Source organism: Myiozetetes cayanensis, unplaced genomic scaffold (assembly GCF_022539395.1).
Source record: "Myiozetetes cayanensis isolate MyiCay16 unplaced genomic scaffold, myiCay2020 scf10, whole genome shotgun sequence".
Taxonomy (NCBI): Eukaryota; Metazoa; Chordata; class Aves; order Passeriformes; family Tyrannidae; genus Myiozetetes; species Myiozetetes cayanensis.
Window position 1 is genome coordinate 19,782,510 of NW_026086605.1, and position 144,179 is coordinate 19,926,688.

General features: G+C 45.0%; 1 protein-coding gene across 13 annotated transcripts; it reads left to right on the forward strand.

Annotated features, from left to right (window-relative positions):
• The first annotated feature begins 30,624 nt into the window (after positions 1 to 30,624).
• PAX2 (paired box 2) lies at positions 30,625 to 121,169 on the forward strand. Of its 13 annotated transcripts, none has more exons than XM_050305729.1 (11): positions 30,625 to 31,282; positions 35,153 to 35,321; positions 36,603 to 36,800; positions 65,263 to 65,348; positions 67,429 to 67,548; positions 89,604 to 89,779; positions 91,601 to 91,727; positions 104,040 to 104,249; positions 107,985 to 108,086; positions 113,991 to 114,077; positions 115,946 to 121,169. In XM_050305729.1, the coding sequence occupies exons 1-11, from the start codon at positions 31,240 to 31,242 to the stop codon at positions 116,020 to 116,022; spliced, it is 1,395 nt and encodes a 464-aa protein (XP_050161686.1). In that variant the 5' UTR covers positions 30,625 to 31,239; the 3' UTR covers positions 116,023 to 121,169. The 13 variants fall into 13 exon arrangements, with proteins under 13 accessions (XP_050161686.1, XP_050161684.1, XP_050161695.1 ...); XM_050305727.1 differs by having other exon boundaries at positions 115,965 to 121,169; XM_050305738.1 differs by having other exon boundaries at positions 35,156 to 35,321.
• The last annotated feature ends 23,010 nt before the right edge of the window (positions 121,170 to 144,179 follow it).

Below are 144,179 nucleotides of genomic sequence, written 5' to 3' on the forward strand. Positions count from 1 at the left end.
TGGCACACGGTCAGCCTCTAAGACGCAGCACTGCTCAAGACAGTAACTTGAATCTCAGCTCAGATCTTAGGTTACCCAACTACATCTCTGGCTCTGCTAATGATAGAACGAGCCTCAAATATCCAACATTCCCAGTGAAGAGACCCAATGACACATTTTGTTGGGGCAGAGTAAAGAGCTGCAGTTTGGCAGGCAAAACAAAAAGGAAGAGTGGGAGTGAGTGCTGCAGAACATAAAGGCACTTAAGGGGTAGATGATGATGATGCAGGAGGAGAGGTGGAACTGAAATACCACCACAACTTCAGAAAGTCAGTAACTGACACACTGCTGGGGTTTCATCTGTACTCTCAGCAGTTTTCCCCAAGCCAAACTATAAAGTATGAGTCATGTCCTGTTCAATCCCAGGAGGTAAGTGGAATCTTTCAGTGCAGGTCACTGTGTATCTATACCCTTCCTTCCAGCACACTAAAGGACCATGTAGAATAATGCAGCCACCTCTTAGCAGCCTGCCCAATGACACCCATAGAGCAGCCTGCACTATGAAGTGCAAGGAGAGATGGAGACATTAGGCTATAGCATGGACATGCAGTCCAGATGACTGCCATGGAAACAACTTGGCTAGCCTGGCTCCATCAGGAGGAATACCTGCCTAAGGCCAGCAACCCAGCAGGGAGACTGCGCTGTTGAAGAGAACAGGAGCCCATTTCCAGATCATTTCTTCCATTCCTGCTGCCAACCTCAGCTGTTCCCCTGTTGGCCAGGCACTTCCCATCAAAAGTATTCTCAGGATCTGCTTTCCATTTTTGCCAGGCCAAAGTAGCTGAGGTTACACAGGAAGATCCCAGAGCAGGCAACAAATTGCTTAAGAGCTTCAGACAGCAGTGGAGTAATTGATTATGGAGCTCTTTGTTGAAAAAAAGCAAGGTAGGAAAACATTCAGAAGTATTTAAACCTGGTCTTCTAGCAAACAAAGATGGGAAATTCTTAATCAGAGTGTGCTAGGGGAAGCAATACAAGCCACTTCCCTTCTCAGTGCCATTTTTTCCTCCTCTTCTCAACTTTTACCCTCCAACCACCCCCATCACGATGCTTTGTGTGGTCTGTGTGTTTCTACAATACCTTGCACACAGCTGCTGATCTCTGTTGGGCTACCTGGCCTCACAATGGTAGCAATTATAAACTCCATTAGCAGACAGTCCACTGGGGAAGTTGGGAAAGGACTGGAACACAAATGAACCTTTATCAGAACAGGAAGGGAGAGTGGAAGTCCAGCGGTATTGTAGTAGCCTTGAGAAAAGAGCCTGGCTAAACCTTAGTAGGAAAGCAACACCAGATGGACTTGCACAGAGCACCATCACGTGGACTGAAACCTGGCTGATGGCCCATAAAGCAAAGGTAAGGTAACATAATAATGATCAGCACAGAGGAGGGAATAGCCAAGTTTGGTGTCAGGCCAATTCATGGATTTATTAATGACATAGAGCAAAGCATATCAAACATTATAGTGGATGATACCAAATTTTCTCATTTGTCAGCTCAGCAACGAAGACAGAGCCAAGTGAAGACTCTCCACTCATTCTGTGCCTATGGTCTAATATACTTAATGTCTTCTACCACAGCTATGACCACAGCACCCACTATTTGTTGATCACTTCCCTTGCAACAATGAAATAAACCTCATCCTGCTCAGCATCCAAAAGGATAAGAGATCAATCTGCCCAGCAAAGCTGGAGGCAAGCTGATGTGCTGGGAGTTACCTGAGTGCTTGATGATGAATCACACTACACTTAATCATGTTAAAATCCCAATATGAAAACAGACAAGGCATGAACACCAGCTATACCAAAACAACTGCCCATGGGTACTTTCTAATACCTAGGAAATTCATGGTAGCTTAGTCTTTTTTTTTTTTTTTTTTTTTGAGGGGGATGAAGAAATGGGGGATGTTTGCCCTCAGTATGGAGTGCTGTGGGACAAGGACATGCACAGAAGCTTCCTGAAATAACCAATACTCAAGGCACTCCCAAGCTCATGTCACCCCATGGTAACTTGTTAGGCTGAATCCCAAGCAGCCACAGATGAGAAGTTTCTGTTTTCTTTTACCTTCTGAGGATATTTGAACAGTAAGACACTATGCCAGTTGCTCCCAGAAAGTGACTATCAGGCTGGTGGCCAGGATGTGTGCAATCAGTACTTTAATTATTTGGCTACAAGTCTGTGATAAATACATGCCAGTCACAGAGCAGGCAGATACGCCACCACCACTCTAGCAGCATCAGAGAAACCAGCCAGAAGAAAGACAAGGAGAAAGGTGGCTTTGCAGCAAAGCAGATGGGAAAGATTAGAAAAGATAGTGAGCTGGCCCTCAGCTGTGATATACAAATCCCATGAGTGAAAGAGGAGTTGAGTTCATGACTGAGGGAAGAAAGAAGGAGCATCTCTATAGGGCAGCAGAGACAGAGGAGGATCTCACTAGATGTAACAGAAATGAAGCAAGCAAGAGTCAACTTGCAGGTATGTGGAAGTGCCCCAAGAGAGAGGATGCAAGTCTTGGAGTTATTTAAGTCACTTGAAACCTTCCTGGATAAGGCATCTAATCACACACAGTGAAGAAAAAGCTCCTGCTTGCCACCTGGGGAGGGACAGCCAAAGGATCAACCCATATTCCCTGTGCAGGAGTGGTTCCCACCAGGACACAATTGATAAAGCATTCAGATATCCCATAGCATTGCCCAGTGGTTAGCAATGCAGCCAAATGCAGGCAGAGCAATACTGAGGGCTCCTTACAGGCTCCTGAAACAGTACTGAGAAGTTTGGCTCATCATCAGCCCCTGATGTGAGTTCCTTCCTTTGCCCAAGCAGACTGCTGATTAACTAGGAATTAAGCTGGCATGAGACAAGAGCTTGTTGATGTCTCTATAACGCTTCAGCTGATAGACAAAAATAACTTTCATGTTGTCTATTCTGCTTCATCTTCTGCAAACATGCCTGGTTCTGCCAGACTGACAGCCAAGGTCCTCCCAATACTGCAGTTTTATGCTTGTGCTCAACAGGAGACGACATGCAGATGCTCACACTCCCTTTCCCACACATACAACCACATGCAGGCTGATATTCACACGTGCCCCACACATTCCCACTCATGACTGACACCCCTGAATATGTTCACATACAAGAATTCCCAGGCTGCCTGCTTATGGACATCCACCAAATGCTCAGGATACAGGGGTACCTATACTGTGACATACAGACACCTCCCTCTCAGGCACAGTCATATCAATATAAATGTGTGTGCATATTTGAAGATGCCTTCACTTAAAGGGATACATTCCTTCTCCTGTACATTCACCACCCAAGCATTCACACGTACCACAGCACAGACACCTTTAGACATCCCAAGACATAAATTACTACTTACTTACACACAAGACGTGCCATATAACACACATATTTGAGCACACTTGCAAAAGAGCACAAATACACTGCAAACCTACAGAAGGAAATACTTTTAAGTCACTTTCATGCATGTGTGTGCAAAGCAGCCTCACTGAGAAATGAATTACTGACAATTCTGTAAGGGGAAGAGTTGCTCTTTACTAAAGATCAAGCTCTTTTTCCCCCCACAGTTCATCATTGCGGTGGAAGCATTCAGCAGTTTTAAACTGCAGATTTTTGTCACCATAATTAACATTAAAGATTCCTCACAAACCAGTTTAATTAAGAGAGAAAAAAATTCTGCCCTATTTCCTGTGTATAGTTAATTCCAATGCCACCACTGCTACTTGTATGGCAGCAGTACCAGGTCCCAGGTGAGGGATCAGGAGCCCACAGTGCCATGAGCTGCACAGGGTGATCCTGACTTTATAAAGCCAGTATGTGAATCCCTCCATGCCCTGAGCAGCACAACAGATGATGACAGTGGTAGGCCCTGTTTTGCCTGGATGAGCAGTGCACACTTGCACTCTCCCCCCTTTCCCACCCTGTGTTCACTTTCCTGCTACCTCTGTGCCTCCAGCTTCCTGGCGAACTCACACACAGAGCTTTCCTCTCTGGACTCACCAGTGGGCACTCAGTTCTCACCAGCCTCCACAGAAAGTGATGGCACAGATCCCTGCAAACCCTGAAACAGGCAGCCACACAGCTGTAACAGTGTGAAGACATAATGGTCTCTGACACACACATTTACATCGTCAACACAATCACTGATCTGAATTTGAATTTTCATCTGCTTAGAAGAATATTTTCCTCTCTCCAAAGGTGCTAGTTCATCACTGATCTTTCCAATGGGCATTTTTTCATACTTTTTTGAAAGTAAATTTTCTTCACAAGTCAGTGATCTGCTAGTAATGGAAAAGGTATGTGTATGAACCTACTTGTTTCAGAATTACGTCTTTTCTTCTCCTTTCCCTAACTCTGTCCCTAAGAAGTATGAGGCACTAACTCCAAAACTGCTAGCACTTACACGAAGACACTTTGGCAGATATATCTCCAAATCACTTCAGCAGTCATAGGCTACCTTTGAACTGAATATAAGTGTTTTCAGAAGAGAAGAAGTGAGTTTAAGGAAAAAGAAAATAATTGTAAGGAAGAACTCCCTGCTATAATTTGGATGTTAAAATGAAGAAATGCAAGTTAACTTTGTATCACATGCCAACAGCAAACACGTGGGGGCTACTGTCTCAAGCTAAGAGAACACTGAATTTGAGTCAAGGCATGCAAATTTTCATATGGACTTTTAGGAATAAGGGCTCACACAAGAGCAAACATGGTCATACCAGAAAAGCATCCAGCAATGCATTCTTGGAGTATTCTCCAGGGTTTCAGGAATAAAAGGTACTGGCACTAAGATATCCTACCATAGATGTTAAATAGGAGATGAGTGAGTAAAAAGTAGTTTAAAGTCTCCATAAGGAATAAACAGAGAACGCAAAGGTTTTGACCCAAAAAAGTATCCAAGCTGTAGAGGGGAGAAGAAGAGGAAAGGGACTGGTTTTAATTCCTCCATCAAATTTTGTCTGACCTAGGAAATGGTTTTGAAATATTGATTTCACAGACAACAGAAGAGGGACAGATGCCCCTCTGCCACGAATTCACAAAACTTTAAGTTCTTACCTTTTCAAGGTATTTATTGAGCTCTAATGGTGAAAAAAACTGAGGAGCATAGGCTTTTGGATAATCTTTGGAACTCTTTGCTGCAACCAGGATAGAGAGAAACAGTAGCAAGAACCTCAAATCATTCCTCAATGGCACATTCAGGCCTCTGCGACATCAGCTCTCAAAAACAAATGCAAACCTCAACAGGAAGCACAGAGGGCTGCAGCAGCTCTGTGGGACAAGCAGAGGCTTCTGAGAGGGAGGAACGAGGGCCAGCTCTCCACTCAGGGATGACAAGCCCAGGGCCAAGGGCAGCCCCAGTGCAGGCACACAGTGGTGCCACAGGAGTGCACAGTACCTGAGCACAGCAAGCAGAGCCAGGAGCCACCAGCAGCCTCCATCAACAGACCCAAGCAAAGTAAGAAGTAAGCCATCTTGGGGGAACCAGTTGGAAATCAACAGGAGACCGGGTCAGACAGGACTGGAGAAGATGCTGCAACAAGTCTCCAAAGACCATGCAAAAGTCACAGCTAACAGACATGACTGGAGGCAAAGTGTATGATATGTATGAGGGGGGCATCCAGGAGACAAGCTACCTGCAATGCAAGCCAAGGTCAGGAAAGGGTCAGAAAAATGCAAAGGGTCAGGAAAAGGGGCACACCTGTAGCATAGGCAAAATAAAGCCCAGGTCTGAGCTTGAATGGACCTCCTGGGCCCCAGTTCGTGGACCAGAGGGTGTAGTCTCATATGTAGACTACAGATGAGGGTGGTCAGAGCATTAGAGCCTATCAAGGCATTTCAGACCCTTTCCTCAGGAGAAGGTACTTTGTCCAAATAGGATGCAACCAGTCTAACACCCAAGCTCTGGTCAGAACAGAGTGCTGCACAGTCCATGCCACTTCAAAGACATCCCAAGAAAGAGTACCCAAAGACAACTGGAGTGCTTCTGCCAAGAGGAGCTGCTTCTTTGTGGGATTCAGGAAACCTGGTGCGACCTGCTGGTGTCTGGACAAGAAGATCAAACCTGCTCTTGATTTTGTCCAGGCCTGAGGGGGCAACTTAGACATTTAGTTTAACAGTCTTCCACTAAACTAGCAATGACCTGGTTCCCAGATCTGCTGCTGTTTTAATTTGTGTCTTCCTTCTGCTTTTGCCTTTGCTTCTCACCAGTAACATGGAAACACTACTATCCACTTTTTCTACTTATCTGTTCTGTGTTAACTCTGAAAAGCATTTCTGAATAAGGTTCTCAGATAGGTGCTTTGAAAAAAAAATTTTGTTTCCTAAATGAAGATTTTAGAGCAAAGACTACTCTGTATTATACCTTTGCCTTACAGGGTGACACCAAAGTATTAACTAGCTAAATAATGATTTTTTGGTACAATAATCTAATCTGCCTGCACCATTTTATGTTTTTAAGAGAACTTGCACCGATTGGACCTGTTCACCTTAGGAAAAAAAAAAAAGTAACACCAATGAAATTATAATACTTGTTAAAATGTTACAGCTGAAAAACAATTTTTAAAAAATTAAGTTGCACTGTGTACATGTGTTTTGATTTCAGGTTATTCTTTAACACTGGACCATATGAATTTATGTGATTACCCAGCTATAGACTTCTAAGATAGAAAAATTATACTCTGAAATGACTAGAAATCATGTTGTGTGTTTTTAAAGAAAGATTCATAAAAGATACAAGAGTCTCAATGTCATCCCCAAACATTGTATCAATCATGAATCAGTTAAAGTTTGAGATATGAACAAATTACGAGCTTTACATCCTTCTAATATTAACGCTAAGCTTGGAGCTAAGCTTTTCCTTGCAACTATATTAGGCTAAAAAGACACTTCTGAAAATATATCAAAACTGAGAGCTGCACATAATCACTTGACTCCAGGAGCTGGGGCTGAGAGAAATTGCTGTTAGGGTAATCTCAGGGACAATATCCCAAGAACTGTTAGGGCAGTTTCTGAAGGTAGCAGGTAGATAAGGCTGAGAGGCAGCTCTCACCCATGCCCTGCAAGGCATACACAAACCCCTCCAGTATTTCATTGACACAGGACTCAGGCTGAGCCTGAGACAAAGTTCTTAAATGCTAATGACCAAGGGAAATAACAGCATCCAATCTTTGTTCAAAATGCAGTTCCTGGGCTAATGGGCACTCAGTTCATTGCTGCTGTATGATTCCTTTTTCTGCTGGGTGATGATCATTGTGCTTGCAAGTCTAATTAATTTGTAAGGGCATCTAGAGGTTGGAGAGCTTGTGGTGGGGGGGGAGGGATTTCCAGCTTTATTTACATCTAAAGGGATTTATTTTGTTAAAAGTCCATCTAAGTGCATTTTCTGCATGTGTACCTCTTCTAGATCCACCTCAGATCACTCAGCAAAACAAACAGCTTGGGCACCTCCAGCCCAGCTGAGGTCAACAGAAACCAGAGAGTGAGTCAAGCTCAACTGACTGACACCAGCAGGACTTGCTCTAAAGCTGCTGCTCTGTGGAGCATCTCAATCAACCCACAGACAGAAATGCAGAAGAAGAAAGAAAATAAGTGCCAAACTTTCATTTCTTGCTGGCAACCCCGAGAAGGCTGTCAGCTCACACCTGCAGCACAACCAGCTTCCAGGCTGTCAGGAGAAACCAAAGGGTGTTGGGCGATCGGGGGCAGGGGGTCTGAAGGAACCAGGGTTGGGCAAGCCATGGCCCCCATCCCCAGTGGAGTGACCAGGGCTGGGCAAGCACCATCCCTGGCCCACCTCCAATTCTGCCAGAAGCACATGAGAGTGCAGCAGAGGGAAGGGGCTGGAGGCTCCTGAGGCATCACCCCCTCCCCGAAAAGAAAAACTGAAATAAAAGGCAGAGAGAGCCTTGTGTGTGTTTTTATTATTATTATTTCTGATTAAAGAGGAATTCATTTCATCTTTGCCTCCTGCCAGGGGCTGAGGTGCCGCCATTGAGGTTAACGGTGCGGAAGAATACAAAAAAATTTCATTGAGGAGGATTATAAAAGTTACTAGCTGGAACATTAACAGAAGAGTAACTTGTAAAAAATGCAATATTACAATATTCACAAGGACGGTAGAGCGTGGTAAAGCTATAAAATTCAACATTAAAATCTTCTACAGCCTAGATAACCTAGTTAACAAACATTGTATTGGAACTACTTTTTTCCGCGGTGCTGAGGTGCGCGGGGCCGGGGGCGGCGGGGCCGGGGGCGCGGGGCAGCCCCTCTGCGCTGCCGGTCCCTCCGTCCGAGCAGCGCATCTGCGGAGGGGATGGGTGAAGGCGTGGAGCCGGCGCGACTCCAGCCCCTGATTCAGCACTGATGAACTTTTTGTCATTAGCAAAGCGTGGGAAGTGATTTGTCTCATCCAAATCCGCAAACAGGAAGCACCGATTCGTGTCATTTGTCACCAGCATCTAGTGCCCACATAAATAACAGCCAGTATCTTTCCCTGCGCCGATGGAACTCCAGAAGGGAAAAAACCCCAACCAAACAAACAAAAAAACCCCACCACGACAACCACCCAAAAACCCCAAACCACACCAAATTGGAGAGGATTAGACATTACTATTACTACTATTATTATCATCACTATTATTCTGCTCCTTGTAATAATGGTCTCATGCAAAGACATCAATCTCAAAGATAAACGGACGCCGCCTTCCCAAAATCGGCAGAGAGCTTTAAGCTTTGAAGTCTCGCTACATCAGGCGAAACTTACTTCTCTTGCAAGAAGTAGGGATGGCATTTCCCCTTATTTTGCGTTATTTTAATGTTGTTTGTCGCTGCATCCCTCTCCCTCCACCCCCTTTCCTCTGCGCCCTCGCTCCCTCTGTTCTGGGGGCTGCGGAGTCGCAGGAAGCAGATAGTGTGAAAGGGCCGGGAGAGAGGGAGAGGGAGCGAGAATTGCTCTGAGCGACTGCGGAGTGGAATTCAGTTCCCTGGGGAGTTAGCAGACAGTTTGTGGAGATGTTACTCCAGAGTTTCAGACTATGATAAATATGATAATTTGTGTAAAATTTGAATGGGTTCTTGTTTTCAGGGAGAATGCCTCTGATGATGAATGTTCATGATTTTCAGATAGATGGCTGATAAAAAGTGTATTGAATTGTTGAAAGCGATTTTAATTTTAATTCTCTACCTGCAGATGTCTGATAATAATAATGTCTCCTAATAAAATAGGAAGGTGTCAGTTTAAGCAGCAGTATTTCGCTTCGCTTCATCCTTCCCATCCCCAGACTGTGGCAACATTAACCTCTTCTTATAAAAAGGCACATAAAATTATTATAATTACAGAGTTATTAATTTTAAAAAGAGGGTTAGCAGGATTTTTTATTATTATTAATAGAGCTCGCACAGTACCCCTGCAAGTAAATCCCCGTGTGAAATGATGGATCCGATTGCTAATTCTATTATTAGATATTGCCTAGGAATTGCCTTTCGGGTTTTTAATTAGAGTAATTGAAACTAGAAGAGGCGGGGTTGATTATTTTTATTTTTGCCCCTTTGTTATTATTTAAAAGTCATTGATAATGCTCCCTGCATTCAGATATCGTCTTCAGAAGGAGACTTACAACAAAGCAACAAAGGGGAAACAGACAGATCCGCGGGTCTGGAGGTTGAAACTCCCAAGCCAGCAGTGTGCGTGTATTAGGTTAATTGGGTTTTGTTGGTCTGGGGGATCTAGGAGGCTATCCCCAACCCAGGTCTTACTGCCTCTGAGCTGGGCTGGTATTTCATGTCAGGGGGGAAAAAAAAAAAAAAAAAAAAAAAAAAGAGAGAGAGAGAGAAAGAAAAACAACAACAACAACTCTGGTAACATGAAATCAATGACCTGGCAGTTACACTCTAATTAGCGCCTCCTGCGAAGCAGCCCAAAGCCAGCCCGGGAAAACCGCACACAGGCACCGTACGCCGGGGAGCGGAGGCAGGCGCATCCTCGGCGGGCTGCAGGTCCCCGTGCCGGGGGCAGCCCGGCTCCAGCCCGAGCCTTCCCCGGTACCTCTCCCGCCCGCGGCCGCAGCCGCACCTAGGGCTCACCCACTCGCGGCGGGAAGAGGCGCGGCGGGGGGATCGGCCGCGAAGCGGGGACCGGTCCCACTCCGCTCCCTGCGGGGCAGCCGCCGAGCAGCCCCCGGCTTCGCTCTCGTTTGCCCGAGCTATTTTTCTCTCGCCCTGAAAAGAGCAGACAATATTGTCCATTCATCAGAAAGGCAGGAATTTGGTGCTTCTGGTTGACTCTGAGACGGGTAATTCAGGGAGAAATGAAAGCTGGATAAATGACTCGGTAGTGTGAATTAGTACGGAGGGTGCAAGCCGCCTGGCAGAGAAGTGCGATTTTATAAACAACGGCATCAACTGGCAGAGGGGTAAAGAACTGTGCAGAGCTCACAGCTTTTCTACAGCATCATGTTGATATTTTATACATGCGTAGGAGGGAAGAGAGAGATACATGTGATATATGTTCATAAACACAGGCTGTGAAAGCACACGGGAAGGTTCCTGTTCAGATCTCCACACAGGTGCCTCTCTCCACGTACTAAATGCTCCCTAGTTGTCTCCAAAAGAAATTATTATATGCAATAAAATATACATAAATTAAAGTCTCTTCATTTTGATATAAAGATTCGGCTTTATATTATACATTTCGTATATATTGCCACGTATTCCTCTCCACAGGCGAATCTATTTCGGATATATGCGCGCAGTTGTGAATATAACATATATACTTATAGTTACGCAGGGAATCTGAGAATTGGCAATACGTCTAGCAATGAGAGAGCTCGTTAGATATATGGTTGCATAAAGGATCGTGTACAGTTACATTAAGTCCCATTAAGAGAGTGAATGTCGGTCTGCACCGTTTCGCACATGAAATTACAATTACAAGTTCCCGACTACAGAGCAGGAGGAAATTGCCAGAAGCTGGGGTGGTCCGGTACCCCGGCCTGGTGCCTGCGACCTCCTTCCCACCAGGGTGCCACTGGACTTGAGAAACCGGAGATAGGGAAAGGCATTTATTCAAGGCAATTAGAAAGCAGGTACCGCTTCAAAAAATGGATTTATTAAAGGGAAAAGGAGTCGAAATTATTGTTTAAAAATGCGCATAAACGAGTCTAACAAAGTAGGGAAGCAGAAGCAGCTTGGCGTGTAAGGTATCATACTGGAACTGCTTCTACTTCAGACCTCGGGATTAATCAAAGAAATCGGTGCGGGTGATGAGGAGTTATTCAGCAGCTGAGCTCTGGAAAACTGCATCCCTGCTTTCTTTATACATTTTATTATTTTCAATTGGTTTGAAAAATTAGAAGTGTTTAGAAAAAAGAAATACACATTTCTTCTTCCAGCGGGCTGGAAAGCTTTGATTTTATCCCCCCCCCACCCCCTTCCAGCCCCCTCTCTCGTCTTGTCTTTCCTTCCCTTTCTATTTTTTTCTTCCTCCCAAGTTTGTGGTGGGGACCGCAGGGAAAGATGTGTTTGAGAAAGTCATAAATTGAAAAGTTTTTTTGGAGGGCACTTTGCCCCTCCCTCAGCATTCCTGACTCCTGTTTCCACCGACAGTGTCAGCCCTGGAAGCCAGCAGCCTGGGCGTTTTGTACCCTCCGACGCCAGGCAAGGAAGAGACAGATCAAGGCTCTTCCTGACAGTTTCCCTTCATTGTGCCTTTAAACCTCCCCCTAGCAGGGCTCGGCAAATGCTTCTTTGTCCGCTTAGGAGTGGCCGTAGCGAGGGAGGCGGGTGCTCCCCCTTTACATGGACATCCGTCGATGACAAAACTTAGAAAACTTGCAGAAGACCCTACTCCTGACAATCGGAGAGAGGTGACAGCTGCCAAAGATGCCCCTGGCCATCAGCTCTCCTTAACTTCCTCCGTTTCCAAAATAGAAGTAAAACCGGCTCTTTCCAGACCGGCCATCTTCTCCCTCGAGTATTTTTAAGTGCAAATATTTAATGCTGTTGAATCAGAATCTCTGTCCCTTGGCCGGCTCGCAGGCAAAGTAGACAAGCCAAAGGGATGGTGGGGAGGGAAAGCTACTGACATGAGTGGGACAAGGCAGCAGCGGCCGCACCCCCCTGCACCCACTCGCTGGAGTGTCACGACTGGCCCTGTCCACGCACTCATGGACTGCTCGGGAAATAACCCCCCGAGAGCGATTCCTATTGATCGCCGGGCAGAGAGCAGGGGATTGCATCTCTTCCCTGATGGTCGACGACGTATGACGGTGGAGGGGATAGGGCGGGGGGCTGAGAGGAGAAGAAAGAGTTCTTGGGCCAATTTATCAGTTATTAAAGGACCCTTCTTGGACCTACAGAGCTTAGGGGCATTTCTCATCTCAACTCCAAATAGAAAAAAAAAATGTAGTCAGCTATCTTTAATCATTGACTCGAGGGCACATTTCACATCATCTCTCAAATCTGCATTTTTTATGAAGTGGCCAAAACGTGTGCTGTGTGCCTAATTTTCTCTCCCTTACAGGCGTTAAGAAGAGTAATGAGAAATCGGCTGGAAATTAACTTGCTTCTGCCCCTGCAGCCTTCTCCCCTCATGAGAGACTGGAACTTTTATCCCCCTCGCACACACTTTTGTATCAACTGGTTCAGAGCCCGGGGGCTGCCGAGGTGGCGGGGCAAGCGGGAGGGAGGCGGAGAGAGCTGCCCGAAGCAGAGTTAGGAGACAGACCTGCAAAGTTCTCTTTTCTCTACAGCTCTCAGACCATAACAGAGATTCTTGTCACAAGGACAATGGTTGTGTTCCCGGGAAAAGGTGAAAGGCGCACGAGTTACATCTCCCCCGGCTTTTACTCTTCCAGTCAATATTCCTCTCCCAAACCTACCCCAGGCTCAGAAACACCCTGAAGACTCAGCACGTTCCAGAGATCCGGGGACTGGGGAGGCAGCGGGTGTAGGAGGATATTTATTTTCTGTTTTAATATACGGAAATGCATTATCATTGTTGTCATTATTGTTCCTCTTATCATTATTAGTGCCTGGAGTACTGGAGTTTTCCACAGAGGTTTGGAGTTTTCCACCGACGTGGAGGCAGCGTGTAAAGACAGGTTGTCTGGGAAGGGACAATCACTGTTCCCTCACTTCTCGCACCTTGAGGTTTATCTTTGTTGTACCCTAGCCGCTCCCCAACCCTCGCACCCACGCCCGATTAGAGCTGCGGAGCTGGGCAACCTCGCCATGCCGCCGCTTTCCGCCTCCCCACCCCGAGGAAAGCCGTGCCCGGGGGAAAAGTAGGTCCTTCCCCTGCCTCGACGTGCCGGGGAACTGTTGCTTCTGCCCGTCGGCCCACGCCGGCGCCTGAGAGGCAGCTGGGAGCCGCTCCTGCTGCTACCCCACGGGACGCCCAGGCTGCCGGGGAGCGCCAGGACGGGAGGGCCGGGAGCTGCCGCGTCCCCCCCGACGCGGAGGGGCGAGCACCCCCTGCCCACTGCCCATCGGCCCGACTGGAGGCGCTTGCCTGGGGGGCGGCTGCTCCGCCTGCTCCGAGGGACCCGCGATGGAAACTTGAAGTGAACCTAAAAAAGAAAAGTGCGGTGGAAAATAATTCTTACAGCTCAAAACAGCGTTAAGCTGAGATTTAGGAGCTCCATAAAATGCCAATGGGGAAATCGCCTCAGCGCAGCTGCCATAAATGTTTCTGCTTTTCTGTTCTAATTCTCATGCCTACCAACTGTTTGACGGCTCTTAAAAACCTCTTTACTCTTCTCCTTACTTTTTTTCTTTCCCTTTTCCTTTTATCCTTTCCTTGCCTCTCTTATTCTTTCTCTTCCTCTACCCTCTCACTCCTTCCTTTCTGCCCATAAACGTTAGAAAGGTGAGGTTTTTCATAATTTTCTGTTTTCCTCTTCTCACATATTCTACTTTTTCCGCCTTAAAATTTTGTATCTATTCTGTCTATTTATCCATCCATGCATCCATACCTCTTTCATCATCAAATTAAAGGTCTCCTTCTTTATTCAGTCCTTTTTCTCTAATATTAGTAAAAATCAGTGTCTGTTTCTCTATCTATCCATTCATCCTGATTTCCTTCTCACTTTTCACCTTCTTTTGCACAGGACACACTCTGTGCCTCCAGCCTCTCATCGTTTTTATGTGATCTTCCATTTTTCCTTTCCTTTTCTTCAGTTCTGGCAACAGCGAAGGGGAGTACCCTGCCTGCGTGTCCCCCTCCCTCATTCCTCCCTTAATCCACGCAGTGACTCCCCATATTCCCCGAGCCACAGGGCATCTCCCGGTCCCTCCGGGCCCAGGCAGTCCTTAAGCACAGGGCACCCACAGGCCACCTGGCTGCTGGCTCCTCTTCCTTAAGCTAGAAGCTTGTGTTGAACTACCTGGAGAAGGAAGAAGTGATCACACCGCTGTCTCCCCAGATCCCTGGAGAGCATTCCTGCCCACCCCCGGCCCCGCTCAGGGGGAGCAGTAGCCCGGACCCGAGGAGACTTCGTCTGGTTTTGCCAACCTCCGCCTCCGGCCGGGATGACCGGCCGGGGGCGTGGAAAAATTTTGGGAAGCGCTCTTGAATCTGAGCGTCACCACAGAGTAGCGAGGTGTTAACGCTGGTGGGTAACGCTCCGCCGGGGATGGGGCAGAAGCCCCTTGACCGGTCCGAGGCCGGAGCCCCGTGCCCGGCACCGCCGATCTGCACTGCCCCCTCTGGCGGGACGCGCGGCCCGGCCGCCCCACCGGCAGTGGGGCCGAGGCTGCCCAGGACAGGGGGCTGCGTGCCTCTCGGGGATCCCTCCGACCGATGCAGGAACTCTCGTCCTATCTTGGCCGGGTACCCGGATTCCCGCAGCCTGTCAGGCTTGGTGCTCCCGGGCGGCACCTCCCTGCGCCACGTCCCGGACGGCAACTTCACGCCAAGGCCGCGGCACCGGCATCTCCTGCCGTAGCTCCCTCGACTCCCTCCCGCCCACCCCCTCACCAGCACCCCGACACCCCGCCGGAGCGTCCCGGAGAGGGAGCCCCTGTGAGCGCGTCCCGCAGGCGGCCGGGCGGATCCCATCCCACGGCAACCTCAATGCATCGCCTCCCAAGCACTCACCTCACCCACCCACTTCTTGCAACCCCCTTCCCAATCCGCTGCTCTGACACCAGCCCAGCCCCGGGAAAGGCAGCCCCTCCCTGTGCCAGCAGCATCCTTCCAACTTCTGTAGCTCGAAGTGTTCCTGCTCATCCCACAAGCTCTACGGACAGCCCCGAACGAAACGAGAGGCCCACTCCGTGCTCTGCTCCTCTCCCCTCTCCTTGTGTCCTCCCCAATTCCACTATCACCGCCAAAAGGCACCAGGTGGCCAGGTCAGCACTAAGGCAACAGTGCGGAGCAGAGCGGCAGCGACACGGACATCCCGCACCTCTGAAGTCACCCCGAAACTCTCGGGAAAGGGCCCTCTCCTCCCGTGCTCGGCTGCCGGCTGGCCGGGCCACAAGGAGCGGCCTCCGAGCGCTGCAGCCTCTGGCCAGGGTGCAGCCTCGCCTCTGCCCTTGCATCTCCCCCGCCGGTTCCTCGGCATGTCCCCTCTTTAATATCCTCTCCACCCTTCAAAGCACACCCTGCCTCAGAGAAAGGGAGAGGAGACGTCGGACAAAGGGAAAGGGACACATTTCCTTACTATGTTTCTTAAGCCAAACAGCCAAGCAGTGCGGATTTCCTCTCGCCACTGGAAAGCACCCCTGCTCCCCGTGTCTCTGTTACCTGTTGCAGTCACTTTCTGTCTCGGTCTATGGGGAAAGAGCCTATCTGCCTCCCTTCTGTACACCACAGCCCCATCATGAGTTTATTTCTTAAAACACTCCGTCTTGGTTTTTTTACTAAAAGGCGCGGGCAACCGTAGCCCGAGCCCGCAACAGAGGAGCCGAGAGATTTTCCCGAGTGGTACGAGCAGCCGTGGCCAGGGGGAAACGGCGACCGGTGCTGGTTGGGAGCAGGGAGAGCCACGCTCCCCCTGCCTCCGCATTTCCCTGGGAACTTTCTATTCCGGAGTTAACTATTAACTGCAGGAAAGTAGGCAATTTTCTTCGGAATGCGAACTATTTCCTTTATCCAGCAGATAGATGTTTGGGGTGATTGATTAATATGGAAATTGATATTAAAATATGGGTGGTAAGCAGGAACACTTATCCTGTACTCACAGCCGCACAGCTACTGCCGCACGGAGGAATAGGCATCCAGGGCAAGCACTGCGCCGAGTTGCTGCCCAGGGTTTTCCTGGTTCGCCAATAAATGCTTTAATTGTGAAATTGTGGATACAGTTATAATAGCTCGCATTAATACAATCTGAACAGTGCTGAACGAAAGGGCGCACGGGGGGCGCACAACACCACTCACGAGAGGGGTCCCGCTGCAGAAAGGGGAGGTGTTGGGATAATGCGTGGTGCCCCCCTTGGGAGCAAAGGAGGGGGCGGGGGTCCCACATGTCGCCAGAGTCGGTGGGTAAAGAGCAGAGATTCACGTATATAAAGATGGTGTAGAGCCAAACAGGTAAGCTATAACCATTTCTAGGGCACCAGTTTGCTGTAAGAGGACAAACAAGAAATGATAACAAGGAAGTCTGTAATTCTAGATTCAAGTTTGATAACACTTCAGCACGGCTTTAAGAAAGGAAGAGACGTGTGTCCATAAGTGTACCCATAATCGTTCACTCCTTTTATTTGCAGTAGCACCTGCGCTGCTTGGTTAAGGGTCACAGTCTGACACCGAAAGGAACTGTTACACCCCGGGAAGCCGGGAACAGTCCGGTTCCCGTTTGTTCCGGCCCCACTACGTGTTGCTCTTTTCCCTCGGCCAACCTCGTTCTAATTAGCCGGCGCCCCTTTTAATTAAGAGAGGACTCTCTCGGCGGCGACCCCCGCTCTGCCAGACGGCGCGCAGCCGCACGTCGCTCCTGTCGCCCCCCTGGGCAGTCCCGGCCCGGTCGCCCAGCCCGCCCCGCGTCCCCGGGACGCTCGCCAGGCCGCCCCCTCGCCCGCAGGGGAGATTGGCATGGGCACCTGCTCCTCCCGGCCCGCTCGGCTCAATCTGCTGGCGATGTTTTTCATGCTTCGTACCCCACCTCCCTCTCTCTGCCGATTCACACATATCTTTTTTTTTTTTTTTTTTCCCCAGTGAAGGGGGAATTTTCCAATCTCCTTTGCTGCTTTTCCCTCTTCCCCGGGTTTGCCTCTTTCCCTCTCACTCCCTTCCCTTCCGTTTCCCTGCCCCTCGCCCCCCCGCCACCGTTTGTTTGTCCCGGTGCCTGGCCGATCATCGCGGTGTATGAAGTTCTAACTGGTTTGTGTCAGGCAGCTCTCTCTAAGCAGTCTGGCGTGACGGATTAAACATCAACTAGTTAAATAAAAATTAATATCAACTGCCTCCTAACTTCTAATGTCATGTTGTTTATAACTAATGAACTGATTAGGGGATAAACACATCAGGAAGACATTTCTGCTTCCCTGCTCTTTCGAGAGAGATTTGCAGAATTCAAAGTAAATCTCCCAGAGTCTCTCGTGGGTTTTTCTCACACTGGTTTGGGGAGGGAGGACGGGGATTCCGTGGGGTTTGTTGGGGTTAGGTCGGAAGAATCTGGTTCGTGTGTGAGTGTTATCCGGACTTATTTAAACATCTCACCGAGGAAGCACGTTTCAGCGCCGCAGGAGTGTGCGGCTGCGAGCAGGGCTCAGGCTGCAGGGAGATGAGAAACCGCTCCAGACAGATCCAGCGGCTGCTGCAGAGCAGGCTGCAGACGGCATATGAGGCAAATGCTCGTTGCTGCAATTATTGACTTTTGGTGTTCCATAGAAATATTTAAAATGAAACTTTCTTTTTCCTTGCTTGAAGAAACAATCGACGATTTTTAAGCGACATGAAGGAAAGCGTTCCGTCCGTCTTCCTTATTTTTACAATTCTCCGCTCGTCTGGGGCATGCTTTTCTCCAATCCGCATTGTTAACATTTTCCTAAACACTTTAGAAAAAGAAACATATGCACACACATAACCCCCAACAGCCTCATCTTGGAGAGGTCCCAAGATTTTAAATACTGTTTGCCCAGCACCGCCGGCTCTGACAAGACAATAATAACAGGGGAAGCTTTTTAAAACCAATTTAGCAAATGCAGAAATGTAATTTTAATGAAGAATCGATAGGAGAATGGTTCATTTTTCCTGGGACTCCTTGTTGGAGCTGAGAGAGACTTTCAATCAATGGGGAGATGGAAGGGAGGGGTAGAATGAGAGAAAGAAAAATATTCGTTCGGTGATGTCTTTAGCACTGAGAATTTTTCTTCTGTTCTTTGGAGCTTTGTTTTATTTATTATTTATTTATTTTCAGTCGTGAAGCCTGTACCAAAACGTGGCCGTAGGAGCAAGGAAAAAGACGAGTGGACAGATAAATGGAGGGACGGAGGGATTGATGGGCAGGTAGATAATCTCTCAGAAGCACAAAGCTAGGTGCTCACAGGGGTAGACTTCAGAGATTTGCCTTCCGTCCCCTCCAAAGTAAATGGCGGAATCCCCGTCCCCCGCCACCCCACCTGGAGTCTGCCCGGGCCCCCGAGGTGACCGCTGTCATTCCTGAGTGGGCTGCACCACCAACCCCCCCGCGCCGTCCCCGACGCGCCCCCCCTCAGCCTGAACCCACCACCTCCCTTTTCAACTTGGAGGAAGTTCCTCCTCTGTCCCGCGTCCCCCTCTCCCTTGCCAGCCCCTCTCCGAACACATTTTTATGGTAATAAGACAACAAATTAATCTGCTGTTGCAACAAGACTTCCCTACAGGTAGCCCGTTTGCGGAAAGGGGGCAAGGAGAAGCAGATTCAAAGTCCAGGCGTTGCCCCCCTCCCTCAGGATCCCCGCAAGAATCCCCCGGCCCCTTTCCTCCCTAGCTGCACAGCACTGCTAGACTGGAGCAGGTGAGTCCCTCTCCACTTTTATAAGCAGCAGCGCTGCATTTGCTTTGATTGTTATTTATTTTCCCCTCCTTTTAGCTTGTCCCGGCTCAGTAGAGCGGCGTTTTTTTCTCTGTGACTGGTTTTTTTGGTTGGTTTTTTTTTTTTTTTTTTTTTTTTTGTGGTGGTGGTGGTGGTGGTGCTCTGGTGTGTGTGTGTTGTTATCTAAACCGTTTAGTTTTGGGTGGTTGCGCCTAGATCTCGAAAGTCAGCGGGGGAAAGCAAGACACCCAAGCGGGGAGGAGAGAAGCGAAGAAAAGGCCGCGGCAGATCTACTGGCTTGCAGCCGTCCCGGGGAGACGGGCCATTAGGCAGAGGAGCCATGGCTCAGAGCTCAGGGAGAGCAGGTAAGGCGGGGGGGCGCTGAATATTCAGCAGGGAGGGATGAGACCGTCACCCCCAACTCCCTCCTTTGGCAGGAGGCAGCCTGCCTCTGCTCTCCTCCACACACACCCTCCTCGCCTTGCCAGATTCCCCTCTAACACTTGCTATCTCACCTGCTAAATGTCCCCTTTCCTTACGGATGCCCGCTCCAGCCCAACTCGAAAGGCTGGGTTCCCACCGTGAGAGCTTCGCAAGGACCCGCAGGGGACCCCCCAGACGCTAGGGAGAGCCGGTCGACCCCCGGCCCCCCTCGCCCGGCCCGGCCCGGCCCGGCTGCCCGCGGCCCCGGCCGCTCTGCCTCGCCGCCCTCCAGGCGCCCCCGCCGGCCGGGCCAGACCCCGCCGCCGGCTTTTGTCTATTTACCTCAATCCCGGAGTTCCCTCCCTCCCGCAGAAAGTTCGGGGCATTGCCCAAACTCTTCCCCCACCGACTCCCTCCCCACCTCGTGAAACTTTGTTCGCTGTGGTGGCTCTGGAGCTGCGCTGTCCCCGCCTCGGGCCCCTCCGGCAGCCCAGCGCCTCGCCGGGCTCTGCGCGGCCGAGGCGTGGGGCTGCGGCGGGCGGGGTCCAGGACCGCGTCCCCCCGAGCTGGGGACTGGCTCTGCATCCCCCAAACCTGCCCCGCCGGCGGACGGGTCTCCGGATCTCCCCATGCTCACAGTCATCAATTTTATGATTTGCAAACAAAGCTCCAAACAAACCCCGCCGGAGAGGAGAGGTTTTCCTCGGCGCTGCCGCTCGCGATAAAACCATAATTATGCGGTTTGGTTCCCTCAAATTACATATATAAACAGAGCTCTTAATTTAGGGATTTTAGGAAAAAAAGGACATAGTGGTTTAAAATGCAAACGTCACCGACTGCCAGCACAGAGCCGTGCTGTTGCCCCGGCTGCTAATCGTTTGCTGCAGGGGAGGCTTGGAAAGAAAGGCTGCGGCGGGCGCTGGGAACCGTGGTTGGGAACCGGAGCTGGCAGCGCCGGTTTTTCTTTGTCATTTCTGGTGGAGTCGCACGGTGAAATATCCCCCGTCTAAAGAGGAATTCAGGTGCACAGAGAGACACGTAAGGGAGGCAAATAAAAATATTTGCCCTTCAGAAAACCACATCTCGTCTGTCGATAGATTACCCATATATAAATGCGTGTGCACCATCTCTGTAAATCTCAATATTAAATATGTTGTATGGGAATATATATGCGCATATACACGTGCAAACTTATGTTTTCGTAATCGAACCAATTAAATCCATTATATATGCTGTATACTATGTACAAATATGACAAAGATTCACCAAAACGTAAAGGGAAAATAGAAAGGCAACGAAAAAGGCCTCCCAAAAGAAAAGGCCACAGAGGCGTTTTTTCGCTATTCTGCACAGAAAATGTTCCAAGTTAAAACTAGAAAAAAAAACCTTCAGAAAGTTTGCAACCCCCTCTGTTCCTTTTCCCTTCTGTGTTTTTAAAGGATCTGCCGAAGTCCCTTTGCATCTGAGGTTTAAATAGGGAGATCAATAGAAAACAGTTGTAATGATCTAATTAATTATGGCAAAATTAAAAGCGAGTAGAAAATCAATCTCTGATGGTGTTGAAGATGGAATTAAATTGATAGTCCATCTGTTCACCTCCTAGACCGTATAAATATGCAACCCAAGGACGGAGCTAATGGGATCAAGCTGCCTGGGAGACTCTCTCATTCTCTCTCTCTTCCTTTTACTTCGTTCCTTCCCGAAGTTCAGCCCCGCAGTCCCTGTGCTCCTGCTCGCAGCCCTCTGTTCATCCAGCGCTACCCCTCTCGCTGGAGACACACAAAACGATGTTTGTGCCAAGCAACTCAAACCGACAACAGCAGCCCGCAAATCTGAGGGTACAAAGCCGTGTGGTTGGGAGGGGGGAAAGAAAGCTGAGGAGATAGCGTTCAGTGAGAGCGTGCTCCTTATCATGGTGTTTTTAAATCAAATGGACAGGCTTGATGATGACAATGACTACAGAGTAGTTTGAGGATGCTCTCCCTCGCACTAAGCGTCTTTTTTACATCGGTCGTGGGTTCAGGAAAGTCAGCCCTTTCTGTAGCCGGATTTCTATAAAATACCGTGTCAGGGAGAGGCGACACATTGAATTAGTTTGTCGGGTGTTCCTCACTGTGAAGCTCTGAGGGCAGAGACCCAACCGGAAGACCTCGGTGCTGCCCTGTCCCGGTGCCGTCCCACTTCCACACACCTGTTCTGTCCCCGTTGGGACAGCCTTCCTCATGTGGGCACCGACCGGGCAACCCTGTGCTGGGCTGTCCTCGGGCTTGCACCCACCTGCCCATCACGGTGATGTTCTGCTGATCTACCAGCGCCACTTGAAATTAAAGGAGAATCTGTGTAATTGCTAAGTTATAGAGAAACCACGGCATTACTGCATTTGCCCGTAAGAAAAAAAAAATACCCTTTCCCCCCAATTCCCCGATAATTTGTAGGTGCAGAGCGCACACTAACAGCATGGACAGATAGGGCGAGCTGTCAGGCTGGAGGAGTTCCCACTGTCCCGGCCCCCTTCTAATTGTGAAAAATTAAAGCTAGGTGCTGCGGTTCTGTTAGAAAATAACCAATCAAACCGATGATGTTATTGCCCGGGTTAAAGCTGCGTGGGGCGGGACGGTGAGGGGAGGGTCGTTTAAGTAAGTGAAGCCTAAATATAAATCAACTAAGACGGGGGGTCCCGGGCCCGGATCTAACCGCGTGTTCACGCCCCCACCGTGGGGTCGAAAAAAATCGACCGTATCTCACCAAGTTGGGTTAATTTAGCTCTGCCAGATCCCAAGAGCCGACGGGAAGAGTCCCGTCGGCTTCGCCTGCCGCCCCCAACGCCGCGCCAAGGATGGAGCCGGTCCCGGAGCCCCGCGCAGGGCCGGAGCGGGGGAGAAGGGGAGGGGGCGGGTCGGGTCGGGCTCTGCCTGCGGGGACTTCCCTGCCAAAGTTCGCCTTCCCCTCACACTTCCCCATCCGGTCAGAAACAGTGCCCGGGGGGAGCAGCCTGCAGCACCAATCGGATTTATTAATTGATGTATTGAAAAGAAGGATTGATTGACATCTCCTAATGGAAATTACAGCCTCACTTTCCTGCTGCACGCTGCCCTCCCGGCTATCCCTTCATAAAGAAACCCTTGAGGCGAAAGGTAGATTTTCATTTAAAGTGCCCCCGTCCTCAATTTCACAGATTAGATACGTTTTAAACACAGACGCACATATTGCGAATTAGAACTAATTTAATTATAAATCAAAACTGGGCATAAATCTGCACTCACCACAAAGGATCCATTTAGCAGAATGCAACTACCTCCCCTACCCCTGGAAAACTGCCTCGCAGAAATAACACTATATATACATTGCCAAAGTTATGGATTGTGCACAGTTCAAAGAGATCCAGGGGAGATATTTTTTCCCCACGCTGGGGGAGGGGTAAAGCCCCGTGTGTCAGAAATTAGCCGATCACATGGTGACAATTTCTCTTTCTCCTAGAGAAAGGAATTCTCTGATACATAAAAGTTTGCATAGATGTAGAAGGTTGTAATTCTGAACTTACAGGCTGGGAGGGAGTCGGAAGAGGCAGATTTTTGAAGTCCAGCAGGTCAGGATCAACAAACACGGTCACACGTGCACACACACCCACACACGCACCCACAGAGCCGGGGTTCGTATTGATTGGTGACGTTTGGTTTGCAAACATCAGAGAGGACAGGAAGGAGGGAAAAGACCGGGGTCCGAGAGAGAAGGCAAGGCAGGCACCCGGGAACAGCGCTCCGGGCTCGGAAGTACTCCCTCCCTCCGTCCATCCCTCCATCCCGGATCCGCTCGTCCTCTCTCCTCTCTGCGCGCCACTCCCCCGCGCCCGCACAGTTGCCTTCCGACTCCGCATCCCTCCCGAGCTGCCCAGCTGAGACAGCCAGAGAAGCTGAAGGGATTTGATGTCGGCTCACAGTTCAGTCCTTCCCCGCCCCCTCCACCTTCTTTTTATAAGTTAAAATTCTCCCCGTCCTTTAATCTCTCCTTCTATTCCTCCACCACGCTTAGAGACACCCCACTTCTTTCAGCCCCTCCATTTCCCCGCATCCTCCATCCCCTTGCCTCTTCCTCTGTGTCTTCCTCCTCAGAGGCAGTATACTCCGAGGCCATTAACAGCTGATGTTAAAGAGGAATGAGTCTTCCTCCCACTCTTTAATTAGGCGCCGAACTTGGGCTTTGGTGGCTCCTAGCCGGGGGAAGGGAATAAGCGAGCCCCTCTTTGTGAAAGAGATAGGAGGAGAGAGAATTGAATTGGCCCGTTTTCACGGCTTTCCCACAAAGAGGGGACGGGGTGGAGAGAGTTTCCCCATCAACTTACGACCAGTTTCTCCTGAAGCCCTGCAGACCCGCGCCTTCGCCCCGCTCCGATTTAAGCACTGCTCCGCGAGCAGGACCCCCCGCGCCCGGCCGGGCAAGCCCCAGCCCTCACCTGCGGCTCTCGCACCGGGCGGAGGGGCCGCGCCGGGTCCTTTGTTGGTGCGTTTCCAGCCTTTGTTTAGTAGTGGAAACGAGCCTGCCTTCCCCGACCCAGCTCCCGGCGCATCCCATCGGACCAGAGAGCCGTCCGTGGTGGAGGGGAGCGGGGAGCAGAGGCAGAGCTCACAACGGGGCTTTGGGAAGGGCTGCCAGAAAGACGACCTGGGCAACTTTCTCTGGGGAGGTGGATTTGTGTGTGTATAGAAATTGTCCGGGCTCAGCTTGGCTAGGAAGGAAAAGAAGAGAGACATGGGAAGAAAGCGGGAGAGAGAAGGGAGAGGGAAGGGAGGAAGGAAAGAAGGAAGGAGCAAAAGATAAGGAGGGAAAGAAGGTAAGAACGAAAGAAGAAATAAAGTCTCGGGGCATATCTATCACTTTCTAATGCATGTGCGGAGAAGTCTGCTCCCAACTTCCCCCGCCGGCCCTGTGAAGGGAGCGAAGTGGCCGCCCCTCTCCCCGGCAGGTCTCTTTGTGAGATCATTTTTGGAGATGTGAATCCCAGGCAGTCATTACCACACTTTGGCCCCTCTGACTGCTGGAATTACCCTTTCCAGGCACTTTAATGGGCAAGCCATAGGGTTTTTCGCTGATCCGCAGCAGTTTTCGCTGCCTCCCCGTTTTTATGGGTGTATTATAGTTAGGGGTTATATAAATGTTTTCGCGTGTGGTAACTGTAAATCCTAACATTTGCAAATCGCCCTGAGGCAAACTAACCTTGGACGGGCAGAGAGAGGGAGGGAGGGAGGATCTCCCACTACTGCTGATTAAAAGGAGACTTTAATAAGCGTCTAATTCACTCATGGGGAGTTTTATGGAGAAAATAGAGGAGGGAAAAAAAAAAAAAAAAGACATCTCCAGCGGGGGGCGGGGGGGAGTAAGGAAGCAGCAGAGTGGGTCTCTCACGATTCTACCCCAGTGGCAGCCCAGGGCAAAGGGAAGAGACAGTTGGGCTTCGCCAGTGCCTTAGCCTCCGATCACGAGAGAGACAGGAGAGTTCACATCTGGGCCATCCCCTTTTTGTGGCAGAGGAGCAGCACGGAACTCTCTTGCCCTCAACCCCGCTCTGCCGCTCCGGGGCAAAGAAATGAGCAGGCAGAGGACCGGAGGGACTCTGGGACTGGGGGACAGACAAAAGGACAGATCGGTGACAGAGCTTTTGTGGCGAGCCGGTGATGCTCGCGCAGGTCACCTCGACAGGAGCCAGGTCTGGGGACCCAGCTTGCACCGAGGGCTCCTCCAACCCGGGGCTGGGTGCGAAGTTCTGGGACAGGGACAGACCGAGGCCCCAACCCGGCGCTAGGAGCCGTGTACGCTCTCTCTGCCTGCCTGCTCAGGGCGGGAGGGGGCAGGCTGGGGCGGCCTCTGCAGAAGCCGTCCCTGTCCCCATATGTCTGTGGCCCGGGAGGCTTGGAGACTCGCCCCGCTCCGGCCGCCCTGGTGCGCTAAGAGGCGGCTTTGTTGTAGAAGTGTCTCTTCACATTGTTCGCTTCTCTCCCCCCCCGCCGCTTCTTTCTTTCTTTCTTTTTTTTTTTTTTCTTTATATTTCTTTTTTTTCCCCTCAATGAGGCAGCAAAAGGTCTTCGGCTTGTCTCGTTTTTGTGGCAAACGCTCTCTTGTAAAGAGGAGAGGTTAAAGTGTCGGTGACTGAATAAAGAGCAGCACACGTGGGCTATTACCATTCAGGGCAAACAAATGCAGAGAAGGGAAAAGCCAGCAGCAGGCAGGGCGAGGGGGGAGCGCGGCCCCCCCGGCGCACACACGCACCCGCCCCGCTGGCAGGGCCCGGCCGCCGGCCTCCTCGCGGCCCCGGCGTCCCCCAGACATGCAACCCACCCATGGCTCACAAAAGAGCGAGAGAAAGAGAGAGGGGGAGACATGAGGGGGTCTTAGACGGGAAAAAAAAGAAAGTAGCTTTAGGGGGAATGTGCTGTGGAGTGTGAAATTGCAGCCCGTGGTGCTCCATATTGTACCAGAAGCTCTCCAAAAACTCATCCTCCAACGTGACCAGAGGTGCTTAGAGGGGGAGAGAAAGGGAGAGGGGAAGAGGGGCTCGGAGACATAAGAGGAGGGGAAGGACGGGGACCTTTTATTCTCTTCGAGCTCTCTTTCTTATTAATTGTTAGTTTAAAATCTAACTTTATGTTTATGTGTTAAACTCGGCCACCAAGAGCAATCTCGGGTCTCTTAGGCAGAGCGGATGGGGGGGCGGGGAGGGGCGCCGGGACCCCGTCTGCCCCTCCTCACCCTGCCTGGCCCTCCGCGGCCCTACGCGACCCGAGGAAATCCTCACAGACAGCTTCGATCCTGTTTCCATATCTCCACGTTGCTGCCTGGCACCTCCGCCCAGCCCCATCGCCCTCTCCCCACTGGGAAGATCAGATCATGACACTGCTACAGCAAAGATGTGGGCACCCCTTTCCCCTGGGTGCTCGTTGGCGCGAGGCAGTGGGAAATTTTGGGCCAGAAATCATCCTGTCTTCAAACAAAGCACCTCAAAAGTTGTCCGAGAAGGTTTTATCAAAGCGTCCCCTTCCTTGAAGATCCTCTGACACTCACACACGCACCGATTCCTTTCCTTAAATGCCCACATCCCTGTGGGGGTTATTTATCATATTTTTTTCTCTTTATCTTTTCATAACCAGGTGTTTCGCTACTGACTTTCTCACAATAGGTTAAATTAGTTGACGCAGACTATATGTGTCAGAAAAACACATACAGAAGATCAGCGCAGATTTATCCTATGATTTCGTAAATATAGTGGTGGGAATACTAAGGGCTGAGCTAAACAAACTCCAAACTACCAACATTTAGGCTGTAAGCGTTCAAACACTTGGCAAGGGGAAGACGACAGGCAGGGTGCGGAGCCAAGTACTTAGCGACATGTCCGTGTCGTTACAAATGCAAAACTTCTGCTCCTGCAGCACCCGTCCTATGACCACAGGTCGCTTCTAGCTGTTTTCCAGCGTAATTGGCTACAGAGCCGTAGAAAATTGGGAAGCAACGTAGGTGCAAGTCCTGGCTCTGGAGCCAACGGCGATCCAGGCACAACCGTTTGCTCCGGGCCTGACCCCTCCGAGGGGCTCTCCCCGCCACTCGACCCCTATTGTTCTGGGCGCAGCGCCCTTCCCGGGCGGGCAGCAGAACAGGGGAGGCAGTTCCCAAGAGCAGCGTCTGTATAACCCCGTTCCCAGGGACAAGGCGAGGCGACAAGTTGACGAAGCCAAAGCAGCACGGGAGAACTCAGAGGACTTCGGAGGGGAGCTGACAGGGCCCTCGAGGTTATGTGTATTGGGGTCGAGGGTGGGAAACAGGATCAATGGACAAGATTTCGACTTGACCAGCTGGAGAAAGCCGGCTAATGAAGCAGATCGAAAGATGGCTATCACTGTAACTTCCCCAAAAAGTTTATTTTTCTTGAAATTTCCGCAGAGAGGCGACCGTCTCTTTTGAAGTGTAAATGTTTCTAGCTGGGGGGCGCTGGCTAGAGAAGAAGGGTGAGATCCTCAGATCCTCTTTGAGAACAAGAAATAAAAGCAGGGGGAGAAAAAGAAAAGGAAAAAAAGAAGAAAAAGAAAAAAGAAAAGAAAAGAAAAGAAAAGAAAAGAAAAGAAAAGAAAAGAAAAGAAAAGAAAAGAAAAGAAAAGAAAAGAAAAGAAAAGAAAAGAAAAGAAAAGAAAAGAAAAGAAAAGAAAAGAAAAGAAAAGAAAAGAAAAGATTCATTTAAAGTGGGACAGGGAAATAAGCACCCAGACCTGGTAAAGTGGAAATAGGTTTGGGAGATGTGTGTGAAACCGCGGGAGTGGCAAGAGGCCCTTGGTCTTGGCCTCGCCCGGTCCCTCAGGGCACACGGCAGTGCCCGGGCGACGCGGGGACACGCCAGTATTTTAAATTTGAGCAAACAGAAATTGTTCGGTGGATTTAAATGTTGAGAAAGCAATACTTCCAGGAAGTCTGGTGTGGGAAGGGGCACCAGGTGATATTGTGGTATGTGTGGTGGGGGAAGGCGACTGCGAGCTGGGAGTCTTTTCCTTTCTACTTTTCCCATCCCTTTCCTTCCCTCTCCTTAGAAAGCAGTCTTGTTCTACCAAGCTCAGGTCTTCCCTGTTTACAAGGGTTGCCTCTACGCCGTGGGACTCAGGCTTCCTCTCACAGAGTGCTCATCTTATGTATTTTTCGAGTCTGTTCTTCCTGCCTGTCTCCTCAGTGATACAGGAAAACAGCGAGGAAACTACGGCAAAATACATTACCGGGAGATTTGGGTTTCTCTGGCTTTCCCGGCCTATCACCAAGCTCTTATCTCCTCACCATGCAATCAGCAGTTACAAAGGCTCAGAGCACCTCTGAGAGAGAGTCCATGAACTCCCCAAGTGTTAGTGACAGCGCAGGGAGTTATCTTCCACGCGGCACTGCCGGGGACGCCCGCCCTCACCTCCCACAGCCTTCGGGCTCGGCTGTGTGCATGAGCACGGCCCGAAGGGCGCGGGGCAATCGGGGCTGCCTAGGCGGAAGGGAGGAATGGCGGGGGTGGCTGCTGGAAGACCGCTCGGAGGGGTAGAGTTGTTACAGAGCTGTTTCCAGCCACGGGCAACGCGGGAGGCGCCGGGTGGCCGGAGGGGTTACCGGCAGCGGCGATCAGCGGGCTCCCGGCCCCGTCGCGAACAAGAGTCTCTGCTGCCGGGGGGACTGGATAGCCACTGCTGTCCCGCCGGCAGGTGCCGGGCCGTGCCATGCCGGGCCGTGCCGGGATCCCGACGGGATCGGGACCGCCGCCACCCCTTCCCCGCGCCGCCAAGCGACCGGAGGGCGCCATCTACGGGCCGCGCCGGGGAGCGCCGCCGGCCCGCACCTGAGCGCGGCCCCTCCGCCCCCGCGCGGGGCGGCCCCGCCGCGGCCGGGCCCGGGGCCCGGGGCGGGAGCGCCGGGAAGGGACCCGGCGAGCGGGCGGAGGGTGCCGCGGGCCCGGCGCGGGTGGGCGAGCGGCGGCCGCGGGGCAGAGCCGGGGTAGGTCGGCCGTGAGCGGGGTACCCCCGGCCCGGCGGCGGGGCTGCTCACGCGGAGCTGCGGCCGCTCTCAAGTTGGCGTGCGGGGGGAGTTCCCCGGGCGGGGCGGTACGGTTCCTTTGGCTTCGCCAGTCGGGCGACAGCGACCACCACTCCTCAGCGGGCAGCGGAGAGCTCCCACTCCCGCGGAAAACTCTCCCTGTGCAGGGGCGGGCAAGGCCGCCTCAGCCGTGGCCGGCGCGCCTGTCCGCAGTGCAGCCCCGCAGCCCCGGGGACTCACTTCACATGTAACCCCGGTGGTGTAACAAAAAAATTTATATTTTCCAAATCTTTTTTTTTTTTTTTTTTTTTTCCTCGACACAAGGGAAAGAGAGAGGGGAGAGAGAAAGATAAAACATCAGCTGAAGTGCCAAAATGATTTATGAGACAGTGGAAAATATTTCATAAAGATCTCTCAGAGATTCTTTACTTAGAGCTGTTAGGAAAAAAAAGGGGCTGTTTTGTGACAGATAAGCAGAAGGATGGGGAAGGATGAAGGAGGAAAAGAGAAGGAAGTACATTTCAGGTGATGGTAGACTCACAATTCTGAAAATTGATCTCACAGCAATTTCTGCCCTGTCTTTTCGCCCCTCGTTATTACCCTAAGAAGGCGTTTCTTACGTTTCTTACTTGCTCTGTGTTGCTCTGCTAGGTCAAACCCATGTCTATCTTAGCAGTGGATTTATTTGTTAAATAACTTTAAAATCCCACTCTGGTACAAAAAACCCCCCCAAACCCACAAAAAACCAAACACCAAAACAAAACTAAACAAACAAACAAACAGAGAGAGAGAGAGGAGAAGCAGCAGAGATGTGGAAAGTGTGAAGTTGGAGTTGAAATAGCTGTTATTTCCCCAAATGTGCGTGAGAGGAAACTTTGCAATTACTGAAACGGGCCCAACCTCTTGCTTTAAAGAGGTGCAAGAAGCTCCTTTGCTCTTCCATTCTCTCTCTGTCTCATTCTCTCTTTCTCTCGGTCTGTCTAGCTTCTATTTATTTTTCTTTCTTTTTCTTCTTTATACCTTTCTCTCTTGGTCTCTCTCCTCTCGCTGTCTCTCTCCTTTTCCTTTTCCTTCCTCTCTCTCCCTCACCTTCTTTCTCCCATTCTCTCCTCGTCCGTCTCCCACACTAAGCCGCACACCAGGGAAGCCTTGATGTGTATCGAATCCCCCCCTCCCCCCGCCTCTGTCCCCCTTTACCCCGAGTAAAGTCTCCGGTAAAAAAGAGCAGGGCGTAAGAAGGGAGATGAAACTACCAAGGCGTGTGTGCGTGTGTTAAATAAGGGAGTTAAGGATCCTGAGCCGCAACTGACAACAAAGCGGGGCTCACGTCCGTTCCCGCGGGCCGGGCAGGGGCGCCGCCGCCCCGCACACGCACGGCCCGGGGCGCTCCGGAGCGCGCAGCCGGGGCTCCCCCGCGCCGGGTCCCGTAGGCAGCGGCCCCCCCCGCGCCGAGCGCCGCCGGCCCGGCCCTCCTCTCTCTCCTCTCCTCTCCCCTCTCCTCTCCTCTCCTGGCCGCGCTCGGCTCGGCGCGCTGGCGAATCAGAGAGTGTCGGAATCTATTGCCTTTGTCTGACAAGTCATCCATCTCCGGGGAGGCGGGCGGGGGGCTGAGGGCGCTGCGGCTTTTAGAGAGACACACACCGGGAGCGGAGGCTCCAGTCTCCGGCCCCGGCTCCTCGCAAGCACTTCCCACCTCGGGCGAAAGTCCGCCGGCGCCGGATCCGCCGCCCGGCCGAGAGGAGGGGTCGCGCCCGCCCGCCGCTCGCCGCTTTCCCGGGGATTGCTACTCCGCTTTGAACTTAAATGAACTAGCCCCGGACCGCGGGAGGAGGAGGAGGAGGAGGGAGAGCCGCGTCCTCTGCGCCTTCTGCCGCCTGGCCGCCGGCCGCACCTTGCTCCGGCACCCCCTCCCCGCCGCCGGGGATGCTCTGAGCCCTCCCAGCCATGACACCCACCTGCCCCCCGGCGCCGCCAGTCCCTCGCTCCCACGGACTCTGCTGACTCCGCCAGCTCCGCCGCCCCGGCCCCCCAAGGCCGGCGTAGCCCTCCCGCACCCCGGAAAGTACTTCGCTGCCCGCTTCGCCGGGCAGGGGGCCCAGCGCACCCCGCCGCTTCCCTCCTTTCCTTTCCCTCTGCGCTTTTTTGTTTTGTTTTGTTTTCGTTTGTTTTTGTTTTTGTTTTTTTTTTTCTCCCCTAAGTCTTGAAGTTGAGTTTTAGAGGCGACACGGCGGCTTCAGCCGATTTCTTCCCCTTCCTTTGCCTCCCCATGGATATGCACTGCAAAGCAGACCCCTTCTCAGCAATGCACCGTGAGTACTGGAGCCCGGCTCCTTCCGCTGCTCTCTCTCTTTCTCATCCCTCCATTCTTCTTTCCCCAACCATCCTTCCTCACCTGATCCTCCTCCAGGTCCATCCTTTCACCCTGGTTGATACCGGGCTTAGAGAGGCGTTCAGAAGGCAGGACGGATACCGCCGGCCCGAGCAACAGAGCGAGGATGCCGGGCAGCCCCGGAGCCGCAGGGAGCAGCCCTCCGTGCCGGCAGTGGGGCAGGGTCCAGGACCCCCAGTCCGGGGGTAGGGGGCTGTGTGCGGCTGTGCCTGTGCTACGAGCCGTGTGTGTGCGTGAAAGAAAGCACCCCCCGAAACAGAACTGTCCTCTGCAAAGACACTTTCCCCATCGCCCCTCAAACAACACGAGTTTATTCTGACTCGTGTCAGCCCCCGGGACGGACCTTTTCCCTATCCGTGCTCCGCCGGGCCGGGGCTCCCCGCAACCCCGCTTGGCTCTAACCCCCTAGATTCCCCCGCGCTCTGATGCTGTTTGCTTTGATTTCGGATTTCAGTGGCAGAGAGAGGAGATGCCAGTTTCAAATTAATGGCGGGTTGGTCGGTGACTGTTCCGTGCTTCGTTTTGGTTTGGCAAAAGGTTGGACTGCGGGAAAAACAGGACAATTTTATGGCTAGGAGATGGAGTGGCTTTGAAGGCTCCCAAGAAGTCACGATCCCTCCTGGTTTGTTTACCAGATCCCCTGTGTGCATTTTAAATGCATTCCTGGCACAGAGTAAAGTGCATTCATGATATATTTTCAATTTAAAAAACATTTCTGTAAGAGGGGAACGAAGGAAAGCCCCCTTTACCAGGGACCATAACAGTAATTTCCCGTGACTTTAATTTCATCGCAGGAAGGAAAATAATTCCGCGATTTAAATTAAAGAAAAAAATACAAATAGAAAGCCGAGATCGAGAGCACGTTGAGTCAGGAAATGAATAATTAAGAGCAATTTGTAACTTTTGACACTGAAACTTTTGAGGACACGCCCTGCCTGCTGCATAAAATACAAATCGAAAAGATATAAAATAGAAAAACTAAAGTTTAAAAAAAAAAAAAAAAAGCCAGATTTTGCCGAGAGAATGAAGGTGAAGAAATACAAACCCATAATTAGATCCCCAAACGTGGATGTAGGTAACTGTCTTTCTGTTTCCAAATAACTGATTTCCAAGATAAATTGCTTAAAATGTGGAGTTTAATTTTCGAATACCTTTAACGGCAAACAGTCCGTGCATTAGGCATTATTTTAGTTTTCAGCGGTGCGACCTGCTTTCAGACGCGATTGCAGTAATTCCGCCTCCAGTACGATCCGGAACATATAGGCAGACGAAGGAGGTATTTCGCTGTCGCTGATTTTTTAAAAACTCCAGTGAGATTCATGAACAAATTTTGGCTTCCGATTAGGGGAAAAAAAAAATCAACATTTGATTCGCTTCCTAGAGTGTATTTCTAGAGCTACAGACCTGGATATTAGTAAGCAATTAAAACAGATGCGGGCGCAGGCTCTTGACACACAGACAGCAACACACTATGGGTACGGCAGCGGCACGGCTTGATATGTGCATATACAGACGCCGGTACTTATATGCAGATAAATACATGAAAATATCTGACTGCTCTGACAGAAAGAACCTTAGAAAACCACGGGGCAGAGCAAAACAAACTCGTGTGAAAAATATCCAGACTGCAATAATTTGAATTATTAATTTTTAATCTTTTTGCATCAGTTGCCTTTTAATACTTTGTAATGCGAGTTATAATAGGTGTTTTGAATTATTTATCATGGAGTTGCCGAAGAAATTGCTGTCTTGTAACTTTAGAGGCAACATGTGCAGAAGGGGTTCTGAACAAATGAAGGAAGCACAGAGCAACATATACCCGCAGGTTTTAGTGGTGGATGACAAATGTCCCCCCCTCCTCTCTAAAACACCAAATACGTTTAAAAAAAAACCAAAAAAAACCCACAACAAACCAAACCAACAACAACAAAAAAGAAATTAACAAAAGAATTCAACAAATAACCTCGGTTCACCGAGGAACGATGAGGAAGCCTGCCGGCGTCCCGGCCGATGCAGCTGGGAGGGGATGTGTGAAGGTGTTACTGAAGGGGTGGGGGAGATGGAAAAAACTCTATTTGTGCGAAAGGACCTGGATCGATCGCAGGGCAATGAGAGTTTCCACTAAGTTCAGAGCCAATAAGTCAGTGTCAGAAGCAAGGGAGAAAAAAACCTCAGCGAAAATACAAACAGATCATTTTTCAGCAAACTGCAAAACGAACTAAGATCTCTTGGCGAGGAAGATACAGGAGGTTAGGGTTGTGTGAAAGGAAAGCTTTAATACAGTGTGCACTCCACAGCTATATCAGCTGAATATTCCAGAGATAGAGACACTGAGGTAGCAGCGCCAGCGAAGCTGTTTCTCCTGCGAGTGGGCATCTCCCCACGCCCGGGCATAGACGAACTGCTCCCGGCTCTTATGTAGTCGTTTGATTCACAACCAACTGTCTTGCTGCATTCTAAAAGGAGGTATTTCCCTGTATCCCTGTCAATCCGTTTCTCGTGCCAACGCTTAGCAAGTGCATACTTTTTTTTTTTTCCTCCAAGTTATTTCTCGGAATGGAGAAAGATAGGAAAAAAAAAAAGCCATCCTAGCAGTTCTATCTGTGAGAGATCGGGTTTTTGCCTGTAAAGGGGGGAACAGAAGAAAACGGAGCATTTTTAATTCTCCTTGAACTAGATTTGTGTGGTGGAAAAAAATACGGACCGGTGCGAGTCTGTCAGATTTTTTTCTTTTTTTATGGGAGAATTTTTCCTGTAAAGATCGAAAGCTGATGAGAGAGAGGGTCTGTGTATATAGGAACACCGACCGCGGGACCAAAATATTTTCTTTCTTTCCCCCTCCCTCTCTCTCCGTTTCTTTCCCTTTCTCTTTTTCTCTCTGAATCCCTTCAACTCTCATCCGAAAATAACGGGAGAGGACGGCTTGCATGGGGGACACGCCGCGGGGTGAGGGAGGGCGGAGTTCGCGAGGAACTGTAATTGACAACGTGATAGAAAATCCTGGAAAGAAAATGAGAGAAAAAAGCCCGGGAGTAAAGAGAAGGGGGACTGCGGCAGAGTCTGCTCGGAGCCGCTAAGAGGTCGAGTTCTGGAGTTTGGGAGTGCATCGCTGCCCAACTCTGGGGAGAGGAGCGGGCGCAGGCATTGTCTCCGTCTTCGGCCCACCACAATGGCCCTGAGAAGCCACCTCTCCGGCATCCCGGTCGGGATCGCAGGAGGGAGAGCGGCTCTCCGGCCCAGAGATGGGAGGCAGCGTACGGGAAACTGGAGGACAGTCCCCCTCCGACTCGGGAAAATTCACTCAGCCTTCTCATTCTTTTCCATCTTTCCTCCTTTCGCTTTTCCTCTTCCGTTTTCTTTCTTCCTTTCTTAGTTCTTTTTTCCTCTGTCTTCTTTCTTTCTTTCTTTTTCTTTCTTTCTTTCTTTCTTTCTTTCTTTCTTTCTTTCTTTCTTTCTTTCTTTCTTTCTTTCTTTCTTTTCTTTCTTTCTTTCTTTCTTTCTTTCTTTCTTTCTTTCTTTCTTTTCTTTTCCTTTCTTTCTTTCTTTCCTTTTCTTTCTTTTCTTTCTTTCCTCTCATTCTCCCTGTTTTTTCCTCTTTCTTTCTCTTTCTCCCTTTTTATCATCTCTCTCTCCCCAACGTCGTGTTCCCCATTCTCGACTCCCCGCCATCACCTCCATCCATCTAAAATGACTGGACATTTTGCAGTACGAGCGGTGAAGAATCCACGACTAACGGTGTGTTTCTGGTGTGCGTGGGTTGTTGTGTTTTTTTTTATTTCTCTTTCCCCAGCAGGGCACGGGGGTGTGAACCAGCTCGGGGGGGTGTTTGTGAACGGCAGGCCCCTACCTGACGTGGTGAGACAAAGGATAGTGGAGCTAGCTCACCAGGGGGTGCGACCCTGTGACATTTCCAGGCAGCTGCGGGTCAGCCACGGTTGTGTCAGCAAGATCCTGGGCAGGTAAGGAAAGAGGCAGCTTCTTTCCCTCCCCTGGGACTTCAACGTTGCATCCCTTCCCCGCTTCGGTGTGACCTTCCACCCTTCCCGCGGCACCGGGCTCTCCCCTCCACGACCCCGAGCGGCCCCGGCACCTTCACACAGTGGGAGTCCGCGGTTGAGCAGGGCCCCCTCCTCCAGCTGGCAAGGACGTGTTTCTCCCCTCCTCCCCCTTTCCCCCCACCAGTGGTGTTTGAAAACTCCCGGGAAGACAAAATAATTTGCGAGGGGTGGGCAGGAGGGCGGGAAAGAGAAGGAACGGGAAAAGGAAAACGAAAGAACGACAAAAAAACCCACAAAAACCAACAGCCCCCAACAACAACAGAAAAAATCCTAACTCACAACAATCCGTGAGCAGCCTTACCAAATACATGGATAAATAAACAAACAACGGGGCAAATAAATAAATAAATGCCCGCGGTAACCGATTGCGGCCAAATGTGGTGTGAAATATCCCCAGGGGCTAGTCGGGGAGACCCGGCGCCCCGGCCCGGCCGCTCGGATGTGGAGCGGTGTCAGCAGGCGGCAGAGCCCCAGCCGCGGGTGCGTGCGGTGTGTGCTCTGCCGTGCCCCGGCAAGGCCGGGACAGACGCTGCTGCCAGCAGAGCTGATGGCCGGTGGGGAGCGGGGCTGGAGCTGCCCCGTACAAGCACCCCCTTTCGAGGTACTCCGATGCGGGGATAAATCGCGCTCCCGCATCGGAGTCTCGGGTCGGGAGAGGCCGGCCGGGACAGTCCAGGCGGGGGAGGGGGGTGCGAGCTCGGCACTGCCTGCTCTCCGCGCCCCCTCCCCGCACTCCCGGCCCGGCCTCGCAGTCGGCGGGTTCGCCTCCGGACGAACGCACCGAGGAGGTGGTTTCTGCTTTATTTCCCGATCCCTGGACCTGAAAGAAGTGTGTGCGTATAAAGCAGGAGAAGAGAGAAGCAGCGCCCCTCGCTTCTCACACACACACACACAAAAAAAGGGACCAAAAAAAAAAAAAAAAAAAAAAGGAAAGCGGGACCGAGACCCGGAGAGGCGAAGGGACTGCGTCAGCCCCAACTCCAGGCGGCCTGGTGCCTTCCCGATCCGCAACATGCAGCGCCCGAGCGGTCGCGGCCCGACGCCGCGCACCCGCGGGCCGAAGCCGAGGGGGAGCAGGGGGCAGGGGCCCGCGGGGGGCTCCGAGGGGCAGCCGGACACCGAGTGTTCGGGGACGACGGGGCCCTTCCCGGTACGACAGGTCGCTGACCCTCCTTTGTGCAGGTATTACGAGACGGGGAGCATCAAGCCCGGCGTGATCGGCGGCTCCAAACCCAAAGTGGCCACCCCCAAAGTAGTGGATAAAATCGCCGAGTACAAGAGACAAAACCCGACAATGTTCGCCTGGGAGATACGGGACAGGCTACTGGCCGAGGGCATCTGCGACAACGACACGGTCCCCAGCGTCTCCTCCATAAACAGGTAAGAGCAATTCCGCAGCTCGCGGCCCAGTCGCATCTTTACGGCCCCATAAAACCCTTTTCAACAGCGCGGACGGCCCAGTCCTTCCTCGGTCAGGGTAGATCCAACCTACTCCAGTCCCTCGCCCACAGCGAGACCCCGGGGCATGGTCCAATGGGCGCTCCCCAGCCCCGCCGTGACCCCCGAGCCCAGTTCGGGGCAGCAGAGCCGACAGTGGCTGCCCACGGCTCTGTGCCGGAGCTCGCTGCTGCCCACCGCAGGGCCGCAGCTTGCGCCCGCCGCCCGGCGCGGGGGGCAAGCGGGTGCCGGGGCAGCCGGCGCTGCTGCGGGAGCATCTGAGCTCCCGCCGGGCAGCCTGGCGGTGCTGCAAGGTTTGGGGGCTGTTCGGGCTGGTGGGGAGACGGGCGGCGAAGCCGGGTTTTCCCGTGTCTCTCCAACGCCTCTCTCGGGGTGTAGGTGACCGCCGGCCTTTGCAGGGTGTTAGAGCTCTGAGTCGAAAGGCTGCCGTTTTCTACTGCCAAGCCGGGCTGACAGCAGCGAGCCGCTGAGCGCGGGGGGAAGGATTCCCTTGCACCCACTCCTCCGGTTCACACCCTATCGCTAGCTCGAGGGAACGGCTAAACTTGCCAGGCGGTCCTTTACCCGGCTGGGGAGCGCTGCTCCCCGTGGCCCCGTCTCGATCTGATCCCTGCCCTCGCAGGAGGTTGGGTAGCAGGATCGATTCCGTACTAGCGAACGATTTCCCATCCCACCTCCTCCCCCGGCTGCTAGGGTGCGAATTTTGTTGGTGGAGGGACTCAGATTTGGTCTCAGGTTTGAGGTGACAAAAATAACCATGTGACAAGCAAAAAACCCGGATCGATGCAGGAGAAAAGGGACGGTAATAGATGTAATCGAGTACTAAGACACGTCAAAGCGCTCAGACTGTTCACATTCAAACACACGTTCAAACATAACGTACAGCAGATCTTCACACTTTGGAAATACACAACACGCTCGTGTACACAGTAAAAGGAATTATGCTGGTTTAGTGTAATGTATGTATAGATACCATGACTATGCCCACAGAAATATAACCTCCACAAACAGAGTAACACAGGAATATTTGTAAAGGGTACATACATAAGCACAAAATACCTCGCTGACAGAGTAAAAATACATGAAATTTTGGACTCACCCCCAAATGTACAGCTCTTCTCAAATAAATGTATATAGGATATATACAAATATGCATACAGGCTTTTGTAGTGTCTACATAGATAAAAATGCACAAGTCAGTATGTTGGCCCTTTTAATACTTAACAAATTTAGCCCTTTTTTTAAGAATGGTGTATTTTAGCAAGGGAAGCAAAAAATAAATAGCAAGGAAAACACAGTGGTATTTTTTGCCTTGCACTTTTCATGGCAGATTTATCAAAATATGTCTAATAACTCAGACTGTGTATTTCTAAATCTGGCATCCTATATAAATGGGTTTTAATATTTTGCAAATGATATGGAATTATCCCAAATCATCTTGAAAACAGCAGGTAGAATTAGCTAGTGGAATGTACCTTGGCTAAGAAAGATTCCCTCAGACACACTGTCTCTGTAATATACTGCTAGGCTACCCTAGGAAATTATCCCTGTGTGTGCCATCTGTATTAAAATGGTTATTAAGTTATGAACAGGGTAACATAATACTGATCGGCTAATTATACACCCTCCTAAAAAACCTCCAGGTCTCTGTTACTCTCTCTGTCAGGTATTGAAATAATAACAGTTTGACATTCAGACACCTTACAAAGGCAGCTGTGGAAGGACAGCCAGCTATCCCTATAAGGAATGGAGCCGGTGGTATGGAAGTCCAGAGGAACGGCCGTAGGTTCCTCGGAGGAATAGCATGTATGGACCCAACGCACACGTACAGCTAGCTCAAGGGGTGTCAGCATCCAAAACTCACTGAAATCCCAGCCTTATGCTTGCCGGACCCAATGCCCCTTGTCTGGGTTGTGATGTCCCTGGCAGAAGGCAGAGTGCCACATTTTGTTCCCACCTTTGCTACCAGTTTGTTGCAGGGCTTTGCGAGTTTTGTACCTCAGTTTCCCCATCCTGGAAATGAAAACTTATCTTTCTCAGAAGGAAGTGGAAGCAGATGTCAGTTAGATTGCACTCGTAAAACACTTTGAGGACAAGTGTTTTGTAGCTGCTAAGTATTATTATACTTAAGAAGCTCAGCTGTGACCCACCACTGCAACGGCATTTGAGTGTATAGTCCCCAAGGCTCAAGAGCATTTTGACTTCATGTGATTTAGTCTTTCCCCATCCCTTTTGAATTCAGACCCAACTTTCCACTGCTCACTTTTGTATGAGGCTCCCAAAAACTCACATCTGTGAGGAAGTGAGCCCATCATATCACAGGTTGTAAAATTTGCAAGTTTAACCTAGACAAGAACAGGACAGCAAACTGGAAGAAAATTGCAGTGGAATAGAAAAGATCAAGTACATAAGGGTTTGATCCTATTGCTGTGGAGAGTAGTGTGAATTTTATCACTCCAGGGACTTCTGTGACTTCCGCTCACAAAACTCACAAACACAAAGAAGGGAATAAGTTCACAATTTAAATACATATTTTTTTCTCTCCCACTGTAAAAATGCACATACAGAATTGGGTCAGTTCTTTGTAAAAGCACATCCCTTACCTGTGGTACAATCACAAACTGGAGTTAATCTAACACTCCGAGTCTCTGAGCAGCTTCAAAGAGATGACAACTTTAAAAACCAGTTTTCAAATTACTGTCTTCTTATTTCCACAAAATGTGGAGTTCCCAAATAAAATTTTGCATTGGTCCAGTGTCCAGAACCGTTAGAACTACATCCATGAGCGTTTTAACATCTTAAGACAATTTGCAAGATATTTATAGAAATAGAAATAGAAGTTCCCTATGTCCCTAAATAGACTGTGAATACTGTGCTTTAAAATGGAGATGTCCTTGTGCATAGGAAAAAAATACTTTTGATTATTATAAGATTTTCTGAAAAAACATTAATTATGTGATATTTTCTTTGTGAGAATTACTCTATCATTAGCAAAAGCTTCTGGGTGAGATACTACAAAATAACACAGTTTCAATTTCAAAGTCTCCCTGAAACATTTTTAAAATCTATTTTTCATTATTTTTTTTTTTTTGTGATACATTAATTCTGTTTGCCTACATTGCACTGATCTGTCAGCATTGCACTGAGAATACCAGGACACATTTGGGACAATGTAATTCAGTACTGAGATTTATCAGAAACTTGTTCATACAAAACTCATGCAGATAAAGGGTAGATACGAGCTCTAGTGAAAAACATGACTTAACTACCCTGTTAAGATTCAGGAAAAAATATTAAAGTCTTCTGCTATGCAGTAGGTTTCTTTTAATTACGGCAAAAAGTCTAGAGAGTATACTAGTTATTAAGCAAAGTGCACCAGAAATTACAGGATCAAGATAGAGCAGTTACTCTGAGCCAAGAGCTTTCCTGTTCCCACTTCCTACACTTAGGTACTACACAGTATAAACCAACTGTGTACGTGGTAGGTGTACACAGATACATATATACAAACGTATATGTGTGTATATGTAAACACCCACACACATACAAACACTGCATGGAATTGAGAAGCAGGCAATTGATAGAAGATCTTAATTCTTTGGTAAGCAATTAATGCTTTCATTAATTCACTTGAGCACTTTGCTTCTTGAGCACCCCGCCAGCCCAAACTTTTGCATCTATAATATGACTATAAACCAGTCATTTTTGGTCACTTCAGATTTCAACTGAATTCAGGCACTGCTGTAAATTTTGAGGCAGTCTTCTAAGAATAAACTTGGAGGCAGATGTGAGGATTTTCCCTTTGTTTAACAGCACATATAGTTTGCCTAAGAACACAGGTTCCATGAGACAATAATCATCACCCTTTTGAATTAGGTAGCGTATTTTAGTACGAACAGGATGGAGCACATCATGGGCATACGTTCACAGTTGCACAACAAGTGATGCAATCGAAATCATAGTTTAAGCACTATTTCCTGCTTCTCTTAAATTAAAGAATTCTCTTGGATTAAAGAACGAGGTCCAGAAAGGCAAAACAAATCAATCTCCCCCCAGTTTGTTGCTCTCTCCCAGTTCTTCTGCAGCCGGGTTCAGTACTAGGTATTCCCAGCTAAAGCATTGCAGAGTTCCATCAGCCTTCCAGATATACTTTGGACCCTGAGTTCCTCAAAGTAGATCTAACTAATGCCCCATGGCAGAGAATAGAATTTAGTGGATATACTATCTCGGTCAAACTGGTAGAGGTTTTTTTGATCTTCTTTTCGGTATAGCGTATCCATTCATTTCTAGTGTTAAGCACTTGATTTAGGAAGATGTTTCCATTTTCAGGATATAGCAATTGGCTAATGATGCCTAGTTAAAGTCTCTCATAATTATATGCTTTTAAAAATACATATGGAAAGACACATACATTGACTTGGGTTATAAAGACCAGTGAAATATACTTGTACACTGAAATATTATTATGTGGCCAATTTCAGTGGCTGTAGGCAGGCCTGTAGTTTAGAGCAAAGAACAGCATATTGGGAGATCAGATTTCTCTTACCAGTTCTGCCATTAATTTTCTGATTGATTTTGGGCAAGTCACACAGACTCCTTATGAGGCTGCTTTCCCATCTGTAAAATGAAAATAACAGTTTTTAGTTACCTCTATAAAACTCAGTGTGATCTTTCACTAAAAATGTCCATCGAGTTCAACATGTAACCAGAAAAAGTTCAAAACTGGAGCTAGGTTGTTTTACATCCAGCTGAGGCTTTAGCTCACGGAAAGGAGACAGAACTGAACAGAATCACAGTTGAGGTAAATGTAATGTCTCAAGACAAACAATCAGGTCTGGAAAAAGGCAGGCACAATAGGGCAGGGTCTGTGTTATATGAGGAAGAAATCAGTGCTGTGCAAACAGAGCTTTCTGAGTCACTGTCGCCAGCCAGCCACACTTGAGAATTTCCCCAAAGGACATCCCAGCCAAACTCACCGGTGAAATCTCTTCCTGTTTTTCCAACCAAACAAATCTGGGATTCTTGGAGGACAGGTAATGAGTCTAGGAAGAAGCCGGAAGAGTACAGAGTATCTTTAACGGCAGCTTGTTCATAGCGATCGAAAGTAGTGACAACTGCATTGCCTGCAGAGAACACGGGGCGAATCGCAGTTTTAACCCGCAACTGTGCGTGTGTGTCACACAAACCTATCACCACTGTCAGTATTTAGTAGCCACAAGTCAGTTTGCTCAATACAGAGACCAAATATTCGACTCGTCATGTAGACTGGATTTGCCTCTGTCTGACATTGTGTGGGTGCAAGGGAGGGGTGAAGAAAACTTGTCTGACAGTACTCAGTAGAGATTACCAGGTTTCATAACCTGGCACCTCCTAGTGTGCACAGAAGAAATTCGGGGTCCTAGCAGGAATCCTCTCTCTTAGCTGATGCTGAGTCTAAGGTTCCCATGCAATTTCCTGCGTCAGGGCATTCTCTCAAGGTAGAAGACTTCTACTGCCAGTTGCTGTCAGCTGAGCAAAGAACGCAATCGGGTCACACAGGGTTTCATTACAGGGAATATACTCCTTTAAATTCAGACTCTTTTCCATCAGACACAAACCTGGTATTATCTTCTTTTTATCATTGCAAATAAAGGACAGGCTCATAAAGCAGAGGTTACAGACAATGTTACTGCAGCTGAAAGAGTAAATGAATGCTCACAGCATTTCTCTTTGTCTTATTCATCCTATCTGGACACTGGAAGGCTGTATGGGGGGAACTACAATTATCTAGCTGCATTTTTTTCTAATTTTCATATTGCAGAGATACTAGCTCAACAGAGGCAGTCAGCAAGTAAAATTGGTTGTGCCTGGGAAGTTTTGAGCTCCCTGTTCTGTGAACCTCGAAGTTCAGAACCGTATTGGTCCCTTCATCACCTAAAATTCCCAGTCCTTCCTTTTTTATAGATGTACAAAAAACTTGATTTTTGCTGGAAGTTAAATATTTTCAAGCTTTTGCAACTAGTGAATGATTGCTGCGTTCTGCCATAGAGGTAGCTGCATTTCTGTGCTGGGTGAGTGAGTCTTATGGAACTAAATCTCATTTACCAGAATCACTATTATGTGAGAAAACTCATTTGACTTTGGGAGAAAAGAGGAGAAAATATAAGTGGCTTGGCCAAGAAATGATGAAGTGGTGAGAACAATATAGTGATCTGAAGGGCACAGTCTTTCCAACAGGAAAGGAATTATTCACATTTAAACAAAGCAGTATAGCCAGGAATGAAGGGAGAGAAATAAGAAAGGAAACATTTAAATGGTAGCAGAAGGTATTCCCTGATAGGGAGGTCCATTGAATTGTGGAATTGCATCCCACAGGAATTTCTGATTTCTTGGAATAACAAGGTGGCATTAATAACAAGCAAATATACAATAAAAAATAATCTTCTGTTGGCTAAAGAGATAGATAACGGTATAACAGGCCAGCAGGACCTTTTATGATATGATGATGTGATGCATACAAAACCAAGTCATGTTTTCAGATGTATATCAAATAACCGAAAAACCCCATCTCTAATCTTAAAGACCGTTCAAACAAAAGATTTTCATATAACTTGAATAAAAATATGTGACTTCAAAACAGTTGAACAAGGCTGAGCTGCACTTAGATTCCATTGTCTTTAACTGAGGCACGTGGATATTTAAATGGAGTTTAGACTCTACTTAAAACCAGAAAAATATTTAGAGATTCCACTTTTGAGGTCAGTCTCTATAAATGGAAAGGTAGAGACTTCTAAAAGCATTTGCCATTGGTCTGTCATCCACACAGCTAATGATGATTCTTACTCATGAAAGAATCAGAAAGGTTTGAGTTTTTCTCCCAAATATTGTTCTTTAAACTGAGACTAACAGAAATGAGGATTTTTCCACTGTAATCCAAATTAATCTATTGGAGCCTATACATGTATAGCATATTTACCAGTCCCAACTGTTTAAAAATGCCAAGGCAGAGCCTAAACTGTGTAATTGGCATAAAGATTATGAGCACTTGTAATACAATGTGGGTTTGTTTTTACTTGTTTTCTCTTTTCTACTCTAAATTTTAAAAGGGATTTGGATATCTGACTCCCATTAAACAACTTTAAAAACACCTTAACAATGCAGTCCTTTGAGTCTTCAGAGAGCAGACAGGCCCCTTTTCAAGCCCCCGCAGGCGTTGGAAACATACTTTATTAAATGAGAACTGAAATTCTCATGCTATCACTTGACTGCAGGAGCAGGAAAACCCACAAAAAACACCGTTAGGTTTGTGATGAAATACTACACAGTATGATATTCAGCACTAGCCTCCAATTTTCTCTAGTGCCAGTAACCGAGGGCTGCTTTCGTAGCACTTATGTGGCTATCTACCCAGCTGAAAATCACAAATCTAATCACTTGGTTTCCAAAGTCCTCAGAGTGCACTTACAAATATTCATTTCCAATCAGTTTGCACCTGCTAATATTTCTCAACGCTCACATGTGATGACAGAGTCAGAAGCAATGCTGGTGCTTATTATTTCTATAGCAATAGCATAAAGAGGCTCTGTGCATAGATCATAACCCATTGTCCAAAACAGGCACAGCATAAATAGGAATTTCTTTCGGGAGGCTCTTTTAGAAAATCAGTATAAACGCATGTCTTCTTTTACACCGTCCCCTTGGCTTCTACTAGGCTCATAATTCAGACAGTCCTCGAGCTTTCAGGGGTCCTGAAACAAACATCTTTGTCTGTCATAGGAAATGAGATATCTGGGAAGGGCTCACTCATCAAGTCCAAGTCTAGGTAAAAGGCAGAGCAAAACTGGAGAGCCCTTTTCTTTGGGCTCGTATCTGACAAGACGGAGGCTGAACACTAGCTAGGCTGCAATACCCTCCCCCCTCTTCCATGATAAGTAGGCATATAAATAAATAAATAAATGGCATCCTAACTGCACTGAGAACTCAATAAAACAATCACATCAAATATGAGGAGGTATAAATCTCATGTCTGCACAGGTAACCCACTCAATTGCTTTTATTATGGCTCAGCCTGACTCCATTTATTACCATCCGTGGCCTGGGTGAAGGATGTTTGCATGGAGGGTGGTCTCCTGGTGAAATCCTATCCCTGGAGCAGTGACAATCAGCCCATACAGAGGTGGATTTTGGTGGGGAGACCAAAGGCAGATCCATCTGTCTGCATGAAAACCAATCAATAACCCTGTAACTAGACCCCTTGTCACTGGGAAATGGACAACACAATAGTTCAATCCTGGAGCCATGGGAGAGGAATAGCTGTGGTTGGGGTGTGAAGAATGACAGGGTGTATGCATGAACTGTTTGAGACATATGGAGAGAAGACATCTGTCTATATAGATATTGAGGAGGAGTGATGGTATAGGAAGAGTGTAGAGGGTAAATTAATACATTGTAGGCAAATTTGAAAGGTCGATGTGTTCTGAGGTGGGCATGGGGAAGGAAAAAGCAGAACTATACTGCATTCTTTTGTACAGGACATTTATATGGGGACTGTGAGTGCAATGCAGAGAAGCACTTTTGGGGAAATGTGCCTGCTGGTTGGATACTACACATGAGTATATCGGTATATGGTAGAGAACACGCATCTCTGAGCAGGCATATAGATGCTGGTAGGTAAAAGGGAGCAAATGCGTGAGTTTGATGTGGTCAGGGAAGGATATTCCTGTGTCCTTTGTCCATCTTGGGATTTATGTGTGCACTAGTTTTGACAGAGAGGAGGAAGAGTGATGTGCCAAAAGCCTGAGCTAACAGACTGTGAGTCCACAGATACACTTCCCAGAAGATGTTATGTATGAAACATTTACCCAAACCTCACTGTTAATTCAGGAAGGGAGATTCTGGTGGCTTGTCTCTGCCTGTGTGAAAAACAGAAATAGGACATTTCTTGCTTCTGTCATCCCCTAGCTCTGCAGTTCCTGTAGCATTTCTAAAAAGTGCACAGTGTATTGTTCCCCAGTCTTCTAGCAATTTCCCCAACACGTGCATGCACGCATAGAGATGCTCAAGTTTGCCTCTAATAACTGTTCCCTTCTGGGGGCCAATTTAGTTTTTATTTGTTTAGCTCTGTTTTGAATAAGTCCTCCTCCTTTCAAGGTAAGAACCCTTCCCTCTCTCCAGGGTCCAAGGCATAAGGGTTAAACATCCATCTCTGGTTGGGAGGCAAATTGCATAAAGAATTGTGATCAGCTCTGCTCAAAATGCCTATCGCTGTATTTCAGTTGAGAAGGGTGGTATCCATGTTTTGCAGGGCAGACTGATGTCTGTTAATTTGTAAAAGGAAAAGCAGAGACTGCAACCAGATGACAGTCACAAACGAAATCCTCACATATCTGTCAGACAGGTTGCCTTGCACCACCTCTAGTTTCAGGGTAGTTTGCATGGTTCTGGCAACAAAAACAGCACCCATTTCATTGGTTAGGAAAGCTTAATATCCCAGCCCTTTGATTCTCAGTACTAGTCCTCATTTGTTTCAAGCTGGATCAAAATATGAGTGTAAACTCATCCCACTACCCACTTTCAAGCTCTCACTTTAAAATTGTACTAGTCTTTTGGCACCAACATTTGGGATCTTAAAGGGACTACTGCCTTTCAATATACTCATGTTTCTCTAAAAATTCTTTTAAGAACAGATTTTGGTAATCTGCCTCTAAAAGAAAGACCATAACACAATGTAGCTATGTAATAGTGCCTGCTGTTAACATTTGCCTAAAATTAGGCCACTTTTTGATCGTTTCAGTGTAGACTTTTGAGCTTGAAAAATTAAACAACACAAACAAAAAAATTACACATTTATAAAATCAATATGGAAGGGAGGAGATGTAGAAGACAAGAGAAGAGAAAAGGAAGGCATAACATTTCTGAAGAAAAGGACATCATGTTGGCACACTGAGTGCACAGGGAAAATGTATTTCTGGGATATGCTACGTACAAATGGACCAAGGCTGTGCAAGCAGAGGCAGAGTAGAAAATGTGCAATGTCATGAATTCCCTTTCCCTCTGGAACAACTGCAAATTTGGAGTTTAAAAAAAGACAATATTTGTGATGCCGACTCTGGCAGACAGAGCCACAACATGAAGCTCCCAGAATAGGTAGAGAGCACAATTGGGTAGAGTTGGGGTAGGAAAGGTCAAGAGATAAAGATGGAGGGAAAGGCTAAGGTAGATTTGACTTGGATACTGTCAAAATCAGACCTGCCGTGGTTTTACAGAAGGCAGTTTTGGCCACTGTGCCAAACAAGATGCAGAGCATCATTCAGTATTGACATCCAACTCCCTAATGTGGCTTTAACAATTTTAGGTTACACGTGTGCCTGAGTCTGGGGTCTGTGCATATGAAGGCAGCCAGGATGGGAACAGTGTGTCTGGTTGTGTGCAGATTTTTGTGAGGTGCACAAGCTGGAGAGCAGGGAGGAACTGCATGGGTGAGTCTGTATGCTTGCACATGAGAAAGCAAGTGTAAATTTGTAAATCTGTAAAAAGAGGACTGCCATGATTCTAAACCCCTTTGCAGTTTACATGAGTTTTTGTGAGCTGCAAATATTTAAAGAAAAATAAATGCCTGTGGGTGACCCTACTATGGCTCTTGGTGCCCAGCAGGTAAAAACCAGCAGAGCTGATGGCACAGGGAGACCATGAAATGGAAGGGAGCATGGCCCATTTCAGGTGGATGTGTATAGCAGGAAATGCCCCTGGCACAGTGAAAGACAGGAGATAAGGTGATGCTGGGGAATACAGTCTTTAGAAGAGTGCAAAAGGAGGGTGCCAGCCCTGTAAATGAAACCTTAGTACTGCTTAGAGCACCACCTTTCCAAAATGAAAGCACCTTCTGCATCATTTGAATGTGCTCCAGGATCATTCTGTGCACAGTGAAGTAATTTGAGCATGGAAACCCGGGTGCATTTGTACAGATAAACCGCTGAGTCTCTATTGTTCCACCAGACAACCTTCTCTGTAATGGATATTTGGGCGAGACATGCCCTATACCCCATGACATGTGTACAAGGAGGAGCACGGGCATATCACTAGGGCAACATGTCCAGCTGGGAGTATAGACTTATAGCTGGCAGGTATTATTGGTCTGTGTAAGAACTAAGAATAGTCTTACCCATGGAAACCATGTCACAACTCTGCAGTTACATGCAGGAGTCATAGTGGTGAGCAAAGGCACAGCAATACGTGCCTTGGAAGCCTGTCTAGTTTTGGGGACTCTGTGTGGGATTCTCCGTGACTGCTTCCCGACGGCAAGACAGTCTTGCAAACGCATTGATGAACTACGGCTGTAAGCAAATGCATGGGGGAGTCCTAGCAATGCTCATACCTTTGTCAGCAGCTCTTTGGGGCAGACCTGGGCATAAGGTGCTATGGCAGCCATACAACCAATATGCTGAGGAAAATGAAACTCATGAGACGGGCAGTATCAGTAACACTTGTGCAAATGTGTGGATGATTAAGTGGCATCTGCTGAGATGTGTGAACACAGGAGGCATATGGCAGGGCAGTTAAATATATGCAAGAAAATGTCATGTCATGTACAAATGTGGGTGCACGTGCCTGTTGAGGGTACCAGTGCAACTGAGGGAATGAGGGGTGTATATGGCATGATATATTTGTCGGAGTGGTTGTGTGGTGGTTCACTTGATACATGATGCAAGAAGGGGATACATGGGAATAGTGGGGGCAGACAAGATTACACTAAAAGAATTATTTCCTATTACAGCTATAGTTTAATGCACTGGACCCTGCTCTCCTCTCCTCTCCCCTCCCCTCCCCTCGCACTCTTCTCCTCATTACTCAGGTTATCTTGTTTGGGTTAAGAGGCCAGTTTCAACAGACTATAATTGAAGAGTGAAGAGAATCTGATAAGATAAGGAAGGGACATCATTCCTCAAGGGATCAATAGAGGTTTCATGTTCCTCCTTCCCCTGCTGTGTCCCTAACACGCTAACACTCTGTGTCCATGGGCCTGGTTTATTTGCTCTGCTTGTCTGCAAGACCAGGAAGGAAGCGTGGGAGCAGAGGGGGCTGTAGCCCCTGTCTGTCACACAGCCAGAGCAGGGGAAGGGGCATAAGGAAGGGACCATGGGGACACCAGAGGTGATATGGTCTCCTCTGGGAGTCATGAGGAGGCTGGGAGGTGACAAGCCTGATGCCCTTCTGGCTCTGGCAGGGGCACAGGCTCACAGGGGAGGTGTTCACCTTTGGCCCTTCATCTCGGCATTGTGCTCTGCAAGGAAGGTATATTGATAACTCTTCTAGATTTAGGCTTGCTTTCCCTAGCATCCATGTGCAGACAAGCTCAAGCATTTTATAAGCACTCACAGAGTGACCTCTCAGGGCCCCTCAGGGTGAGAGAGGTATAATTATCCCTTCTACAGGGAGGGCTGGTAGCTGCTCAAGACTAGGTTTATGTAAGGATCTGAAGTTCAGACTTGACAGACCCAGTATCTTACAAGCCATTCTTAGCAGTATCTTACAAGTTGGTTTTAGCAGTTTTTTGGACCAAACCAGCATGAGAGGATCCCCTAAAGAAACATGGAGCTGTCTCAGCAGCAAATACAGGTCTCCTCACAGCAGGGCAGCCAGGGTTCCCACACTGCACAGGCATTGGTCCACTCCTGATTCATGCCCCTTGGCAGGAAGATGCGTATCTTGCAGGAGCAACATGAGATCCATAGGAACCCATGCCCTTGTGAGATCCATATGAATGTGCAGGCAGCTGGGGCACTGGGAAGAAGTCCCTCCAGGAGGCCCAGCCTCTCACATCAGGAAAGCTCTGTATTCCCCTGTCCCTGCAGCTTGCGTAGGAACGCTCAGGCACAGGGAGATGAGCTGAGAGGTCAGCACAGAATCCAACGCAGATCCCATACAACAGGGCTGGCAAGTTGCTGGAGAGACTGAGACTCAGAGGGGTCTGAGGCTGAGATATCTTCTTCCAGCTGATTTCTCTTTTATTTTTAACACCCAGAGAAACAGACGCTGAGAGCAAGTCAGTCATGCAGTGAGCATGTGGCAGAGTTGGGAATACAACCCAGATCCCCTGACTCCCAACCTCAGGCTTTAACCACTAGACCATGCTTCCCTCTAAGCCACCTTGAACTTTCCTCAGTGAGGATGGGGGCTACTAAGCCTCTGTGGGCTGCAGTTTACCAAGCTGTCAGGAGTGTGCTCACTGGACCGCCTCACCAGAGACAGCCTTCCTCACGCATGCTAAAAAAGTTGAAAAGAAATTCATTTCATGGCCGGTGGTTGCTTAAAAAAGGCGATTCCAGCATATGTATGTGATAAATGTTAACTGTGCATTAATCGCATTAAAGAGGACCCTATAAACTTTTCATTTCTAATTAAATTCTGGCCGGTGATTCTGGCGAAGCTAGCTCACTCCGGGCCTTTGTTTATGTGGAAAATTAAAATGCAAATACAATGGAATTTATTTCCATTACTAGAGTGATATGCTGGGCTCCTCTGTTTAACAGCCTCCAATTATTTTTCAAACAGGTCTCTCTCCCTTTCTCCCTCCCTCTCTCCCTTCCTTACTCCCTCATTTTTTTTCCCTTCTCCCTATTACCCTGATACTGCTACCCCAATGTGAGGGGTGGGAGCTGGTAAAGGAGTGGGTGCCCTAAGAACCATGTAATCTGTTGAAGGTGAAATTCAGGCCAGAATACAGAGGAGAAAATGGGGAAAAGAGCGTGAGAGCACAAACAAGGGAGCAGAGGAAGTAACAAGGCTTGAACTAATGCAAGGAGGAGTAAGGAGTTACCTATTAGCAACCTCACTGAAAAATAGAAGCTAAACTCACTGGCTTGCTAAATCCCAACCATATAGATGACCTGACTGAAAGAGGTCATGCATCTTTCCCTGATGGGATATTTTGGTAAGAAGATATAATTGGGAACTCTCTCTGGAAGTTTTTTGGGTCTTTCACAGTTTTTTCAAAGACTTTGTCTGGATGTAACTGCTGCTGGGCTAAATTCTGATGGCTGAGGAAGGACAAGACAGGCCCAATGCCAGATACATTGCCCGCACAGAGCAAATAAATCCATGTGGCAATGACACATAATCATCAGATGAAAAATAACTGAACCCTCTTGTTCATTTCCAAGGGACCAAATGTGGTTACACTGTTTTAAGGCATTACTGCACAATATCCACATAAGTCAGAAACCATTGCACAAACTCAGAGATTCACTGCACGTTTAAAATTTCTTAACACATATATTTACTGCTAAATGCTGCTGACACAGAATCCCATTCTTTCCTACATATAGGAGAGACCCAGGTCAGTTCAGTCTTGGGAATATTGCCAGTCAGTCACACACAGATCAGAGGCATCTGCTAACTGACATGGATGCCCTTCTATCCATTAATAAAGAAAGTCACACAAGAAGACCCTTGCAAAGGCAAGCAAGCACTTCACTGAAGAGATATGTAATCATTTATATATCCCTTCACAGATTCAGTCAAATCTACTTGAAACTGCACAGTTTCAAATAGAAATTCTTTCATATAATTGTGAAGAAACTTATCCAAAAATGTAACCGAAAGGTCTTAGCAAAACCCTTGAGTACATTAGAAGGCCCACACACATGTAAACATATCACATAGCCTCAGAAATCTGCTCACAAGTTAATTCACAAGTAAGTGGTCATAGATCTTGAACCATGAGCTGAGAACCAGCCAGACATGCCACCCTTCGTGTCACACGCGCGCAAGAGACGTACCTTCGGCACTCCCCGCTGGCAGGGAGAGCTTGGGAGTCAAAGGGATATTCTTTTAGTGCATGTGAGCATCTTAAGGAATCACCTAGTGTAAATGATCCTGCCCCAGCAGAGACAGGGAAACAGGAGAAGGACACATTCACTTACAACACTGAAAAGAGGCCATTACCCAGTCAAACAACCCAATCCCTGACATCATTATTCAATACACAGGAGCCCTGAAATGCACACTAACTCAATCACAGAGACACACGATTACAAAATAATACTGATGGAATCAATGAGACAGACATGCGGTCATACAAAGCGCACCCACCCTGGTGTTAATACACAATAACAGCCGCCCAACAAGCGAATACAAAACAGCCATTCACGACCACAGGGCAAAACATGGGGCCACATTCTCAAAGGAGACTTGAAAACTCTGGTAACAAAACCCACCCTTGCCAGAGGGGGCTTAGAGTAAAACTTAGGGCATGGGCAAAATCTGGCAGTTGTCAGCCTAGTGAGTAGCAAACAGTAAAAGCCTTGTCGAGCAACACACTGAGCACATTCATGTCCAAGTGAGGCTGGTGGTCTCCCAGGGTGCTCAGAACCATGCAGGATCTGCACCCACAGCCATTGAAATAGTCTGGTCCAGTGAAGTGACACCTCTGCTCAATGACCAAAAGCATCATGCAGTCAGTCTTAACACAAGCAGGGGTGCACAACATTCAAGACTCACCAAAACACAAGCCAACATAAGAAAGCAAAGCCTACAGAATATCAGAAACAAAACAAGTGCACACTGTGGACAGGTGCAAACACTGTATAGCACCCAAAGCCACAGAACCATTTCATGGACATGCTTCTGCAAAACAGCCCAATCCTCTTCCCAAACCACACCAGCACACCCAAACCTAATACAGCACTAGTGTCTTCCCCCTTTAGAGAGGAAAGAAGAAAAGTGACACATAGAACATGCTCATAACACCAAAAATAATCAACTTTCCTTGTGCCTCGCAGACTGTGCCAGAGCATGCTAACCCAAGTGCTTAAGACACGGCCCAAACAGCCAGCTTTTGCAAATCCTGCATGATCTTCTTGGGAGGGTGATAGGAACCAGACTGTAAGTCCTTTCCCTGGCACAGCAGGCATCAGTTTGTAGCAGGTTGCGTACACAAGAATATGATGTTATTGAAAAAGCCAGCAAGGCTGGGGGAAGACTGCTGTTGGTTGTGTGTGCCTTCGTGCATTGTGTGTACAGGAATTCCCCTTCCTCTACCGAGTGCCGCTGCTTGTAGCCATTAAAAAGCCCAGGTCCTCATGCTGGGTGTTCAGTGAGTATTGATTCAGTCTGCAAGCAATTTTAATATTTCTTCAGGGACTTTCCAGCAACAGCACAAGTCATTAATTCACCCTCCCAAATTGCTTATTCAATAGAAGGAACATGGCTCCTGAATAAAGTCCCAGAATTTATGTGACTCACATGAGTCAGGAGGTCAAACAACTGTTATGGAGCGAAGTTAAAAATCCAAATAAAATATTGACACTTTTTTGGGAGTGAGGGGAGGGGGGAGGGGGAAGGCAAAGAAAAGGTATTTAAAATAGGGTTTTGTTGCAATGCCCCCAGGATAAAGAATGGAAAGAGACTGAAGACAAGCTGGAGTTTGTAAAATCAATGGGATTTATTGCATATCCGCTTGGCATTTAATAACTCCTTCCTTTCCATCTTCCCCTGCTCTGTTTGTACATGGGGGAGATAAACTCTACATATAGCCAGCCACAAAGTACACAGACGGACACCCTAAACGTGAATACACAAAGGTGGTCACATGCAGTGATGAACATTACTGTAAGGCAGTGGCATAACATCAGAAGGTCCTCTAAGGACTCAGAATCTTGGCTGGACTAGATAGAGCCATTCACATATGTCATTACATATGCCCACACAGTAGCAGATAGCGTGTGTCCATAGTCTTGTTAAAAAAAAAAAAAAAAAAAAAAAAAAAAGCCTGTGTGGAGAAACTGAGGCACAGAGAGAATTAAAAGAGTCTGCTCAGTCACAGAGCCCATCAACAGGGTAGCTGAATCCAGGTCTCCTGATGCCCAGTGAGTGTTTTTGCTGCTGAAGGACACTGCCTTTTACAGGAATGAAAACACACAAAGCAACCAAGATTAGACTGCGAGAAGCCATCCATCTCACAGGAGGGACACACAAACCACACAAAGAAGAAATGCACCTACAGACACCATGCAAGCCCATCCATATGCAGATAGATGCACACACAGATACAAACACATACATGCTTTTACTAAGCTCATTGTTATTCAGAAAGCAACGCAGCTAGATTACACACAGAAGTAGAAACATACCTGCAGACAGACAGACCTGCAAATGCCTGTGTGTACAAATGCACAAGCACATACACGCACACACTGGTACATCAGTATAGCCTCCTACGGCAGCACATCCACACCGAAAGAGTCACACAAACTGATGTGCTTCTACAAACTCAGCTTTTACTTAGAGTGGTATCCTCTTAGCTGGCTGCACAGAAATGGATGCCCACACACCCTAAAGTGCATTCTGCACAAGCATATTAATATATAGGACTGTCTTCTTATTGCATTATACTGTAGCTGTTTCAGTGAAACCACGCTAATTTTCTAGCAGTCAAAGATCTGAGACTTCTGTAGCCATCAAAAAATATTCATTAGCAACTACTCCATAAAAAACACTACACAAAAATGTGTGCTAACCATCAAAGCAAACAGTACTTGATGGCTTGGGACATTTAAGTGGGCTTTCTTTGTTTTATTTGTGTTTTTTGCTCATCTAGTTGACTTTTTAGTAAAGACTTAAGGCAGCTGCTTTCTCTGACTTGAGATTTTCTGAAAGGCAATTTTTCAAGGGCTTTTTTGCATTGTGATAAAAATAATGTTTGACAGTATTTCCTTCCTAAGACATCTGCTGACCAAATAGAGACTGTGGTTTAAAATTCAGCAAGGTAATGAAAAGTTTGAAATTTCCATAATGGCACTTTAAAAATATTAATACTTTTGCATTAAAATAAGTTTCTGTCTTATCTCTAAGATTATTTTGCTCATGATAGATTTTGCAACAGCCCTTTAAAAGGCAAAATAGAATCTTTGGGTCACCTTATGCTACCTCCTGTCTTCTTAGACTACAATGTATTAAGGAGAACTGTAAAGGTAGCATAGATTTTTAAATAACATCACCTATGTCCCCGTGTATTCCTCTACCTATAAATTGTGATTGCATCTGATCTTGTTGAATTTAAGTTAGATAAAAAAATAAAATACATGCTGATTTACAGCTGGAGGCATTCCAATTCATTAGGTGAACAAGTACTTAATTCAGATTAAGGGGACCGTGTTTTGAAATAATGGAACTGGATAAAATCACTAAAATCACTGAAAATATCATGATTTTCAGAAAGAGTAGATCATAATTTGCAATATAGTATTCTACTGCAAAAGCCTAACCTGAAATATTTGAATAATTCAATATTTATAACTCAGGCCTTCAGATAGTGTTAAACAATTGTTGCACCTCTTCTGTATTAACCGCAGCTAGTGCCTGTCTCCACGTGTCAAGCACTGGACAAATCAGTCTTAGAGATTACTAAAGCTCACCGGGAGAAAAGTTGCCTGCATGGGGATATAGGGATGAGGAAACACTTGTGTGTGTGTGGGAGGATCATTTAAACTGTTCCTCTTGGGAGGTTGGTTGTCAATTTGGAGTTGTTGAAGGAGTCTCAGCTGAGATGGTTTCATTGACAGGGAATAGGCAACTGGCTTGTTTACACAGGGTCAAATGATGAAATTAATCTGAATTAACTTTGCAAGTACATTGGTTAAAAGCATTAAAACATTGTTCAGGTGCTCATTCAAAATCTGAGTGTCCTAAATTGAATTTAGTTCACTTCATTTCCAAAGTGAATTAAGCTAAACTAAATTAAAGCTGCCTTAATTCTAAACAAGGGAGTCAGAGGTGTAATGTACTTTAACTAGAGGACTTTAATTTCACATATTCAGTTAATTCAAATTAGTTATTTTGCACGGCCATATGTAGATAAACCCTTAGACCACTAACTCCCACGGACAGAAACTGTATTTATACAGGAGCCAGGAAAAGGGTACCCAGAGGCCTGGGGTAGTCTACTGGCCATTGCAATCTTAGTAGAAAAGGATATAATAGGCTGGTGAAGGCCCACAGAAACCCATAGCTCTGCAGTTAATCAGATGGATGCCAGACATGTTATTTAGAAATAGGGCAGATCTACATTCACAAACTTACACAGCTATGCAAATATACACACAGGTATGGGCCTTATAATATAGCAGGGTTCCCCATTAATTATGTATCAGTATTCAGATACGTTAGCTATTACATCATGGATATTATAGCCTTGTTACGCATTAGTTCTAGGTGGTTATGACTTACTATTTGTAATAAGTGTGTGGTGCTGCACAGAAACACCCATATTGCTAGTTGTGTGCTTACAAGCCACACATCTGAACATATTTCCCATTAAACTCTGTTAAAACCGCAATGGTTCAACAAATGTTTATTAATTCTTCACGGGGACTGAATATATAATATGTGACCCAAATGTCTAACTCCATGCAGACCTATAGGCAAAGATAAACAAGTATGTCACTTGTAAGGCAAATTAAAAGATACTAAGAACCAAATACTAGTGCATTGCAAACACTATATGGACACATAAACATACAGATCATATTCTCTGAACATTAGACCTGAACCAAGCAGACTGGTTACAGATTAGTCTTTTCGTTATGAAAAATGCCTTTGTCCTATTAATATGAAAACTAGATTATCTTCTAGGGACACAGGCACCAACTTGATGCTGAAAGCCTGTGTGGCACCAATACACTGAAGTGCTCACCTGTGCCTAACTGCTTTGGGTGGCACAATAAAGCAAGCAATAAATTACACAAGAGCAGTGAGGACTAGAACAGGAAGGGAAAGACTCAGGTTCTCCATGAATGTTTTCAATGTGGTTTTGAATCAGAACTTCAATAAAATTCTACAGCTAGATTTTCAGTGTAGTTGGAACCTGCTTTTTCAATACAATACAAATACATTATTTTGATTTTTATTCTTTAGCATAGTCTCTCACCTGAAAAAGGTAATTTTAAAGGGGAAAGCCCCCAATTTTTCCATTCTGACTTACATTCTTCTCACAATTCGGTTTATTTCTTTAAAACCCAAGGTAAAAATAACATTAGATTTATCACATTCTCAGCACTGGTTTTGTTCTGATTTTCAGCAAAAATCTTCTAATAGTAAGGGGTTCACTATGAAAATTTTCCCCACTTCTGACCAGCATAAAGGAGGTACACACAATGACACCCTGGTAAAGGGTATCATTTGCTTATCCAACACACGCAAGCACGTACTGCAGTGCAGCACTCTGCAGGATATAGAGATAATACACAGCTAATATACAATGCTGACAAGCCCAAAAGTTAAAAAGTCTTCATTCAATACCCTCCAAAATGAAGAGACCGGCATAAAATTTGCAAGGCTGTAAATGAGAATATATTTATTTTTTTTCCTTTGCCTCCAGTTCTGGCCCCTTGGGCAGCAGCCAGGTTCCACTTCCACCTGGTCTTTGCAGCCATGAAAGCCAGAAATACCTTGGTATTAAATGAAAGCAGAACTAATTGTTTATCTTCAAGATCTGAGGCTTTACACAAAATACCAGGTATGGCATAACTTGCAAGAGGGTTGAGAATGTTACCTACATTTATCTGATTCCTCCCAGTTCAAGACTCCCTAGTACACACATGTCTTGTGTTAATCAAAATGAATGTCCACAAGGAATTCAGCACAGACTCCTGAATTTTAATAACTGGAAATGGGCTCAAAGCAAAGCTTTCAATTAAAAGTTCCCATACTCCAGATTAAGATATTTAACCTTGGCAAGTCCATGTGTTTCTGTAAGTCTTCTTAACTCACCTGCTGGCACAGCCGCTGTTCTGACAGCTCCAGCCCGTGCTGCGTGGCAGTCACCGGTGTGCTGGCAGCCCATGGGGCTGTACCCTACGCCAGCTCCATGCTGCTGCAGCAACACTGCCGGCAGGACCCAGGCTGGCCAGTCTGTAGGTAACAGAAGATGCCACTCTGAACTGCAATCATTGCAGTGTAGGCATACTCAGAAAATGATTAATTCCTAAGAGCTCAAAAATTTCTGGGCCTTTTCATGGCAGAAATGTCTTGCTAGTGAAGGGGATACTATGTATTGTAATGACACTGGTAATGCTTCTGTCCTGCTCTCTTCCTGTGGCTTGTTGGTTTTGTAGCTTCTTTAGCCTTTTGTTGCAGAGATTATGAGTTTGGTGAGGGGGAATGGTAGGTCTGTAGCTGCTGGGATGGATACTTTCACGGATGCTGTGAGTTGAATGTCTGTTCCATGATTGTCTGTGGTATTAGAATTTGGACTTGATAACCCACGTGGTTCTTCCTAGGCCTGTATTTCTACATCCAAGAGCAGCAGAACTCTTTTTGTACTATAAGATTTTCTTAATTCACCTTAAGCCTGGGATGTCAAACAACTAGGATCAAGTTTGCTTCCAATATTTTGTTGTCTGTATGACATCTTCTAGATGTTTGGATTTTAATGAATTTCTGGGAAGAAAGCCTTCCAAACGTGAACTGAGTGTAATAAAAGTAGAAGCACCTGCCTGAGGACATTTCTCTGCTAGAGTCACTGCTTGACTGCAGCTCGTGTAGATAAACTTTAGCCAGCTTTAAGCCAGCCAGCCTGGGTCCTGATGGCTCTGTAGCCACAGCTTTGCACAACACAGTAACTACTCAAGCACACCTGTTTCCCAGATGAGAAAATGTTTCCTACAGGCTAATGAAGTAATTTATTCTGGGAAGTCAGCTTAGGCACCCTGTACGCATGGGGCTGACTGCTGTCAATGCCATCAGTACCAGGGGCATGAAGTTGTGTGTTACTGCTCATAGAATGAGGTGTCAGGCCACCCCCCTGCCTGGTAGATCTCCCACTCCCAAAAGACAGGTATCTTCACCTTTCTTTTCTTCTACCCCTCTTCCTTATGTCTGGACTTGTACGGTGTAGCATAGGAGAAGTGGAATGGGCTGAGATCTGCTAGAAGCTGAACGTTAATGCTCTGCTCAAATTAAATGAAATAAAACCATATGGTGTCATCATGGGTCACTGATTTAAAACAACAAAAAAATCCTAGCTCCTCTCTAAGCCCTTCAGATAGTAAAACTGATGCTGCGAATCTTTGAGTCTTCTTAGAGTGCAGTAAAGAAATACAGTGAGAGAAAAGGGCAGAATTGAGCTTTCTCTCCTGTTAGTAGTGAGCAGGCTGACCTGGAACAGAGTGGCACTCTTTTCCCCATGTCTGCAGGCATGATGTCAGTGTAGCTTCAGTGAAGTTGATGGACCTACACAGATTAACAGGAGATAAGGAGTCAAATCTTCTCACAGAGGGCTGGGATTGTGTTTTGAGATTTGTAAGGCATCTCCATTTTGACCTCTCATCTGTTTGGAAGCTTTGGGAAAGCAGATAATCCCTCTTTATGCACCTTTTAGGACTATCAATCTAATCAATCTAATTTATCTGTCATACTTGTGCTTATATACTCACATAGTATACATGGTCACCCTTCTCTCTCCTTTTCCAAAAGGTAGGGAGAAGAAAATGCAATTTTCATGACAAGAGAGAGTTTGAATGTGTGAATACCGCTTGTGACCCCTGAATATGGCAGGGTTTGAAGGCATTCTGCTGCCTTGGCAAGGAGCACCAGAGCCTCAGGCCAGCTAGTGAGGAAGCTGAGTCTGCTGCTCCTGCCAATGTCAGCTGTTGTTCTGAGGGTTGTAAGTGTTGCAGTAGATTTTGAGAGCAGTAGAAGTTACTGCCCAGCCCCTCCACTTCCTACCAGAAATTATGTTGTGGCTTTTGGGGGGCAACTGCAGCTGTGCTCTTCCCAACTACATCTGCTGCTGCAAATTCAAACACGACCGCCAAAGCCTGTGCAGCTGAAATACAATTCCTATTGCCTTTGCCTATTTCCCTTCCCTTCACATACAGCCGCTGTCAGCAGGGTACATGTCACTTCTGCTTCGAGCAAGAGAACGAAGCCAATACTGTGCTACAGCTCGCTGGAGCACTTACTTGGCCCGTTATTAGAGAGTCTGAGCCCTTCACTCCTCCTTCCAGCTGTCCTCACTGTGCCCCAGGTGGCACAGCAATGCTCCTATCTTCACACTTCAGGCAGGAAACAGAGCACAGAGAGAAATGCCATTTGTCCAAACTCTTGATGAGAGAGGTCCATGACAGTGCAAGGAACTGAAGCCCTTCCCTAAGTCGGATTAGGCTCTATCAGACTTTCTATTTCCCTTCCTTCACCCCCAAATCCCTTGGCTGTTTTTCCTCACCATGTTACAGAGCTTGCATTTCGTTTTGAACTTACTTTGTGCAAACAAGGCTTGCCCCCCACCCTTTCTTTTGCTCAACTGTGAATTCATCTGTGTTTCAACCTATGCACAGAAACATAAAACTGTCTCCTATTTGAACCAAATCCACGTTCAGAGCTCTTAATGCCTGTGCAGCACCAACCTGCAGCTGAGATATTACTGACTCCATGGGGGCCGTCACCAAGGACCCCAAAGCTGCCTCTTCTCTTTGATGCCAGCATCACTGGGATGGTCTCAAGCCCTTTTGTAGGAAGCAATCTGATGCAAAGAAGGCACTGCTGTCTCACTGAGCCCTGCAGTGTCCCCCGCAGGCTGCACCGCCGGCACAGCCCGTGGCTCAGCAGCACAGCCCCGCACTAATTAAGCGGTGCGGCACAGCAGGGTGTGAGTGCGTTGGCCATCACAGCCTCCTCTGGACACACTGCAGAGAAAAGGCTGAAGCTTCACAATGTTAGCCTTCCAAGAACTACTTTAATTGCCCAGTAATGCACACCCTGGGGTCTTGTAATGTGCTGCTAATATGGAGCATTTAAAATATGAATACTCCAAAACAATTACAAGGAGTTTGGTGCTCTGCTGAGTGTATCTTTCCACTATGAAAAATAATCCACAGCAAAGCAATGTGGTCAAAGCGAGGATACCAGTGCTTTCTGAAATCTGCCAGGGTCTTCTTGAGGCAGCAGGACACACCACTCTTTCCTTTGGTGCAACCTCATTCTGCTCTTCCAGGATTAAAAGAATAGCTAGACTAGGACTCCAGATGATCCAGGCCTACCTCACCTCCCTCTGATTAGCCCTCGTAAAACTTTTTTATTCGAGATAATGTCTAAAGACTCTGAGAGCTGTAGTAAGAGAGGAGAAACCTCAGAGTACATTAGGTTAGAAGAAAGTTTGGATAGAAACATCAGAGAAGCAAGGGAAGTTTACTATGATCTCTTATTCTTTCATCAAATAATTTCGGGACAAGTGTAGAAAGTGATTTTTTTTTTACTTGCTTATTTACAAAGAGTGAAAGTTTTGCTTCTCAGAAAAGACTCTGGCATAGCTAATTTTGACTTCTAATATTTCTTTCTATGTTCTTGATGAGAGGTTGTTACAACTGTCATACTAGGAGAGAAGATTTTTGTCTGTCCATCTGTATTGAGAATCAGGAAAAGGAATTGCATTAAAACTGACAAAAATAATGAAACAGAAATCAAACATTGGAAATTCATGATCTAATGCTGAACATTTAGGAAAATAAAAGGCATTTGGAAACAGGCAGTTGGTTTCAGCTGGTGCTGTATGTAGTATTAACTCTAGCAAGAGTTACTACAAGCCAACTATGGTAACTCATGAATTCCAGGAATGGATGTATAATTCACAGTATGATACTATGTATTGTAATGACATTATATGCCATTACTTAAGATAATATTGCATATTAAATTCAGATTGTGAAATGAAGTTCAGTTGCTTTACTGCAATCAAAGATCTATAAATGTCCTGTTGCTGAAACTTCAGAAGGTTATGTATTAAATCTGTTTATATTCTGAAACTCAAAGTAGGCAACTTGTGCAAAAAAAACTCCCACTGGAAAATGAAAAATGGGAATTTACAGTAAGTACTGGTTTATGTTCCTAATTAAATAGAAATGCTGTTACTGGAGTCACTGACTGTGATGGAATTAGAGCAGGGATGAATTTAGTCCAAAGTGACAATTTCTCTTGGAGAAAAGAAAGATGTTTGAAAATATGGCATTTATCTCAAGAAAGCAGCACTGCTAACTGGTGTGCCAGGACTTGTGTCCCTTCTACTTTTGGAAAGGGCCGAGTAAGTGGTCTGCAAAAACACTTGTCTTTCTCCAGTGTCTAAAGGCAAGAACAAGTCATCAAAGACAGCAAGAGGTGATTGAGGTTTTGCGACCTCTTATATAGCAATAATCCAGAAATCCTAGATTTGAGGCAGCAGAGCTGGCTTAGTGCATTTTTCATTCTCTGGCAACGGTGAGAAGCTTTTAGCAATCCCGAAGTTTAAAGACACCATTATTATGCTGCATTTGTTTCTACAGGACCGGGTCAGCTCTGTTCATCTTTCATCTGCTGTTTCATTAGGTGATCTTGTGTAGGACAGGCTCACTCGAAGCCTTTTAAGGCAGCAGCAGTGATGCCTTGCTATCACTTGTTTATCACTGTCCCTAAGTGAATCGACCCAGGGGGATGCACTGCCCTGTACTGTACTGAGCATTAGGATCCTGAAATTTTCCTTACAATGCCAGAGTTCAGTCATGACTTTAGGCCAAAGGAACACTGCCAGGGAGAGCCTCTTCATGGCCTGCCTCTTCTTTTAACCATAGAAAATACCTTCTACCTGAGACCTCATTAGGTCTGTGCATTTGATGCCAAGAATTATTTGACCCAAGCCACTGGAGGTGTCACAACCAGAACTGCTCCCCTCTGTTCACATTTCTAGGCACTTTCTTTTGACATAAAACCAGTTTCATTCTTAGGAAGGTAATTTTTGAGCAAGCCTTTCACCTCTGGGTCACTAGCTGAAATCTGGCCCTGGTTGGTAGTGACCGAAAATCATTACCAGCTGACAGCTACTTGGTGAAATGAGCTGGTGAGCCTCATTCCAGTTCCTAATGGACACTTTTCAGTAAACACAGTCACAACTGGCACTAACTGGTGTTCTTAGCCCATGGACTGAATGGAGAAGAAAACTGAACTTTCCTCTTCATCCCCTGCCTGGGTTTTTTGTGTATTATGGACAGCTATTTTATACCTGCAGTGTTTCACAGGCTGTTTTTACTCTAAATGGCTTTTTGAAACTTCACAATTTCCATGCAGCATCATTCAGCACAGCCTGATCCACCATCTCAGTATAATTAGACTCATCTTTTGGTTCCCCTCAGTAGAAGCTGAGCTGTCTGATGCCCATCTCCCAGTACCAATGGTGCATCTGATGTCATATCTCAGTATGAATGGAACCGTCTGATGTCACCTCAGTGCTAACAGGACGTTTTATAATATGTCATCCAAGACTGCAGGGGAAATCTTCTAATCCATTCACTATGCTGCACTACAGTAGAACATAACATAGTATAATGTGTAGGTTAACTTAGACACCTTCAGGCAGGTTTTGGATAGACGGATGGATGGATGGATAGATACATTTATACAAAGTATACATACATTATATCACTCTATTGATTTTTAAAAAGTTCCAGGACTGCCTAGCTATAATGAGATTTTTGAACTTTGTGTTGCGATCAATGAGGGGAATATTATTGGCCTGGAGAATTGATATACCCGCTCTCTGTGGCTTGTTCTTCTCCTGGACTGCCCCTGCCCCCAAGGTGTACGATTCCATCAGACACTTAACCTCTTTTACAGTGTCATCAGGCTAAAAGGAATCTAATAGTGACACGGGACTTGTGCTCAGCACTCTGGCACTATTGCTTTCCTGTCACAAATAATTTATAGCTTTCTATTTCCATCCCTTTGCCTGCACCCCATCCCCTTTTTCTGTTTCTCTGGACTGGGGGAAATCAATAAACTCACACAACCAGAGTGGCACTTCAGGGGGATTTTAGGGGGAATGTGAGAGAAGAGGGGGAAAAAAAAAAAAGGCACCTAAAAGAAGAAAAAAAGTTATGTTATTTGCCCTAGCACAGACTTTTCAGATCAGCTCCTCAGCTAGTATAAATAGCATGACCTCAGAATTTGGCCCTGAGGCCTTCAGACATCTTCTGTATAGGTCCTCAGCAGCTATAGATTAGGCCATCTAGTACCAGTTATCTATATGGGGTGAGGATCTGGATCTCCATCCCCAGCTAGAATCTTGACATTCTCTGTCTCCACCTATATCCCAGGCAGCCTCTCTGCTGCTCCAGCTACTGCTCAGGCTTCATCATAGGTACATCAGAGTTTTCTAACATGCTGAGGTGAGATGTTCTCTTTCTTTTTCCTAAAACAGTTTCACTCTCAGGAGTTGTGCTTTTTCAAAATTGCCCTCCCAATGTCACTGCCTATCTCTATCCATACCATACAACCCACTAGCCACACATTTGCTCTTTGAAGTTTTGCCAACTTATTCTTTAGAATGAATTTATAAGGGAAGCTGTCATGTGGGCAGGGAGAATGTGCTATTTGCTTTCACTTTCTGAAGAGATTTCAGAAAATGGGTAGAAAATAAAGCTAATATAATGCAGGACTGAGAGTTCCAGAAACTCAGGCTGAAGAACATCTGCAGCCTTCACCCTAACTGGAGAGGCTGAAGAGAGGAGAGGTTTGTTTTAATCTCAGAAAGGAATTTGGTCTCCATGGCCTCCACAGGTCATGGCTTATTTACCAAGTTCCTTGGTGAAACAGTTGTTCCTGAGTCACAGATACCCAATATCTGCCAGTAGTCAGGGACCTTGCCAGTCAAGTACTAGTGATTTTCTTTCACCACTGACCTAACTTGGATTTAAACCAGTGACCTAGAGGTGAAAGATTTCATGTAACAAGAAACATAACACTGAATTACAGTTCAGTTTGTTTTCATTCTGAGCTATATTATGAGATTTGTAGCATCTTTTTGAGTTCCCATGCTGTATTCATTCACCATCTGATAAACACCAATTTTTGACCTGTTTGTTGGAACTTCTTCCTGGTGATCTCTATCCCTCACCACTCCCTACAGATGCCTTCTGGTCTTAACTTCTCATTTATGAAGGGCAAGGGCTTCGGACAAGCCTTCCATAAGGGCATTTGGTCATTCAGAAAGGTATTTTTTAGGTAGACAACAAAATTAAAGCTATACTATTTGTAAATCCAGCAATATCTCTATTAGCTGCAAAGACTGCCTTGTGATGATGCTTGCAGATCAGACCATAAATGCTAATGCTGTTAACACACAGAGATCCTTGCTCACTCACTGAACACCCTCCTTATGCAGTGAACACCCAAGTTTGAGATAAAGATGACAGAGCAGAACTAGGACAATTCTCCAAGAATTGTACCATTAAAGCAGTAGAATCAGGACCACAATAAGGCAAATGGAACCACTCTGCTGCACCCAGAGCTCAGATCGAGTCTTCAGGTTCTGATAGCTGGGACTGTGGGTATGCAAAGACACAGAGAAGTTGCATTTGAGTTCTCAATGTGTTTTGCTCTTTTCCAGGATCATCAGAACCAAAGTTCAGCAGCCTTTTCACCCAACACCAGACGGGAGTGGGACAGGTGTGACTGCACCAGGACATACCATTGGTAAGGAGACTGGCATGAGGGGTGGTGACAGGTCAAGTGGAAATGGGGATGAGGCTTAGTTGAGGGAACAAAGTCTGACAAGCAGATGCTAAGCAGAGCAAAAGGGAGGAGGGAGTGGGGGGGAAGAAGCCTCCATGGAAATCAGAGGTTTCTCTTCTTCATTTTCCTTATTGCATTGCAGAGAAGGGAATCATGGAGAAACTAGCCCAAGGTAGTGGTTTGCTCAAGCGATTCTGCCCTAACATCCATTTCACATTCATGCTCTCCTTCATCTCCCTGTCGAGAAGTATTTAATGCTGTGCTGTGTAAGCATGAGCCTTTTGTCTCCTCACTCTGACTCTCTTTCCCCCCCTCCTACTCCCAATTTTTCTTCTCTCCTCTCCCTTTGCTGGAACTGGTCCCTTTCTTAGAGCTAGTAATACACAAACATGGGTAAGATATTCCTGTTGCCTCACAACTAAGTTCGTCATTGCTCTAGCTCAGCAGTCAGGTATGCCATGGGTGTATTTCACTGAGAAAATGCATTTTTTGCTGGGGGAGATGTTTTGCTGGTTTATCGAGGTGAGCAGAAGATGGAGGCTGTAATAAAGTGACCAAATGTCTCCTAGTCTATATAAAGGTACTGTGCTAGATGTGTGATGAGGTACTTTTCAGTCTGTGGGCTGTATGGTGGATATGTCTGCTATTGCTAGCATAGCTTTATCTAGTGACAAGTCAGAGCCAGAAAAACATGCAGTGTTCTGGGATACTGTGAAATACAGTAGCTTATTTGTGGCCTAAGACACTGTCTTAGATTCTGTTGGTTATTGAGAATCTGTTGCTACACAAGGATTTACTGGAAAGTACTGGTCTACACAGGACAGAGCTGGTAGATATAATCCTGTACACAAATTTTATTGGGGAGTACAATGGAATTAATAGGCCAACACAGAAGCGCACTTCTGGATGCCCTTATAATCTGGACTTGCTCACTGGACTGATCACAACAGATGGAGTGGGTAGATATTATTCCTTCTTGGAACAGTAGTGCAATGTCTAGGGAATGCAATGGCTGAGCTGGGATGGTGAGTGTGAGTGCTTCTCCTAGAGTCTCTCATTGCTCTGGGATGTACTGGGAAGTGTGAGTCTACATTGGATAGTGTTGACAGGTTCTGCTCCATCCTGGAAGGCTTGTATTGGAGGTATTGATTGCTTCAGGTCAGTGCTTTATGAGCTGAATGAGGAAGTGGCCTATGAGAGAACTGGGATATTCTCTCCAGTACTGGGACACACTGGGACATAATAGGCATGCCTGCTGGATGCATAGCTCTACCAATTCTACTTTCTGAAGGCCTGATTATCATGACATGATCATTTTTACTCTGAATAACTTGTCATTTCCAATATATTGGAAATTCATGAGCAGTCTTGGATAGCCCTGAATGGCCGCAGGATTCTGCCTATTGTACTGACCTACACTGGTCAGTACAAAAGGAAGTCACTAGATTTTCACTAATCTGGGTGGTAGTATGTATCACCAACTCACCAGTTGTTCCCTCATCAGGGAACAGAATTGATTAGCTCAACACTGAAGTGCTTCTAAGATATGCTAAAAAGGTAATTTTTCAATGAGTGTTTTAGGTGGGCATGTAAGAGGCTGGTCTGCCTAAGACTGAACACATGCACTCTTGGTGAAAAAGTGCTGAGAGGAAATGATCTGGTAAAATATGGATGTACTATGAAGTCACTAGAGAATGTGGCCTGTGCAGCATTTCACTCAGTTACATTGGCATGCAATGGGAAGCCTGCTGTGAACTGGGATGCAACAATAAGGTTTAGCTTCTTGATGAAATACACTTGCTTGTTATTAATGGCCCTGTACTGGAAGGCTGTGGAGCTACGGTATAGAAATGGACAAGCAAAGCTGGGATGCAGCTTTGCTGAGTTGCAGTAGAGTGAGTTCTTCAGTGTGAGGGACTGGGAATCTGCTTAGTGCCCAGGCTTCTCGATGAGGCTGGTGGCATGCGTAGCTTTCAGCTGGGTGTCCCTGAGTGCTGTGCTGCTCTCCTCATGGCCCTTTTTCCCTTTTCCTTTTGTCCAGTGCCCAGCACAGCATCCCCTCCCGTCTCCAGTGCCTCCAATGATCCAGTGGGCTCTTACTCCATTAACGGGATCCTGGGGATTCCTCGGTCGAATGGCGAGAAGAGGAAACGTGATGAAGGTAGGGGGAGGGGAGAAGCTCATCCTCCCTTTTATATTCTTTGTCCCCATGTACAGGCTCCAGTTTCAGGCCAAGGTTTGCAGCTGCTCCAGGGGCTAGATCAGTTTTAGCAACAGAGACCAGTTCCCCGCCACTGCCCTGCTGGCTTGGAATGCTCTTCTTCCGAGGCCCTTTCATGACAGGCTGCGTCTCCAGACATCTGCTCAGCAGGCAGAGAGCCGTCTCCATTGCTGGAGCTGATCCCAAGTTCATTCACTGCTGGAAACGGCTGGAACTGAATTCCCCAGGTGCCAGCAGGTGCCCGGACTTTGAACTGTGGGTAAACACGGTTTCCCCGACTCACTCGTTTTCAAACAAAATGCCATCTCGGAGAAGCACCAGCAATGTGGGATTTATCTTTCATTCCCCTTGCAAAAAAGTTCCTGCCCGGTGATGTGCCATGAGCTACATTAGCTGGTGATCACAAGGGCCCAGTTTTCAATGGGTAGCATCTACCACAGCAGAACTGTCATGCTTGCAACAGTCTGAAAGCAGAACAGGAGGTCTTCTGAGTACTGTGACCCTAGGGTTGTTTCTAGGCATTTTGCTAGGGCTCTAAGGAAATAGTACTAAGCTATCTCCTTTTGCTTCCTGCTTGTTGGGAAGTACTCAGGGCAAAGTGGATCCTGAAATGAATCAAAAACAGAAGCCTCAGGTCTAGATAGATTGAGTTAGGAGGGGTGGGTAATGTCTTGGTGCTTTTACGGTGGCTTTTAAACCCTTCTCCTTAAATCTTCCTCTTTGATTTGTTCTAAAATTGAGGGCCAGGACATGAACTTTTCTCAGAGTAGTGACTGACCAGTTTGTTGGGTTCAGCCCTGACTTCAGTATGTTGTGTTGCTTGTTGCATGGAGGGACCTCTTAGCAGTACAGGTAGCTCAGTGTGCTGTGTGTGCTGTAACCTCAAGGCTGTGCAGTGCAAGAGAGCATGAGAGTTGTCCGTGATATGTGGTGAGAAGAGAAAGCTCTCCTGAGAGAGATGCTGCATTCGGAGGTTTTGCTAGCAATTTTCTCAGCATTGGTTCTGGTGAGGTTCACATCTGTATGTTTTTGAACCAAACAAACACAATAATCCTAAGAATAAAAGGAAGTCATCATGTCCCCTTTCTCACTTATACAAAGTAAAGCTAGAGGCAAGGACCCAATATAGCTTCTATTAAAGCAAGAGGGAACATTTTTGCTGATGTCATTGGAAATTGGATCGGGCCCCAGAGGAAGATCCATTTCCCAGCTAGATGGCAGTAGGGCCCAGCTAAGAGAAAAGTGTAGCAATAGAAGGGCTGAGTCAATTTCTCAAAGTCAAAAAATGTCAGGAATAAGAGACTACAAGTATTGTAACCCCCTCCAGCATTTGCCATCATTAAATATACATGAAATAGAGACATTTCAGATGGAATGACAAGTTTCTCTAATGGTTGTGCAGATCTCCTGGCAGTGATTTGGGGGTTTTGTGAATCCCTTTCTCATACAGTCCAATGTGGTGATCACCAGCTCTCAACATGGTGCCTCCACATCTCATTTGAAATTAAGCTGTTCAATCTGGCTTTAGTAGCTATTCAGGCTATACCTGGAAAGATGATCCCACTTTAGATGCAGGCTCACAGTCAATTCCAGCCTCAGAACTTGAGCTTTTTTTTGGAAAATACAGTTAAACACAGATACAACCAAGCAGCTAAGACTTCACAATGATGTACTGACAGTAAGAACTACTCTTTGTGTCTGTCCTTAATTCATTCCAGATTTGATTTAGGCAAGTGACACTCTGCAATTCCTTGCTGTTGGCCAACAGCCCACATATTCCACTAGGAATCAAAAAGATATCAGATAATCCTGGAGATGCTGTTTGTCTTTAGCTCTCAGAGTTTTAGGTGGTAATTACATGGCATGATTGGAACTACTTTAGAGAACAGCCTTCATCCTGCCATCCCAGATATCACCTCTGTCCAAGAAAAACCTCACATGTGATCCCCAGCCATCTTCTGAACACCCCTAACCAGAGTTATCTGGGCTCACACTGGCCTTAAGAGATGCTGAAAGACATCATCCCTTTGCAGGGTCAGGTCCTCAGATTAGAAGGGTCCAAGTGGAGGTCTTGCAACACCAGTGACCTTGCACTCATTCCTGGGCAATCTCCTCTGTAGGTCTGAAGTTTCTGATTGTTTCTAGTTGAGATGGGGATCAGATGTCAAGAAATCCAATGCAAGTATTTCTTTCATGCTCATGCTGGATGCATACACCTTCTCAGTATTTCCCAGAGCTTCTGAGCACTGTCTTACTGCAGTTTCTTAACTGCAGGGTTTATTCTCGCACTGAAAAGCCCTTGTGAGCTTTGCACATCTACTTTCCAAGCATTTAGGGAGTGGCTCTTCCCTAAAGGAGGTAGAAGAAACAGCACTGCTCTCTCTTTCTTTCCGCTCTGTTGGACCAGCTCTGCTGCAAGGATTCCTCTGTGAGGAATGCAGTTCAGCAGAAAGGGGGAAGTACCAAGCTGTTCCCGAATCCCCGGTTCGGAAAACCTTGTTAGCAACCTCTGTGATGGCTGGGGGGAACAGGGTGGGAGAAAGACAGAGGAGCCTCTATCTGAGCACACCCCCTCCCCCAGGTCCTCCTTGCTGCAGCTGGTGCCTACATTAGACAGTGGCACAGATGATTAAGAAGAGGAGAGATAATTATGTGTCAAGATGATGTAGCAGAACTCCCGAGTTGGACAGAAGGAGCCAGACGGATGCATGAGGTGGGCTCAGAGATGGACGCTGACAGCCAGGTGTGTCCCTCGCAGGGAGTTAGAGGGAACAGTGGAAATCCCAGCCTACCAAATATGCTGGTTGCAGCTGCAAGGGTGGCCTGGGAGACCTATGACATTGGGAGAGAGTTAGCAGGGAAAGAGCTCTGAGTGTCTACTAGTCACAAGAAGGAACTGTCTGGTCACAACTCTTTCCTCAAAACTCAGTGTGTCTTCCTCAGGTGAATACCTAGGAAGGATGGTCAAAATTTGCCCTGTTAAGACCATGTCTCGGATTTTGACCAGGGATTGCAAAACTTCCGACTTCTGTGACAGATTAAACAGAGTTGGTCTCCTATGATTTTTTAAATAATTTGGCTAAAAAAGTTCATCACCATTTGTGTAGCATAGTGTGTGGCATTTCTTGTAGTCTATGGGCACTGCCAGTGCTGCTGTAACTTCCCTCTGACCTTCCCCAGCACTTACACCCACCATCTTCCAAAGGCAGAGGTGGCCCTGAAGCATGTGATGACTTTCCCACCACTGAGGGCCTTGCAGTATCAAGCTCCATCTGAAAGCAGGAATTCCTGGCTCTTCATGATTTTAGTGTTGCAGTATTCTGTGACGGTAGGCCAACCAAGCTCAGCAGGGTTATTTGTCAGACTAAGGAGCAGCAATATGAAGGATAAAGGGGAAAAACAATATGCATATATTTCTACTGTTGAGCCCTTGATTGATAGCTAAAAGAATGATAACTGGAGGCATTAACAAAAAATAAGTACCACAAGGAGAAAAAGGGAGAAATGCGGAGAAAAGGGAAAGACAGATAGACAGCTAGACAGATGGATATAGACAGATGATTAGATAACATGAAAACAATATATTAAACTGCTCCCTGTGTACTACAGCATTTTCAGCCAGGTAAAACTTTGGGGATTTTTACAAAACCATTCTTACAAGACATAGCTCTTTCTCTCCATAACAGGCCACATACAGACTTCCTCTACAAACCCAAATTCTCATTTGGGATTCATCTTCTAGTGAGGTTGGTGCTGTAACATTCTCCACATTATTAACACTGGTCCCTGACAGTATCAGTAGTACTTGATAGCATTACTGGCAATATTATCTGCAGTGCCAACAATGGCAGAGTTAATATCCCCCAGTATTACTGGCATTAGCAGGGATCATATCTGCAGCCTGTTATTGGTGGGAGCAGACATAATGTGTCCAGTATTATTAGTATCAGTAGTAATAAAACCCACAGGCTTGTTAGTGTGACCCGTGCTAATATCAGCAGCAGGTTTGTGGGAGAGGAGGGGATGGAGTGATTGCAACTGGAAGTGGCAATAATACTCGGGCTGTTTGCAGCAAAGGAATCCCCTGCAGAGATAGGCAAGCAAACCTGAGAAGGCAGAAGTTCCTCCTTCCCTTTCTTCACCTGTCATTTTGATGATTAGGGGGATTTACACTGATACCCAGCAATGCAGGGCTCTGTCAGTGCAGCAGGACAGTAAAGGGTCACCCAAATTTCTGTAGGTCTGGTGGTATTTTCTGAAGAGTGTTAGCTGTATCAGTGCAGGTGGTTCACCATACTCTTCTAAATGGGGTTGAGTTATGCCAAACAGGTTGCTGCCTACTATCAGCAGAAGCATTTTCACTGTTAGTCCTTTAGCTACAGGATAGGCAGCATCATTGCCCTTCTCTTTGGTGCTGCATGCGTAATTTTCTGACTGTTATTATCACAACACCTCTACTGAGAAGCAGTGCTTTGGTTACAGGTGGTTTTATACTCCCTTACTCCAAATGGGAGGACTCTGACTGCAGAGCAGGGCTTTCAACAGTGTTCAGCTTGGGGCTTTTCCTACCTGGCCGTGATCTCATTTTCCTATTCGGAAATTACAAATGTCTCCTTCAGGTGGAGTGTGGGGCAGGGAGATCTGTGATAGTCCCTGTCCTGAAAGTTGGTTTTTAAGATACTGCCCCAGGATATAGACTGTCTTGAAGAAAATTCTGAATTCAATTCTTTAAGTGGAAAGTAGTGCAGAGGGGAGAGGCGTGCAATGTGTCTGAGTTTTTGAGCAGATACGCAGCAGCTGAGTATGCCGCTGCAAGTATGATCCCATTTGTGCTGTTCAGAGTGGCAATGATAATAAAATCTGGGAGATGTAGTTATGACATTTCAGGTGACTTTGTGTCATTGTCAGTGGCATCAATATGTTGTTCACAGGCAGTGTGGTTGTGGTTATCCTGTTGTAACTATCACTATAGGTTTTGGGTTTGTGACAGTAATGATGAGATTAGCGGTATCACTACTTGCTATGCTGCCCCATTACACTCAAGGCCAGAACATTCTTCACAGGGGTGGCTGTGAACTGTTTCTTGCGGTATGTTTGCGTAATTGCATGCAGTAAGGTTGTTTCAATGTGATAATTGTTGGCACACTGGTGCAGGTTGTACTGTACTGTCACTGCAATTCATATAGTTGTTACGGCAGCTGATGTGTTGACTGAAAACAGAGTATCACTTGGCCACGACAGCAAAGTCAATATAGCTATGTCACTGCAATGCCACGTTAAGAATGGTATGTTTTCATGAAGTATGATATTACAGTTCCACAGCATATCAGAGTTGTTTCAGGACATACAGTGTGCTTATACTGTCATCTGCAGTACAATGATGCTTTACTTGTACTGTAGTTGTACTAGTGCAGAGAGGTCTAGCCCTTAAACTGTCTGTAGGGAAATACATTCATTTTCCCATTCTGCCTGCATATGTTTGCAAAGAGTATCAGTGAGTCATTACACTTGACTGTGTCATGACCTGATGTATGTTCATGTCTGGGCATATTAGGTGTATTTTTGTGCTCCCAAAGCCATAGTATTGTTGAAGACAAGAGGGTGTGTTTGGACCCCTGCAGGTGACACAACAGCACTACTGTCTGTGGTATGGCTGCATTGTTTCACGGTGTGATTTCTTGTCCCCACAGCTGACGTGTTTTGTGTTATTCTACATGGCCGCTTTATTGCAGGTCAGCAATAGTCTCAATGACACTGGAGACACATGCAGTTGCATTGCCTCAGGTGGGAATCCCATGTTCCAATGATCACACACAATTGTGGGGTGTGCACCCAGCAGTTTATGGCTGTGCAGAGAGAATGAGCAGTTTCTGGAGTGTTTCATGCTCTCACAGTGTCTTCCCCCTACTTTCACTGGGACTTTGTTGTTTCATGCAGTATGGCTGAGTTTCCAGTGACTGGCAGCTTGCAGCAACGCTGTATCACTGCAAGCAGGGGTGGTCACAGGGGATGTCCAGGCTCACTGTGTTTATACGCCCAAGGGTAGGTTCTGTTCTAGATGAAAATATAAATTGAAAAGGGAGTTTATTCTTGGTAGACACCCACTTCTCCCTCCTGAGAGTCTCTGGCTGGTGATATTCCTGGAAGGACATAAGAAAGGCACCTGCTACTCATCCTGCACCTCTCTAAATAAACTGCAGGAGGATGTCAGAAAAGGGAGAGTATGTATGGGAAAAGAGGTGGAGGGGGGAAACTGGATAAAGGAGAGGACAATGAATAAGCAGCACAGCACTGTCAGAAATGTGGGCTGCTGCACCACGAATCTGGAGGTCAGTGTGTAAGCAAGAGAAAGAGGAAATGTGTTTGTGTGAGTGTGTCTGCACACACCCTGGGAGTTTGGGGAGTATGCATTGCTCAGGAGGAAGTCAGGTAAGGGAGAGTTAACAGCTTACATCACAGAAAGCAGTTTGGACAGAACGCTCTGCTTCTAAAGCTTATAGTGCTGCTTAGTTTGGCAGGGGCTGGTACTCTCTGAAGACAAGCTGGTCTGGCTTCAGCTGTATTTGTGTGCATCTCTGCTTGTGTATTTGTGTTTCTAGGAATGCACGCCTCTTTGTTTTTTGTATTTCTGTGTTAGGATCAATGGTTTCTACTTATCTGTGCTTATGTACTGGGGTGAGTGGCAGGTTGGACCCGTATTTTTGTGCATGCCTATGGACACCTGGAAAATGGGTATGTTAAGCTGTGTATAATATTGCCTATTAGGAGAATGCATACTGTGGATCATAAGGATGTCTGGGCACATATGGCTCAGTATTAGTGCTATGTATTTCTATGAATGCCAGGTATTTGTATTCAAATTTTGAGCATATATGTGAATGTTGTATATTTGTATGTATATTCTGAGTGTATGTGTTGTTACATACTTGGAGTATCACTGTATCTTTGTGGTTGCTTATGAATATGTAGCCTGTTAGTGCTGTGCACGTCTGTATATAGTTTGTACAGATGTGTATTTGCATTGAGGTTATATATTTGTGTGTATGTTGTATACATATATCTATATATATCTATATTGGTCATTCTTGCCCATATAAAGGCTGTTTATTTATGTAAATAGTTTGTATTTGTTTACATGATTTGATTTTGTATATGTGAATATAAGGAAATTACTTTGAGTTCCAGGTCTTAATTTAGTTAGTGTATGTATATTTTTGTAAGTTATTTGTTTATTCAGAAATTACATTTAATTGACATGCACCTGCATTAGTACCTCTGTGTGTCCCAGTTTGCATTTTTGTGTCTTTAAATGTTATTGGCTATGTTTTGTGGGTGTTACTTACGCATAGAGCTTTTCTTTACATTTATTTGTGTTGAGTACCATGAATGTGTGCTTGTCTGACCATTTATGGGTATTTAGTTTGTGGTTAGATCTTCTCCTTCCACTTTTTGACTCATTCTTGGGAGGGGCAGTTGCAGCTAAAGTGTCAGTAGGAGCCAGGCAGCTACAACTCCTCCCACAGTCTCTGCCTGCTCCATGTGTCTACCTGTGCAAAGGCTGCTCCCTAGCTTTGCTAGATGCCTGTCTCTCTGCAACTTCTTGTTCAGTCTAGATGAGTTGTACATTAGGTCTGTCTGCAATAGGAAAGTGACTGTTACATTTTTTCATGGATGTAAAGAGTACAGGAGTCAGAGGGAGGGGAGCATGGTGCCTGGATCCATGAGGATCCTAGGTCAATGCACAGTGGATGACAGAATAAACTGTAAAAGGAATTAGAAACAGCTAGCAATGTGCTAGCAAATGGTAATTTAGAGGGTTGTTGGTGACTGGTACAACAGTGGATGAGGATGCCATGACAGTGAGAGATAGGGATGACACTGTTTTGGGGTCAAGTGGCATTGCAATGATACATCAGGGCAATACTGCTGTGGAATCAAGGTGACATGACACTGAGATAAAATAGGAATCAAGGTAATGTGCCAGTGACCCAGGCTGATCTATCAGAACAGGGAGATCTGGGATATCTCCATCAGCTGAATCAGCTGAATGAGGCAAGGAAGAACAGGAGGAGCAGGGTGAAGAAGATCAGAGGTAAATAATAGACCTGTACCATGGCTGTAGGAGCCAGGTCACAACAAGTGTGGGACATGGGGTTTCTCCAGGAGATCAGTTGCATCCTGGTGTGAAGGGCTGGGCAGTCTGTTAGCAGTGGCTGTTTGCTCACAGTGACGGAGAACAGGGATAACACAGTGATGACATCAGGTGATGGACATATCCTATGATGGTAGCCATGGACCATAGGGATTGCGTGGGCAGGGGCATTATTCCCAGTTGCTGGAAAAACAAAGAACCTAACGGGCAGTAAAACAAAAACAAAGGAGACTTGGAAGCACCTGACAGCCCTAATTCATCACAGCCCAAGATTTTTTTTCCCCCTCATGTTCCCATTATATTTGTTTGTAAAAGTGGAAATCAATTTTGAAGGTAATTTTCTGGAAAGAATGGAAGGGAGGTGGGAGGGCCGGATAAGGCAGAGATGGCAAGAGGAAAAAAAAATTTAGGCCAGGCACAGCCCAGGGGCAGCTCTTGGCAAGGTGAAAGAAAATTGCATATTCAATCTCCATCCATGAATCTCCCTTGCTGCTGCCCGCCTCCTGCTCGAAAACAATGAAGGCTTTCTCCCCTACGCTGCACAACGCCTGAGTATCAGCGCTCACTTTAACTTCAGGGTCATTAATTCACCTGATTATTGCAGGAGAGGAGAGTGTTGCAGAGGCATCCATTCTGAAGAGCCCTCCCTTAGCTCATCCTTTGATTAGTTTGGGGTGGGGGGAGTTGAGATAATGTGTTGTCTTGGACTCAGTTTAAGATGGGAGGGGCTGAAGAGGGGGTGGAAGGAGGTAGAGGTAGAAAGAGAAAGATGTGGCTTGGCTTGTTGTGGAAGGGAGGGTTGGAAAGCAGTCATTCTTGCATCCCTCTGCTGTGGTGTTACTGCAAATTAAAAGTAGCATGTTCCACTTCGTAGCTATCTTTCAGGGAGGGGAGGGGCATGGGTATATGTCGGCATGGGGATGGGGGGGGATCTTATCATTGCTTCCTCAGCAGCCCAGCATAGTGTCACCCTGTGAGGTGACATTTGAATTTACAATTCCGCAGAGAAAAGCCATTAATTCACAAATTAACATTTCTCCCTCTCTCTCTAGCTCTTTCTCTCTTCCCCTCTCTCTCTCTATCTCACATGGATGTGCAAGCAATTGAAAAGACAAAGGAAATAGCCTTAAGGAAGAGACTTTACTGCTACTCTGTCTGTGCAGAGATTGCTACTACTGCTTCTAGATAGATAAACCAATTACCTGAGCTGCTCTGTTCATGGCAGCCTGCTATTACCTCCTTTTGTAGAGATGATTCCATTGCTGGATTACACTGTGTGTATCTCATTAATGTAAACCAGCATGATACTGGGCACTGTCTCTGATGCTTCTTGCCATAGCCCGTTGCTCTGCAGTGGAAGAGGGAACTGGGAGAAGAGTTGAGCAGAGGTGATGGTAGGCACAACATACTTCCAGACCACACAGAGAACTTGCTTAGAATATCTGTGCTGAGTTTAGAGGAGATGGGGGCTTCCCTTCTAGGGAGGAGATTGCATGCCATTAACCCTGATCTCTTCCATGTCTGCTAGCACTGAGAGTGCTGTGCAAGAGGCCTCATGGGCACCAGGTATGGGTAGCCCCTTGCAGCTCCATTCTCAGCACTACGCAGAGTTTTCAATAGGTGTAGAAATGTGCATTGCAAGCAGATGCAGAAGTACTGAGTACAAAAGCTATGTATGCACAGCTATAGGCACACGTAGCTGACCACACTCAGGAGCTAACTGACTTGCACAGATACACAACAAAGCTCAGAATACCAAGCAAGAGAAAGAATTTGAGCTTAGAGATTGAGAGGGCCAGATTTCTCTGTAGTGCGACTCCATTGAAAGCCAGTCAATGACGCCTATGTTATTGTCAAAGACAAACACTGGACACTACTTCCACACAGCCCTCAGCCTACTTCTGTTTCTCTTCTATTATTCTTTTCTTCAATAACAGACTTTCTCATGTGCTTCCTTCTACTATCATTGCTGCTATGGATGCTTGGACAGCAAGTGTACAGTATACAGACACACGTGTGAGCACTCAGCAACATGCTGGTGCCACCCCAGGCTCACGTCTCTGTCACTAGCAGCCTGACTGTGCAAACTCACAGCCCTGCAGACACAACTTCTCCCTACCTGCTCTGGTGAGGTCCCTTTCAGCAGCTCCAAGCCTGCCTGCTGGGGGCACACTGGCAGTCAGCTTTCCAAGCACCTTCTGGTGCTCTCTGCAGACAGCCGTGTAGGAACATGCTGGCTACCCCGGGTTTTTAGCCTGGTCACACAGGTGTGTTTGGGGAGAAAATGTGTTTGGGGAAAAAAGCAGAATGGTTTGCTAATGTGCAAGTCTTTACTCACTAAGCACTCTACCTATATAGAATTGGACAGAAATCTTCACCAACAGGTTTTTCACCCTATAAAGGTTTGATATGCCATGTTCAAGACATTCTCCTAACTTTCATGAAAGGAATAAGCTTGCAGGGGGCATTATCTAGGTAAAAGAAAAATGGATCAGAACTGCTGTTCCTGAAAACCTGGTCTCCACATGCTCAGTGCATGCAGTATGTGCCTTTCTTCAGCATTGCCTTGGCTCCTTAAATCTTCTGAAAACCTTATCCTCTTAACGAGAGCATCTGCCTCTCTGACATTCCCTGTGCCCCACACCGTGCACAGCACATGGCTGGGGAGCATCATCCCGCAGCTGGTGCTGGAAGACGGATCACGATCAGTGGAGGAATCGGCAGGCAGTGCCAGTAATTCAAACCATCCTGACCGTTCAGTGAACCTGAACCTGCTGACCTTGACAGCACTAGACAGCAACGGCCTCAGGAATCCCAACCTTTAGAGAGGCGTTGGCGGAGGATGGCTCCTGCTCTCTTCCTTTCTTTCTTTTTCTCTTCCTGATCACATCCCAGCAGCCAAGGGGGCTCAATAGTCAATCCCCAGTGCACCAATTAGCTCCTAATTTGGCTATCTCTGCACTCCCAAGTCTACATCAATGTAATGTTAAGCATCGCTTGCTATTCATAGATGTAAATCATTCTTATAGAGGAGTGCCTTCTTGCGCTAAAGGAAAACACTAAGCACCTTGTTCTCAGTCAGGGCCAGAGAAACCCCTCCTCCCAAAATGGGAGCTACTGCTGCTGCTGCTTGGAAGGAAAGCAGAAGCTCTTTGCTTCCCTAAGTGATAGTATCAGATCCTCTAGCCTTGTTTGACTAGGTCCCAGGGGGAAGCAACAAGATCTCACCAAGTGATTAACCCGTGAGAATCTTGGCTGGATAGATGAAGGGCAGGGAGGCAACTTGAGTGGAGGGGAGAAAGAAAGAAAAACCAGTGTGTTTAATTTTGTCATCAGACCTTGCATTAAAGAAAAATGCAGTTTGTGAACATTTTAAGACCCTTTCAGGAAGCACTGGATTTCCTCCAGCTATCTCTGTAGCTGCCAAGCAATACCTGGGACAAACAGCATTTTGTGTTGGCCTGCAGAGGCTAGGCAAAGCTCTAAGACCTTGCATGTGGAGGACAACTCTGTTAACAGTAGGTGGCCTGAAAGAAGCAGTTACAGATACATATCTGTATCTATCTATTGACACCCAGCAGACTGTTTTCTGTCTGTTTCTACCCATAATTCTTTGAAAGTGATTTTTCCATGCATCAGTCAGATAAAATAAAGGATGCTCTGAATAGGTGTCAAATGCAATTCTTGACCATCTTAAGGCCCTTTAAAATGTCAAGAGTTATGTTAAGGGGCCTAAAAATAATGCCTAAATCCAGATTTTCCTTTTGCTTTTCCTTCATTCATCTAAGCATCCTACTGCTTATATCCAACAGGTTCAAGGTACAAAGTCTTCTTCCTCCTCTTCCCACACAGGTCAACAGCTACAGGAAAATACACAAGTGCACAGTGCCAGAACAGGACCTAGGTCATGGGTATCACTGTTTCCATTTGAATGCACAGCAGGTTAGGATTTCTTTCTCTCATTGGCCCTGAATTTTTTTGGGAGCTCAGAGGTGCTATTCTGCTTTTAAGCTAGGGAATCTGCATTAGAACAGATTTGTAGACATCTGATTAAGCCTGAATGAGGTGATTATGGTGTATGAAATGTTCATCAAGTCTTCAGTGCCTTATACTCCTCTCTTAGATGCTTTAGAAAAGGATCACAGGTATACTTCCATGCCTAGTTTCCCAAAGTAGCTGCCATTCTTTTGCTTTGGCTTTTGGCATCTAGTCTGAGAAGAAGTAGGCCTTGAATAGAAGACTTGACTTTGCATGAAGATCAGAACTGTTCTAGAGTTTGGATCAACTTTACTAAATCCCAGCAAATTAAAAACAATACCCCACTAGCTAATCCTCAACGGTACTTACGGCTCTTCTCTGCACAGCCCTCACTAGTTTGTGAAACTGACTGCTGTCAAGACTGGGCCCTCTCTTATTTGGGGACTACTTCTTACAAATTGGAACATATCTCCAACATACACTTATAGAGGTCATATCAGTATAGTTCCTTCATATACCAATAATGTCCTTTACATGTGCTCATGCAGAAAGATGACAAATTAGTCTACTAGTGATTTGCAGTTACTATAGGAATGAGCATTAAAAAAAAAAGAGTTTGCATAGTGACAGTGACAGTTCAAGAAGATTGCTGCCTATTGCGAGCTTGTAGCTCTTTCACTGCATTTCATAATTATCCATCCCGTCTCATATATTGTTTATTAACCTTCCCATTCTTAAGATCTCATTTACTACTGAAATGTGGCTGACTCTCAGGTGGACCATGGCAGATGTTGAACAATACAGAGCATCAACTGTGAAATTTTGCTGTGCCATGTCCAAATGAAACCACAGGAGAATTAAGATATGCTGTGGGTAATCACTCAGGCTGGATTTTGTTCAGGACAGCCAGGTTAATGTCTGCACTCTTGCAAAAAATGCCATGGGAATTTTAATGACTCTGAGTGATTGGAGCCTTTGTTTTATGGCTTGTCAAAAATGGCAGCTCTAAAAACACTCTGCTTGAGCACTGGTTTAGTGCTGACTCAGAAGAGCTTCCAACAACATGATTCACTAGCATCTGGCTCAGGGGCAGGCACAGACTCCTATGACTTGTGAGGTTAAGGTAAAAGTGTATACGAGGGGAAATAAGGCAGAATGAAAAGAAGGGAAAGTCTAGAGCTAGGGAAACAGAAGGAAAGGAGGTATTAAGAGGCATGTTGGGGGGGACCAAGCCAATGGAACCCAGCAGGCTAAAGAGGAATTAGTATTTCCTAAATTGTGTATGAAAGGTGTCCATGGTCCGATAGAGATCTGCTGAGCCCTAGCACTGCTGTCCCCTCAGTGTTCTCCACTGGAATCTCTGGGATTCCCAGGAACTGGATGGGAACAGTTCAGCTCTGTGTTCCCTCTCTTGTCTCTAGCAGTCCTGATAGCAGTGTTGATTTGCATGTCAGGCAAAGCACTGCTTGAGAAAAAAAAACCTCCAAGTGTGGCGGTGTCAGCGCTCGCTGTTGTTCGACAGTGTAAAATTAAATTAATAAAGCCCCCAACACAGGAAAACATAACAGGAAATTAATGGCCTTTACTGTCGCTCTGATGCAGTCATTTGCAACCCTGCTTTCCGCACCAAAGACTTCATAAATGCAAGCAGTTTCTCTAAACAAGCATAGTTAGGGCTGCATGCAATGTAATTTTTTGTGTTGCTTCTGTCCTTTGGAGCTAACAAAAGCCACCCTTTTTTATGTGCTCACCAAGGGGGATCCTGCCAAGAAGTAGCTCCCCAACAAACAGGCTTAGGAAGATGAGATAAAAGAGCTAAGTCATGCCAATGTTGCTAAGGACACCTTGTTGGCAGAGGGAAAGCACAGCTTCTGGAGCTCTGCAATAGCAGCTCTCCTCGAGGGCACTGCACTAAATGCAATGTTGTGGACACCACAACAGCATAAATCAGGATAACCCTTCTGATAACTTGCAGGATGTGTAAATCAGTAAAACCACTAAACACAAGAGACTTACAGATTTGCACTGACCAGAGGATCTGGCCCACTGTGTGAGAGTGCTGCTTGCTACTCCACCCACATAAACAAAGCAAGGAGTCCCGGAGGGTACCAGGTCCTGGAGGCAGCTGCATTTCTATCTGTCTAACATCAAGTCTAATAGTGCTAGTAAGAGCAATTGGAGCCACACTCTGTCCCTCATTACAAAGGTATAAATCCCAATGCCTCTCTGAGGTACAGGAACTCTTGTGGATTTGCAACTACCTGATTAAGAACAGAGTATGTCCACTCACCCCTGGTGGTCTAGTGGTTAAGGGCGCGGCGCTATCACCACCGAGGCCCGGGTTCGATTCCCGGTCAGGGCCACTCCCGGGCAGATGGAGCTCATTAGCCCTTAAAGGCAACCCATCTACGTCCTGAGGACCTCGCTGCCACCGTCCAAGCTGGCTTGGCCCCGGCAGATGAACCTTAGGATTAAAGGGTGGGCTCAGTTCCGCGCACACTGTGTCTCACCTAAAAAATCCAATGCGCAGGCTGGAAGGTGTAAAGACCTTCCCCAGATCTTCGCTGGCGAAGACTGGCCATTATTATTATGTCCACTCACGTCCAGCATACCCAAAGGTCACGAAACTGCAGTGACTGCTCACACAGAAGCCACGAGCTTTGACTACCTAGGCTGACACACCTCATCTACACACCCACACGTGCTGTCGTATGTGTTGTATACATATCTGAGGTAGCTGCTTGCACCCTAACACCTAGGAAGGCTTTTAGTGGCATTTTCAGTAAGGCTGGATGTGCTGATTATTAATATCCAACACACAAACCTGAATCTGTACAGACTTAGTTTTCCAGAGGCTATTGGCCAAATTTGCAATCATACACTTAGATACTGTAGTAAATACATATGATTTGCATATGCACACAGACATTCACTTCCTTAAATGCACTTTTCATGCTCCCATGATAATCCAAGACAGATCTGAGCACACACTTCATTACACATTTGCACACACAATTCATTACATTTACATTCTCATTGAGCATTGCCATTTTTGCTCATGTAAGCCCTGTATTAAAGCTGCACTGCCCGTCTCTGCTCCATCTGAGGTACTCAGTTGTACACAATATCTGTGTTAAAAGCAGTGCAGTCCCCAGCTGTCCAGCACCAGCACACATCTCACTCTTCCTTGGTCAGGCACACTCTCCTGCACGAGCAGCCCGCCTTGCTCACCAATTCCTCATCTGAGCTATACCGTCATTTCAAAACATAATATCCCTTTGTTTCTGAGCCTTTTTGCTCTAAGCCTGAGCATATAAGTAACAAATACACACAGCCTATGTGTCGCTGACACACTTGAATTACAGAGACACATGGACCAGCACAATACCATCAATTAGCATACTGAAATTCAGGCTTGTGGATTCCCTTGAGGCAAATGGACACAGGAATCTGAACATCTGTGGAGTTCATGAAGGGTGATACACTTCCTTGAAGTGATAATCCTCCAGTACTCATCTCCCACTATTCCTGTTTCTGCAGGATACTGTACATAACCTCAACTTGTACTGTATCTTTTTACATCATCACAGCATAGATCCCCAATAACATCCCTTTTCTATGCACTACTGAATCTTACCAGCCCATTCCATGCTCCATCATCTCTACTCTGCAATCCCTTGTGATCCTTCCCATCTGAATTTGAGGTTCATCTTTCTCCCCACCAGTTCAGTTATCACAATCAAAGCACTCAAAATCCTTGCAGAACTACTACATGCTGCTGCATGCTGAAACACAGAACTAACCCATCTAGAGATGACATCTTCCTTCACTTCACTGCCTAAAAGACTGCAAAAATTCTTCTGGAAGGAAATGTAACCAAAATTTACAGCCTTCCTTTTTCAAACTCTACTGAGTAGGGTAAGAAAGTTGCACAGGTGAAAAGATCACAAAATTAGGGCTGCCAGTCCTTGCCCTTGTTCTTACTGCAGGCAGTACAGTATTAGTTTAATAATTACTGAGGATGTAAACCATGTCTCTAGAAACACTGTGAGAGCCAGACTGGATCAGCTTGTGTGGATCAAGACACCAGTACCAGACACATCTGACCATGTGAAATTGTGCGATCCACTCTTTCAGGACAAGGTCTTTGTCCTTGCTCTCTCCCCTGGCCAGGGGTCAGCTCAAACACAGATGCAGGAGGTTTACTATTCCCAGTGGTATCTTGAGACCAGGGTCTGAAGCCCCAGTCTGATAGTGCTGGGCTCCCTCCTGGACCAGCACTGAATGCAGCAGGAGGGTCTGCGCAGGGCTGGCTGCCGTGAATGACAAGCACTGGCTATCGATCGCGTTCTGAACTCGGCCCAGCCGATAGAAGGTAATTAATGACTCCATTTGCCTCAGTACCGAGGAGAACAATTGAGTTTGAAACTGCAACAACTGGCAGTGCGGGGAAAGGCCCCCCGGGACAGCCAGGAAAGCTGCCTGACAGTGCTGGGCTGAACGGGGACATGGGAACACATCAGACAGGAAAAAAGAGAAGGGACATCAGATAAAGGGAAAGAGCAGCCTTATAAAAGAGGGTGACTTGGGAAAGGGCAGCACATGCAGCCACGAGTGCCCAGAGAGTGGGAGAGGGCTGCTCTGGGCTAACCTAGCCCAGCAGGGATGGTGCAGGCAGGCTGTGGGAGAGGACAAGGTTGCCTTGCTGGCACAGAGGAATGGCATTGCAGCAGGCGGCTCAGCACTGCTGCGTCAGGCAGATGTGCTTCCCTCAGAGCCTTTGACAATTAGATGGGTTCTGCTGTGTCACCTGGCTGGCAGTTCTCATGCCAGTCACATTTGCTTTTATTATGACTGTGATTTTTATTGGTAGAGTTGTGAGGCCTCAGCTGAGACCAGAGCCCCACAAGGCTGCAGGTAGACAGGTCACAGGGACAGTAATAACTCCTGCCCCAAAAGAGAGCAGTGTCTCCATGGTTGTGTGGTGGCTGCAAAGCTTCTCATTACCTTCCTACATGTTTCTGTGCCACAAAAGTCTCCCTATGTCAGAAATCCTCCTGAGTTATTTGTTGATACAGTCCTGTCCCACCCTGAGCAAGAGCGCTGTCATTTGTAGCTAGGGAAGTAATGGTACTGTGCTGCTTTGTGCTACTTGTACGTGATGGTGTCTTTGTGGCTTCCAGGCCTGGGAATATCTGGTTTTTTGGAATTATTTAATAGGCATATTCCCTGTGTCAGATGTAGTTAAGGCTGTTCCTGTGTCTTCTGGCACAGCATTTCCTTGTTATCTGTCAGGATACTTCTGTGACACCCGTGGAGCATTTCTGTGTCTTGTGTCGAGGGTTTATGCTGAACACTGGCTGTGTGCACTCCCTCAGCAGCCCCTCGGGAGGAAAGATATTTCCTGTCACATGTGCAAGGCCAGTCCTGATCACACTGACAGCAACTGTGTGCTCTTTTGTGAGGAACAAAGTGACTGAGGCCATGGTTCACCTCTCAAGCTGTTTGTTAAGATCCTTACGATTTAAAAGGGAGGTGTCCCTGTGTTCCAGTACCACAGAGTTTTCCTTGCCAATGAAAGGGAACTGGGAAAGATGAAGGTGCTTCCTAATGGTACAGCTAGGAAGTTAGCGCAGTTACCTAGGTGGCATTCCCATAGTTATCCTGCAGCTGAAACACTGCTTCACTGCTTCCAACAGAATCTCTTCCAATATCGACTTTCTTGGTAAATCCCTGTCCTTTAAGCTTTTACTTCTAGCACTGTTCTTCATCAATAGGAGTAACTTGCCCACCATAGTGCCATTCCTCATGGGATCTCCTAGCCTTTCCCAACTCAAATTTTGGCCCTGAGCTCTGAGTTGACTAGCACCCACAGCCCTTTGATGGACCCCATCTCTTCCCCAAACTCCTATCTGCTCCTTTCTGTCACCTTTGCTCGTATCCATGTGGTTGTCAGCTTCCATATGATGTATGACAATTGTGTATGACATAATTTGAGGCTTCTCCTGATAGTCTAACTCAGAGATTCAAATGCTTAGAAGAGAACTGCAACTTCTAAGTTGCCAGATATAAGTGTCTGGCCCTTGCAGTTTCAGGGAAAAAATGAAAACACACCCTCTGTAGGTTTTGACACCAGAAAACAAACACAGGGGATTTACAATCCTTTGGTTTTGAAGAAAATAAAATGATCTGTGACTGTGAATGTTTCAATGTTAGCAACACAAGACATATAAATCTGTCTCTCAGGATCATCTCTGCAAAATCTTCTCTCCTTCATAAGTAAAATCTATATACACAGTTCATATTATTGCTCTGTGAAGTTTGGGATTCGTGTGTCCTACCATTATTAAGTCAAATAATACTGCAAACTGTTTAGACAAGATCCACCTCGGGGTAGCCTACAGGCCTCTGTCAAAATTTTCTTTGCTTTTGCAGATTTTAAAGCCTAGGCCAGGGCAGAGTGCCCCAATCCCCCAATCCCCCATCCTCACCGTGCCCCACCCCCAGCAACTTCCACCTAAACTAAAGCATTGCCTTTTGCCTTACAACTTTTCCACACCTTCCTATCCATTTGCTTGCTTCAATCATTCCAATTTCTTTTTTAACCCCATTCTTTGCTCTTCTCCTTCCTGCATCCTTTTCTTTCATTCCCTACTGAGTGCAGAGATCTTTTCTCAACAGCTAGTCCCTAGTTTCCCAAATACAAATACACACTTATGTGCGTGTGTGTACACACACACACACACAGAGACAGAAATAAATAAATAAATAGAAAGGTCAGTGAGCAGAGCAGCAATAACCCCTAAAACAGTACTATCAGAGGGACATGATTGATCAATTGAATTCCATAGCGGCTCAAAAATGTGGGATTAAGTAGTGTATTATACGCACAATGAGTTGAGGCATGATGTTCATTTCAAGTTCATTTCGCCAGCCCTCTGCCACCAGATCAGGCAATCAATAGGGGCAGCAGATATCATATATCACCTCTCTCCGTGCTAGGCAGAGAGCACCATAATCTCTCGCAAATTTAGAGTGACAGATTTGTCAAGATCTGAAGGGCCCCTGAATAAATGAAGGAAAAGAGACTCTTACAGCGACTTGGGAAAGCTGTGATTTCAGCTTCTTTGCACAAAGGCATGGCCTGTGCACACGCGGGAGACACACGTGCACAGGGCTCTGAAAGCAGACAGGAATTACAAATATATGTCCATGTGTGCACTAATCTGTGTAACCACCCAGGGCAACTCACTAAGGGTAAAATCTGGTTTAATGACAATCAATGCAGGTTTTACTGCACACCCATCCACTCACACCAAACCACTAAGCAAAGTGTAGGGCTGCCCTCCCTGAAAATCAGATATAGCCTAAACCAGCCACCACAGACAAACACCTGGGCAGGCATGTACAGTGATGCAGAATCTAAATACCAGAATAATTATTTACGGAAAAAATACCCATGTGTATTAGCATCATGGTGCGCACAGTTGTGCACACTGACTGACACGTGGAAAAATTGTCAAAGACAAACAGCTTCAAAGGCTACAGACAGGTTGAGGCAAGCACTGATACAGAAATATATTTTTTTTCTGAGTCTGGACCCAGGAGTTCTGCACCAACTTTCTGCAGGGAGGACCAGAGCTCCCTTAGTCCTCCTGAAACCCACATCCCCAAAGTAACAGCCCAGTCCATCCAATACATGAAAACTGCATCCACACACAGTGTGCAGCCCACCAAGCCTGATCTTTGTTTTGTTTTCTCTTAGTCAAATCTGTCATGAACTCCAGATTTCAGGAACCTGAGAACGTTCCCTTGTGCAAATAAGCCTGTGGAGAGGAGAAAATGTCAGTGCCAGTAAACAGCCCTTCTCTGGCTTGGGGTGGAAAAGAAAGAGAGAAGGGGCTGCTCGAGGGAAGGCTGCTGGCAGGGACAAATCAATATGTAATATTTTCTATGGTCTTGCGAGTGGTACTGTACTACGCTACTGTATATAATGTACTATTGATTATATCATATCGTATAATCACCTATAAACGGATATATCTCATAGCCAGAAGGCAGCAGGCTTAGTCATAACTCTGGGCTACCAGCTGGGCATTAACAGTGCCAGGAAAATACCCATCTTGGCACCACCCATGAGCTAAAAGATGAAGCAGCAGAGTGGCTTTGTTCTGGGTGTTCACTGCACAGTAAATGCCACTCCAGGCTCCTGGAGACATCATGTTTCCAGGAGCACCTTGGAATTGCATGGAGGAGGGAAAAGGCCTATACAGAACCTTTGATCAATTTCTTGAGAGACAGCAAGTTTCTGACATTCACAGACTGGAGACCACTAAGAAAAATTTAAGTATGAAGAATAATAATGAAAAAGCAGGAAGATAATCACAGCACAAGAGGGACAACCTGATCTTAGATTAGTCAGGGTGATAAGACAGTGTCTGATGAAGCACAATAGTGGGAGACTCAGTATGGAGGGTATGAAGGTATATCAGCACCGATGATGCAGGGGATTATAACCAGACTCGCCAAAGTTCGGTTGAGATGTGACAGTGGAAAGATACTCAGCACAGTTGGAGAAGATTATAATGAGCAGACTTGCCTCAGATGAGATGAGGGATTATGACAGAGGAAGATTCACTTCAGCTGGGACAGGAGGTTATAACAGACATACTCACCTTGGATGTGACAGATGCTAATAGCAGGAGACTCACTCACTTGAGATAAAAAGAGGTTATAACTGAGATAAATGCACCTCATTTGAGTTGGGGGATAACAGGGAAGGAAAAAAAACACAAAACCAGGTAGGTGATCAGATGGTTTATCACAGGAAAAGATTCACTTTGGATAGGGCAGGGCATTTATAATGGACTCAACTCAGAGGGGATGAGTAGCCTGTAAGAGATGTGGGATGGCACAACAGAAACAGAGACACTCTGGAATGTGGTAGGAGGCACTGCAGTGAGATTGGACTGTGTCAGAGGGCTGTAGGGGCAGAAATGCAGTTCTGGGAAAGCTTCTGCCAAAATGGCTACGTTGCTAGTAAAAGAAAGGCTGATTCCCACTAAGTAGGACTAGGTTTTGTAATACAATAATTCATTTTGGATAAGAAGGAGGACTGACAAAGATTCATCTCATTTTGGAGGGAGTTTTATAGCAGATATACAGGTTAAGATAAATCACAAGCTACATGTGGGCGAATGGGACAGAAATCAACCTACGTTAGATGGGACAGTTGCCCCACAGGGAGAGATTTGTCTCTGGTGAAACACGGAGTCAGAAGCAGGATTGTTCCTATTATCTGAAGGGGATGAAAGACTCATCTGGGGTATGATCAGATGAGAAGGAAATTATAACATTGATAGCTGTTCATGGGACTGGAGAGCTACAACAGAGACTGACTCCCCTTCAAGCTGTAAGAGAGCCTTTTTAATATTGCAGGCTTCCTCAGTCCTCTTCAGTACAGTCCATCCTCAGCACTCTGGTTTCTCTGTGAACTGCATCTCCACCAGTCTTCTAGCGGTGCTAATCGCTGTGCTTTGCTCCCATTTTATGCTCAGCAATGGAGATTTGGCAATTTTTAACACTGAAAATCAGTGGAACCGAAACTCATCTCTGAGCCAAGCACCATTCTCCACAGCCTCACTCATTCTGGGCAACAGAGCCCACAGGAACAGCCTAGCCACTCCAGGAGAGAGGAGGGGGCTCCCTTGGGTCCCTGCAGCTTCCCCTTCCCTCGGGAGTGGCACAGCTACCTGGATGGAAGCAGAGGGCCCCACTCTTCCCCACTCTGTCCTTGTCCTGCATCCCTTGCCAATCCAAGCCAGGGTGGTGCTAATTCCCTGTTTTCTCTGTCTGTGCCCTGCAGATGTATCCGAGGGCTCAGTTCCCAATGGAGATTCCCAGAGCAGCGTGGACAGTTTGCGGAAGCACCTTCGTGGCGACACTTTCACCCAGCAGCAGCTGGAAGCTTTAGATCGAGTTTTTGAGCGTCCTTCTTACCCTGACGTCTTTCAAACATCAGAGCACATCAAATCTGAGCAGGTGAGGGCCTGGCCTGGTAATGGGAAACGACAGGCACTGATAGGATGATGGTAGGGACATTCCTTCATCAAAATCCCTCTCCCCCTCTCCACCCCATGTTCTGACACTGGCCTGTTATTGCACATACACCACATCTTCGTTTCACAGCACTCTGTAGTTGTAACTATATCACTGTGCTGATGCTCGTGTGTATACAAGCTCTACCTCCTCTCTACACTCACACTGTGCTCTCCCTAAATCCCCATATCTGCTTTTCCCTCTGCACACACACCCACAGTTATGCATCCATGTTCTTGACATGAACATGCCTACACCACCATGCATGTTCAGTGGCACACAGCACTGCACAGAAACTCCTGCACTCTTAGATGACATTGGTGACCAGCGAGCCACAGGGTTGGGTTTTAATGGATCATTTTCCTTCATGGCCCAAAGCTGAGACTGACTCCCATCTCCAACCTAGTTTTCCACACTTCTGCAGCTCTGCCCACCTTTTCTTTACTCCCCCGCTCTCCTGGCCTTTTATCCCAAAAGCTGTTTGTCTTAATAAAATGAAAATCAAAAGTCTTTTTAAACCGCCCCAAGCCATAAACCAACAAAGGAAGAGAAGGAGAGGCTGGCTGTGGACTCCCTTCATCCCAGAGTCCCTGGGTTTATTACAATGAATAACCTTTATTTACTTTCATTAGACTATTAAGCACCAGCACAGTCATTTTTCCCCCTGAAACTCTGAGCAGGGCCCATAAAGCAAATCCGAAGCCTAATTGAGTTCATTTTAATTTCTCTCCGATCACAGCGAATTACTCTGGTGATAAATCAGGGGGCAGGCTCACCCCCAGTAGAAGGCCTAATTTGCAGCTAATTACAAAACTGATTTCTACAGGAAGATCAATACAAGAAGGAATTGGAAATGACTAGGCAGTCCTAGCCAAGCAGGGACAGGGGCGGGGAGGGGGCAGCATGAGGGGAGCCCACTGGAGGAGGGGGAGATGTGAGGAGGGGGTTGGGGAAGTGCATGGAAAAAAACAGAGAAGAAAGAGCAGAAAATCAGTTTTAATTTAACGTAATATTAATCAGAGCAACTTTTCCTGCTGTTTTGTAGCCTTCCCGGTTTCTCCAGCTCCCGCGTCTGGTCTGGAGGCTGCCACAATAAAAAGGCAATTACCAGAGCCTTTCGGACAGGACACCCTTTCAGATTCAATGGCTCTCCCCCTCCCACCCTTCTGTTAGCCATGTGGCTCCCCCCTCCCCAATTTCATACCCCAGTGCACAGAGTGACAGAGGCAGGGGATGAGGCTTCTTTGTTTTTAAAAAGCTAGGACAGAGGTAACAGTGGAGGGGAGGCAGACGACTCAAGCAGAGACCCTAGCGACAGTGGGCCAACACTGGCTGCTTCCTACAACCCGCCTGTCCTAGTCATGTCATTGCAGTCCTATGCCCCAGCTGTCTTTGTCACCAGGGCAAACATCTCCCACCTCCACTCAGCCAAGAGGAGGGGATGCGGATTCCCCCTTTCTTTTCCCCTGGGCTGGCACAGACAGCCATCCCCACAGCTCTGAACGAAGGCTCAGCCACATCACAGATAACAGGTCAGATCCCTCACCCCCCTTCCCCTTCACAGCGTCACGCAGGTGGGTGGGATAGTTCATCCTAGGAACCCCCCACAACCCTCTTGTCACTTTATCTTCTAGGTTTCCTCCTCCTCCTCCTCTTCCATCTGTGCAGGGGTTTGCATCTCTCCTCTTCCTCCCCCCCATCTGTACACCCTTCCCTTTCTCCCGTCGCATCAATAGCGAGCTGTCTTTCTCCTCTCTTCCCCAGGGTAATGAGTACTCCCTCCCAGCTCTGACCCCTGGTCTCGATGAAGTCAAATCAAGTCTATCCACCTCTGCTAACCCAGACCTGGGGACAAATGTGTCAGGACCCCAGACGTACCCTGTGGTGACCGGTAAGCTGCCTGACCAAACAGCAGAACCAAGCTTTTTATTTATTTCCCTCATCACCATTAGCTTCTGCTTTTTCTGCTAATGCAAGATATCCCTCTGTGGCAAACGTGGAGAGAGACAGAAAGACTGTGGACAACATAAGGGCTCAAGAGAAGCTTGAAATTCAGAGTATTGGCAGTTTTGGGTACACCTAGAGGTGTCCAGGTGTGATTCAAAGACAGGCAAACCCAGACTGAAACAGGAAATTGTGTGCCCAGATGGGACTTAGGGTTGGATGTTGGTAGAGGACAGATATGTTCAAATATGCACTGTGATTTTTTTCCTATGTATCTGAGAAAAACGAGGTCATGGCTTATCCAGGATCTGCACTTGGTTTTCTTGGGGAGAAATAATAGTATACATTTTATTCAGCCCTGGCATTTGGATGGGGCATTTACAAATTAAATGCTGAACTGTGACTGCTAAACTCCCTCGTCCTTAAGCCCACGAGTCTCTAATGAAAGCTAGCAAAAAGAATTTGTGTACAGCCTTCCCTCATGTGTGGGCACATTAAAGTCAGGTGTGTCTGGGAGAGTAGAAACTGAGTAAGTGCATGACAGCAGAGGATTCAGCAGATGCTTCACTGAAAGCTCCTCTTTGTGGTGGCACATGCAGAACCTGAGCAGCACAGGGTTGTCCTGGGGCCACAGGGCACACACATGCTGTCCTGATATTAGTGTTAGACTGCCTGCCCTGTGTATGTCTAGAGCCGTAAGGAGGTATTCTGGTGCCTTAATTCATAGAGTGCTTAACTCTTACAGCACTTCTTCTCAGGCTTTAGTTGCCAGTGCTTGATGCTCACACAGCTACTACAGACTTGCACATCTCCTCTTGGGTAGCTAAAGCGGCTGGCAAGGCTTGAGTGACTTGCCCCTTTTGGTATATCCCTCTTTCTCTGCAACTGCTGTGGCCAATCTAAAAACCTCATGGCATAAGTTGAGAAACAACTCATGACAAAGAGGTCTAAATCCTGTTAGCAAGGGAAGAAGCTGTTGTCTCTTGGCCAAAAAGTTGTCCTCTAATGGCACAGAATCAAGAGCACTGGTATTTGTATCTCAACTTTTTCTTGCCAAAGCCCCAGCTAATAGCCCTTGATGTTAAAGCAGCTCATGGCCGAGGCAGGTAGCCGTAGCTTGTTCAGCAAACATGGAGCAAAGGCATGTTGTTGCATGCAACTTTTGGCTACCAAGAACTTTGGCACCAGGCAGGATTAGTAACAGTTAACTCAAATACAGAGGATATCCAGTGTGAGGTCTACAAAATGCCGTGGAGAACATGGGGAGATGAACTACATTATTCAGGGAATGTCTAGAAAGCGTGACATCCCCTGACTTTTTTCATGGCTTTTACTGCTGTCAGGCTCAATTCAGAATCCTTGTAGCCGTGCGGTTTCTTAGCCAACCAGAAAAAAGTGGCTTAGCTGTGGCAAAGTTGTTCTACCTTTTTATTTGCATATGCAAGACAAAACTCAGCTGGTGTTCATCTATTGTTCAGCAGATCTACATCTCTTACAGGAAATATTTTCCTGGTCTGGGGGGCCAAGCCAGTAGGAAAGCAAGGTAGATCCCCGCAGATGAATGTAAAGGTGACGCATCTACAATCAGAGCCTAAGATTCAAAGGGACCATTAAAATAATTCTTTTTGGTCCTTCTTCCTAAGTGAAGACGGTTCATTCCAGCCTGCTACTGTGAAAGTAGGCTTCTAGAAGGCTGGGAACACTACACAAGTTTTGGACATTACTCTCACAAGGGCACAGAAGGAGACAGATTTGGCCTCCCAGAAGAGACTACAGGCAAGGCAAAAAATTTTCTTCGTGTCCCCCCACCCTGTGCCATCCTCACTCTGTTCCCTGTCACGCTCCCAGCTCAGTTCGAGAACATCCCCATCTGATCCATCTGGATCCAAAAGTGAGAAAGTTCATTTCAGACCCAGCTTGACATTCCCAGGTGGCAACTTAGCACTAACATCTCAATCTGTATGCGACATTTCAATCAGTGCAGAGTAACAAAAGCAGAACTTTTAGCACTGGGAGCTGTTCACTGGTGGTAATGATGGAGAAACTCAGAAACTGGAAATGAAAAGGGAAAAACAAAACCCCTCGACACCCTGTAAGGCATTGGGGGAAGAGGGGTAGAGTGTTTTTCCTCTACACTTAGGCCAGGATCCAATGTTTGGATTAATGGTGCCATTACCCAAGAAAGGACTTCAGATAATGCTCATTCTTAAAATGTTTTTGCTGGCAATTAAACGGTTGCAGGTATTGATCTTCATTGATCTGATGTTCTCAATTTGCATAATCTATTAAACATGAATGATTCATGATATGTTTGCCATGGGGCTGGGCAATGCTTTCAGGAAGAACCAGAGAGGTGAGGAACTCAATGCTGCCTCCTGGTCTACCCTGGTTAGGAAATTAAAGAAGTGGCTGACAGCATGCAGATTTCCTTGGTATCACCCAAGTCCTGGGCCCAAAAAGGGACATTGGAGTAATAGTGAGTACTCCAATAGTGAGCTACCTGTTTCGCTGCCTGTTTTGCTTCTATGGTGTCATCTTTGAAATGCCTCTTTGCTCTTTCAGGTGATACCTGTAACAAATATGAAACAAATCTATCTATTTAGGGTACTCTGTGCACAGTCACTTCATGATGTAAGATTTAGCTTCACTCTGCAAGTCTCCCCATCTCAGTCTTCCCAGACAGAAAAAAAGTACCACTAGATCTTTCCAAACCAAAGCTGTACAGCACTGGATTCTTGCCCTTCCTGAAAACTTCAGAGAAAGTCCTTCTCTTCTCTCTGGCTCATGACTAGCTTGTCCCAGCAAGCTCTCTCAGCTCACACCATTCTGAGAATACAGCCCTCCAAAAGCCATCAGAACCTCAACAATATGTAGCTCTCCCTAAAATCTTGAAATGTAGTGAAATAGTTAATGAACAGTGTTGCTCAAGTCCCTTTATCTGTCTGTGGGCTTCCTGGAATTGAAGAGCTAGAAATGCTGCAAAACAGGCAGCCACCAGAAGGCCTTCCCCAAAGTCCTGGGCATCTATTCAAAGACACAGTTTAGCACCACAGTTTTATACAGCACAGCCTTTTCTAGTACTGCAAACATCAAACACTCTCTTTCAGACAATTATTCTGCTAACACATCTTAGATGCCCCATTTATTACTCACTTCTCCTAAAGCAAGTAAACAAAAACATTGTTTTACTATGGAGAAAAGAGGTCACCCTTATTTCTCCCCGTTAAGTACGTGCAAGGAATTTCCATTAATGAGTTGACACTTAGGGATTAGCTGGACACTAGGCTAGGAAACATGCTCCTGCTGTCCTTCACACGGAACAGACAATGCAGAAATTTTCAACTTTTTTGTGAAGACTCAGGGAGAGAAAGCTCTTAAGAGCTGCCTGAGTATAACACCTCCTCTTTCTGCACACACAGACAGTGGGCCAGCTATATCTTGCCTTGTTGTTGCACAGCCCTCGTAGCTGGATTGGCGTAGATTCCTGACAGTTTCTTGGACAGTATCTTTGGACACCAATCAGAAACAAAGATCCAAGCTTGAAAATACCAAGATAAGGAGAGTACATGCAGTCGAACAACATTACAAGAATTCTGTTGTTCAGAGTTGTTCTACTTCAGTTATTTCTATTGAAGGCAAACAGTCCAGGCAGATGAATATAAATCTGTACAGGACTAAGTAAACACAGAAAACCTCAATAGCTTTCTTTTATTCACTAGTTTCCACAGACCTTCGAATTTGGAAGGTACTTGGTAGCTAACAGCCAAGAGGTAAGCAGAGGAGAACCTCAGGACAGGAGGAATTGCACAAAGTGTTCACAGAAGCCTTGAATCAAGAAGAGAACAGTAAGATACTTCTTTAAGCACCACCAGAAGTCACAGCTTCTGGAATAGTTATGCATGAAAGAAGTGGGATGTCTTCAAACCAGGTTTTGAGTTCTGGGGACTTAGATTAATAGTTTGGGAACAGAGACCTTTCCAACTCAATTATCTAGCCCAGGATAGAGGAAGGCAGCACTAGGGTAAATAAAGCACAGTGGAGTTTTCATGTATGGCTTGAAATTCCTCATTAAGAGACGACTAAAGGGGAAGATTTACCTATTAAATGGAACGTAAAATGACAGCAAAGGTGAAGAAAAATTTCCTTTAAAGTTGAATGCCAGCAGTTTTTACTAAATAGACCTTGTTTGCAAGCCCACTACAATCTGTGAGATCTACAAAGAAAAGGTAGAATATAAGATGCAAAAAAATAAATCAGGAGTTTCTACTGTTGACTGAAATGGAAGTATGTGCCTCATTCTCTTGCTGTGAGGAGGCTTATGAGTGCTTCTGTTCTAGAGTTAGCACCTACTAACAGGAACAGAGAACTTTTGACATCATCACCATGCACCAAAGCAGCTAACAAAAAATGCTTCCTTCTCTCTGGGAAATAAATATTTCCCTAAAACAACAAGTATCATCCAGGGTGAGAAATCCTTGCAACTACTCACAATGTGTCAAACAAAGGCATCAAAAAAACACAAACCTCATCAATCTCCCCTTCCTCCAGACCTCACCTCTCTGGCAGGGGATTTTTTTCAGTTTAATTTTTTTAATTCATATATTAATGTATGCAAAAAAAATTGGAATTACTGACATAAAGGTGACTTCTTATGTCTGAAAAACATAAAAAACCCAGTACTTAAACAGCGTCTGATTTCTATGAAAGTTTTCAAGAAAGCTGTGATGCTAAGCATGGAGAAAACACTGGATAAACACCTGGATACAACATTTTTCTGAAATGGTAAACAATCTTTTAAGAACTTTAGCCTCCTTGAAGGTGAAGATATTATTTCCTTCCTTATAGATTAGTGAGTAACTGAAGAGAATTTTGTTCTGTTCAATAACCTGGTCATTCAAAACTAAGAACAAATTAGGATTGGGAAAAGCAGGAACATTTATTTTCCTCAAATTAAGTAGATTAAGGTTGAGTGAATTAAGGTTGGTGTGAAAGGATGAGATCTATTAGTTTTAAAACAGGGTTGTGAAAACAGTTCAAATTCCTCCTTATATCTGTCCTTTCCTTCATTCAATGCAAAACCTGCTTAGAAAAGCTTGCTTTTTCTGTTCTAGACTATTTAGGAAGTCAGGGAACTTGTGGTCATTTTATTTAATTAGCATGAATAATTACAAATACTGTTTTTAATTTAATTCTAATTTCCATCCAAATATAACTTGACACAGATCACAAGTAAAAAGCTAATAATCTAATAGAGTAATAATATGGACTCATCATTCACTATTTTCCATATAATAATATGTGAAGACAAATTATATTAAACAACATAATTACTTAAATAAATGTGCACATGATACAGTCCATCTACTTAGCAAAACCTGAAATAACCATGTTGAGTGTAAATTTTGTATTTGTCAAAATATTTGTTATCACCCATAAAATTCAACCTTTTAGAAGACACAGTGGAAATGTAACACAAGTCGATCCAGCTTGCTGCTTTAAAGCATGACTTAAATTGATTGTTACATCCAGTTGCACTTATATCATTGTGCTGAGAGGGGGAGCATTTCCTCCCCTTTTCTTTGTTTGTACTGGGGAAACTTTCCTTTCTTGTGCCAGTCTACTTTAGCCTCTCACACCAGTGAGCAATGGCCCTGGTCAGGGCTTGACTGAGCTGACCTAGGAAAACCTCTTTAGCAAATGGCCAGGGACACCAAACTGGCTTCAGTGATGACAGATCCTACAGATGCAGACCCGCACTCTGTGGCAAAGTACCACGGCTGCACCACCAGCAGTCAAACAGCCTCTTGGGCACACCTCTGGATGCCCCAAATGCCCTGAAAATGTAAGATGATACTCGTTCATGTAGCTGTTACAAGGCTGTTACTATCCTGCCTCACCAAAATGAAGGAGGCATTTTCTGTGAACAAGCCGTCTTGTTCTGTGAACGATATTTGAGGTGAGAAATTGGCAAAAGCAGAAGTCCACAGGACCTCCAAATTTAATCAACTGAATCCCCTCCTTAAGAGGAGATAATATCTCCTTATCTAGTCAAGGAATTTGGAAAGGCAAAAGGTGTTACTATTCTTCTCCAGTACCAAATGGCTGAGAGTGACAAATAGTCAGATGAATGATTCCTGAACAGACAGGAATAGCAGGCAGGGAGAGAAATCACATAAACTATTTCCATGCAATCCATTCAATGCATTCAGTGTAAGTTTCACTGACAATAACTTTATGATGCTGAAGAAGGCAGATTGTGGGCTAGAAAGGCATACTGAACTGAGAAACCCAGAAAGGAATGGGCCCAAAAGAAATAATATCTTTGCCTTCCTTAAATTAGCATTTAAGTGAACAATAGCAGTGAATGACAATAATGTCATATAATGACAATAGCAGTCAATGGACATTCCCAGCCCAATTTTCTTCAGCAAGAGAAGCATTGCAGGCTGCTGCTGGACAAAAGCAGACTTCTTTAAAGAGAAAATAATTATATTGTCTTCCCAACAATTCAGGTTTTGCCTTTTCTTCTGGGACTAAATGAAGGATCCAATGAGTATGGCTTTGATAAAATTTTTTATGATGTAGATATTTGCCCACTGACAGCTAAGACTGTGCTTTATATCTGTGTTAAGCAACACCTGTCAGCAGATGTTAATAACTTTTGATCTCCATCAGCTGTACTGGATTTAATCAGGCCCACTGCTTGTACAATTGAAATTGCCCACTGCAGTCTTTCAGAGAAATGGAAAGCTTACGGCAATCTTTGGCCCATCTTTTCAAGTTTAGGATTGAAGCAGGCTACCAAGAAATATCTATTCTATCTTATGGTTAGTAAAATATCATTATGATGAAACCTTGGAGTTACCTATGATGAGGACTATGTGAAAAACTAATGTGTTCTAATTGCATTTCCCAACCTATATTTCAAAAACATCTGGTTTAAGAGGTAATATTCAAGTCTCAACCCACTCAGGAACAAGCATATGCTGCACTTTAAGGCAAGGAGAAATGGCCAAATCTGGTGGGCTGGGACTCAAGAAATGAGACTACAATATAAAATTCACTGAACTTCTCTGTTTGCCAAGTGCATAAGTTGCACAACTTTCCCACCTATGCCCAAGTCTTTAAAGCCTGTCTTCTTTCATCTGCTCCATCTGCAAACAAATGTACTTGGAGCCACATGCAATTGACTTCAGTGGAGTTCTCAAGTGGTTAACCAGTGCTCAACAGTACTCAAGTAACTTCAAAGAGTAACTCCACATCACAGGTCTACTGGAAGCTCCGTGTTTTAGTCTGTATGAAGACTGTAAGAATTTTTTCTTCAAAGTAACACACAGAGTTAACAGGTCAGTTTACTCTGAGAGCAGTAGTTAATCTGATCAGACATAGTTTTATGAAATCCAGTTTTATGAAAAAAATAGGGTAAATAGAATTCAAAACTTGACATGTGATGTGATGCCACAACAGTGTCGACTCTTGTGGGAAAGCAATCCAAGGTTGTTTCTTTAAACACATACTTCAGCAATGTAATGGGCTAAGAATACAGACGGATGTGTGCAGAAATAGAAAATAAACCTCAACACACAAGGCTCATTCTCCAGTCAAGAGGAAAACAAAAAAGGTATAACGAGAAGCAGATTAGTCTTTGCACAGTTTTCAGTTCTTCTAGCATAGCTCTGTTATGATCAGAGAAGGGAAAAAAATAGGACAGTCTTTATCTTCAGTTCAATTTGCATAATGCCCTTTCCCCAGAAAGCCTAGAAAACTAAAAATAGAAAAAGGGGTTCTCATGACATGACGGAAGGAAAAAACTAACTATATGCTATGTCAGTCCAGTTTGGTCTTTTGTATGGCTTCTGGAATTTGAGGCAAGATTCCCACATGGGATAAAGTGATGTTACTCCACTGCCTATAGTGTAAATTCACCAGTCCATGAGTTTTGAGGACCCAGTCCCATTCCATTTCTCACAACAAAACTTTTTGAAGGAATGGAGACTAAAAAGATATTTCAATGGTGGGTACAAGTATAGGATTCAAAACTCCTGAGATAAGATTCAGCTTTGGCACAGGGTTCATACATGAACTTGGGTATGTCTTTTCTGGGCTCAGTTCCTCATAGATAAACAGTGATTCCTAAGCAATGCTGTAAGGACACGTGTTCTAAAGGGTGGGGCACTGGGGTCATACAAATATTTGATAGAGACCTCAGGAGAAGAATAACAGGAAACATTGTCCAGATGGTGAACAGTGTTGAGTGGGTGTGTACAAGCCATTCCTTATGCATGGATGTGCCATCTTGGTATTCTCTGTTTACTGTAAAGAAAAGGAGCATTGGATGCAGGTAGCTTATCCTACAGGAAGCCAGCAATGAAAAACAAGCAGCTTATCTAGTCCTGTAACCCTCCCTGCTTCCCTTCCCTTCAGCAGGAGAGAGCATGATAAAAGAGAGAGCATGAGTCTCTGTAGGAACTCAAAGCTGTGAATCTTCCTCTCACCCTGTCTGGCCAAAATCCCTTCATTCACAGGGGGAATTTAGGCCAGGGATCACAAGTTCTCACTCTCCACCAGAATAACAGAGGAGAGGGTTAGAAAGGAAGAAAAACAGCCATAACTCAGCAAGTACAGTCAGAAAGAGAGGAGTAAGAGATGCACAAAACATGGTTCTCTAATATGTTTTCAGCCATATCCCCACCCTGTTGACTCTTTCCAATTTCCCCACCAGGACAGTAAGAGATTTTTTTTTTTTTGAGGGTGGGTAGGGCTTATAAACAAGGATATTGTTTGTCTTTTAGAAGAAGAAAGGAGACTGGATCAGGAATAGATTACTGCTGCTTTGAAAAGGGGTTGCAAACTCTTTCCACCCCTCTATTCAATTCCAGACTTAGGAGCAAGACAGATATGTTGGAGTTTGCTGATGCAACCTTACTGAGGAACGCTCCCAACAAGACTCAGACAAGCCAGTATGGCACTGCTCCACAGCTCGCTGGCAGTAGCGGGACTTGGGATAGGAAGGGGCAAGTTCTCCATCATAAATACAAAAAAATCATAGAATGGAGAAAATCAAAAGTGAAAACAAAAGAGGTGCAGCTGAAGTTTGAGGTGGTTAAAGTGAAAAATGGGACTGTGCCATTCACAGGTGGATAGATAGATCAATCAATTGATCTCGTCTACACTGACACACTTTGGAGCTATAATTCACTGCTGGGGCAATTATTCCAGCATAGCAGTGGCAGGAGCTATATCAGAGACAGAACTCAGGTGCTTTTAGTCAGGGGAGAGTTGGACAACAAAAGAGTAAAAAATGGTAAATATCATCCATCGGTAAAGATACATGGGATATAAGTTATGTCTATGCACTTGCAGAGTGTAGAGAGACAGATAGACAGATAGATAAATAGACTCATAAAAGTCTGAGTTTTGGTTGTGCAATCATTCGCTGTCTGACCTTATACTCTCCTCCTCTCCACTATTCTTAGAGAGGAAAGTGTTTAGCATTATTGTGTCCAGGTCTCTTTGCCATGTTACTGTTGACTCCTTTATCCCACCACACTGAGTAAGTGCTGCTGCCTCTGGAAGGTGCGAGGAATTTTTCTTCATAAGCCTTGATGTGTTCAAGAGAGGGCTGGGCTCATCTCCACTGTGAGTCTGACAGGGGTTTTAACAGCCTCACAACACCAGGACAAATAGCTCCCAGTCCCTTAACTCTTCTCAGATTTGCAAGGCAAGGCCCAGCACTGTTGTTCCCATTGCAAGGGCTTTACACAGTCTTTCAGGCTGAAATCCTCCCTGTGGTGGCTGGGCAGAGCGGAAATCCAGGGGCTGGATCAGATTGGCCTAATGCTACAGCAGCTTAAGCGGTCTGTTTTACCAGAGATTATGGTTTCACTTACACAGAGCGCCTGAAAAATGCTGCGGTTTAGGAAGGATTATAGCTGAAAATTCCATGCTTTAAAAGAGAAATAAAGCAGGGGAGGGACTAGGAAACCCAATGTGCCTGGGGGCTGTGCAAACAGGATTAACCTCTGCTCATAGCACCTCTTGCTTCTGCCCACCCACGCTTCCTGTGTCCACCTTCTTCTCTGTCCTTTCCTTCCTAGCAGTTCCCCACACCTGCTGTCTTTTGTGTAATACAGAGAGCTGAAAAAGGAGTCTGGAAAATGCCCAGGACCAAAGTGTCTCTAGTTTATTTACGTATCACTGTCAAATGGCTTCCTTGAAAAATATCACTTCACTTGCAGCCTGTGAAAGCCAGGGGAACTTTTGGCCCTCTGCCTGCAGATAGATCTATTCATCCAAATTATCTTGTATCAACATTATTTGGATAAAGGCTTCAAGCACTCCCAGAATGCTGGTGATGACTCTGCCTGTCTGGTTGGAAGGTAAATCTGTGAACTCCTTGCCATCTGATGACAGAGGATGCAGAAGAAAAATAGCTTTGGGGTTCTCTATCTACAGAGACTGGCACTGGCATGTGAAGGTTCACTAGTACGATTGTAGGACAGTGTATAGTTGTAAAAAGCAGAAGTTTCACACTGATGTGCTGCCTACTCTGGTGACTTTAATTAACTGTACAATAAAATCCAGATACTCCAGCTTCTGTTCCGCATATCCTCTACTAAAGGTCCCTGCTGAACAGAGCTTCCTAGCAAAAAAGGAAAAGAAATTACAATCCTCACTTAGCATACCAGAGACTTCACATAAGTAAACTAAATAAAGAGAAACCATACACCTTTTAGCCAGGACTGATTCTTCCCAATAGATTGAAACATGAACACATGTCCTTGCTGCAATGGAATCTTGGTGATCAGAGACCTTTACTGGCCAGCCAGGTCAGAAGTACTTGGAGGAAAACACAGATGGCAAACTATCATTTTTGCCAGGTAGCAAACCTTTAGGAAACAAATATCTCAGGATAAACAGCATTCACAAATAGAAACTGCCCAGCCCTTTATTATCTAGGTGACCACTACGGCCTCTCAATAAGATGCCTAGATTTAATTAAGCCAGTTCTACATTAATGAAGTCAGATTTATGACCTAATTATATGTCACATTTGTATTTCTCTGTATAAACCAAAACCACCAAGAACTAACTTATTTTATAGGCCATTGGCAACACTTGCTATCACAGCAAAGAGATGGCTTTCATTTACTGGCATTAATTTGCTTCCCTGACAATGGATGGTTTGCTACATGATTTGGATAGAATCTGATCACAGCATCCATGCTTTGCTTTCAGGTGTTCAAATACAGCACTCTACTACTGCTGTCCCAACAACAGTGATTGTTCTAGAGTACTTATGCTTTAGGTCACAGAGTTCTCCAATTCCCAAACCTCCTACTCAGCAGCCGAGTTAGGAGCAGCTGCAAAGCTGTATCTATTGTGCCTGTGCAAATCTGCACATCAGAAATGGAAGTCCAATGTAAACAACAATGAAAATCAGACCTTTTATAAGTCCCCTACATTTTCTCTCCTCCATTATGTCTCTCTGTCAAGGTATCTATCTGGCAAAATTATACTCTGCGAACAATCAATTGGTTAAATCTCCAAAGTGTGCCACTGTGACCAAGATCAATTGATTGATCCATCTGTCTATCCACCTATTAATTGCACAGTCCCATTTTTATTTTAACCACCTCAAACTCCAGCTACACCATTTTTGTCAAAGCCTTTATAAAATTTGGCTTGAGAAGCTTTGACAATTACACTCAGCAACCTGTTTAATAGGTACTCATAGCAGCACTGCTCTCCTGGGGAAGGTTACCTTGAGTCTGAAGAGAAAAATGGTATAATTCCTTGAGCCAAACTGTGTAAGTATAGCATCTTCATGCGCCCTCAGCCAGCAAGAGAAAGCAACAGGAAAGGGAGCACAAAAGCTTCAGAGCATTCTTCTTCCCAACCCTATGCTTCTTCCTGTCCTCCTGCATGTTCCCTCCCTCACCTCTCCTTTTCCTGCATCCCATCCCTCCCGTCTGCCACGGCACTCCATTCCCCTCATCTCCTGCTGCCCCTGCAGAGGCATCCCTGCAGTCCAAGCCTAGCCCCCAGGTGCATTTACTACTGTTGTCTCAGCACTGGCTCCTCTGATCTACTCCTAACCTTTTTATTTTTGTTTTTGTTTTAAAATTAATTTCCCTGTAGATTTTAACCACTCCATTTTCATTTACCCATTTTGTTCTTCCTCTCCTCCCTTCCCCACCCTCCTCTTCCTTCCCCTGTTCCCTTTGTCTGTCTGTGTCCATCCCTTACCCTACCACAGAAAACCTCTCCTCTCCCCTCAGTATAAAGCAAGAGCCTCATGGAGCCTCTCTCACCCCTTTCACCCCCACCACGCCGGTCGGCTCTGGGCAGGCTGATCTTCAGCCCTTCCACATGGCCCTTTCAGACGATGCGTCCACGCCCTGCTACAGTGCCTTCCTTCATCATGGTGCCCACTTTGGGCAGTCCAGCAGCCAGCCTCTGATAGCAGGTAACTGGCCTTGGCCACAAACTGAGTGGGGATGCTGTAGGCAAGGGGTTCAGTTTCGTCTGACGGGGAGGCCAGTAAATGCTGCAAGCTCTTTGAGTGCAAGTGGGAACCAGAGCAACCACGTTCCAGGTCTGCCTATGCAGCATATGTTCTTAGCTCCATGAACTCACAGTAAGATTTCATTCCTGTTCTTCCTTTTTTAGAATGAAATAGGAAAAGAAGCTGTAACTACCTAGAAGCGACTGGGTGTCCTGGTTGGATGGGTCTGGGACTTAGTATAGTAGCAGTTGTACAGCATAATCCTGTGTTTCCTCAATAGCCATAATGTCCTTGAGTACTGTAGGCCCAGCAAAGGTTATGTGTGCTAGCCTAACAGAGATAGCAGCTTGAAGATCCTAGCCAGCTCTAGACCTGCCTGGGTTGTTCAGCACGGGTTGTAGCTACTAAGTCAGATAAACATATAGGCAGTTGGTGAGCACTGCCACAGCTATGCTGTGGGCAGTATTTGAGTCATCTGCTTTGGGAGTGTTAGTGTGAGCTGGTGCCTTCACACAGCAGACCAAGTAGTTAAGAAACCCAGCATCACGTATGAATGTCAAGAGAAGGAAGGGTGTGTGAGAGACTGTAATGTTTTATAGCCAAAAAATACAGACCTGACGTAGGTGGCCTTTAAGGTAAGAGTAGAAATGAAGAAATAGTTTGCAGAAGATGGCAACACTTATGAGCAGCAGGCAGGCAGGGGAGGATGGGCAGGAAGGACAAGTTTCAGGTAGGTACTAAGGGAAACTCCTGACAAGATGACTGAAAGAACATTGCTGTAGAAGTTCAAGGGTGACTTGGATGAAATAGGTAGTATTATCTTAGGTGACCACTGACCACTTTTCAAAGGATGTAATCTGGGCTTTTACAGTACAGACGAGTCTTAGTGCAGACCACAGTTCCTAAATAGTCAAGAAACATATCTTACCTCTGCCTCCTTCGTGTTCCTTTATTATTTTTCTCTTTTGACCTAACACCTTTCCTTTCTATTGTCATGTGAGATTTCCATTTCTAAACCTCCATGTAGGAAAACAGAAAGTAACATCACAGAAGATTTGTGTTTATAACATCAACTTGGTCCAACCTTACTGCAACCAGTAAAAGCCCCTGAGCTCTGAGCATTTCCTAAGCCAAGAAGTCTCCTGACAGACTCTCTCCAACAATACTGATCTTTGGGGATGCTGTCATGACCATCCTCTAGCATAGAAGGCACTGTGTTTCAGGAGAGGGACCTGCCTTAGGACCTTCATAGGGAATTAGACATGGGGCAAAGTGTTCAAAAGCTCAAACAATGTCACAGTGATTCAGATGCTGTTTCTCACTCAGAAGGCTCTTGGAGGAGGGATACTCGTTGGAGTTGGAAGCATGTTATGAGCTAGCTTTGACGTAGCCTTGGAGTACAAGCATTTAATAATCCTGTCTACCTGTTTGTAATGAGAGGAGGTAATGGAAGGGGCCTGCTTATATATAACAGCATTTTAAGAGCCTCTTTGTGGGACTCCTAGTGATGTTGCTGATACAGTACTTGTTTGTTATCTTCTTTTTCAAGACTGGGATTTTGACAGATGATCACTTCCCAGCAAATTTTCCATGCTCAGATTTGAACATCAGCCTCTTGCACTCGTGTCTGAATAAAAACACAGGGGCATATGTGCATACATCAAGTAGCCGAGTGAGTGTATATGTGTTCCCAGCTGAATGGAAGTGTCAAAATGAATTAATTTTGCCTGCTGCTACATAATGTTATCTTTAACTTTTCAGTGACACTGCTTTCTCACTCATCACCTGTTGTTGTATCTCAGGCTAGTCAATAAATGAAACTAAAAGAACAAGAATTTTAAGCATAAAAATTTCTTGCCTTAAAAGAATGTAAGAAAAAAAATAACTACATCTAGTAGGCGTTATTCATACAGCTTAACACAGAGCTACAAATCACTAAAGGAATGATGGTGATAAATGAGTAAAAGAGTGTAGAATATAAATCCCTGAGACATTACATATTTATTTTTATCGATATCGGGGAGTGGCTGGAAAATGGCTCAGCCATTGCCTGGGAGTTCTGTGCCACTATCTAAGAGGAGGTGAGCTAGGGAGAACAGCCACTGATCAGGTACCTCTTCAGGGAGAAAGAATAAACTTGCATTTCTATCTTCTTGAGTAAATCACCTCAGTAATCTTTAGTCAAGACCTATGGAAGCAATGACACTGGTTTAACCTACCTCATGCCAGAGAAACTTCCTCCCTTCAAGTTAAGCTCCACGCTTCTCAGTTCTTACTTTGCCTCATAACTGTTTTTTATCTCTGATTCCCCAGCCAAGGTTCATGCTTGTTCCAGGGCCTGCTTTATCAGTTATCAGTTATCAGTTATCTGCTGCCAGTAGAGCTAAACCAACTCTTCTTCTTCTTTCCTTGGTGTATCCCAGCACAGTTCCAGTGACTCCAGTATTGTTAATGGGCTACACTTAACCTGTCACTTCCAAAGGCAAATCAGACTCCTGCCCTCCAGTTAGAACAGACAGGAGAGATAAAATTTAACAAAGAACAGCAAATGGCACAAACTTCCTGGTGAGCTACAGTTCACCCAGGAAATGTGAAAGGCTCTGGATGCCTGGAACAGGCTGACATCTCAGTAGGCAGTGTTGGAGGTTGAGCTGTAAATCTCTCAGCAGCTGTGGGGGAAAGATTATCTTAATTTATTTAGTGCTTTTTTTTTTATTTTGGTTTGGGGTTTTTTGTTTTGTTTTGTTTTGGCTTGAAACTCCCAGCAGCTTCTGAGATTATTTTAGTTCATTTAAATGCAATAAGCACTAACAGCAAATGCCCTTCTGGCTGGCCCATTTTCAGGCTAACCAGTCCAAATGAGGAAATGCCTCTGGCATCAACCAAGAAGCCCCCAGCTGCACTTCCTAAGAGATGAAAAATAAACTAAATCAAACACCCAGTCCACACCCCTCTCTACTTCTTTGATGGTGAAAAGATATTACAACTTTAAGTATTACAAATAAAAACTTGCACCTGCGATAAAAATGAAGTGAGACTCAAACTAATTTGCATGATCCTATTACTATATACAGTACACCAGCACTTGGAAGGAGTCCAACCAGTATTGGTCTCATGCTAAGCACTGTGCAAATGTACTAAAAGTGTGGCCTTGCACCAAAGAGTTTGCAGCATAAAAAGAAGCACAGAGAGGTGAAGTGACTTGCCTGAAACCATCAGCAGGTTAATGACAAAGGTGAGAAGAGAGACGGGCACAGGAAACTCTTGGATCACTTTCCAGTGCCTTGAACATTGATCATGCCCTAAAGCAACATCACCACGGTTCTGGAACTGCATCCATTGCATATAGACATGACCTCAGCTACTTTGGCAATGAATATGCTGCCATTCTCTGTGCAGATCAGGGCCATTTTGATTTAGTTAAAACAGATCCAAAATGTACAATGAAACAAAACAAATTCATTTGAACCTCACAAAGCTAAGTTTTAACATCCTCCCTTACAGTGTGAGATCAAAAGTGCCACAATCTTCAACCAGAATTTTCAATGGATGGACAGCACTTATGTAAGAGAGGGCTGCACAGTAGTTGCCTATCAAGCTGCTAGTCATGTGACAGTGGGACAGAAGGTGATATCAAATCAATATTGAAAGATCTTACCTTTAGTGATCACCTGTCCTGATTCTTTCCCCTTCCAGGTCGTGATATGGCAAGCACCACCTTGCCTGGCTACCCACCCCACGTTCCCCCAACTGGACAAGGCAGCTACCCAACCTCAACTCTTGCAGGAATGGTTCCTGGTAAGTCAGCTGCCAGACCTCACTAATGGTGCACACATGTTTGAACAGTATACCAGCACTGCAAGAGCCTTCACAGCTGGCTTGGCTATTGCTTTGCTGACATGAAGAGCTATTCTTTTCATAAAGAAATCATCAGGTGCCTATAACCAGTGTCCCTAACAACCCTTTTTGTAATGTATCTCTTTCCCCCTAGTAACTGATTCACTGCTGCTAAGGGCAACTAGCTAGCTATAACCTGTGGCAATTAATTGGTAATTAATTAACCTAGTATTCATTAACTAATATAATTATTTTCCAATGACCTATGCAGGTTATTATGCACTGCTTATGGCTCAGGATATTCACCTATCCACTAACTTAGGGTAACAACTTACCTTCTATCTAAAGCCATGGTATCAAACTGAAAATTATCAATGGTAATTTAATACCTGCAGTTTTTGGAGACCTACTGTCTATAGCCTAAACTAGCTAAGAACTCAGCAATGATTAACAGCATTTCAGGAGAAGCCAGTTATGCACTTTTAACAACCAACTACTTACCCACCTTCTGTTTGTCAGATTGTACCTCCAGTCCAAGAAACTATCTACCTAATCCTACATCCAAAGGCAGACTGTTTCTTTGCTTCCCAATGCCTTTGGAGAAATACCTTATCTCAGCATATGGATTCTCCCACCCTTTAGGGAGAAGAGAGGACCATTTACTCTAGGGCAATTGAAGAGTTTCTTACCTCAGGTTCTATTCCCCACTCCTCTGATAATAGTTGTCCCCAGGAGATGAACAAAGAGACAGGATTTTCATTTCTCAGACATGGTAGCTCAGAATACAGAACTTACCTGCCACTGATTTCTGCTTTTGTTATGGCCTGGCGTTGTGAGTTGTGATGATTAGGAAGCAGGTACACAGTCCATTCTTCAACCTCTGCTTCTGAAGGGATGAGTCCAGAACCGACGCAGCAGAAAGTTGGGGACAGAATGTTCTTATATTACTACCATATGATTTGCCAGGGCTTACGAGTGGAAAGCCTAACTTAACCCTCATTCAGATCTTGGAACAGCTAGCTGAATGAACATAAACTGCAGGGAGGATAGTGAAAATGTCACTAATAGGAAATGTTTTCAGGTCAAACTCTTTAAATGACAAATCATAGAATCACAGAGTGGCTTGAGTTGGAGGGCACCTTTAAGATCATCTAGTTCCAAAACCCTTGTCATGAGCAGGGACACATTTCACTAGATCAGATTGTACAGAGTCCCATCCTGCCGGGCCTTGAACACTTCCAGGAATGGGGCATCCACAAGTATTCTGGGCAACATGTTCCAGTGGCAAATTTTAGGACATCTCCTTCTACAACCTTCTAGATGGTTTGGCTCCAGAATCAGAGAAGCACTAAGACAATATACATCAATTAACACACCACACTCCCATAAACACGTAACAGTAGGTAGATTCAGTTGACAATGTTTAAATCAGTTAAAGGTCAAAATGTACAGGAGGTCATGGTGTACAGAAATTATTAATAATACCAAACTAACTGGCTCTTTGAGTAGAGACTTCTAAAAAACCAGGCTCTTCCCAACTTCTAACTGTTCTCAACTGTTCAGTGGTTGCTAGGTAAGTTTAGTGTCCTCACCACAAGGATGACACTGACTTCTAAACTGGGACAAAGATTTTAAGACCACTAATCACTTATCCAAAAATAGGGTATTTTAGCTCCTTGATGTGGAGGTTGCTTATCTATAAGACAGCAGTGTCCCAAAAAACCACAGAAATACTCCCAAAAAGAAAAGGAACAGAATTATACAGGAAAAAAAAAAAGTTGTCATAGTTCAAAGTAAAAAAAAAAAAAAAAAACAACCACAAAACAACCACACAAAAAAAACCCCTCCAGTCAAATGGATATATTTACATTAAATCTGATGTCAACATTCAATCAGAGGAAGTTTTTCCAGTGGCCTGCTTGGGCACCCTGCAGTAGTTACTGCATCTTTCAACAGAGCATCAAGTTCTGACTGTTTCAGTCATACCCCACTGGTCAGACCCAGTCAGGAAGCCCTTCTATTCCTGTCTTCTAATGTGACCAAAGCCAACAAGATGGAGATAAAGAGGCTTCCTGGGAAGAAACAGAAGACTTGGTTTTAATGGGTCACACTGCAGATCTCTGCAGCCACTACTCTGTGTCAGGGGCCATCAGGGAAAGTCTGAGGAAGTGTTAAGAATAGAGCAAGCATGTATTGGTACTTTCTCAAAAGATCTCCCAGCCTCCAAGTTGCAGCTAAGATACTTTCTAAGCCAGACTTAGTATATTTCTATTTCATATTAAGCACCCTCTATCAGTTTTCCCTCCACACACTTAAACAATGTCTCCTGAACCCATATAAGCTTTTAAATCTACTGCAACCTACGGTAAGAAGTTGTGTAGCTTAACTACATATTTTGTGAAAACTATTTCCCATATTTGTTCTGAACCTGCCACCTGCTAGGCTCACTTCATGCCTCATCGTTTCTGTATTGGAAGACTAAACCAACAAGATTTAAATACAGATGCCAAGAAATACTGCTAGTAAAGATTCCCAGAGCACAGATTGCACAGAATATAGGCCTCATGAGATCCATCCTCTGTGCTTGCTTGCAACCTTTGTTAAGAGTCCGGTTTGAACAGAGAAAACAAATACAATATTGCCAGTGGTTTCTTACATGCCCTCAGGCCATAAAGGATCAGGGGCCGGTGCTCTAAGTACACTGGAAACAAGAAGCCAGCAAGAGGACCACTCAGGAAGTATCTTTAAGAAACCTATTGGCATGCAAACAAACCTATTCAGATATGAGTGAAAAAGAGAAAGAGGCTCTGTCTTCTCTAAACAAAGGTGCAGATCTAAACACACAACTATTCAGAAACCAGATTTCTAATCCACGCAAAATTCTGATTTTTTGATATTTGCTTTCATCCTGAATTGGTACAAGGAGACAGAATCTTGAAACAGTTCAATTTGCAAACATCAGGATAAAACATTTCAGTAATGTCAACATGTTCTAGATGTCAAGACATATTAAAATAATAAAAGAACTGAAAGGAAATTAAATGAGATGAGAAAGACAAAATGAAATAGAACAAGAAAGTTGAAACATAATACTTTGTTTCAATTTGCAATAATTTCAGAACTTTTCTTTCCAAAACTCCATTGAAGCTGACAAGCTCATGCAAGACATTTCCATTTCGATGAGACAGCATTTTCCAGTGGAAAACTGTTTCTGAGAAGATTGTTTGACCAGTGCTAATTAAAGCTGCTATGTTCTACCCATGACAACCTTTCACTAGACTTCTACTTGCATAGTCTACAGAAGGGCTTGTCTCCTGTAGCAGTACGTCCACGCAACATGGTCAGTGCATGCAAATGTCTCTGAGGTTTATGCAGATGACCTGATAACATACATATCCTGCATTTGCCCCTGCCCGTGACTTCAGGTCCCTGGCTGTAGACATGGAAGAAAGCCAGCAGTCCTGAGCACACACTTGAAAAAGCAGGGGTTAGTCACTCAAGGAAGGATGATTTGGGTATTGTGCTACACTTAACCTACGCATCTAAGAGAAGTCTCCTGCACAGGTAACAGAACACCTTTGATCTCTGCCTCAATTCTTCCTCCTACCCAGAAAGGTCATCAAGTTTCAGCAACTGTTTTAGTGAAGCGAGCATCGGCTGAAGGAACTGCCGTTTACACAGAGCAGTGAGGAGCCTGCAGAGGGCTGGGGATGGCAGCGGCAGGGAGTCTTTAAACAGAATCCAATGTTGATGAGGAAATTACACTTGTTTCATTAGTGATCGGGGAAGGCGATAGCTCAGTTCCTCTTGGTCACAGTTGAGCTCAAAAGCTCATTATCCTGCTGCATGCATGCTTTCACTCCTCGTCAATAAACACTGTTTCCAGTGGCTGCCCTCCCTCCTCCCCAGCGCTCCATAGCTGTGACTCTTTCTCCTGTACTTAACCCGTGTTTAGGAACACTATAAACAATTTAGGGTGTCAACTCAGAAGATGGTGAGAGAGAAGTCTTGAAATATCAAAACAACTTCCCTCCATGCAGTGAAGTGATGTTATATGAGGCACTTCAAAAGCAGAAATTCTCATGTGGATAGTTATTCTTCTTCTCTGGGAGGCAAACACATTCTAGTATATTCCACAGATAATTCAGTAGAGATGAATCTGAACTGTGCATTGCATCTTGGTCATCTTAGCAGGTTTCTATTCCTTCCCAGCTAGTTGTCAGGATTTTCAGTGCAGGATGTTTCTCGCTACGGAATTATACTGAGTTATTATCATTAAAACAGTAGTTAGCAAGATCTGTCACACAAAATGAGGTTTTATGTGTAAACTAAAAATTACTGTGACTAAAATACCTTTGCAAGTTGATGGGGTTTGATGCATACTCATTTTTGCACTGATTACTTTCGTTATTACCCTGAGTTACTTTTAAACCTGGCTGGAAAGATTCTCCTCAAGTTTAAAGCAGTGTAAATCCCCTGATTTCAACAGACTTCATTACCACCATCTGAGAATCTGTGATTTTGGCTTTAACACTCCAGTGAGGGGAGATTTGCAGAGATTACAGTATAATTAATTGACATTCTTTGGTAATTGTATCACAGGCATCCACCGCATCTTGCACTGCCTTCTTTTTCTGTTTCATGGTATCTAGCAGGGACTGCCAGGTGTTTTTCAAACACTTCTGCTGTAACAATTCCACCCCTGCCTTGGGGCACACCAGAAGCTAATAGCCACACTGTTCTTCCACTGTCCTTTAAGTGCATAATGCCTTTTTTGATGGCATTAATTGTCCCCAGTCTATTGGTACTGCATTAAATTGGGGTTATGATCAGATAATGTAATGTTTTTCCTTAACAGAATGATACATGTTTAAGTTTGGGGAGATTTATTTATTTTGAATGCAGCGCCACACCTTCTTGGCCTTCTATTAAACAGGGAGACTCAGTCCCTTCTGCACAATAAAACTGAAGACTTCAAAGTAAAGAATATTAAAGACATTCAGATCTTGGGTCAGAGTCTTACTAGATACAAAGTTTGCAAGTATTTTGGTTTGGGCCCATTTTATTAAATGTGAAAAGTGGAGCCACAGCACAGCTTGTCTTTCAGATTCAAGACAGTACCTAAAGCACTAATCATTAGAAAACTATTTTCTGGAGCTGGAATGCAGCAAGTTTTTTCTGTAACTCATTAAGAATAAAAGTGGGGTTAATCATGTATGAATCACTTTTCTGACTAATACCATCATGCAGAGTAAGAAAGTGATTCATGTGTTTTTCCATTTTATTTTATATTAAAGTCCAGCCTACTCAGAACATTTCCAAAGAGGAATGATACTCTTCTCTGCAAATATGCCATCACCCTTAGTACCCTACAAACAAAACTTAGCAATACATAAACAGCATTGCTAATTCCAATGAGTTTATTGAGAGCTTGTCCCATCAAGCTCCCATACCTGGGGTCTTGACACTACTGGAGAATCTTGGATTTTATTTATAAGAAAGCTGATAGTTAAGTGCAGAAAAATCTTGCGTATGCAATCCTACTGCAACTTGAGATTTGAAGTCAGAAGGCAATGAAAAATATGGAAACAAAAAATATACCACTTTAATTATTTCTTTTTATTACTGAATTTCATTATTTTAAACTAATTTCTTGATTAAGAAGAGGTCAATCTTATGATTTTTAATGTCATGTGTAAGGAACTTTGCACTTGACAAGCACTGCAGGGTCCTGAAGGGCAAGGAAGCTACATACACTAGTTTTCCTGCTGGCATACGGATTCAGCATCAACAATGGCTTGCTGGAATAGCAGACATAAATCTTCATTCCTAATTGTATTTCACACCTTTCTTGGTTTCTTCCAGGGAGCGAGTTCTCAGGGAACCCCTACAGCCACCCTCAGTACACGACCTACAACGAGGCCTGGCGGTTCAGCAACCCTGCGTTACTAAGTGAGTACCTGTTTCCCACAGCACACCCCCAGCCTCGCGCTCCTTCTGTTTGTCTATTCGTTTTCTTTGGTTTTGCGTTTTTGTTTGTTTGTTTGTTTCTGAAGAGGGTTTTGAAGTATTTGGGCAGGTGAGAGGCTTTTCCCCTCACTCTCAGTCCAGTGTTGAAGCGGGTATATACTTCATGAATGTTTTGTATCAGTTCTGAAGCCAATTCCTCTTTCATGAGACAGTTCAGAACTCAAGTTCGGCTCTGGCTTCTCTGTGAGCTGCATCCACAATTACAGATTGTATCAGAAATTAAATTCAGATTCTCTTACTCTCTCAGGCTATAATCAGCATCCTTTCAAGGCCTTATTAAAAATCCAGATGACGTTTCACTCCTCTCCCAAGCTAAATCCAGAGTCAATTCCTAGGGATCTATAAATTCCATAGAAGTTCTTCCAACTGGACCAGTTAGAACAGTGTCCAGACTGGGAGACAGGCTGCATCATTAGGTTTACAATAGCCAGCAGAGTTGCCTTGCAGGGATATATATCCATCTCCAGTGGCTAATATGCCCAGAAATAATCAGGTTTTTTTCAGAGGGGAAAAAATCTCCTATGAGACTTTATCTTCTAATACAATGCCTCTTTGCAAGGGAATAGGATGAGATTTATTATATGTAAAATAAATCAGTTGTGATTATTACCTACATATTTACTGAGGTTTAACAACTGGATAATAGATGCACATTTTATTCCAGTACTGTTAAACCTCAGTAAATGTGATCTTAATAATCAATCACTATTTAACACACATTCGATAACCACCTAGAGAAATTTCATGCCAAGTGTGACCCAAATCCCAAGCAGTAAAACACTAATTTTGTTTCATTTCTCCGCCCCTGGTTATAAGAGTGACCTGTTATACTTTGTCACGTATGCTCAGAACATCTGGCCCTGACACTTTCCTTGTGGCTACAGATCAGGTGTGACATATTTATGCTGCAATGTTGTTGTGGTTTAACCCCAGGCATTAGCCAAGCCCCATGCAGCCACTCGTTCATTCCCACACCAACAGGATCACGGAGAGAATCAGAAAGATAAAAGCTAGAAAAGCTGTGGGTTGAGATAAAGACAGTTTAATAGGGAAAGCAAAAGCCACACATGCAAGTAAAGCAAAACAAGGAATTAATTCACTGCTTCCCATAGGCAGGCAAGTGTTCACCCATCTCCAGGAGCGCAGGGCCTGTAATGGTTGAGAAGACAAATGCCATCACTACAAATGTCCTCAGTTCTTCCTTCTTTAAATACCAAGCATGATGCCCTAGAGGGAATATTCCTTTGGCAAGTTTGGGCCATCTGTTCCAGCTCCTCTCGGCCTCCCACACACCCCTAGGTTCCTCGCCACCTTGGCAGGACGAGAAGAAAAAAAGGCCGTGGCTCTGTGTAAGCCCTGCTCAGCAATAACAAAAACATCTCTATTATCAACCCTGCATTCGGCACAAATCCAAAGCACAGCCCCATACCAGCCACCGTGAATAAAACTAACCCTACCTCAGCCCAAACTAGCACAAAAGTTCATGGGCTAAGTTACTGATGGTCAGAAGAAGCAAAAGGATCTCCTTCCCACAGAGGGAAATGCACTGAAATGCAGCCCTCAGCTGGCTTCAACTGATTGCCTTTCCCTAACCCCATTAGAAGCTCAGTCCCCAAATCTGTTCTTTTGGTTTCTTTTGTTTTTCTTTCTTCCTACCTCTCCTTTTCTTTTCTGTTCTCCTGTATTTCTTTTCTTAGTTTGATTGTTTGTGTGTTTTGTTTTGGTTTGGTTTTTTTTGTTTACTGTTTGTCCTTTCAACCAGTCCATTCTTCTCCTGTGTTAACTTTCAGGTTCCCCTTATTATTATAGTGCCACATCCCGGGGCTCCGCACCTCCCACTGCTGCCGCTGCCTATGACCGCCACTAGTTACCATGGAAACCACATGAAACTGCAGGGCGACAGCTTAGGCCTCCACATTGTACCTGTCTGATCACCTCCCTCATCCCTGGGAAGGGTGAAGAGACCTTCTCCGTTCCTCCCCACAGTCCAGTTCCTTCCTCTTCGCCACGAAGGCGCCGGACCAAGCGCTCACCACATGAGACTGAGACCCCCTCCCTCCCCCTGCCCTCCGCCCCGACCGCTCCCCCACGCCGGGAACAGCCTGCGGCCAAGTGGCTTCTCCTGCGGGAGCCCTCCAATGCCCCTGGGTAAAGCTCAGCCACACGAAGTCCACTTGGCTTCCAGAACTCCAGGGGGACTGGGAAGCAATGCAGCTGGCAACCATTGCCTTACGGGACCCCTTTCTGGGAGCGGTAAGGGCCAGGGAAACGGGGGAGAATGCCGCTCATGAAACACTGTTCCCCAAAGATATACTCTTCTGTGGTGGACTCTTGATGTGTGTAACCTGTGATGGTCACCCTGTTCCCAGGACAGAGGGAACAGTCTGGCTAGAGCAGAGATGGCAGTACAGAGCCCTGGCCCATCTGGCAATGAAGAAAGGACCAAGTAATGATCTGCACCCCATGAGGGGTTCTCTGTGCACCTCATCCCCACTCTCCAGCATGGATTCCCCCAGAGCTGGCTGCACCTCACGGGTGGTGACTTTGCAGGCCAGAATTGGGAGGAACCTCACACATACACCCACAATTTCTGTGACACACAATCAGCTCAGACAGGAGGATGGAGCAACATTTACAAACAAACCGACGAAATGAAGAAATATATAAATAGATATATAAATATAACTGTGTTTTTATGCTTTGTCATGAAGGTCTGTAAAAAAGAACAAAAAAAAATCCCCAATTTTCTAAAAAACCCAAGTGAACAAAACCAACAAAAAAACCAAAATAATAATTAAAAAACCCTACAAAAATAAAACTCCAAGTCCCATCCCTCCCCACCACCTGAATGGCAGACAAGTTCCTCTGACGTTTGATGCTCCTCTTTCACTCTAGGGTTTTGTTTCCTTTCTGTTTTGCACTACAATGGGATGGTGGTATTGGAGAGGATTGGATGCCAGCTCCACCCGGTCGCCTCCTCCTCCTCCCCCTTCCCCAAATCCTGTCTCTGGGGAGCAGTGTGGACAAGTCACATCTGACAAAGTTACCAAACACATCAGTCGACAAAAAAGCACTCTGAGTCAACAAACGTTTTCCATGTCACTGGTTGGCAAACAAAGAAAACAAGCCCAGCTGCGCTCTAACTGCGCTGTGTGGTGGAAAGTGTGGGGCTTCAAGTGGGCCCATCTGATTGCCCTCTGGACAGCTGAGACTGAGATGGACAAATTCAGGATTGTCTGGGATTATTGCTTGGTTCCCTAGCCCTTAGCCTTCAGTCCTTTTACCTTAACCTCTACCCATGACAACTTCAGTTCACCCACATCCCAACTTTTGCAATTTTAGATATATGCCCAATACCCATTCTCTGCTGCCGGTGACAACAGCCTCATTATCTGTGCCCAACACCTAATTTCCTAATCACTACAGCCCTGCTATATGGGCCCCCCTTCGATTCCCAGTCCATCTGCTCATACACCTACTAATTTATAGGCCCCCATTCAAATCCATATGCCTGCATCCTACCAGCCAGTCCCAACATACAGCCCCATCTTTTCATGTTCAATCCTATATTGTGCACCCTAATATTTACCCCTTATCCCAAATGCTCACCTGATGATTCTCTAGGGATTCTCTGCTCTTTTTGGTTCCCAAGTGACTGACAAACACTGTTCTGCAAAAGGCTAACTGTCAATAGAAATGCTTATTACTTCTGTATTGTCAGCAAACTCATAAACTGTTCCTTGCACTGACACTTCCTAAAAAATTACTCAAAGAAAACATGAAGGCAGCTATAGCCTGCCCCCAGGGCATCAAGTCTGCCAAAGTAGATCCTTGTTGTTTTAGAGAGGTTTCAGATAAAACTCATGGGCTACTGTCCATGGACAAAGACAGGATTGAGAATAAAACCCCCAAAGGGCACAGAAATGAACAGTGGAGCAATCTGTACAGCCAACATCATGTATAAAATCCAAAGTTCAAAACCTCTGAGGAGATGTGGTAGTGGACTCTATTCTGTCTCCAAGTTTAACCTGTACGTATGAAATCCACCATCAGTAAACAGCTGTGTTGATCCCAAAGGCCCCTTTCACCTCACTCTTTTAGCCTTTGCATGGATTTAGCTGATTATAGGTCCGTGTCTTCTTTAATGGGGTGCCCAAATGATAAGGGTGTTTGGGGGGATGTTTACAGAGAAGATATAGAGCTAAAATCTGTTCCTATGCAGAATAAAATCAAAGAGGTTACTCCTGATCTGTTAAAAGTGTCATTCTGCACATCTTACCTCTGAGTAACCTGCTGCAAATAGCAGAGTTATTACACTATCACCGAGACCAGAATTTCGCCTGTTATCCCATCTTATTCTATGAGAGAAGAAAATTCTGTGCAATTTCTAAAAATATGCTTTTCACCACTCCTTCTGTTTTCCTTCACAGACATCAAAGAGATGCTGAACCCTGTTAGTAACGTCTCATTTTTAGTCTCTCAGTGCAAACTTTGCTCTATTTGTGCACCACCCAGATTCACTCAGCAGGTGGTCAGGGCAGAGGCAGTAAATCCCAGGACCAATAAGGAGATGGTCCTGAGGAGACTAAAGAAAAGAGACTGTCACACCTCCCACTTGGCCACCTGCAGCCCAGGGGCCAGCTTGAGAAAAGCTAGCAGCTCAGAAATGCTTATTTTTATAACGGTGTTTTGCTAAACTTGAGACATGAGCTAGGGTCTGAAAGCAGGATTTAGTTGGCTCACTCATGGCTGGCTTGATTTGACCCTTGGAGGGCCAAATCGGTTGTTGGTTTAACTCCACTGATGAAAGAGGATTTCCACCAGGCATTGGATTGGTCTGGAAAGTTCGTAAGTACAGCATGTAGTTTGACTTGGAAAATTAAAAGGAAAGCAGAATTATGCAAAAAAACTGGGCAGTCTAATCCTCTTCCACCACCATCTGTAGACCCTCATGCGAATGTACTGAATTACATTTGCCAAAGAGTTTCTTGTGTTGGTTGTTTTGATTTACAGTCGGTGGATGCATTGTAAAGCAGTATTATAGCCCAAGTCTAGTAGCTGACGTGGGGATTTATGTGGTGATATTATGCAGAAGAAAACCATCAATATTCATATAGATTCCATTAGACTGGACTATGCAGGAAACGCAAAAATTCTACCAATTATTTAATATTATGTTATTTGCAAAAAACAATTGCTGCTTTGTAGGAAGATAATGTGTGTAATGTGAAGGCAATTCCTCTTGTATATAAGTTCATCTCCATCTTCATCATGGTAGTTATTAAAACAGCCTCGTCTCATCCTGTAGATAAGGAACACGCTGTGTGTACTGTGCAAATCTCGTTGTGCTCACTGAAAACAAAACAATGTGTTCAATAAAGCACAGCACAAATTCAGAACCTGAGGGAACAGCCAAACCTTGGAAGTACCCTTTCCCCAACAGGCCAACAGTTGCTTTTTTATAGGTGGAAATTGTTTTCTTTTATTTTTATTTTCCTTTAAAAAAATTTACAGGAAAAAAAATGAAAAAAGATTGGAGGAAGAAATCATTATGCAAAATCCAGTGAAGTCTGACTCAAAGCTCTCCTTGATTCTGCTGTCTCTTACAGTTCCCACATTTCTTTCTTACACCCTCTTTCCTTTCAATTTGTATCTCTCTTTTATTATTTCTCATTCCCAATGCACTTTTCTATCCAGGGAGGGAACAGCATTATCGATATGGGAGAAGGTAACTGGGACTTCAAACTCCCCAGTTCTCTCTATAACTCTAGAAAACCTTTGTCAAATCCAATTTCCCCCTCTACCTGAGTTCCAACCCTCTGTAAAATGGGAATAACAATAGTTTCTAGTTCACAGGGGGATTGCGCAGCTGAATCAATTAGCACTGCCTCAGTGCTCTGAGATTCTGGGTAGAAAATTCTATCAAACTGTTAAGTATTATTGCGAATAATAATTAATCTTTCCATTACATTTCTCTCTTTTCCTTTTTCTCACAAATCATCCTTTGTTTCTTTATTTTTCTTCTTAGCTCTCCCTTCACTTCTTTGTTCTCCTATCATTCTTAGTTTTGCTGTTATGTTTGCTTTATCTAATGGACCAAGCAGAAATGTGAGACTGGATGTCCTTCTGTCTCCACTTGATCATGGGGGAAGAATCTCCTGAGTTCTCAAATGCCATGCTTGGCAACAGGGACCATGGCATTTAAAACTGGCAGCACTTTTGATCCTGTTCTCTGAAGCTCTCGTGTCCTTTTGGCCCAACAGGATGTGGGGCAAGACACAGGAAGGGGTTGCATGAGGTGGATGCATTAAAGCTAACACTGCTGTGGCCTGTAAATCTGCTGGGGAGGGTTGGTGGCAATGAGCCCTGCTGTGGAAACAGAAGTTTGCATGCTTTCTGACCCATCAGTAGCAATGAATCAACCTCAGAGTACAACTTCAGAATTAAGCACAACATGAATGTGAGGACGTTAAACAAACAAGAAAAGGAAAACAAAAAGCCCTGCATCTCTTTCTTCTCTTGAGTATATAATTATATATGCATATTAACGTTTTCCTAAAGGAATTTTTAGTTTGCTGAACTGTTGGAAGAAAACCACCCTTTTGTCCCTAAGGAAAAGCACCCCTCTGGAAAAAGAAATAAGAATCATAGCTGAGCTGCCCCCTTTGGCACTGACAGAGTGAGGGCTTCTGAGGGACCCACAAATACCGCAGTGTGCTTTCTTGACTGGGCCCAGGACAGTGGCAGACTTGCAAAGCAGGAAGGAGGGACCAAACTGACAATTACAGAACTGATGACAAATCTAACCATAGAGCAGCTCTGCTGATGATCTCCAGAGTAAGCTAGACATGAGACCGTGGAGGGGAGGGGGCCAGTGCCAGGTGCAGGGTCACATCCATTCTAGGCTGCTGCAGCCCCTCTTGGCTTTTCCTCATCACTTCAGTTCTGTTTGACCATTTTCTTTTCTCTTTTTGTGCACATGAGAAATAAAAGCAATTTTTTTTTTGTATGTCATTTTTGTGGCTTCTGGCTTGTTTCTCGTTCCCTCTCCTACTCTCTCTCTCTGCCTCCTCAGCACTTCACTCTCCAGTAGATTCCCCTCGAAGTCTCTGGGATGTTACATTTGTTGCACCTCACGCCCTTGGGGCACTATGTAAACAACACCATGATTGCTAACAACCACCACGCTGAGTGATGGAAGGCACTGCAAAACTTGAAACACCCCATAGCACAATCCACCCTCTGAATCCCCACCAGCCCCCAAACGCTCCTATTCGCTACCAGCAGGACTCCCTCTTCTGTTGATCTCACTCAATTGACTCCCAGTGATCCATAACACATCAGGTGTTCCCAGATAGTTCAAAAAATCAAAAAAATCAAAATGCCACAACATCAGAAAGATGTGGGGTAAACCCCAGAATCTCCTTCCCCTTTATGCCTGTTTCCCCCTAGCCCCAACTGAAGATGAGCAACACCTGCCCAGTGTGCCTCCAGGAGGATTTAAAATCTTCCCAAATCATCCCTGATGCTCCATCAGAGCACTGAAGGGGCTGTGTGAGAGGTCTCAGTAAAGAGAGGGTGGCTGACAGCTCTCAGGTCTTACTCCCACTTCTCTGCTATCCTGATTTTAGTTTCACAAGAGGAATTCTGGTAGCCTGATGTTTTATTATAGCTTGCTCTCTCTTAATCTCTGTCTTGGTTAACTGGGGTGCAAAACCAAATGCAAGTCATTAATAACCCATTCTCCAAGCTATTCATCAATCACCTAACAGCTGGGCATTATATTAAGGTATGCTATAAACATACCAAATACTGAGGTATTCACTCAGTTTTTCCTCAGTTAAGCATTAATTCTCCAGGAAGTCATATGCAGTTTAAGGTCACAGAAGCAGAGTAAAAATGTAGCAATGAGTCAGGCTAGACTAAATCAATTCTGCTCCTACAATTTTTTGTCATTAACAAATATTTTCACAACAGCTCATGAAAACCAGTGGGCCACATATTCTGCTGGTGGGTGTGTATCTTAAAGAAAGCCTGTGCAGAAGTGCTGTCATGAAATCAGACGCTTTCACTCATCAAAGACTTAAAACATTTCCTTTTGTTTCATTTTCTATTTTCCTTTGCAGTATTAAAAGAATAGGCTGAAAATCCTCCAAAAGAACATTTTCCATAAGTGAAAGTCAATTTGTTGAAATCCAAACAGACTGTAAAAGTAATTCAATTTTCACAACACTGCAGCAAAACTGCCTGGCAACTATCCTGAAGTCAAAGGCCTCAGGTTTCCAGGGTCTGCTGCCTATGAGATAGACAAGCCTGGGATGTGATGCAGGGATAGGCTTGAACTCAAAATTGGAACAAAACTGGATTCCAAAATTCTGAAATCTTCTATGCATCAGAATTCTCCTTCTCTACCAAAGTTTAGGTGATAAGATTCAAAGAGCAAATTGATAGATGAAGTCCTAGACGTTAAATTGACTGGAATCAAAGGAAATTACTAATGTACGTTCGCTGTCAGAGGTGAAAGACAGGCTAAGAATCAACAGATAGATGTGTCAAAAGAAAACAAAATGGATTTTCGAAATTCATCCTGGTAAAATAATCTTAGAAGAATGATTTAGAAACTAGCATGATCATCTCATTTGTATCACACTTTATACAGCCCAGAGATCTTCAATCTGCCATTCCTGCATAAATCTCCGTAACTGATTGTAGAACTACAGTAAAGCTTTTGCAACTTTCAAGAACTTCTATTTCTTGCAAAAAGAAATACTTGCATGAAAGAGTTATTTCTACCATTTCAGTTAGTATTATGTTCCTTTAATAATCCTGCATAATCAATGGGAGTTCTCAGTGTGAAAATGTTATGTGATAAACCTAAAAAGAGCACCACAGTCTGTCTCCTAATGAGGAAAATATCGTAAGAGTTTACGCAACGCTAAGTAAAGAAATCCTCTTTATGATTACTCTGACAAGAAAAATAAAGAAAAGTTTGAACATTCTGAGATGATGACAACCTTCTTTAAAAATAAATACACTCTTTAATGAGCTGTAGGCAAGGAAAGATAATACACATCTGAAAGTGTTAATTGACGTAGTGGATGAATTTACTGGACACACAACCACTTCCAAAAAACAGTAAGGACTTGGGGACAAAAATGAAAGAACAGCAAACGTGGCATCAGTGTTTTAAAGGACCCTGAAAACTATAATCCAGTAAATCTACACGATGATGTTTGTATCAAAAGGAAAATACTTTAAAATATTAAGAGAAGGATCAGCTCACTAAACAAGTAGTGGTTAACGAAGATACGCACAGTAAACAGTCTGTACAGGAATTCTTCTCTGCTTTAGAAGAAAGCTGGGAATATCCTGAGGACTTTTAACTTACTTGATTCAGGAGCTGTCTGAAGTGAAGCAAAGGAAGTTTGTTAGAGACTGTATTTTAGCCCCTCATACTCAAAAATCATGAATGAATACCTAAAAAAATCACAAGATAGACTGGAAATCATGTAACTTGTATACAACACCAGATATAATTTTGTATATATGTATATTTATATACATGTATATAAAATAAATACAAAATAACTTTTATTTAACTTCTAATCGCAGTGTTCTCCAGACATCTGTAGCTACACTTTTAATGGTGCCTCTTCCACTGTAAGAGTCAGAAATTCTTGTGAAATTCACTTCTAGTGAAAAGGAAGTATCTCACTGCATCACAGGGACCCTGCTTTTGGAAGCAGCTCAAATGTCACAAGACCTGGAAATGGCCCAGTAACTCCTGGCAAGGCTGACTGAGCTGGTCTGATACCAAAGCTTATCAAAGACTTGGGTTTTTTCCTGTCTTCTGTTGTGTGACATTTTGGTGGAAGATGCCCACCCAAAGCATGTTTGATAATTTCGGGTTCAGAACTCTACCTGAAAATTAATTCCATGGCAGATGCTTGTAAAGGACCTTTTTCCACTGGTCCTTATCCCTGCAGCCTGAGAACCCCTCTTGTCAACCCTGGCTGCTTCTTGCAATGCCTGCCTCCTTGCCCTGCCTTCTACCCTTTCCTTCAAGATCTCTTTCATGCCCTGCCAGTTCTGCCCCAGGCATGTTGACCCCTGGCATTGTCCACCACATGGAAAACATGTATTCTCTGTACATTCCCTTCCTCCTTCTCTGCGTCCTACCCTCTCAGGTATGAACCCTCACATGTTCCCTATACACGCTGGGGAGACTATCCAGCACCCCACATTCCCTGCTCAGGTACTACTGGCTTCTGCACACATATTCAGAGGACCTTCTCTGTCCTCACTGTTTCTGTTGCCCGTTACTACTATGACAGGAACACCAGGTTTCAGGGGAGAGGCAATATTCATCTTCACTACAGGCTGCATAATCTTCTGCCATCAGAGTTTGTAGGTAAATGCTGACCACCTGAAACTGCAATGGCTGTGGCTTCTGTCCCTCAGAGAAAAGCTGTAAGGGATCATTTTTGTGTTTTGTTTTAGGTTTTGTTCCAAACTGAAAGACGGTAAGTCTAGATTAGATAGTAGGAAGCAATTCTTTTTCGTGAGGATAGTGATGCACTAGAACAGGTTGCCCAGAGAAGTTGTGGATGTCCCATCCCTGGAAGTGTTCAAGGCCAGGTTGGACAGGGCTCTGAGCAACCCGATCAAGAGGGTGACATCCCAGCCCAACAGCAGAGGAGTTGGAACTAGATGATCTTTAGGGTTCCTTCCAACCCAAACCATTCTATGATTATATAATATCCTTCAACCTGAGACCAATTTTAAACACTTAGGAAAGGAATACAAACACAACCTACACAGAAAACCCAGATGGTATAAGACTGACACTTCACACAAATAGAGAACCTCTCCGTACAGAAGAAAGAACTATCTTTCTTCCATGTCAGCATCCACGAGAATGCAGTTTTAACAACAGAGCTGCATTTGGAACCTCCTTAATACACCAGCAATGGTTAGTTACAGCACCTAGCTAATAAGGCAGCTTCCACATATGCAGTTTTCTACAATCATATACAAAAATCAAATCATTGCTAACAAGCAAATCAATCCAAAGCTCCTTATTCTCACGCTCCTTTCTCTAACATCAAGACCAGTAATTTTTAACTTATGCTTTTAAAATATCTAGCTCATTTTTAAGGAAACTGCTTTTAACGTAACTGAGGAAAGTGAGCTTGTGGACTTAGATGCACTGCATTGGCACCTATTCTTCTACTGACTGTTTTTTGCTCTTACTGTTTGCTAATTGAAAAAGATTGAAAATCACTTCTCTAGATATGATTCAAATCTCAGAACTTCACATAAAATCCAGGAATCCAAATTTCTACCAAGCAACATCTAGGTAACAGTTAGCTGTCTAACCCATGGGGAAAATTTATATATCCTATCCCCTGTTAAACTGAGTAAAAATAGGATAATAGTTTGCTAACACTATCAGCTGAGACAACCTTTTGTCTCAATCAGACACAGTCCACACTCAGAAGGTCCCAGACAGACTCTGCACAGAATCATTTTCCTTAAATGTCATGAGTTGCCTATTTTAAATTGAAAAGTCCCAGAGAAAAAAACAGCAGTAAAAGAATTGAGCCAAGGCTGCAAAGCTGGGTACCCAGAAGTTAGTAAGTGCCAGAACACAGGAAGACTGGACAGAACTCTGCAAGCAATGTGCCAGAGGGAACAGGAGAGAAATTAAATGAACTTGTCATACTTTCAGCTCTCTAACTTTGTAGAGACTATTAGTAACACAGGGTAAGATTAGCACAAGAGGTTTGCACCACCATGAACAGAAACTCCTTGTACACTCCCTACCATCCACCTTTATCTAGCCATCCATTTACATCACACAAGTGTAATATGCTAGTACGTTAAATTTGCTAATAAACCAGGATGTGAGCATGTTATAGCTACTTAGTATTCAGTTTGCTCTTTTATAAATGATTTGGTAGAGAATCAGGCCCTCCTCTCCCTCTCTAGCTGACTCTCATCTGATTCTAATTCAATTTCTCTGCCTATTGTTTATTTCACCGCTCCCCTGTGAAGTGTCAAATGCTGATGTTCCGTCAGCCTAGAACTGTCGTTTATATTTGTCATTCAGTCCTTGTTAAAAAATAAAACAGGACTGCGCCTGCCTTGGAGCGCTCTGCCTGGGAATTCCCTGTGGTAAAATTAGTCCATTTAGATGGAAAGTTTTGTGTCACTCCCCTGTCTAAATTGGCAGATCTGGCTCTTTTGCAAAAACCAATAAACTGTGAACCTTGATGCATCTGTCAATCAAACTCATCTTTCGTGAGCAAAGCCAGATGACAACAAAAGCTGGGCAGGCTCCTCCGATTGGTTCTTCTCATTTAGGCATATCAGGAGGCACCTGTCACTCCTCTGGCTCAGCATCATGCTCAGAGGGACTCCATTCATGGAGAGATGAAGCCTTATTGGGGGCTGGGTTGGGGTTGGGATGGGAAAGAAGGAAGGGGGAGTTTACCCTTCTCACTTTCAATACAATCTGCAGCTTGGCTCCTTCCTCACAGCTCTGGTGAGAGGCAAGAAACTGGCACCACCTTTTGTTCTGGAAATGCTTTTCCAACATCTTAAGTGAATGCTTTAATTTCTTAAACTGTGCAGGTTTTCTGGTAACTAAAAGGGTGCAGCAGGAGCAGTAAATGTGACATGCTGCATCCCTGGGGCTCTAGGAACGGAGCCACAATACCACAGAGGAGAGACAGGAGTCCAAACCCTTTCCAAAGGTGCTGTGTGCACCCTGCCTATCTGGTCACCCACTGAGGAGAAGCAGAGAAGGTATTTCTACCTGTCTGCTGGGAAAGAAAGGGATTGCAGACTGTTTGCATGTCAAGGGATGCTTTTCATATAAAGGCGTAAAAGAGGAAGAAAATGCCAGCAAACAGCAATAGCAGGCACAGAATAGCTCAAACCATGGTGCTTGAGAGGAGCTGGGGCACTTAGGAGCTGGTGATGCGTACAGGAATGATCCCCCAAAACATCAGACTTCAGAGGACATCTCAACTTGTCCAGTTTTCACTGGAAAATTCTGAACTCTGCTGTCTGCCCCCAAAAAAGTGTACCAAATTTTTACTAATTGTTCTTTTTGCATTCAAAAACCCAATTTAACCTAATTTTTTGAAGTGTACTTATTTGCATTAGATTGCCACTGAACCATTCAAGAAACTTCTTCCACAGAGCTGATGCTTGATGATGGATTTATGCTGCCTCCAGTACCTCCTCTCATGTACCTGTATTTTCTCTTTCTACTTCGTTTTGCTCAGAACAGTTCTGCCAACATACGTCACTTACACTGTTTGCAGGTATCACTGTAATTGGCTTTGGCAGTGCAGTAGCCAACCAGTTCACTCAAAATCAGAATACCATACGTGACTATTTCTCACAGTTGCCTTACAAGTCTCATCAAAGTTTTGTTCCTTTGCTCCAGTTACAGGATATATAAGATGGAAATCCCAGCCTTCATAAAACAGTTTTGAGTTCATTTGGTTCTACCATCCCATTTCAATTACAGGCTCAAAAAAAAAAGACAAAAATAAAAACAAACAGCAAAAAAGCTCTTTATGACATTTAAGTTCATGTCATTATTCTTGCAGGTGGAGGATAACAGTTCTTGCTTACTGAGTGGTTGAGACTTGGCATATAAAGTACTGATTTTCGTGTGAGAGATGAATCTGGTAAAACATTTACCAGGTGATGCTAGTTAGCATTCATATACACATTTCCTGGGCTACACATATAAGGTCAAAAAACAATCTGTACATCCTTATTTGGGGTCTTGAAAAGACTGCTAAAAGACTGCTTTTAGCAAGCAGCTGACTCTGAATGAATACACAAAGTAGCATAGCCAAAGGCTACAGTCACGGAAAGAAACATTACAGTCCCTCTGCACTGTGACTATGAACCATATTAATATCACCGACAGATACCAAGACAACAACGCTGTGTGTTACACACTGTACAAAGTAAGACATCATTCCTGTCCTGACCAACCCATTTATCATTAGATAAAACTGAAAGGGAAAGAAAGTCATTCAATGCTGCTCACCTGATCATTCACAGAAAAGGACCAACACATAAATTTCACCAGCCACACCAGCACACTGAATCCTCCTGCCCTTTATGCAGGTATGGATAAAAGCAAAGGGGACCATCATCAACTAGCCCTAGGTAGTTCTTCTTCCCCAAAATTCTTGGGAAAGTAAATGAAAGAAAAGATAATCAATTTTCAACACAGGTTTTCTGCCTGCTTCATCATTTTCTGGCAGGGGAATACATACATATAACGTAAAAAATGTCTAAGCAAATGAGTTGGAAAATGCTGTGACAAAACAGAAGAGAAACTTTAAGTTGCTGCATTGTAGAACTAGAGAGCTAACAAATAGGTCGAAGAAGCACACTCAATAGCCCAAATAATGGCCACAAAACTTTTAATCTGGGGAGACGCTTGGCCAAGATACCCAGAAGCAGCTCTCTAAAATGTAACCCATATGTAACTTGTACTCAGGGATCTAACCAAACACCACAAGTTTCCCAGAATTACCAATAGCCCAGCACTTTCCCAGACCACGAGCACCTTTGCTTGTTGCAGATGCACACAGGAATGGAGTGCGATTTCCTTCCATGATTTGTTCTCATCCCAGTACTCTACTTTGAGTATTTGGCCAATAACTATTAGAAACTGGCAAGTATTCTGGACTGCATAGTCTTTTTTTATTCAGTTTCACCTTTGTCAGAATATTCTAAAGGTTCAGTTTCTGCATTTGGGACCAGCTCCTCAAAAGGGTTCAAATGTGAGCTAGGCATGTAAATATGTACAGTTCAGTATTTTTACTACAAGACTTTGAGAAATGTTTGGACACTCAGTTGTACACCACAACTGACCTTTAGCTTTTTTGAAATTTTTTGTAACACCTTTTGCTAAAGATCCCTGAAAATTTATCCATCATTTTTTCTGTATCTAATCAGACCTGAGATTTAATGAATTAATTTATTTTTAACTTGCCCTTCTTTGAAAAGTCAGTTCTAAAGTCCATTAAGAAAACCCCTCCCCTGTTCTTCTACCAGCTAGGATACATATTCACCATTCAACTTCTTTTTAAGTTTTAGTATAAATCAGAAGGGACTTAAGTTATACCCTATGCTCCAGACATTTAATTTTGCTCCCCCTTCTGTCTGTATCAGATGACCACTCTCCCTAGATTTAGAGCATTGCTGTCTGTAGCAGGAATCCTCTTGTTGCTTTGTGTTTGCATAGCAAATGTAGTGGGCTCCTGGGCCACACCAGAGGTCTCAAAGATCGACCGTGAAATAAACTGAACAGCAAAATATTTGGGGGGAAAGGCCACAAAGCATCGTTCCTGTGAAACATCCTGGTGATGTTGAACATTTCTTCTCCTTGAAGTCGAATTCTCTGGAATTACTGACTTCCCAGAAAATCCTGCCCTGCGTCAAGGTGCCACATGTGAAGTTCTCACCAAAAGGAGGGGGAGAGAGAGGAAACAAAACTAAAGGGAACTCAGAACAGTCTTTGATTCTGGAAACCTGGCACAGTCTTTATTGATATCTCCAGTGTTGTCATATGCACCTTCCTAATTTTGTCTTTGAGTACAGATTGTCTATTTTCACCCATTATTGTTTGTTTATTCATGTGTTTTACCTCTTCATGTGTATTTTACTTGGCTGACACAACAAAAGCAAAAAAAATCAATAACGTTTTATTTGCTCTGAAACCTTTTTGCCTTTGCAGACCAAGACTGAGCACACACTTCACCTATTCCCTCAGAAGAAAGGGAGACACCAGAACATTTGGGACCCATGGTGAAGAACGTGGCAGGGAAAGGCAAATGTTTACGGGGTCATATCACAGGGCTGGGCTTCATTATTTTTGTGGTTCATTCAAAGGTGACTAGGAGGCTTTTTGGAGTCCTTCCTTCTAAGTTAGTCATAAATCAGCAAAGCTACTAGGTTTGTGTCATCTCAGAATTACAAAGGCTTTAATAAAGGAAAATTAAAGCTCTGATGTATTTCTTCCCTTGCACAACCTCTCATAATACCGAGAAGTTGAGCCTGGATTATTTGGTTACTTACACACAGAACTGTGTAGTGGTGGCAGTGGATCGAGGGTTGGACTTGATGATCTCAGAGGTCCTTGTCAACCCATATGATTCTATGATTCTATGATTCTACGAACTGAGTGTGGGTTTTGTGCAATACATATCTGTGTAGTGTAACAGCGAGCGTCAGAGCCCACATTAAATGGCCAACCAAAAGCCTCCAAAGGCAGTTGGAATCTTAGACTACTAAGTTTGGTTTATGCTCCTGAACAGCCCTTTATTTGCCAAAACAGACACTCAGTTTGAAATTCCCCATACTGACAAAAATCATACAGTTGCAAAAACTTCCTTATGCTCCTTCTCCTCAGATGTAAGTGTTGTGATTGCACGTTCTCTCACTTTGTCCTATTAACCCTACTTAAAAGTGACAAAAGGGTAGTGAATCTGCAAGCCACTGATCATCTGATTTGCTTATCAAAGATGGAAAATGTTTTTCCTCACACTGTTTCTCCCTAGGCACACAAAACTAGTGAGTGGTCTAACATGGCTTCCTCCTAAACTGATAAACCTTGACAAAAAAAATGGCAGAATTCTAGTTTTGGTTAGCAGGGCCAAAATAGTAACAGCTATTTTTTGTGCCATCCATCCCCATTGTATTATATTTTTCACCCCAAACGAGTTCTTCTTGGCATCTCTTATTCAAATCCTAAACAAGTCACCTAAGATACAGCCCAGACTGAAGCCAAAGAGAGGAGAAAATGGTCATTAGAAGAAGAGATGGAAACAGTTTAAAAACAAAAGCACTAGCCATACTTCCTCCAAGAAGGATTTCATGTGCCTTGAATAAACACAGTGCAAAAGAGCCCCTTCATGCTATTCTCTGGGCTGCCAAAGTAGCAGACTGCTACTCACAGAAGTTTCTGCTATGAATTCAGGCATGATCCCAGTGTATGAAAATACATGATACTGATAGCAATCAACTTGTATATGCAGTCAACTGAGGTTCTCAACTTGAGCAATGAGATTTTACCTTTCTGACCAAAGTGACTACCTCTTCTCAATCCTACAGGATGTTTACCTACATTGAGGATAACTCCCTCAGACTCATTGGAGATTTCCTATCAAGCTCAGTTAAAGCTTCAATATTGGTATGATATATTACTTGTGCTGTGCTAAAGAAACTGACTACAAATGTCAGTGAGAATCTGTCAGTTCTGCTCATGACTGAGGATCCACTTGGCTGTGAGATTAGTCCCCTGAATTTCTTTTTACTAGCCATAAACAGAGTTGGTTAAAGACAAATCGCTATGCAGACCACTGCCATGTCTAGCAATTTATTGAGGTCTCCTGCTTGAATCACAAGCATGCCAGAAAGCAGAGGTCTCTTATCTTCAAGCAACCACACTAATTCTTCCTTACAAGTCTCACATGACTACAAAAACTCTTGTTTATGATGAGATTGTCTACAACTTTCTGTAAGCTTCCATTCCAGATTAATCACTACATAACAAGACATAACACTGTTATTATTTTCTCCACCAAGTATGCAAGAGTCTTTACACAGTTCTTCAGGGCTCCAGGCAGAAATCTTAGCTGCACCATTCACTCAAAGATCTTTCCAAATTCAAATGCTATTCATGTCTTCAGGAATTTTCTGTTCAATTTTACAATCGTGCCATTTTCTTACCTTTATCTGTGCTCAATGTAGTTCGTTGCTGGGCTGCTCAGGCATCCTTTGACCTCTGCATCCCCTGGTGTCAAAAAGACTCTTAATTGGAATTCATCAAAATGGTTCCTGAACAGTCCCCAGAAGACAAGCCAGAGGCTTCCTTAGCAGAACCAGACTCTGCAGGTCACAAGAACATAAGAAAAAAATGACACTTGATTAGATTACAAAGCAGCAAATTCAAAGCTGATTAAAATTTTCCCCAACAATTTATATTTTGATCAACTGAACTTGTAACCAAAGGAATTACTATGATACCAGAAAAGATGGGACAGTTTTATAGGCAGAAAATAATCCAGGGTTATGAACATTAACAGGCATTCTGGAAAGCTATGAACATTTTTGGGATTCAGCAAACCTGTAGATTACTTGAGCTCACAACAAACTGCAGATGGTTCCTATGTGACAGGTCCACCTTCCTCTTAAGAATCTATTGAGACTACTGCTAGACATGGTCGACCAGTCAAAACACAAGCCTGGCCCAGTCTTACAAATCCTGTACTCCTAAATCCACAGACTGAGCATTAAAATTGAGGAAACTCAGCCTGCAACTCTGGCTTACATTTCTAATCATGGAGCCTGATGCAGAAGCTGCATATTGAATAATTCCAAGTCATTTGTCATGCCACCTTAGCTACCTACCTATTATATCCTGTTTAGTTCTAAATGCAACCTTCTTTGAGCTTATTTTGGTTCATTTTCTGTCCACTGTTTTATGTAGAGTTCAGTTTTGAATCACTGCCTCTTCAACAACAGGCGTTTTTTCATCTGTATTTCACAATACAGAAAGATTTGTATTGTTTCAGGTTTTACTCTCTCTTTTCAGGGATAATTTTTTTATATGAAAATGTTTGTGTTTCTGTCTCAAAGCTTCAGTGTTGTAAGTGAAAATATGCCCATTTATTCCTTTAATGTGTCCTATGTCATGTTCACCTCACTGGCTCAGGACAGCCTGATCATAACCATTTTTCTCAGAAGCTTTATTTGCCTTCTGTATCCACCACTGTCAATCAGACCTCTGAAGTCAAAAGAGTTACATTCATGTAAACAGTGCGTAAGTGAAACTGGAATCAGGCACTGACTCTTAAGATAGCTGTTTTCAAGTTCATTGCCACAGCTACCCCAGAGGAGACTCCTACTGCACTGTGATCATCTTGTCTGGTCTCTGATATGAGATACCATAGGGCTGCTTTGAATTAATTCCTGCTGCGGGTCCAATAGCTGGAGCTGAGCTAAGGGAATCTGTTTCTGAGGAGCATTTGCTACCAAGTGTAAAGGTTCAAGTGCTGGAAAGTACATTGAACCCTAACTATAGTATTTTGACAGCTGATTACCTGCACTGTTGGAAATACACACATTATTTCTGGTTGAATTTACCTGGTATCAACTTACAGCTGCTAGAGCTTCTCGGATATTTGTACTTATGTTGCAGAGCCCTTGCTACCAAACTCTATGTTCTTCATTTTTGTTCATAAACTGTAATACTAACAATTTTATTTTTAATGAGAAAAAAAATTATAAATAACCTGAATTTAAGTTTTATATCTCTGTGAGAAGTCCCTCTTAATAAAAAGACACTCAATTCCTATACAAGCATTCTTGTTATCAATCAACAATGTTTCTGTTCTGTGGGACTGTAACCCACCAGGTTTGCCCAGTTCAGACTGGTCCTTTCCAAGCACCACATACATCTCACAAGTTTTCTGATTAAGTTCTGTTTGCATGACTTCTGTGCAGACAAATCACTGCTCAGTTATTACTGCCACCATTTACAATTTGTGTATGTCAGTTCCTGCAAGTATTTTTGTTTATTGTCTTAAACTACAACAGAGAGTTGGTCCCCACCCCAAACAGTGTAAACTTACACTTCAGAATCTCACATAAAAAACTGCTGCACCCATGTGTTTTCTTCTCAAACTTGCTATGTCAAGTCATAATTGCTATTTTGGATATGGTCATCTCTCATGATGAGTATTTCTAGGTTTTATATGCTTCACTACAGATGAATCTCAGCTTCATTTACCTGAGTAACTAAATACAATGGAAACCTGTTACAAAAGCCTTTAGAAGGAGCTGTCTGCACCATTTCCTTGAAGTGATCATACCAAGAGAAGGAAAATAAGAGTGCTTGAAAATAAATCTTCCCTCTACCCAGCATGCCTTTGCAAGGCTGTTCTTTCCTGTACATTTGCTCTTACTGCAGTAACTTTAAATGGCTTTCTAAATGGCAGAAAACTTGGGGGCCCTACTCTTAAATCCTCTGCAGTTTTACTGTGACAGCTGCTGGCTTTCTACATCTCCTCACCTTACCTGCTCCATTTCAGTACTCTAGAAGATCTGATGTTCATATGTTCACAAGCAGCATGGAGGGTAGAGGCTTGATTGAACCCAGAGTAAAAACAAATATGTAGACCATAAAACCATAAAAAAGCAGTCAGTCTCCTTGATGCTCAGTTGCTTCGTTTTTAACAGATGAGAATTATATTTGCATTAGCATTATATCTGACTGAACAAAATAACCACCCCTAGTTTTGAGCTTGCCACTCAAATGCAGTTCCATTTCCAGGCTGTTCATGATATGGGCACTCTTTTTGTATGCTGGACTGATTAAACCTTTGGTCCCAAGACAGAGATGATGACTGAATGCTGGTGAACTGAGCCATGGTGCTCTGAGAAACAAAGGCAGGTTCCATTAGCCTGCAGCTCAAGGCTCCGGATGGCCATTTCAGAAATGCTGAGCTTTGACTTAATGCTGCTCTCAGGGAGACAAGCAGGAAAGCTACTGTTGACTCTTCCACTGATCTCAGCACTGAGTATTTTGGAACATCCCACTCACAGTGTAAGGAAATCTGGGGGAGGAGACATAGGTGAAGATGACACTAATGAAGCCTGTCCTCTCCACATGCATGCAACCAACACTTCACAGACCTACCTCCCTCTGACCAAGTCTTTAGTATATCTCTTTAGGACACTCAAAGATTCCTAGAAAAGACATAGTTTAAAAAAAAATCTATTTAATATTTATGAAAATACTTTTGTTTCATCCAAATTAAATTCCTTTCTGTCTTTGGTTGGTTTTAACATTATCCATGCATGTGCACACGTACCCACACTTACGCGTTCAGAAGTTGTGAAGTCACAAGGACTGAAATGATTATCTACATTGCTCTGAATAGAAACTGAATCCATATGTTGCAGACATGACATTTTAATGACAATGTAATTATGATGTAATTTTAATTATATTGGGAAGTCACTCCTTGTCCCAATCTTGGACGATGTGAAATGATGTAACCTGGGATCATCAGTGGCATATATGGGACCAGGAACCCCTTTCTGATCCATACTGAAGGGAAACTGGGAACCCAAACTGTGGAATTTGCTTTGCAAGATGTGATTCCTCCTTGTGTGTCCTAAGCTAGAAGACACAACAGATACCAATGCATCATGAGGTGCTAGACATCACTCATACCTACTGAAACAGTATTTGGGCATGTATCAGCATTTTGAGGGTTAACCAGATGTGCCCCTCCCTTCCCACTCACTTTGGTATATGGGAGAAATAGAGATGTAGGCATTACAGGTGGAGGCTCCTGGCTGAGCCCCAGAGACATCACATAAAAACAATGTGCTTTTATTGTTGGGGTTTTTTCTTTCTTTTCTTTTTCCCCACAAGCCATGGTGCAAATTGTGGAAAAGCAGCATTGTGACTCATGTCATGAGAGAAGTGGCACTCCCTTCCTCTTCCCTTCCTCTCGCAATCGTTCTTGTGCATTATCCATGAACTGTAATGGAAGGTGCCAAAGAGGAACACATTTTTCCTCTCTCTTTCATTTTATTTTTTTAAACAATCTCCTCCTCCACCTCCCCTTTCTTCTACTCCTCCTCTTCTTCATCCTCCCACCCACCCCCATCCTGTCCATCTCCCTCATCCCACTCACACACCACTCCCCCCCTTTACCGGTATCCAACACTGTCAACCCAAACACATGATAAATTGCCCTGTCAACAGAATTCATTCAGGGACCAATTAATTCCACAGAAATGAACCAGGAGCCATCAGTTGCTGAAAAACTCCAAGTGCAGGGAGCGAGGAAGCTAGCTTTGTGTGTGTGTGTGAGAGAGAGAGAGAGGCTTGGGAAGTTAGTCTGACAGAAATTGGTCATTTAATGCTTAAGTGCACCGTAGACAGCCCTGTCATAGCAGCCGGCATGGCAAAAACTCCCCCAGTGCTTTATTTATTAATTATGTGGAGCAGCACGGGGGTCACTTCACTGTCTCAATACAGACTCATCAACTTTACTTCTTGTCACTGGAAGAGATCCCACAGCATGTGGGATAGAGGGCCAGGCCTTATCCTGGCTCTGTCTCCTGCCATCCTGCTACAATACAGGCTAGAAGCAAGTTTGCAACCTGTGCCCTCAGTGAGATTGGGCAGCGGTAGGCAGGGACACAAGAACAGTCAGAAGTGGGAGGCAAACCATTATCCTGCTGCTGCCCAGCTCTGGAGCAGAGGTGGTGGGAGCCTAGAGATTTCATTTGCAAAGCTTCCTCATTATCCTCCTTCAAATTCTCCTTAGCCATGATGCCTGCAAAAATCTGACAGCAGTTAGGCTGCTGATGTATTATGAGTACTGCCTATCCTGCTGATCAATAGCATCTCATTGCTCCTTTCTGTATTCCCTCAGCTGTCCATACTAGCCGTTGTTTCATGACTCATATTTGTAAGGTCTCTGAGGGCAAGACCATCTTCCTCTCACATACAAGTACAGCACCAGGCAACACCAGATTCTGATCTCTGAGAAGTGCCCCTCGTCAAATGATAGAATCACGGAATCAACTGGGTTGGAAAAGACCTCAGAGATCATCTAGTCCAACCCTTGATCCAACACCACCGTGGTTACTAGACCATAGCACTAAGTCCCACATCCAGTCTCATCTTAAAAGACAATGGGATGCATTCTGATTTAATCCAATATAACACATATTTTTCAATTGGGCCAGTAGAAACAAAATTTCATCCTCCATTTAAAAGCTGAAAAACAAAAAGAAATCCTGGGAGTGGTGGTTTTGCACTGGCACGGCAGAGTTCAGGCCTCTCTGAGAGTTTAGCTGCTCATTCAAGTGCCCTACTGAAGCAGAAAGAACTCCTCCTTCATGCATGATGTCCAGTGAAGAACTGCACTGTTGGAACCCTTCCAGTCCACATATTTCATCTGATGCCTGAAGAAACAGAGATATACTTCAAAGTTTTGGGTTCCTGGTCTGGATTTTCCTAATCTTTGGGAATATTCAAATATGAGGTTTAAGTGCATTTCTTCTGCAAATGTCTCTCCAAATAAACACCTGTCCCTCCATGCTTATCAGTGCAATAGGGACATACAAACCACAGCAGAAGTCTGAGATGGTGAACCACTGCAGTTCTATCTTGGCAAAATGCTGTTGCTTTTACTTCTTCTAACTCCACTATGGTCCACTCTAAAGAGGTCAGAAATCCTTGCCCTGCCTATCGCAGGGGGAGAACACACCTAGAAGTTCAGACAGACCCTCCAGCACACCAGATGGCATATTAGATTTTGTTAAATGCCACAAACTACAAAAATGTATCCTCATGATTTGGAGCTACCAGTCAGATCCTTGCAAAGCTTGGAGGAGACGTTGGAGGTATATACTAATCTGCTTCTTTATACCCATCCCTATCCCAGAGGAAATCTTCCAGGATTACAGCTCCACAACCATCTTAGCTGTATCTATTTATGGCTCCACTCTCTCAGTACTTATTCAGTAATGGGTAACCATGTATGGTAAAAAGTACAGTCTGATCAGGAAACTCAGCTGACAAAAAGTCACATGGGATCCTTATAAATCCCTTCCAAGATCAATCATAGGAGTGTTTCTCAATCAGGCTTTAAGTGTGCTTTTTAGCATCTGTTTGTTGCTAATAACCAACGTTTTATAGAGGAATTTAGATGAAAAAATGTTTTCTGTTCCTTAATTTCACATAAGAAAAGGAATAAAATCTTTTATTTCGACTAATGAGTAATTTGCATGGGCAAAGATGATTTTAGCTGATCTGTAGGATGTACAGTCTGCAATAATCTTTACCCCTCACTCTTAGGTAACTGCCTGTGGGGCAAGTATTAGCATGCATGCAGAAATAGTAACCACTCCCTTCACTTTTTGTAATCATTACAATATAGTGTTAGTCAAAAAAAAAAAAAACCAGTCATTTTTCCAAGGGGAAAAACCCATACTCAGTGACCTCAGAGATCCCTGCTAGTTCTGGTAATTTCATTCCTGTGCTTCAGCTGAAAAGTGATAGAGAAAACAATTTAAGAAGTGAAACTTAGATATACAATTGTCATTTTTTGGCCTTTAAAAACCTCATATTTCAGATATTCAGAAATTGGATCATATTACAAACTAATTCTCTCAAGTTACAGATAATATTCAGAATGGAACATCTAACTACCATAATTTTCAGTAGACTACAGCTTCTTTGTAATAGGAACCATGAATGCTCAGAAACCACGAGTATTGCAGCTCTGGCATGGACATTGTTCTGTACAATCACTTCCTCTCTGAAGCACACATTTGTACTCAAAGCATCATCTTCTGGCAGTATGTGGCAACTTACCTGTCTAAGCTGGAACACAACAGGTCACCAGTTCTAGTGTGAAGCTGTCAAACCACTCTCTACTGGGGAATTATTCTGTGATGCAGCTGATAATGATTTATGAGGAGGGGTCTGAGGGTGTTTCAGGGGGTACAGACCGTCATCATCCACAGTTATCCATATCAAGGACACCAACCTTGCAATATAACTAGCACTGACAAGTAGAGAAAAGCATCTTGTGATTCTAGGAGATCAGTGTGAACTACCATAAGCACTAACATTGCTGATACCTTTCCGTGTAAGAACTCTGTAGACCTGTAGGCTGTTAACTTAGTCAACAGCAGAGGATGAAAAGTGGTATTTGGCTGATGAACTTTCTAACAATGGGGCTTGCTTCCTGAAAGGGTTCAGCAAGTCACAAAACAGCATTAAAACCTCAGAAGCAAAAAATGTCAGGGATGACTGAAGGTTTCTATCTTCCTTTTAATCTTTCACCTTCTCAGTCACATGGCTAGTAAAGCACTATCCTAAAAATAAAAGTTACTTTTTAATGTAATAATTTGTCTCTTGGTGTTGACATTTAAAAGAAAATATGCAACGAAAATATTACGAAGACATCACAGTTCATCATGTCAGACTGAGTAATCCCAGCCTTGGATATGCAGAGGGCTTAATATGCAGAGAGTAATATGAAGGCTGTACATAGTCTCTCCTTGTAAGACAGCTGAATCTGCCCATGATACCATAAGAGCTCTTCTAACACAAGGATTGCTGGACTCATTCCCCAGAAGAGGAAGTTATTGGTATCTTAAAGGACAGCAGAGAGCTCTGACTCTGTCTCACCATTTTTTTCTTTTAAGCTGCTGTGTGACACTGTCTGCTGTGTGCTGCTGTTCTCAGAGTCTGGGGATCAGTGCCAGGGGCCCCTCACTTCAACGGAGTGGCTGCAGCATCATGGCACAAAAGAGCAAACACTACCCTTGCCCTCCAGGAAATCTCAAGTTTGTGCTACCTTATTAATATTTTTAGGCTGAACCTAATGTTCTTCTCACTGATGCAGCTGGAAGCACGCAACACCATCCAGGTGAGTTTGCCAATAGTTGTTCTTATAGTTGCACCTATTTCCACATGCCCAACACACTGGAGAAGGCAAGATCAATGCACCAGTGCAGGACTGCAAGGCTGGGCTGAGTTAGATGCAAAGTACCTACTGAAGCCTTTAAGGACTGAAGGCCCACACATTCGAGACCTATATGTGAGAACTTGGTGTAACAAGAAGAGAACTCCAGCCATAAAGGTGGCAGAAGCCACTGTCATTGTGTGAGCGGAGGAACCTTGGTTTGGCCCTGGAGCTTACAATGAGTGCTTGTTTTCCAGCAGGTAAAGCCAAGCTGCCTTCACTTTCTGCATGATGAGAGTTTTCAAAGAGCACCTGAATAATTCAGGGAGGCTTTGATCTGAGTGCAGACGGACACAGGCATAAACTGTTTCCAGAGCCAGCTGGGAAGCAGTATTCCTGGCACTTCTCACCTCCTGCCACTTCTCCTTGACATCCGATCCTAGGCCAGCAGCTCTCCCAGCTTCCATTGTACTGGCAGCTCAGTGACATGTTTGGTGTCAGTGGAGACTCCACTGTCTCTCCGAGTATGTTACTCATTTACCACTTGAGAAGCATGGTGGGGCATGAGAGTGCATGCTGCTCCACAGGTCTTTCAAGGATGGATGAGACTGCCCTTGGGGGGAAAAGGTCAATATGTCCACAGTGCTGCTTTGGCTGAAATTGCCTCTGATCCAGAGGCAAAGATCTCTGCAAGGGATGTTTGGGGTCTACTTCTGGTTTGGGACGAATTTGGGGTAGTTCTTCTGTGTGCAGCCATGAGATAAGCTTTTACCAAATCTCTGGGGTCTCCCTGTCACTCCCTTCCTTTTTCAGGTAATTCTGCATCTTGAGCAAGGCTTTATTCGGCCTGCCAGGGTCCACCCTGACCTGCACAGGATCATCTGTGATACATATCAGTCCAACTAGAAAAATAATCTACTCCTTTAAAGCTAAATGGCATATGTCTTTCATAGTGCATTTACTGTTTGTGGTATAATAGTGACTTGATGCTACAGCAATGACTTGATTTTTAAGTACACGGAAAACATACATTGAAAATAATTTTGTTCATGTTGACTTTAACAGAACAATTCTGCATTTACACTTGTAAATCCATAAGGAAAGTAAGAATCAGACAGAGTGTGAGCAGATGCATTCAGCAAGACAGAGGATTTTTTTTTTGTTGGATTTGTTTGGGTTTTTTACAGTCACTTTCCTATGATTACTCCTTAAAGTATGCTCTTTGTCTTTTCTCTCTCTCTAAACTATAAAATAATACATGAGGCATGGAAGTTTTCTGATTTCAATATATCTCCCTATAGTGCTTTGTGGGCCCGGACCTTCATTGTGCTGAGGAGTCAGTCTGCACTTTTACCTTTCACTGAACTGTGTGCATATTCTGACCCAAAAGGATGGGGATGAACCAAAAAAAGAGCAGAATTTAATATAACTAGAGGGTCCCTACGCAGTTCTTGTCTCATGTAAAAGCATGGCACTGTCATACAAACAAGACACAATACAATTCTTCTCACTCACAGTAACTGCCTTTCTAGCAGCTTTCCAAGGACATCTTTGAATGGATACCACCACCACAGTTTCTCAGTTCTGCACAGGCATTGCTCAGTTTGGCCCCAGACTAATGCAGGACTTCCCAAGAACTCAGAACCATGCCCATTTTACAGCTGTGGAGCTGAGGCATAGGAATTAATTACTGTGTGCATCGTCACACTGCAACTCATAGCTCAGCAGAGAATCAAAGTAATGTCATTTAGATGCCACTTAATGTCACTTATTATTTGATGCGCTAGACTGTTCTTCCCACAGCTGATCACTCTTTTGTATGTAAATCAGCCACTAGAGCTGGAGAAAAGGCACTGTAAACTTAGTTACTGAGAGAAGAAAAGAGGCTGCTGAAAAAAATGTAAACAGAGAAGAAACTATCTGGCAGGGTTTGCAAACGGGGAAATTATGCTGCGATTAGCAGTTGAACGAGCAGAAGTATGGAAACTTTCATTCATAATGTTGATGGCTCTGCTCCCTATAATTTTCTATCACCTTTCAGCCAAGCAGTAACATGTATCTGTGAGTCCAGAAATGGGCTCTTTGTCCCAAAATGAACTGAATGTCCTTCAGGACAAGGACTGTATTTTGTTGTGTGTTGTGCATTGCTTGTGCAGTAGCACTCTGGTCCTTGGTTTTTCAGGAATACCAGAAGTGATAACTTGGTGGACAGGCTGGATACATCCAGTCCTGCAGTTCCCAAGCCTCTTTTCTGCTTCTGGATTTACCCAACGTGGAATGACCAGTTTCATGGCCCAAGGACAAGAATTAGACTCTGTGCCCTGAGAACAGAGGAAAGGTTACGTAGGAGTTAAGGGATGAATTGAGAGAAGATAAATGGTCCTGGAGTGCAAAGGTGCTGGCAAGCAATATTATCTGAACGTGCTGTCCCAGTCAAACCCATAGGTCTATTTAAAGGAGTACTGTTACATACACAGTGTTTGCAAACTCAGGCCACGATTAAACAGCAATGACATGTAGAAGCCTATGAAGGAAAGCAGCGGGTGCTAAAATGCTTAGCTGTTTTTCTTTTGAGAAATCAAGTGTGCTTCAAAGATAACAGGCCATGAAGATTAAGCTGCTACCGCACCAAAGGAGAAAAGCAGATGGAGCCACCAGCACCGCCACAGACGAATACACAGAGATGTTTAAAGGCTGAAGATTTTATCAGCCCCTGCTCAAGGAGGACTGCAGGTTTCAGCTGTGGAAGGTGAAGAGAGGCAAAGAGAAAAGGAAGGGGAGGAGCATTAAGTAGAAGGATTTCATTAATTAAAAGAGATTAATTAGCACCATAAAAGCAGGCACCATGGATTACAGAACTGTCAGCAAAGAGCAGTGACAGCTGCAGCAGAGCTGGCCAGCCACTCCCATCCCCAGCCACTGGCCATCTCCCCACCTAAAGCCATTGGGGCAGTGCAGCCAGCCAGCTCAGAAATCAGAGTGCTCCCAAAATGAGGGATCATGGAGGATGGATCTCAACCGGACAGTGGAATGAGCTGGTGCTGGTTTTTTGTACTTTCCATGTCACCTTGAGCAAATCACTGATCTTGCTATGCTCCAGTTCCTGAAATAGGGAGATAATTCTTCTGAACTGCCAATTTAAATTGTAAGACCTTTGGGGCAGAGAATAGAGCACAGCTATTATATTTATAAGGGATCAGTAAGCATTAAAGAAGTGCTGCAGTAAAGAGCTAGTTAGCTGGTAACCAGAGTCCAGATGCACAAAGCTACAGTTAAAAAATGCTCATGCACTCCCCCTCCAGCCCACAATGTACCTTTCATATCAATAAAGTATTTCGTAATTTAGCCATGCCAGAGGTATTTTAAACTAAAAATCTGGAGGCAAATATTACCAGCTTATTTTCTGACCTGTGTTTATACTTCTTTTCAAAACATTTGTATTTCAACATTTTCTTCTTTTTGTAAAACACCAGAATATAGAAGGGCCCTAAAATTCATACCATCTTAATTTTGCCAAAGTGAAATATTTACAATGCTATTAAAATTACTACATTCTGTTTAGTCAAACTTCTCAAACTCTTCTGGATCACAGAATACTTCCGATGTATTAAAATTCCTTAGAAACTTTATTTAGAAGCCAAATAAAATTTGCTAGTTCAATTTTGCACATGCACAGCACTGGAAAATCTGATCTCCCCTAAAGGTCCCATTTGTTTCTTAAAACCACAGCATGTTCTTCTTTGTATGTCAGGCTAGAAATCTTGGGGGAGGGTGCTCTGGAGAGAGTCCTGCTCATAAGCTGGTTCTGACCTGAACTCTCTCTCTCCGTGAGAATCCCCTGTTCCTTTAATGTGCTGAAGCCAGTGGTCCTGTAAGACTCTTTACCTGCCTGCTATGCTCACAGCTGCCATCTCAGCACAGAGAGTCAGGCTCTGGGCTGTTCCAGTCTATTTTATCACAATTTACTTGGTAACAGGTTACAAATGTGGCATCTGATGAAAATAATGAGCCTTGATGTCACTTAGTGCACAAGGCTCCCTGTGTGTGTGCAGGGAATAGCAAACAACAGCCAGCCTGGGCTCCTCACAGGTGCCAGCACAATTGGTCCCATGGCAGCATCCTCCCACTGCGCTCTGCCTCAGAGAGCCTCACCCACCAGCCACATCCAGGCACCATCAAAAACTCACTGCAGCACTGTGGTCAAACCCAAGGCAACCCACAGCAGGACCATTCTCTTCTGAGACAGGTCAATGCCCCTTGGGAACTCACCCAAGTGGCCAGCAGGCCAGGTGTCAAGGACCCTAGTTATGCCCCCAGATGCATCCATGTCCCACTTCCAGAGGCACAGGTCAGTCAAGGGCAGGGACCAGCCCACTGTGAAGAAATGGTCCCTCTTTTCATCTTAGCACTGTTGGTATGGTGGGAAAAATTTTCAGTGAAAAAAATCCCACTGAAGAGGAGGACTGCCCAGCTCTTA

Bases quoted from the DNA above. Each gene is read 5' to 3' on its own strand.
- PAX2 (XM_050305725.1), top strand. From the start codon at position 35,050: ATGACTGGACATTTTGCAGTACGAGCGGTGAAGAATCCACGACTAACG. The intron at 104,250-107,984 runs GTAACTGGCCTT...TTCCCCTTCCAG, and splicing joins CAGCCAGCCTCTGATAGCAG to GTCGTGATATGGCAAGCACC. The intron at 114,078-115,964 runs GTGAGTACCTGT...TTATTATTATAG, and splicing joins CAGCAACCCTGCGTTACTAA to TGCCACATCCCGGGGCTCCG.